Genomic DNA, 123,289 nt, shown 5'->3' with positions numbered 1-123,289 from the left:
GCCCCTTGTGGGAGTAATTTATAGCAGTGTACAATTGTAAATACGTGGATATGTAAAGAGTTCTCGGTACGTCCTTTCCCCGTGGTGATGTTAGAAGAAAAAGAAAAAAAGGAGACAGTTTGTAATGGCTACATGGCCAAGATCCATAGATGGTTCCAGTGTGGAACATCATTTTAGATGTCTAGTACATTGTCTCATACTTCATCATCGTATTGTATGGATGATGGCTGGTGTGGTCCTGTCATGTTTGTTGTTCAAGCCGTATTAAAAGAAATCATTATATGTATGTGCTATGGTGTAATAAAACAAGCCATTTTTCATAAGTAACTTATGGGATTTTTCCAAAAAAGCAAGTAAAAAACCCTTGTTTAAATGTGAACTCATTAAACTTTACAAAATTTACCCTATTTTTGAACTCATGTGATATAGTTACATTTTCGGACCGATTGAACTATCATTGGGACTTTTTGAAAATCAAACCAAAATGCACCCAAGAAATGATCTTTTCTTTCTGAGGTGGTTGCGATCTTCAAGACGCCTGAATGCACTTGCTTCCAATGTGAGCTTGACATGAGGATTAGAGCTTCTTGTCTTTAGATCAAACGATATTATATTCCACAAGTCTGGGGTCATACCTCTTCCCAATAGTTATGACTTGATCTTGGGTGCCCAATATCTCCCTCCTTACTGGAGCTAACTTTCACTTAAATCGTAAGTTTCTAGCGTTTATTGAATGCAACAAAAAAGAAAAAAGAAAAAAGAAGATATGGATTCCAAAACAAACTAGACGTGTTCCTATTTTCTGGTTACTCTTCTTTTCATTATTCCATACACCATTTTCACTCCTCACACTTATCTTAAATACCTAAACTTCTCACCCAACTATAAATCTTGGGCCTCAAAGACATTCACTTTGAAATACCAAAGCTTAGGGGAGAGGTCAAGGTTAGATTAGTTGTGCGCAAAACCCCGTGTGTTAGAAATGCATGCATAGCATATGCATCATCACCTTGTGTCTTCACCCAAACAAGGAAACATAATGCCTCCGGGACCTCTACCCTTGCCTTTGAGCTATCCTAGTCAATATTACTAGAGGAAATTTCATAGAGATTTTTTGAAGATCAAACCAAACCATGTCCATTAAATCATCTTTCTTTGTAAGGTCTTGATCCCAAACTATGATCTTGAGGATAGGGCCACACAAAACACATTTATAGGATGGAACCAAGTTCCATTCTGGATTGAGGCTCTTTCGGGCAATTGGTCTTTGAATGTTTTTCGCTTCCAAGGATGAGCTTGACAAGAGGGTCTGAGCCTCTTGTCTCTAGATTGAACCACCTAGATATTTATAGGTTCTAGGGCTGCCATGCCTCACTCTATCTTATTGTAATGATAGCGAGCACCACTTACATAAATGTCATATCGTGGGACAGAGCCAACATGACTAGTGCATGGAGGCTATAAGAGACTGCCAGGCTCTAGGTGAAGGGCATCGGGGAGCACCGCAGACGGAGAGTGAGAGAGAGAGAAGGAGAGACACACGTGATGTGGGTGGGGAGACTCAAAAGAGTGAGCAGCCCCCTATACACTTATGCTATGTATAAGGTATACAAGTCAGTGGGCGCCCAGACTCTGGGCGGCCGGGCAAGGCACAGGCGCCTATACCCCAACAACCTCCCACTTAAAGGCGTCTGTGCCTTTAAGCAAGGGAACCTAGTCTAAAGACTACAAAAGGTGAGAGAAAACCGCTCTCAACCGATGTCCACTTGCTGGCTGTGATCGTGTGCATCCAGCTGTCCTGCTCCTGTGTAAGTCCATACACCACCAGACGTACCGCACACGTACTGCAAGTATGTACGCAATACCTGTATATCTCCCTCGTGCACTATGCCATCATCAGTCAACAAACGACTGACAACCCCAACTGCAAATGCTTCCACTGCAGCTGCGATATCCGGTCTCAAGATCAACATCTCATACATGAGACCACCGAATGCCGATGCAATGCTAGCGGGCCCTGCTAGCTCTACGGAGTATGCATCAACATATATATCCCTTGCAATAGGCATCTCTGACTGACAAGGCGTGTCAGCCACATGCATCTCCTGACTGTCCACAAAAGACGCATCAACTTGTCGTGCAACCTCAGAGCAAACCAGTTGCTCTAGGTGTCTGCTGGAAGACACTTCCTGCACAACTATATCCCCATGCTCACTGTCGAGCATAGAAAGGAATGACTGCATAATCGCTGACATCTCAGCCTCCTCTACAATCATCCACTGCAAACATGACCACTCAATCTGCTGTGACTCACTAGAGCTCTCATGCTCTAACTCTGTATGCATAGACTCTTGCACAACGTCCTCTTGTCGTGACTCACTAGAGCAAGACCGCTCTACCTGTCTATCCTGCATAGAAGTATCTCGCACAACTGACTCTCTGCTTTGCTCAGTCACTAGCAAAGCATGCATGTCTGACTCTATCACCTCTCTGTGTGACTGCTCAAGTCGTGCCCCAACTGTGTGCACAACGAGCTCACTACTCTGCACTCCATGCAAAGCATCCTGCAACCCACAAGCAAAAGAGACTCGCCTGCTCTCTCGCTGTCTACCTGGCTGCATGATCACAGAGACAACACCGTCTCTCGCATGATCCACATGCAATGGGTAACCTGTACCACTCCTGGCACCTCTCGCAATCACTAGCGAACCCAAATGCATCACAAAATCTCGCTCTCGTAGCGAAATCTGACATCCACAATCTCTAAGCTGACCAATCGAGATCAAATCCCGTCTCAAATCTGGCACATAACGCACATGACGCAGGGTAAATCTCATACCACTGGGCAAGGACAAACATACGTCTCCTGTACCCTCAATGTCATACACAGCACCATCAACCATGTGCACACAACCAAGTCTCCCACTAGAAAACGTGTTAAACCACTCACGATGCGACGTGACATGGAAAGTAGCATCTGAATATAGTAACCAATGTGAAGACAATGTGCAATCCAATATGCAATCCGTAGACATAAGATCGTCTGAAGACAAGCTAGATGTAAATGTGACATCGCCATCACAAGCATACTCAGTAACCACCGTACTGATCTCACTAGCATCTGTCATGCCCAAATCTGCATCACGCATATGTCGCCTCCGTTGTCTCAAACGCCTGAAACATCACGCCTAATGTGCCCTCTATGTCCACAATGCCAACATGTCAAGTCTCTATGCCGTCGAGACTTGCGTGTGGGACCAATCTCTCCCATGGACATAGAAGTGGGACTAGACTCCCCTGTAGACATGGATGTCGCGTACATAGCATGTAAACTCTGCCATAAAGCATGAGTTGTAGTCTCCCTCGAGACCTGCCAATAAACAGACTCAACCAGATGCAAACAAATCGTAGACATGGCTAACTCATCAAGATCCTGCCAATCATCATCACGCATAGAATTGGGCTTCGCCGATAAACCACGCAAGGGCTTATCCTGCCCCAAATCCGCCAATGCAACAAGCATATGCTCCTTCCAAGCAACAAAATCTGCACCATCAAACTGTGTCAGACCATAACGCTGGAAGTCAAATGAAAAATCAGCCATAATGCTCACAAAAGAGCAACCAAAAATGAGTAGCAAATGTCAACCAAATCAGCCATAAATTGGCTCGAATCGCATCAACAAAAGTTTGCAAATATGGCTGTAAAATATGGCTGCAAATCAGCCCCAAAACAGCCCCAAAATTCAGCTCTTAAACAGCTACATAAACAAGTCACAAACGTGTCCCAGATCAGCCTACAATTGAGTCATACATGGACACCTGCAAAGAGGAAACAATGGCTGAAAATTCAGCGCCCAAATAAGCCCTCAAACCTGCCTGTAAACTTGTAAACCTGTAGCTGAAACCTGCTGAAAAACCTCAAGCCATTAGTGCTGAAATCCGGCTACCTAGCTCGTAGCCACACAAGCATACATCACAATACTCACTCCTGTGAGTGTGCCAAGATAACTGTACGCTTGTCAAACCCGTGAGCTAATCACCAAGCCCACACTGTGCATACACACGCACAAATCTCCCACCTGCAGAGAACACCGCACGCAAATGCTGAGTGCAACCCGCAATCTCTACCTAGGTCGCATAAATGATACGCATAAAACTCCTGGAAAAATTTCGCCAGAGTTTTGACGCACAATGGCTATCAATACAAAATAACCATTGTCCTGCAAGCTCAATACAATGAGCAATCAATGCGCATCAAACTACACTCAATATACATGCATAAGCTCTGCAAACCTGTGTCCAACAAATGCTCACAAAGAGTACCACAGGTGATCATACATGTCATCCATAACCAACCTCTGCACTTGCTCACAAGATCTACTGCTCACCACATAAGCATACATAGAGCATTACCCGCTCAAACACCATGTATGCAAGCCACAACACTGCAGAAGAACCACTCAACTGCAACTAGCAACACCTGTGGGAGTACTAGACTCAACCTGTACCTGGAAGTCAAACCCGATCTTGTAACACCTCATATGTGCCTGCTACCTGCAGTGTACACGGGTAAGCTGTCTGCAGCAAAGAAAACAACAGAGCCTAAAACTGTCATGAAAAACAGTCTCTGTGTTTTTAATTTCAGACCCACTTGCACTCCGAATCAGAAAACAATTCCTTCTACAAAGTCGTAGAGCTCAAAGCCAGCTCCGTTTTGAACCAAAAAGTTTTGGAATTGGAGCTCTGTACCTCAAGTTATGAGCAAAACAGTAGACTGCTGTCAAACTGCCAAAAACTGAACGACTTTCTTCTGTGCTTCTTTGAGCTCATAGAAAGGCTCAAACTCACTTCCCACCTCGATGCGTGAGCTGAATGCATCAATCTCACAATGCTTCCATGTCTATGGAAGCTCCAAGCTCCAACTTGTCGCCGATGTAGCCGTTGCAAAGCTTGCCCGAAGAGGGAAAATGATGTACACTGTGGGCTGATCTGTAGAGGAACTCTGATCTGTGAGCACTAGGAAGCTCCTGAGGGCTCTCCTGCAAGCCTCTGTATGGCTGTCCACAAACCTCCTCTATTTCTTTGCTCAGATCTGTGACCTCTCCGCCATAGCTGACGAGTTCATCGCGAAGCCGTCCATCTACGCTCTCACACATGTCGCTCTGATACCAATTGAAGGGGATCGGGGAGCACCACAGACGGAGAGTGAGAGAGAGAGAAGGAGAGACACACGTGATGTGGGTGGGGAGACTCAAAAGAGTGAGCAGCCCCTATACACTTATGCTATGTATAAGGTATACAAGTCAGTGGGCGCCCAGACTCTGGGCGGCCGGGCAAGGCACAGGCGCCTATACCCCAACACTAGGAAAACACACTTGATCCTTATCTATGTAAAGCTACACTCGACTACATGTTAGACAACAAAAACTAACCAAAAGATTTGCAAGCAAACCTTGACGATTCACAGAGCAAACAAAGTCCAAACGTTACCAAACTTATAGACAGAGCCTAAACACACATGCCTAGGGTCTCAAATCCACATTTCAACCACTTTCCAAAAATACGCTTATTATCTACAAGGCTATTTTAACCTGGTCAGTTCAGGTTGAAATGCACTCAATAGCTTAGGAATGCTATCCTAATACCTTTCCTATGCATAAAATGCGATTTGGATGCTTAAAACGTGAGTTATGATCAAATTAAGAAGATAATTAGCTACAACAAAATCGTAGAATCATCACGAGACTTACAATGTTGCATAGAGCTTTCACTTGCAAACACAATGGAACAAACACCTCTTCAAACCAACATTCCACGAGGGAGTTATGAGCAAGAGACGATTGTAAGAAAGTACACAAAATTCAGAGTGTACATGCAATCATCATCCAAAAACTTCATAAGGGTTTGTAACAAAAAATTGGCTTTTAAACCTTAGCCAAGGTTTTAGAAATGTGAAACGGAATCAATCTAGGTAGGTAAAACTGGAGATAATATACGGGTAATTACAAACTAGAAGCTCCTCTTGGCCCCCCTAACTACCGACTTTACATTCTTGTAAGAATAATTGAAATAATAGCTTTGGACATGACAAAATTTTTATGTAAAACGTGAGTGAAGTTACAAATTAAGCTAAAAAATGGGCCGCTTTGTTAGCTTGCTACTAACATCCCCCCCTTCTACTTTGGGTCGTCCATGACACAACATCGTGAGGTAATGCTTTGGCTTGCAAGCTGCGTGCTATTTCTTTAAGGCTTCATAGTATTTAATCCTGAGAGTTTTGTAACCTTTTGTGAGAAACCGAAGGTCGATTGGCGTCTTGAGCTCCATGGCCAAGTATCCAACAAATCTTGCACGTAGATTTTTGATGATTGGACCTAAGATCTTTGTTATGAATGTAAAGCAGCTGGCGTAGAAAGCTTCTTTGAAGGTATTCATATAATAAGATGGTAAGAACATCACCCTTGCATAGATCTCATAGAGCACTGTGTCTGGTGGTTGGTCTCAGAGGTCATAGCAAAAACCCTTCATTAGGAAAATTTTGAGCTCATTTTCGGCTTTTAAGGATGCCACATCATCAAAGCTATAAACAAGAGAGCAACCCAATAAACCCCTCTCTAAATATTGTCAGAACCTCATGATATGACCTATCATTCGAAAGCTCTTGAAAAATGAATTCTAAAGAGACAAGGCCCAAAAAGTTTGGATGAGTTCTATGCAGGTTATGCCTTCTTTTTTTTCAATTAGCTAGTTTTGGTTAACGCTACATTAATCTGAAATCACCTTTTTCTAGGTCTATATGAAGGCAATATCCGATACATGCATGCTATATATCAATAGATAGAACATGAAGAGTAGATTCTAAATATCTAACCTCCGATAAATTTGGATCTAATTTGCAAAAAAATTACCGGTCCCTACTTTTTGAAAGTTGTGCCACATTAGCAATTTCTTAGAAGGCCCAAAAATGAGCTCAAAAGTTCCCTAATGGGTTGCCTTCTTGCAAGACTCCTCTCCTTGATGAAATGTCTACATGTATGTGAGAATCATCTTGGCTATTTTGATGAACATAATGCATGCCAAGTCGAGGATCTCTTGAAGACCTCTATTGCATTTGTCAATGTCTTCAACATGTAGTCTTCAGTGGCCTTGCCTTTTGGTGGACAGAGTCTGAGGTAGTTCAACGAGGTTGGATGTTTCTTTAGAACGATTTGATGGATGTCCCAACTCCTCACTCTAGGCATTGGGCAGATGGTGGGATTTTTTTTAATCTTTGGAGGAGCCTGTGTGTACAATATCATATACTTGGGATGACTCTTCAACCAATATTTTCTCTAGGTCGGATGCGGCTCTGCACTATCTGTTGCTTGATCCTTGAGAAGTCTTTCTTTAACCTTGAAAACTTCATGCTTTACTAGGTGATACAAAAGGGACTGTTGATGCCAGGCATCAATGATCTGCTTGGAGGTAAGGTGAGCAACATTCGTCAAGTGTATGACATGCTCCTCCAAAACATTGCTTCTTTCCAAATATCATATGTTTCTTGTTCATTGTTTACTTTTAGAGCTTTTTGGACCTTTGCCATAAAATTGTCTTTTGGCCTTGTTTCACCTCGAGCTCTAGTGGCGCTACATTTGGGAGGGAAGTGGTGCCCTCAATCTCCTCCATGCAATGCAAGAATTGCAAGGCCTCAAGTTCTTTATGATCGTCTCAAAGGTGTCTTCTTCGGCGGTTGCAGTATGTTTTCTCTTAAGTTGACTTAAGCTGCTTGGAGCTTGGAAATATGCTTCTGATAGTCTTCTTCCTTATGCATAAATGTGAGCAATATTTCTCTTCTTTGCATTTGCTTGAGCTTTAATTTTGTCTCTAGATCTTTACTTCTTTACTCCATAGCTTGGTAAGCTAGGTCGGATCCTTGGAGAGTGAGGACGATACGATTTGTACTTAGCTTGTCTAAAAGCTCCTTTTGGTCCTTTAATCTTGCTTTGGCTTGTGTTACCTAGATGCTGGAAACATCCAACTGCATCTAAAGCCACTGAGTATGTGCATTAGTGTCTAAGACCGTTGTGTTAGTTCTTGGATCATTTTCTCTTTATCCTCACTTGCTGATGTTAGCTTCTGTAAAAGCATGGTCATATCAATGAGCTCGGCCATCTTTTTGGTGTTTTCCTCTTGCAAGCTTGTGATTTTTGCTTGTGATTTCTTGTGAAGAGCACTAAATTCTTCGAAGAAGGCATTTGCTACCTCTAGTCTCTTGGTTAGATGTTGGTTTAAGATTTCCACCTTCTTGATTTTACTTTCTCACACATACACTTCAACATCCATCTTCTCAATGACATGGTGGGCAAACTCGGAATACTCACCAATATCTTTCATTGCATCAAGTTGAGGTGGTGCCTCTCAAATCTCTACCTTCTCTTCTTTTTGGTTATCTTCCTATGGCAATTCTTCAACATCTTACTCTTGGTTTGCCTTCACTTCTTTAGCAATTTGTTCAAGAGCTTCATTCATTTTGTCTACTACTATGTCTTTAGGCACTCAATCCTTTGTCTTCTCTTCCACTTGTGCAGTCTTTGGCACATCTGTCTCCAGGGTGGGAAGCTCTTGAGTAGCTTCTTCTTGCATTTGGTTGTCATGTGTCTCTTCTTGGATACAAGATAGTAGTTTTGTCGTAGTTTGTGGGACTGGCACAACTGTGGAAGTGCCCTCAACTTCAATCTTGCTTGTGGTTTCTTTAGTTTCTGCTTTACCCTCCATTCTCTCTCTTTATTCATGGGCATATATAAACTCTAGATTAGCAAGAGGGTCCTCACTCATATGGTACATAGGATTCTTTATTCGAAGCTTGCGGGGGTTTGGCTGCCAAAACTCTTCAAAATATCCCTATAGGCCTCTTTCCTATTCAAAAGCTTATTTCTCTCTTTCTAATATGGCAGCTCTTTGTGCCGATTATTGAATGTTCATTGGTGGCGGTACTTTAAGCCTCTCAAAGTTTCGTTCCCTTTAACAACTTGTTTTCTTTCTTCTATAGTGTTCGATGGTTTAGGAGCACTTTTTGTGGATGGTTGGTCTTCCATATTGTGTTCTTCTAGGGGCCTTTGTTTCTTTCTTTATCCTCATCTTCAGAAGGTTGCTCTAGTTCCCTCTTTGATCTTCTACGGATGAGAGTGGCAGATTCCTATTCTTCTTCTTCTTCTTCATTTTTCACACCTGCTATCAACTAATCATTTTGATCAAGAGTAGGTGGTATGTTGTCAGCCATCCCCACTGCATGATAGGAAATTCTAGCGAGCACTTTAGGAGCTCTCAAGTAAGTAATTCCATTGGTCTCTTTTGTACTTTTTAGGGTGTTAGGCACATAAGACGCATGGTTTATGGGCATTGACAACTTTTTTTCTTCAAGGCAATAGTGAAGGCGGATGCCACTACATGATTAGAGCATGTATATCTTGGTGATCTCTTTGCCGAAAAGTGGACGTGCTGGTGAAATAGTCAAGTGATGTCGTCTACTGGTTTATAAATCATATTAGTGAAGGTTGCCGCAACCATATTCTTAGCAAAAATACATGTTCTCTTCTTCTTTTTTGATCTCATGGACTCACCTCCTATTGGCATCTTTAGAGCTTTAGCGACTATGTCTTTCCTATGCTGACTTCTTTAGCTTGGCCAATGGAATATGTAATCTTGGCTGTTCCATCCTCTTGGATTGAGTTGAGTAGCTTATATGATCTTTACAGGTCAACTCCATAGGGCTCCATCTAAGAGAAAGGTAGTAAACCCAACTTTCGATGTGATTCTTTGAATTCTCAGGTTTGAGCCACATCATATATTTCCTTTGGAAGCATTTATAGCTCCACTGCCTGGCTATGTGCATTTCTAAATCTGCCATCAAAGATAGCCACATTTTGCTTTTCCAATGGTGCTTCTCCAACATATGTCTTCTTGGCTACCCTGGTGGATTCTTCTTCTAGTTGGCAAGGTGGTAGTTGCTGCAACTTTTTCTTCATGGGGATTTTCTTTGGCGGGCGCTTTTTTGGAATCCGGCAAGTAGACTCCAAAAAGTTTTTTTCTCTCTCTCAACCCTTGACAGTTGAGGATCCGCTCTTTTTTCCTCTTTCTCTTTCTCTCTCTCTCTCTCTCTCTCTCTCTCTCTCTCTCTCTCTCTCTCTCTCTCTCTCTCTCTCTCTCTCTCTCTCTAATTTTCCCTTGGTGAATACACCTTGATCAAACATTCGTTTTTTAAAAACCTCCCTCTTTTTTGCCTCTCTCATGCACACTCATACATAGGCACAATAATACACCCAAATCATCACACACACACACACACACTCTTTCACATATAAAAATTTATGTCAAGCAACAAGTTTACCCACCAACCCGACAATGGTAAACCCGAATCATCCACAAGAAAATTTTTATGGTTTTTAAACCAAAATAATCCAATCGAACTTTACTTTGATAAATCAATGGATGAGAAACGTTGAAAGACTAGTGAACTATACCCATAAAAACTAATATTGAAAGGCTTGAAAGTGAACATCTTAAAATAACAACTAGAAAACGATAGATACGGAGTGAAACAAAACAACACAATATTATCATGTGGGTTCACAGGTTTGTTGTTCTAACACTAACTTACAATAAGAAAATCTAGTTGGTTGTCGCCGTTAGTATCATCGTCGTTGTCATTGTCATTGTCATCGTCCTCATTGTTGGCTCCATTGGCTTGTCCTTGCAAAGCAATCTATACCATCTACACTTCCACCCAAGCTTCCATACGTCTTTCAAAGGCTGCACATTCGTGTGGGGGTGTGATATCCATGTTCTCTCCGAAGCATTATTGCATTGTGAGCAAAAATGGCAACTTTCTCAACATCCTCTTCGATTGGCTGTGCATTTTCATCAAGCTCATACATGGCATTGAATAGGGACTTTGTGGTGTCATCGACTACACAGAAAATTGTGGGAAAATTGTGTTGCGCATAAACTATTCATTGCATACACATTTTTAAGAATATGATTAGCATGTACGTTGTTGATGGGGTCAACACATGGGAGTGGTGGAACACACTAAGAGCCATGCCCACTTTGAGTGGCTTGCCCATGCTGATCGCATTGTCCACGGTTTCCCCTCGGCATGGTGAATGTGTGAACATGAGAAGATTAAAAGAGAAGCTTGTGAAAAAGAACACAGAAAAACTTGCAAATGAATCATACTAGTGAATTTTTGGGTTTTTATAAGAAACCCTAAGTGACTTTACTTTCAAGACCATTTGGCATTATGTCCTCCGTCTACTTTTTGAATAAAATAGAATATTGAATAAAATGTCCCTTCAAGATTAAACATCTTTGGTTAAATTACATTCAAACCAAGGATTATGTAACATCACGAATATACTAAAGAATAACAAATACCAAGTTTGAAAGTGACATTACATAGAAAAACAGTACATATTAAACAAAAAATAAACATGAATTTCAGGTTCCTAGTGGTCGTAGTTCTAGTGCGGCTGTGCTGGGTGGTGCACGTGTAGGTGGGGGCCCCATGGGTAGTGGGGAAAATATTGGCCTATAGAATGATTGATTGTGGTATGGCCAAACTAGTACTACAGGTGGTCGTCTGCTTGGGGGTGGAACAAACGACACCATGGACTCTTGGGGATGTGGTAAAGGCAATGTGGGTAGCTGATGACTGTGTTGAACGTGAAACATCACCGAAATGAAGAGTCAACCCTAGCCCACTTGAAATCCGATGTTGTGGTAAAACACGTGCCATAAAAAAACTACGATCTCGTTCGATGCTGATGCGACGTCATTGTAGATGTGTTACACTTCGTCGCTAAGCCACCACATCCAGCAAGATAGTCCAAAACTACGTTGCCAGCCTTTGTGAATATAACCAGCAACCACTTGTAGAATAACACCTACATTATTGGACAATGTAATGAAAACTATATATTGGGACTTCAAGCATTCCTCAACTTACCAAGCAAAGAACTCCCTCTTCTCCACATCGGGCCAAAACGGTGCTCCAATGTGGTCTAGCATCCATGATGCCTCTCAAAATTGTTGTCAATCATATCACTATCGGCAACGAAACCATCATTGTCAGCTGCTACATCTCAGGCTTGGCAATCGCGCACCTCGAAGCTTGTCAAATCTACATGTGAACATGACTAGCACCAAGATATCAACCTCCAACGTGGTTTACATTTAAAACAAAAACACAACAATACCTATCATGAAACACACATAGGAATGATTAAGAACTTAGTGAATTCATGAAATTGTCTATAATAGCATATGTGCATGAAAACATCCAAAAAAATATGGTCCAACAAGTTCAAAATAGAAATTGGATACTAAAGCATCATAAACTCACTCAAGGTTGCTTTTTGGATTCATAAGCGCCTTTTGTCGATGGTCTATATCAGCAAGGTCTGCAAGATGTTCCCCAGCAGTTCCAATTTTGAGTGTGTCAAAATTGCCTCACATCCAAAATGCAATCAATTGTTGGAAATTCATGTCATTTAAACATCATGCAGTGACTTCTAACTGTGTTTCTTACCTAGTGGAAAGGAAGAAAGTGGTTCTGAAGGCCTTGCTGAAAGTGAGTGGCTGCCCTAGCTTTACCCAATAGAGATGGGTATGGTACGCATTGAGCCCCTGGATCTCAAACCACGAGATGGACTCACCCTAAGTGATTTTGAGTGTTGCTCTAAGTCACCCTGCTTAGAATCTGAATCACCACCTTGCTATTCACTCCTTTCAATCTGATGCTCTTTTGAAAACTCCTTGAACTCTTCAATGAGTACTCTCCTCTCTTCTTTCCACTTGACGATCTAGTAGCTGCTATTTTTGGGCTTGGATGTCCTTGACCATGCTAGAAGAAAGGGCATCGGGAGGCTAATTGATGGTGACATTTCCGCTTTTGCCCTTCCCCCTAACCTTCTTTGGTAATGATACAAGTGAAAACGTGACGACACTATACAAAACCAAATACCACATTGGTTGGATAAGGAGAAGATAACTTATCGTTCTATGCTTTGGCTTTGTTTTTGGGGAACTTTCCATCCACAAAGGCCAAGAAACATGGGTAGTCTCTCCATGTATCCTTACCATGGAGGTTGTCTATCCATTTATCGGGATAGGTCCTACTCTCTCCCTCTCAGACTTCACCCATCCATCAGTGGGATGCTCAGAATATAGACTATGCAAACCTTTCTTGAGGGTGTCCATCCACCATCTACAAATTACAATTATGACTCCATTAGTCAAAACATACAATATGGATCATATATCCCAAGAAAACTATATAGTTGAATACCTGTATAGTAGGCATCGCATAGTACATGCAAAGTGTGGTTGCTCCAGTGTGTGGATCCTATGGTCATCTTCCACCGCACAAAAGCCTTACCGAAGTGCTCTTGTCAAAATGCATGTATTGCCTCTCCTAGAGATAGGCCATAATTGCATGGAGATTCTTCACCATTGAGTTCTCAAATTCCATCTTCTCTGCCAAGCTCAATACACCCCTGCACTTCAAGCATTATCAACATCGCACTAATAAATATGATCCCGTACTCTAATGTTACTACTCCCACCTTTCCAGCTGTCACCACATGCATTCTCAGCCACTGCAAGAATGCCTTTTCTTGAATTGGAATATGTGCCTCTATCATGGAAACATTTCCCTTGGCCAATATGTCAACCAAACGACATTTCCTACAGTGTTTCATTGGATACCATCTTAGACAAAAAAAAAACAATGCAATCAAAAGCAAAGAATACTTACTTCATATGACTGATGTGTACGTGTGCAACCTCCAACACTCTGAAGGGGGTCATTTTGCAACCCTTCTCTCCCCAATCCAAAAATGAAATACACTTTTGAAAGAAGCTTGCACCATTCTCAGGATTGGTGATGATCGCTATCTCCAATCCCTTCTAAATGAAAAAGTTTTTGGTCTCCTTTAGTGCCATGTCATAGCTTGCTTTGTAATCCACTTCTCTTAAAGGTAATGTCCTTAGCCGGAAAATAATGCGTTTTGAGCCAATACATTACATCAAACTCCTGCTATGATACACAGTGTAAAGACAAATTGATTTTTAAGAAAAATAGCATGAAGCCATCCACTACATGTGTATTATAAATACCTTCGACAATAGCTGTGCTAATAAAGACATCGGTAGTCCATCTTGATTGGTTTGTTGCCGTGCCACGAAGTGTTCTCTGAGATTTTGCCCTATCCTCTTTATTGAACTTGTCCAACAAGCATTGTGGTTTTGCAAGTGCCAACTTTTGCATCATGAAGATGTCGTGGGCAGTGGTGTGAGGCACATGGACTAGTGTGCTGTTATTTTTAAGGTAACAATTTAGTAACAATTTAAAATTCAAGTGTAGTAAAACTAATTTAAAAGACCTTACTTGCTAATCATACCGAGCACTAATAGAAACTCCTCCATCTCCTCAAAGTCAAGCTTCACAATCGTGCACTCAACCTTCGAGGTTGAGAATTCATACAACCACTCACATAATGCCAATCTTTCCACGCGAGGAGCCGTTGATTCCCGTCCCACACAATGAACATTTTCTCCTCTATATGTGGCTCTAATTTGATCATCAAACGTGGTAGACATCACCAACTCTCTCCCATCAGTGCCACGCCTATCAAATGGTATAAGATCTTGCCCAAGAAAAGCATCGAACACAATGAAACAAGCCATTGTGGGCTAGTGTATGGCACAATATGTGCATCAATCTGACATGAAGAAATGTGGCTATCAACCAACGATCCAAAGATATCACTCAAAGGGTCATCATTGGTATTTTGTGCCTCCATGATTGTCGACATAACTACACCCTTCAATGGAGTTATGTGTGAAGCTGTCAACATAGACGTAGCAACTGCGGTTGTCATCGCAAGAGAAGAACCGCTTTCTTGAGTTGTGTCTCCTTTGTAAGAATTGGAATTTTTGAAACAATAGGGGTGGAAACTAAGGATTGAGAATGTGCTGGGTGAGAGAGAGAATTATAGAAGGTGGGTGCTTGAAGGGAGAAGAGTGGGTGGAGAGTCAAAAAGAGAGAAATGGAAGGAAGGGTATGAGGAGAGGGAAAGATAAATAGAGAGGAATGGAGGGGAGAGGGAGAGAGTAATGAGAGGGAGAGAGCGAGAGGCTTGAATGCTTGAGAGGCTGAGCGTGAGAGTTAGAGAGTGTGAAAGAAAAGGGGAATGTAAGGGAGGACACTCCTCTTTTATAGGAAGGGGGGACTTTGGATTTCAATACAACTAAAGATCCATTGCCCCCACACTTGGATTTCACGCATTGCACCCCCATGGATTTCCCACATGGACTTCGAGACACCTACGGTCCATGCGGGCTACCCTCGTGGCCCAAAAGTCCACGGGGACAACCCACGTGGACTTGGGCTGCGGGTGGCTCGCAGTCCCCCCGTGGTCCACGTGGCCATGCCCCATTGAAGGCTTTTGATTTGGGGGGTAGGAGGATGGGGTGGAGAGAGAGAGAGAGAGAGAGAGAGAGAGAGAGAGAGAGAGAGAGAGGAGGGGGTGGAGAGAGTGAGAAAGATAGAGGACGTGGGGAGAGAAAGAGATGGAGAGAGAGAGAGAGAGAGAGATTTGATTTTTGTCCTTGGAGGTCAAATATGACCTATGGGACCAAATAAAAAACTACAAAATGGCTCCCTCATATGATTGATGCATAGATTGATGTTAAGTATGGAGCTTGATTTACCCCTTGTAATTTTTTGTATTAAAAATGCACATTTGTAAGGCCCCCGTTATGAGGAGAAACCATCGCGCGTGAAGAAAAATCACTCGTCGAAAACAAAAATTTTCATGGCCTCACCGGAATATTATGGCCAGATGGCGGCTAGAAAGTGGTCGAAAAACGACCGGTCGGTTGACCGATAACCGGTGGCCGGTAGTCAATGGCCGGTGGGCGATCGCCGAATTCAATGGCCGGTGGGCAATTTCAAGACGGACTTTTATTTTCAAGGGCGACCACACATGGGCGCATTAGAGAGTCCAAGTCGGACTTGTCAACACAAGGGCGGCTACACACGGCTGCCTCTCATGAGAGAGGGCAGCCCTTTTGGCCTATAAAAGGAGGCCTCTTCTACACACAAAAGGGGATTGTGAAGTATTGTGGTACATTGTGAAGTTGATGTGAGGTGGTGAGAGTGAAGCAAGGTTGAAGCTCCAAAGGGTATAATCCCTTTGTAATCTACTTCTTGTTTTGAAGTACTAAAGCCATCGAGTGGCTGCTTACTCGTGGACATAGCCCACATTGGGTGAACCACGTATATCGCGTGCTCTCTCTCTCTCTCATGTGTGAAAATTCTCTCTCTCCATTAAGCAAGCTACTCAATTATCTACTTAACTACGTCATATTTCCTAACAATTGGATGGTAAATTCTAGCTTTTGGGAAATCATATTTAGGGATGTACTAGCCAGTTGTATAAGACTAAAATAAGGGTGGCTAAAAAGAAACATAAAATATAAACCTAAGGGATATCTTCAGCCGATTACAACAGGGTCTTTTTCGGAGTTTGAAAATCCTAGATGATAGCCCGTCCATACCGGACCAATGCTTCTGCTTGAAGTTTCCTTTGCCTAGGCTAGTCCACTTCTCTTGGAAGAAGTTGATCAAGCACAAGACCCTTATGGTTGACCACTCCAAACCTTTCTTTGAATTGGAAGGCTTTTTAGCCTTGCTCTTAGGGTCTCGTTGTGCCACAACTGCTGAAGACATAGTATTTGTGACTGAGCTTACTTCATTTCCTTGTTGCGAGGTTTCCCGGACCGTTGGAAACTCCAGCAGAGGTATGTTCTCCTCCATGGCAGGAAGGAGAGCAAGAATAGATGGCAAGGAGCCATTGGCACTTTGAGGAATTGAATGTCCAAGTGGCCGAATGCTCGACAGGAACATCGGCATGGATCCAAGTGGAGCCGTTGCAGTAATGCCTGGCGATAGGTAGTGGGTCCGCGAAGGAAGAGGCAAGTTCAAATTGACTTGATTGTGCATAATGTAGTCGCCAGCTTGCAGAAGTTGACAGAATCCACCGGGTGGCGGCGGTGATGGCACCGCCTCTATGGGAAAAAAATGTGGCTGAATTGAATGGGGTGGTTGCTACCGGTGGACGAAATGTGGAGGCTGATATGTTGTGAACGCATTGCAGAGCCTGGTCGCAAACCAGGAGAGCGTTGTTGGTCCATTGTGTTTCCCTGCAAGCATTAGGACCAACACCATTAGCTAAAACGCGAGGTAAAGATTGATACTTCAACACAGAAAGTATCGTTTGCATTGTCATTAAGTAGGAAAAGTTTCTAAGCTGCTCTGCGCTTTCCCGAGAGAGAGAGAGAGAGAGAGAGAGAGAGAGAGAGAGAGAGAGAGAGAGAGAGAGAGAGAGAGAGAGAGAGAGAGAGAGAGAGAGAGAGAGAGAGAGAGAGAGGATACCTTAGTGTGTAGGGCTAGTTGTGGGTTACTTGATGTTTTAAGCTCATTACCTCTTCCCTTCAAAACACAATGAAGGTCGAACCTTTGTATGACAAGCGGCAGTGCCTTTAAATATTTTTTTGATGTGGCGCAGAGCAGGTGGTTAACGCTTGGCTAGGCACTAATTATGGTGCAGTTGCATGAACTAATCATTTACTGAAAGACGGCTAACAACTGTTCGAGAGTGCAGCAGGTCTCAATTGTTGCAGCTGTACCCTACCCTCGAGCAAAGCAGGTGGAGGTTGCTACCAAACTCGGGTTGGTTGCCGCCCTGTGATGGCACTACAGCAAGAGGCAAACGCCGGCAGGTGTCTCGCATGGTGGGTCCTCCAAAAGGTGCCCGCAATGGCAGTAAACATAGTGCCATCACAGGGCGGCAACCAACCCGAGTTTGGTAGCAACCTCCACCTGCTTTGCTCGAGGGTAGGGTACAACTGCAACAACCGAGACCTGCTGCACTCTCGAACATTTGTTAGCCGTCTTTTAGTAAATGATTAGTTGATGCAACTGCACCATAATTAGTGCCTAGCCAAGGGTTAACCACCTGCTCTGCACCACATCAAAAAAATATTTAAAGGCATTGTCGCTTGTCATACAAAGCTCCGACCTTCACTCTGTTTCGAAGGGAAGAGGTAGCGAGCTTAAAACATCAAGTAACCCACAACTAGGCCTACACACTAAAGTATCCTCTCTCTCTCTCTCTCTCTCTCTCTCTCTCTCTCTCTCTCTCTCTCTCTCTCTCTCTCTCTCTCTCTCTCTCTCTCTCTCTCTCTCTCTCTCTCTCTCTCTCTCTCTCTCTCTCTCGGGAAGGCGCAGAGCAGTTTAGAAACTTTTCCTACTTAATGACAATGCAAACGATATTTTTTGTGTTGACGTATCAATCTTTACCTCACATTTTAGCTAATGGTGCTGGTCCTAATGCTTGCAGGGAAACACAATGGACCAGCAATGCTCTCCTCGTTTGCGACCGGGCTCTCCAATGCGTTCACAACATATCGGCCTCCACGTTCCGTCCACCAGCAACAGCCACCCTATTCAATTCAGCCACAATTTGTTCCCATAGAGGCGGTGCCATCACCGCCACCACCCGGTGGATTCTATCAACTTCTACAAGCTGGCGACTACATTATGCACGATCAAGTCAATTTTCAATTGCCTCTTCCTTTGTGGATCCACTACCTATCGCCAAACCCTACAGAACACAACAAAATGGTAGGCATTATTGCAACGGCTCCACCTAGATCCATGTCGGTGTTCCTGCCGAGCATTCTGACACTTGGACATTCAATTCCTCAAAGTGCTGATGGATCCTTTCCATCTATTCCTGCTCTCCTTCTCGCCATGGAGGAGAACATACCTCTGCTGGAGTTTCCAACGGTCAAGGCAACCTCTCAACAAGGAAATGAAGTAAGCTCAGTCATAAATACTATGTATTCAGCAGTTGTGGCACAATGAGACCCTAAGAGCAAGGCTAAAAAGCCTTCCAACTCGATGAAAGGTTTGGAGTGGTCAACCATAAGGGTCTTGTGCTTGATCGACTTCTTCAAAGAGAAGTGGACTAGCCTAGGCAATGGAAACTTCAAGCAAAAGCATTGGTCCGGTCTTGCGCTACAATGAACTCGAAGTTTTCGTCTACCTACTCGGCACAACAATGCAAAAATAAATGGGACTCTCTTCGCAAGACCTACCAGAGAGAGAAAAGGGCTGAAGAAGGTACTGGTGCATCTCCGTCTACTTGGGAATTTTTGGTAGGATGTCTCAGGTTCTCGGGAGAACACCCAAGGTGCGTGGTTTGGCCGGTGGCTTCAATGGGGAGGACTTTTTGCATGGGGCACCAGAGGCGGATGAAGACGACGACAACAGTGATGTAGACAATGACAATGTCCACATCCCTAACAATGACAAGCATCAAAATGTAGCAACCCCCTCCCAAGAGAGACCACCAACCACACCAATTACCAGTGCGCCAAGTAGTGCTGGTGCTGGAGAAAGTTCTGGTGGTAAGCATGCCGACTCCGTTCGGGGCCAACGATGCAAGAAGAAACGCCGTCTATCCAAAGATTGCTCCTCCTTGGGTGTTGAGCTGAAGGAAGGACTATCCAGTTTTGCAAAAACCATGAAGGAGGTCGAGCTCCGCAGGATTGAGGCCAAAGTGCATCGAATTGAAGCAGATGAAAGGCGTGCAGAGAAAGCTCTAGAGATACAGTTGCAGATAGCAAGAATTTTGGCAAGTGGACGAGATGCTTGACGTAAGATTGCATCTTGTCAAGCAGAGTATTGATGTAACCCAACAATAAAATAAAGCAATTCCTTCGTCATTTCTTTCAACATGGTCTCTCCCTTACTCTCTGAGTCTCTCTTGCACGACATTGTTGTGTCTCTTTGTAGAGTTAATGCAATTTGGAGTTTGACAGATTGTGAATGAGTAGTTATTGATTGTTTCTTTACCTACCAATCACTAAATATTCATGGTGGTCTCGTTGTCAATCACAATAGCAACAATTGGCGTAGTGATGGTTTATACTATGACAAAAAAAGAGTTTTTCAAAAAGAGAGGAGAGAGTTGGAGATAAGGGGGAGATGGAGGTAGAGCACCGTTGGAGAGTTAAATAGAGAGAGTCAGAGATAAAGGGGTCACGAGAGAGAGGGAGTTAGTGAAAAAGTTAGAGAATAATTTAGCATTATAGTTAGAGTTAGAAAGATATATATATATATATATATATATATAGATGGTTAGCATTATAGCTAGAGTTAGAGAGATAGATAGTTAACGTTAGAGTTAGAGCTAGGTAGAATTGATGTTAGCGTAATAGCTACAATGGTTGGTAGTTAGAGTATGACTTTGATGAGTGAGAGTTAGGGATAAAGTTAGAGAATAAGTTAAGAGTTGTAGTCAAAGTGAGAGAGACAGAGATGGTTATAGTTTTAGTTAGAGTTAGAACCTCGTTGCATAGTTAGGCTAATACTTAGAAGTCGACATAGATTGAGCAAGAGAGAGAGTTAGGGTTATAGTTAGAGTTAGAGGGTTAGATCACACTATGCGTAAAAGTTAGAGTTAGAGAGATAGGTAGTTAGAGTGGTTGGGTAGTTAGAGTGATTACCAGAAAGAGTTAGCATTATTGTTAGAGTTAGAGAGAGAGACAGGTAGTTAGGGCAATAATTAGCATACAGCTACAACGATTGGTAGTTAGAGTATGACTTTGATGAGTGAGAATTAGGGATAAAGTTAGAGAATAAGTTAAGAGTTGTAGTCAAAGTGAGAGAGAGAGAGAGATGGTTATAGTTATCGTTTTAGAACCTCGTTGCATAGTTAGTCTAATACTTAGATGTCATTGCATAGTTAGTCTAATACTTAGATGTCGACATAGAGTGAGCAAGAGAAAGAGTGAGCGTTATTGTTAAAGTTAGAGAGACATGTAGTTAGAGTGGTTGGGTAGTTAGAGTGAGTAAGAGACAGAGTGAGCGTTATTGTTAGAGTTAGAGAATTAGACAATATGCGTAAACGTTAGAGTTACAGAGATAGGCAGTTAGAGTGGTTGGGTAGTTAGAGTGCGTAAGAGATAGAGTGAGCGTTATTGTCAGAGTTAGAGAATTAGACAATATGCGTAAACGTTAGAGTTAGAGAGACAGGTAGTTAGAGTGGTTGGGTAGTTAGAGTGATTAAGAGAAAGAGTTAGCGTTATTGTGAGAGTTAGAGAGAGAGACATGTAGTTAGGGCAATAGTTAGAGTGGTTGGCAGTTACAGGATGACATTGAGTGGGAGTTAGCGTTATTGTGAGAGTTAGAGAGAGAGACAGGTAGTTAGGGCAATAGTTAGAGTGGTTGGCAGTTACAATACGTCATTGAGTGGGAGTTACCACGAGATGAAGTTAGAGAAAGGTAGTCACTGGGATAGTGAGTTATTTTTTGGGATATGAACATAGAAACCCTAAACATGGAGACAGGGTGGTAGAGTGCACATACCAACTATGTGGATCACTACAATGGACAAGTGCCTAGCACTCCCGTGAGTCTCATCTGGCATTGTTATTCGCTAATTGATATCTGGCAACCCAGTCCCTATATAGAATGTTGCGCATTCCATGCTCGGCCAAAAAATTATGAAGCACACAACATGCAATCACATAAGTTGGAGCTCGACTAAGGTCCACCGGCATATTGTGCAAAATTCGCCACCTGTTCTTCATGATGCCAAAAACATTTTCAATTACAACGCGTCCTCTGGAAATGTGATGGTTGAATTCATCCCAGGGTCCCTGACTAGGAGCGGTGCCCTCTCCAAATGGAGTGATCATCAAAGAGGAAGAACCATAGCCTTTGTCTGCGAGGAGGTATGGTTGAATGCGCAAACACTCCAACGTAATTACTGGAGCAGAGAGGACTTGTCGGGACCGCATGCGCCTATACAACGCAAAGCTCTTCCAGTGCGCAGCATCGTTAGTGCCTCCGGACACGCTCACGCACACATCCCACAATTTCTTCCTGGCATCGCACACTGCCTGCAATAAGATTGAATGGAAATGGTGTCTACACCAATACTATGCAGGAGTGTCACAACGTTTCGGTCTCCTAGCCAACCTTATGTGAGTGCCATCTATCGCGCCACACACATTCGGTAACATAGTGATGGTCGAAAATTCAACTATAATTTTGATCTAGCTGCTCAGCGGACGGCACACTGATGTATTGAGGACGTAACCGTGTGGCAAGGATGTCCACCATGATGTTACAGTACTTACGTAAAGTTGATTCTCTGACACGGAAGGTATCACTAATGTAAGTGGTGGAATCATTGTGGGCACGCCTAAGGAGGGTAAAACTAAGAGCCAGTTCTGGGTCTATCAGAGGACGAACGAAATTATCTCTATCGATCGACGAAAGAAAAGGCACCATAGCTTGTAAAAGAATTTGAAAGACTGGTTCAAGCGTACGGTACCTTTTCATGAAAATATCATCTGTGTAATCCTCCTCGCGGATCCAGACTTGCCTTTGCACTTGGGACCAAAATGCGTGTTGGCGCGATAATATCCACCACTCTCGAACTCCAGCAAGCGCCTCGAGGTGTTGATAAAAAATGGCTGGCGACGCCATGAATAGAAAGATTACTAGAGCAGTAAATAACATTTTTGATGTTGCACTTGGGGTAGGAGTGGAGCCTTGGCTTTCCAGCTCTGTAATGATCCAATAGAATGCAAGCAATGAATTCATTGTTTGCAAATTCCGATAGTGTAGAATTTTGGGCCGAACAGTGCATGCAACAGTAGATAGTTTGGACTGTTGCCGTGGCTTAAAGAGAGCTTAAAGGTAAAGCCGATGTCGGATAGCTGTTACAAAGTGCAGTAAACGCCGAGCTTAATATTGCTCACAATTACTGTGTGAACTATCCTCTGCAAACATTGAAAGAATTGCAACTGAAGCTTGAATTGCTTGTGAATTATCGTATGTCGCCATGCAGGTGGTTGAAAAATGCAGTCTCCAATAGCCACTCCTTGTGCTCCGAATCCACTATATGTAGTCAAACCTAGCTGCCATTATACAGTTCCTAGCTATGACGCGATATAGCTCTCTCTCTCTCTCTCTCTCTCGGTGTGGGTTAATCGAATAGGTTGCAATAGGCTGCATATATGAAGCAAGCTCGGTTATGTGTAGTGCACCGAGGACCTGCGTACTGCATGTATCCAGCTTCGACCTCCAAGGCGGCCGACATCTACGCCAGGCAGCCACTGCTTATTGGCGCCAACATTGAGCAGCCAATAATTGAAGAAATGCTTTTTTCGTTATTTCATGTGCGCAAAAATACTATGGCGGCCACGTCCAAAAAGGCCGTAGAAGGCCAATGATGGCTCTAGAGGAGCTCATGTGCGGACCCTTTCATGGACAACCCATGGGTGGATTGCTAAATTCTGCTTAGGAATCTTCGTCGAGAAACGTTACCAAATTCACGGGCGCCCGCTGGTCACACATTGTGTGTTGAGAGGCTAGTGATAATTGGGATGCGTACTCGAGGTTTGTGTATGCGCGCGTGTGTGTTTGATCATCGCAGGATCGCCTCGCGCGTATGCTTTGTTTGATTGTTTTGCTCGCTTCGTTTGCGTTTGCGTCAGCTGCATAGCATCAAGCATCAAAGGTGGTAACTATGGAGCCTCTTCATGGACCAGCAACTTATGAACATGAGCCACCCCGGCATTGGGCACTGAAAATCAACTCCAAGGTATGTCCTGTCCTGCATGTATTCTAATTTGCTTTCTACTTACTTTGTCAGCTTGGCTGCACATTTACTAATGTCAGCAAGTGGTTGAAGTGCCTAGCATCTATCCTTTGATGCAAGAGCAAGAGCACAACATAACGTTGGTTTTGCCAAGGTTTACTATTAGCCCTTGCTTTGAAAAGAACTCCTCCAATGCAGCCATATGCCTCCGAAGTACCTTCTGTGAGGCAGCAATCAAAACAAGGTCATCAGCATCAAAGAGTAATGACGCCAGAGTTCCACCCTGTGAGATGAAGGTCCCAAATCTCATCTTTGCCTAATTGTGTTGGAGATAATGGGCATCTCTGTTTCATCTCCGTGGTGATGCTAATTGTCTCTAACAATCCCCTTCAGTTCTCTGTTGCTCCTCTCATAGAGCAGCACAAATACATGTGGCAATGAGTGGGGTATTTGGCGGTTCAGTCAGAGGTTTTACTCCGCTTGCTATTCTTCTACTTCTGATGCCCCTTTATCCATGTGGCTGCCAAGTCATTTCTTGAGGATTGATGTGTTGATGCAGCATTCAAAGAGATAGGCTCCTTTTTTTTTGGGTTCAAAGGATTCACCAATGACATGGTACAAATTTCAGACGATGGATCACCGCCCTTTGACAGAATCATCAGTTACAGATGCGCTGATAGAGCAGACATTGGTGGAAGCAAGTAGTTTCAGGGAATATGATTTTTTCTCTCTTTATATGATTGATAATACCCTGGGGAGGCTTGTATGATTAGAGTCTAAACTTCTTGGTACCTTTCCTTGGTTTTAATTGTGGAGGATGATTGGATTCATCCTCCCAACTCTCTCAGTGTGACTGTGACTGTGCTGAAGGACTGCATCCTATTTGGGGATTTGGCAGAGAGGTCTGATGAGATGGACGTAGGACATGCTTCAGGTACAACATTGGGCACGTCAACGATCTCTGATTTTGGCAATATTTGTATGAGATCGTGCGGTTTGGGGCCTACTTTTGCGGCCAATTTCCAATTCAAGCATGTTTTAGCATTCGTTTTGGAGTTAGAGGGCGTTTGCATGTTGGAACGCTAAGGTTCAGGTTTATGTAGATCTACCATTTTGGTGTTATAGGAAGCTCGATTGGAGTTGTTGTTTTCACAGCTGGTCTACAATAGTGTTAACCGTCCTATTGGGTGTTTGTATGCATATTGTGGTCATAGGTTGACGTGACAGTTAAATACTGTTTTTGGTCATTTTTTAGGTTTTGTGTACATTTTTTATTTTTTTGTAGACATGCTAACAATGATGAAATTCATTAAATTTGTGAGTGAGAAGCTAGTTAAGAACAATTTTTATGCTTGGAAGTTCAAGTAGACCAATTGCATGACAATTAAAGATTACTGAGAGTACATTGAAGGCGAGCATGAAGATGCAGAATCCCACTCCTCAACAGGTGAGAGCTTTCAAGAATTGGAACTAGGAAGCATAGAAGGTTTTCTCGTAGAGACTTGAAACGATTTGGTTTGACTTGATGGTATGGGACCAGTGTACGAGTAGTTCAAGACCCTTGTCCATACTCGAGAGAATATTATGGGCTTTACAGATCTTGTGTCTATGTTGATTGTGGAAGAGAAGAACATTGGTGAAGAATTGTCTTCACAAGGTGGAAATAATTTTCAACAGGTCTTCTACAACAACAGAGGTAAAGGTAGAGGATGAGGTGCAGGTCAAGGAGGTGGCTGCGGTCATGGAAACTGAATCAAGGCACTCACCAAAGGCACAATGCGGGTGGTTGAGGAAATTACCGAGGCAGGGGAGTCAAAGATGCATGGAAATTTTAGCAAATAACAATGGAAGGGAGTGATGGACATGTGGGCAAGACCACGTCGAGCATGAGTATCCATGAAAAGGCAGAAAAACAAGTATGTCACTACTATCAGGGATGCAAATGAGCCAGAGTTTTTTTGCTATGCATCATCTGATGAATTCTACAACTGCAAATGTCTCTAAATGTAGTGATAATGTATGGTATGTGGATTTGGGTGTATTGAATCACATGACGAGTCATGATGAATGGTTCAGGGACCTGCAAATTTTCTCCTATTTCGCATACAGGATACATGCCAAGTGATGACATGGCATGACTGTACGTGAGGGGAGCAAAGCCAAAGCCAAGTAGATGGAGTGGAGACACGGATTATCACCATACGACCGGGATTTTTTGCTACAAATTGCGGGAGTCCGTGGCACAAAAAGATGATGCGGCATGATTGTTTACAGATGCCAGGGTTGTCATCCCCGTTGTCATCATATTGTTGTACTGGAAAGTATGGCGCGGTTTTGTAGGGAAAAATATAGTGTATTGAAATTTATATCGTATGGTTTATATTCGTACAATGTGGTAAAAATACGTTAAGGATTATTTAATATTGTAAGGCGTGTTGTATCGCGGTCATAAGTACGGTCGTAGAGTATGGCGTTTCTGTATGATATAGGCATTCGTACATCGTACGAAAACTTCCATGACAGACGTAAAAATCGCATTTCAATCTGTGAGCGTCTTTACAATCCGTTTGTTCAAACTCTGTAGTGTGCTTTTTAGGCGCCAATTACGACACATGACTTTTCAATGCTTTTGCGCACCTTCTTGTAAATAGCAGATAAGCCAATTGCTTTTTGGAGCCAAGTCCCTACAAGTAACAAGGTGGGGTGCCAATAGCACTGAAATTATGTCTCACAAGAGACGTAGGAAGTTGTCACCGTGATAGCTTGTTAATATAAGAAGAAAAACTGCAAGGGATGCTCGGTGAAGGGGCAATCTGTTTGAGTGGGGAACTCAGTTCAACTGTCTCTCGACTCTAATTGTTCTCTTCAAGCTCCAATTTTGTAGAGGATTTTGTGGCTTATGACGAAACCTGGAAAGCAATGCTTGAAGTAGCCTACCTTGGAGACATAGTGGACAAAAGTGATCTGTTATCTACATCAAATTCAATTGAAGACGAAACAAAGGTATGTCGACTATATAGGGGGTGCAACAACCTTGCCTTGATTAGCATGTAGAGGCGCACTATATGGTTCCAAAGTTGGTGTGTAGATGTGGAGAGGTGGCTCCAACAATTGACTCTGTGGAGAAGTATATGTGCAACTTATGAGAGCGAAATTACATGCAAAGAGGAAGGTATTGCCAACCTTATAGGTGATGAAGTTGTCAAAGGTGCAGGGGAAAAGGGTGAATCGTGTGATAAACTTGTTTGCAACCGCGAGCAAACCTCCTCTCCGTACTGGGCAGCCAATAGATCTTGGATCTTTCTCGATGGATCTCCTCGTCTGTCACGTGACACATCCAACCCTATGTAACCGTGGACAAGCTACAGCATGACGAGGGTTCAATTCAGTCAAGTTAGTCGAGAATAGGAGGTGATTTGGCACTTTTGTGAGTCTGTTCGCAGACCGTGCATGACCAGACACGTAGAGTAGATGGATATCCTCCGGTTGCACACAGCATGATCATCAGCATTCTCATCATAAACCATTAGAATCCATCAAGAGCATTTTTATGGTGCATAGACCTATTTTCCCTATTTTTGACAATTTTCACTTATTATTTTAAGTGACTTTTGTTGGGAACTAGGTAGGGCAATTTTGCTAAGATAATATATAAGCAAACCAGAATTAGCACTTTTTGGCAGAAGAGGCAACAGGAGCATTGCTCAATAGGACAATTCTCAAGCAAGAACAAGGACCCCCCTCAGCCTGGCGTTTTCAGCAAGAGGAACTCAGCGTTTTTCAGCCCTGATCTTTGGCGTTTTCAGCAAGAGGAACTCAATGATTTCAGCCTGCACATTCAGCCTCAGATCAGCGTTTTTCCCCTCAGCTAGGCCAGTGTTTCCATCTCCTGCAGGCTCAACAGAGGCAGCGTTTTTTTGGGCCTGTTGTTCAGCCATTTCAGCCAGCCTGTTTTAAGGCAGCATCTCAGCACCATAAAGACAGCGTTTTGAATGCCAACAAGCCAGCGTTTTTAGGGACAACATCAGCGTTTTTCAAGGGCTGCGAAAGCGGCGGTTATAGTCAGCAATACCAGCGCTTGGAGATAGCCAGATGGGCATTTCCAATTAGCCGAATAAGCCATAGCAGTAGATAGAAGTCGCCGTCGTCACCGTCGTCTTCGAAGCATTCAGTTTTCAGCCATAGTCTCGTCCTCGTCGTCACCACCGTCGGCCTCGACATAGCTCCATTAGATTTGCATTAGCATCTTGTACCAAATTGTGCAATCAATAGTAAACCACTCTCGCCATCGAGAGTGGGGCCCTTGGAGGAGGGTTTTACGTCTCTGGTGTCGTATTCTCTTCTCTCTCTATCTCTCAGTCTCATGCACCTTCACGCACAGTATCCATTCACTTTGTTTGTGTCCATTGCACTTTCTCATTAAAGAACGTAAGGCTCTTCCTTCCCTAAGCAAAAGGAACCTTGAGCACAGTTCAAAGCACTCATCTTGAGCAAAGTTCAACATTCACTTCCGCTACAGCTTACATTGGTATCAGAGCTTTGGCAGTGTTCTGGATCTCTCAAGGAAAGAACCACAAGAACCACATAATTTTTTTTGCTTGTTGCGGTTGCACGTAACCCAAGTTCAAACCCAAGAAAGAAGGGCTTGTCCAGCCTCCCCTTGTGCCTCTTTTTACTCATTGAGAGTGGACCGTGCACTTAGCGGCCTGCCAATCGACGTGAGGTGGGAAAAAGCAACCTTGGTGTGAGTGCAAGGCTGCCAAGGGGTGCGCCCGCGGAAAAGAGCAGAACTCGGGTGAAGAGAAGATCCTTCTCTAACACAGATTGCAAGCGAAAGAAGAACCTCAAGAATCTCAAGACCCTCAAGAACCTCAAGAACTCAAGACCCCCAAGAACCCAAGACCCACAAGAAGAACCCAAGACCCACAAGAACCCAAGTTCCTCGTGAACTTAAGAACCAAAGACTTCAGTGGATGGTCATCACCCCAAGCGGAATGGATACTTCGCATGGAGGTGTTGAGCATGGGAGTGGCGAAGAAGAGTTTTCCCCGCTAGGAGATTTTCCTGACCCTCCCCTGTCCCCATCTACGCCACGAGTTGTACCAATTCCTATGGAGGCGTTGGTCAAGTCGATGATGGAGATGATGACACAACAACAAGAAACGAATCACGTTGCGATGGCACAACTAGAAAGAAAAGCAGAACGAGAGGAAGCCTTGGAGCATGAACGCCAACACAGACAAGAAACCTTGGAGCGTGAACGCCAACTCAGACAAGACACCTTGGAGCGTGAGCGTGATCAAGCGCGCTTGGCAGCTGAAGAACGACAGGCAGAGCGTGCTACACAGAGTGAACAACGCATGCAAGAGTTGATCCAACATGTTCTCGCCTCGAAGTCCGAACCCGGCAAAGATGTTGGTAGTTCATCAAGTGGCGCAAGCCGAGATTCGGACTCCAACTACTGAGTCACAGAAAAGTTGACTTTCAGTAAGTATGATGGTAAGATGGATGCCACGGTTAGTTGCATCAATTTAATGCTTATTTTGCGACAACTAAGAAGACAGGAAATAGCAAAGTTTTGACGGTAGCTATATACCTTGCCGGTGATGTATCAATTGGTACCACGCATGGCAAGAGGCACAGTTAGCCGCGCACCTAGAGGAAGCCGACGAATTCACGCCCCTTTCCTTCAATTGGGCCGATTTTCAAGACAAGCTGAAGGCGGGTTTATGCCACCTCAGTATCTCGTACGATTGAAGGACGATTGGCGCGGTCTCAAGCAAAATGGTATGCCAGTTATGTCTTTCTCTAATCGCCTTTTGCAGCTCGGCACTCAATTACGTAAATCGGATGCGGAGCAGAAGGAGGCATTCCTTTATGGATTGGACGAGTATATCAAGTTTGATGTCGAGGTGCTCGATCCAATCGATCTCAACAAGGCGGTAGCGATTGCTCTCACACAGGAGGAAGCACAACAAGGGAAAGCCCAAGGAAAACAAGACTTCGACAAGTACCTCTCATACCTCTTTAGAATCCTCAGAACGGTAACTCTTCTAACCAATCTTCCAATAGTCTCTCAGAAAAGAATTCTCCAAATGAACCTAAGGGTAAGGCTAACATAATTGCTAAACCTAAACTCACTCCAGATGAAAAGGTAGCACAAGGAATTCTAGGAGGATACATCACGTCGGAAGAGCAAAGCACTTATTCTAAGGAAGGTCGTTTTCATTGTCACATTAAGGGTCACATAAAAAGAACATGTCCTAAGCTTGACTCTAATGAATCTAAAGAGTCCACACAACCCACTTCCTCTGTCAATGCAATGAATGAGAACACGAGTGTACCCCAAGTTTCTCATGACCCTCCCATTGATGAGTTTCTCATTAAATGTTATGGTCATATGACGGGGCAGCGTTTTGTCATATTCTTTGACCCAGGCAGTATAAATGATGTGATTAGTCTCTCTCCTATTGAGAGAGCTCGCTTAGAGGTTAGTCAGAAATCTCCTCTCGAGGTTTTTGGCTTCGCTCCCGGTATGGACTCTCTCATGAAAGAGTGCTTTGATGTGTTGTTTACAGTTCAACAAGCTGCTTTCCTTTTCGTCTCTTCTCTCTCAGGATGTGATATGATTTTGGGCATTTGATGGTTTCGTGAGCATAACCCTCTCATTGATTGGGCGGAAAAGACGTTCACTTTCAATGCCAAAAGTGACTCTCCCATTGTCATTCGTGGAGAGCACGTTGTTCATTCTCCATCTCTCATTTCTAATGTGTAGGCGAAGATTAAACGGATTCAGGAGGAGGAGACTCTCTCGGTCTCGTCTTCTTCAAAGCATGATACACAGGAATTGCATGATGATTTGAATGATAATGATGAGCATGATGATTTGGATGACACTGACAAGCATGATGACAAGCATGATGATTTGCATGATCAAGATGTGATTTCTCACAAGCATGATGATTTGCATGAAGATGATGTGATTGTTCACAAGGATGATGTGTTAGTTGATACTTTCTCTAGTGAAGCATTGCAAATTCGATCAAACAGGAAGAACCGATCTTGGCTCTCGAGTCTAGGTCCAAAGAACCCTCACAGGAAGTATTATGTTCGCATGATTAGTCAGCACGCATTGCTCGAGTGTTTCATTCGTGATCGTTTCCTGTATTTTAGTCAGCGTCTTTATGTGATCCCTTTTCCTAGGCATGACATATTGTACGTTGAGCACGTTTCACTCATGAATGAACACACATGTATGCGGATTGTTCATGAAAAGCTGAAAAGTATGCATTCAAGGAAGTCACATTCCACGTCTCTTCCTTGGCACGACATAGTTGTAGAAAGAGCACAAGAAAGTATGAGCACCAAGCATGGGCATGTCCATTGTGATTTGCCACAGTTGATTGATTTAGATCAGAAACACAAGATTCGATCTCATTGTTTGCGTGTGTGTGGTGAACGGGTTGACACTCTGTCTATTTGTTCATCTACATTGCATGCACAGTCTTTAGAGAAGACTAGAATTTTTCCACTCACTTTACATGGAATGGGTATGTTCATGTTTTTGTGTTGGAAGTGGTTTCAGGAATTTTCAGCCTCGGAGATTCTTGAAGAAGGTAGACGCATGACTATAGACGAAGTGGAAGCATTGAAGATGACTTTGTGTCGCTTTCGGCGCGGCCCAAAGAAGCAAGCGTTGCAGATATTTATGAAGTTCAAGTATCGCACGACCCACACCTCAGAGTGGGCTGGCCAAGAGTCCTTTCGAGGATTCCGGATGTTGTTGGCGATCTCCCTCGATGCCATACAGTTCGGTACCGGTACCTCTTTATAGCTAACTTTGGTGAGATAATGTTTTCTTTGGCATCTGGATCAAAGAAGATGAGTGCCGTCTGATCTCTAACTTTACCCCATGCTCTGGATAACTTGTTGGCATCTGTACTGGGCCTGTCACCCACCATATCTGGCACCAAACCTGCCTTGGGTTTAGGCTTCTTGCCTTTCTGGTCCTCTTTATCATCTGAGTCAGCTGGTCTTTTCCTTTGTGGACAATTTGTAGCAAAGTGACCACGTTGCTCGCATATAAAGCATTTGTTTTCATCCATAAAGCATTTGTTTTCAGCCATTAAGACCTCCTTTTCCTCGAGCGACTTACGTACAAAAGGCTTCCTTTTTTGTTTCTTTGCTTGCGCTCCAGAAGTCCCGGCTGAGTCCTTATCCTTGTTGGCCTTTTCCGACCCCCGGTGATGCCTCAGGAGCCGTTTTCACAAAGGGTTTCTTCGCTGAATTTTCTTCTGCTGCCCTCCTCTTTCGTTGCTCGGAAACTCACTGTCATTTCCTTAACAAGGCAAGACCAGTGTTAGCAACTTCCATGAGCTAGGTGAGGGTAGCCACTTTGTTCTTGGTACAGTAGTCCCGAAGCCCTTTAGGCAGCCCACAATAGTACTTCTCTATCTGCTCTGTCAATGGCACAAATCTGTAGGAGGTCACTGAGAGTAACGCTTTACAAAACCTCCGATTGTACTCCAGCAAGCTCTTGCAAGTAGCCGAAGTAAGCTGGTGCCAATCTGTCTTGACGTCGGCTTCAAATTCATTTGATAGCCAAGCAGATGCAAACATTTGCTTGAAGTAGACCCAAGTGGCGGGTGCCTGTCCTTGCATCAACAATGTCGTCCACCATGTAAGAGCATTGTCTTTCAAGAAAGTGGCAGCTTTCCTGACCTTAGAGGCCTCTGTAAAATTCCCTCCTACATAAGCTGTATCAAACTGCTGGAGGAAAGTAAGAGCCTTTGCCTTATCCTCCAAGCCGCTAAAAGTGCTAAACTTTATAGCTGCACCACCTTCCTTGTAAGCTGTTGGCTTTTCTAGTGTCCCCAAATTGTCATAAGGGATTGTCTGCAACATGGGCACTGTAGTAGGAATCAACGGTGCATCTTGGCCATTGACATTTTGCGTCATAGGTGCCATATCTTGCTGCTGTCCAGAAAAACCAGCCATGCCAAAATTACCCTGTGGCACCCCAAACTGTCCCTAGTTGCTCTGAAAACCTTGCTGCAAGCCGATGCTACCATACATGGGGTTTGGCATCATGCCTTGCATACCCCCAAACACTATTCCTGGCATGTACGGATGACTTCCAAGCGCATAACCAGCCATACTCCAGAACACAGATCCACGCCCGAAATACCCAGGATCTACCGTGGGTGGTGGAAAAATTGGGTGCATTACCTAGTAATCAGTTCCCTGTCCATTCAAGACAACATGCGGGCTCTGAAAGGTGGCGGGCTGAACTTGCATAGCTTGGGGAATAGGCATCCTAACCACTTGTTCAAGGACAAGAGGAACCTGTTGTGGAGCCCCCGACTCCGCAACATGCGAGTGTTCCCTATCCTGCTGAGATGCATGAAGTACTTGGGCTTGAGCCTCAACAAGCTCTGTTCGCGGTGTAAGTTGCCTATTTTGTTGTGGCACTGGTGGTGCTTGCAAGAACTCCATAAACCTTGGGTTCTGCACCAGTTGCGAAAACACATTCACTGCGGCAACTAACTGAGTCCTGAACGCATCATCGTCAAGTTGCCCAGTCATAAAGCCTTGTACTGAAGGAACATTCACATTGGGAAAAGATGCAGACAGGGGTGGCCGTGAGCTCTTGCCAACCTCAAACACCATAGGAATTTCCAGACTGTCTTGCGGAGAGGAACCCTCTTCCATAATGCCTTTCCCTTTGTTGAACATAGTGTAATCCCGTGTTCCTGTACTCTGTCTTTACCCAAAACAAACGAGGCTCACTTCTTGAGGAGAAAGTGTTCTGTCCTCGCAACGGAACCATGAAACCGGCCCGTAGGGCGGTAGACCAGAGTTACCCGGAACGCGGAACGGGAACGGCGACGGGCCTCCCTGCGGAACGGGGGAACGGGAATGGGCCCGGAACGGGAACGGCGCGGAACGGCAGGCTAAAAAAACACCCAAATATTATTTTTTTTAGCGTTATGTGTTTGAATACAAGTAGTATTAGAGTCCTTTGACTCTAATACCCACAAAAAACACGATTCGAAGACCATTTAACCTTATTATGACTTGATTGGGATGTGAGGCACCCAGAGTACATAGCCAGATGAACAACAATGAGCAAACACAATTTCCATAGTACATACACAATGCTCTCAAATAATTGCAAGAGTAGTAGTCAGAGATAACACTTTGGAATTAATTATGGCTAACATAGTAACAAGCCTCAAGGGCCGCCAGCGGCCAAGGTGCTACAAAAAAACCAAAGGGGGGCAAAGTTCAAACCAGACTTCAGTGACCACAATACCAAAAGACTGAAGGTGACAAATGCCATAAAGATGCTAGTAGCTACAAATGGCAAAGAGGGCAAGGCTCAAGCAGCCATACAAAAAGGTAAGGATAAATGGCAAAGACTCAAGACTCAAGAGCCACTAGCCTGAGAGGCCTCCCAATCCGTAGTAGCCGGCTGTAAATCATGCACATCCTCCCATTCCTCATCATCAAGGTCTAGGTCCGGCTCGATCTCAGCCACAGATGAAGTACCTGGTGTTGGTGGATGTGCATCTCCATCCGCCTGAGAAGCCTCTTGCTCCATCTCCCACTGTGTAAAAGGATCTGTCTGTTTGTCTGTACTCTTGCAAAGCATTTTCAAATTTGCGCTGACGAAGACAAGATCATTAGCCTTCTCCACTCCAAGCCGATTCCTCTTCTTGGAAGCAATGTGGCTAAAGGTACTCCACAATTGCTCCAAGCATGAGGTACTAACTGACTGGCTGAGAATACGGATCGCCAATCTCTGAAGCTCAGGGCCATCATAGCCATAGTCCTCCCACCAAAGCACTGAACCTATTTTCCTGCGATCAATCTGAGCATCTGGACTGCCAAATGACCCCCGCATCTCTCTGTACTGTCTCAGCTGATCTCTGACAATGCGTCGCCCATCTCTGTCTAGAACCATCTTGTTTAAGATCTCTGGAAATTGGTTCATGAATTTCCTATCTGTCTCTTGCCCTGCACCTTGGAACTCTGGATCCACCATGTACGCTGCCCCGTGTAAATGAGAGGCATATGAATTCCACCTCGAGCTGCAAAGCGCATGGATCTCCTCATATCGCTCTGCGTTCGGCTCAAGCTGTGCAAGCTGCTCAATCATGCGGTCCATTGCCTCATAAATCTTGCCAATGCAAGGATCCATGCCATCCAGAACTCGAAGCAAATGAACCACCGGTTTTACCTGTGCATCTAGACTCTTGAGCTCCTTCCAGAACTCAAGATCCTCTGCCTTATCCTTGCACAAAATCCCTGCAACTGTCTTTGCATAGGGGGAGGTGGTGAACTCATCACTGATGAAGACCTGTCGGACCGCATTTTGACATTCAGACAGCCTGCGTACAAGAAGAAAGTTGAATGCGAAGCGGGTATCTGAATACTTTAGAATCACTTTGCCGCCCGACCTCTTGAGGTACTCACTCCGAACCAAGTTGTGATTGTTGATGAAAGTAACCATCTTCACTGCATCAGCAATGACTGGAGCAATCCAGTCTAGCTTGCCGATGTCTTTTAGAAGGTTGTTCAAGCAGTGTGCCATGCAAAAGCATACTGTCACATGCGGATAGTGGCCCTCTATGATAGTTGCCGCTGCCCTGTTTGATGCCTCCCCATCTGTGACAAAGGCCACCACGTGTTGCTCACCGATGGTTTCTATGGCCGCTGTCCACTCTGCAGAGAGGACATCGGCGGACTTGCCACTCTCAGTGGCATCATGAGAGTGCACAAAGTACATCTCTCCACTGGAGTATGCGACGAGACCATGGATAGATCTCTTCCTTGTATCGCTCCACCCGTCGGCAATGAGGGAAACGCCATGTTTTGCCCAAAGACGCTGAATGTTGAGGGTTGCTTGCTCCACAATAGCCTTCTCTCGATCGAGCAAGGTGGTTCGGAGAGCCTCTGAAGATGGCGGCACATAGCCGGTGCCATACTCTCCAATCCGTTGCACCATGACTTTCCAATACTCCGACCTATTTCGATCGAACATAGAAGAGGTTAGTATCAAAAAAGTGGAACCGACGATAACGAAAGAAATGAGAGAGAAGATTGATAAATCATAAAACAATGAACATACCTCGCTGCGACAAATGGGATATGGTCGTGATAGAAGAACACGGCCGCATCCACCTCTTCCCTCTTCTTTGGGTCCCAAGAGGTGGCAAGGGTCTTTTGGCGACGAATTGGACCTTGTGAAGATGCACCAACACCTACATCGGGTAGAGAGGAAGAAGGGAAAATGAGGGTCTTTGGATCAATACCTTTGCGTGCCGGCTTGGCTTTATGGTTAAATTGCCGATCCTTTTCCTCGAGCTCCTTCCTCTTCTCGATGGTTACGTTGGCACAAAATTTCACCTCATGTCCCGGCACTCGAAGAAAGTGTGCCCTCACTTTGTCATGCCCCCCTTTCCGTGTGTAAGAGCATAGCTTGCATCCCCATGCACGAGAACCTCCTGCCGACAAGGTGCCCTCCGAGGTCACTTCATCCCACCACGACCATTCCTTCGCCTTTTGAGTGTTGCCCGCATGAACGGAGGAGGTTGAACGAGAAGAAGAGGCCATGGATTATCCGTGAAAGAGAGAGAGCTTGATCTTTGAGGATTTGAGAGAGAGAGATAGCTTGAGAGAGGGCTTGAGAGAGAGAGAGGCTTGATTCCGTTCTTGCTTGAGGCTTGAGCAATGAGAAGTTGAGATAGAGAGCTTGAGACTCGAGAGAGAGGCTTCACCTCTTGGAAGTTGAGACCGAGAGAGAGTTTGACCCTTGAGCCTTGAGGGTTAGCCCAAGAGAGAGAGAGGTTATGGCTTGAGAGCTAGAGGCTAGGCCCCTATGGCTTGAGAGTCGAGACTCGAGAGTTGAGAGCAAGGGAGAGATGGCCCCCTTCAAACTTCCTTGATGCTTTGGTGAAGAATGGGGGAAGGGGGGATTTATATAGGGCTGTAAAATTTAAATGGCCGTTGGCTGCCCAAATCTCCCAAACAGCTATATTTTTAAAAGTTGAAAAACTGCCCATTTCTGCCCGTTGCTGCCGTTCCGGCTGTTCCGCCCCGTTCCAGCTGGTCCGTTCCGGTGATGGCCTGCCTGTCGGAACGGCAGTCCGTTCCGACGCGTTCCCTGAATTTTTGACCGGCCGGAACGCCGTTCCGGCGTTCCAAGGCCCCATATAGGCGTTCCCCGGTAACTACATTGGCTTTCACCCGAAATTCTTTACTTTAGGCACACACAGAGAGCACTTTGGAAAGGTAACCTGTGACGGGAATTAACACTTTAAACCACACACACGGCTCGGAAGTTGGAGCATGGAAGCTAGAATGCTCCGAGCAGACGCCGACAACCTATAGGCCCCAAAATTGTTCGGTATTCCTTTATACTTTAAGAGGGTAAATTACAAGAAGAGTCCTGGGAATTCTTTCCTTGTATCCAGCTAGATACCACCTGTTCTGGCAAAATTTTGGTAGAATAACAACCCCAAAACTTACTCGAAACCAATTCCCCTGCTGGAACTCGCTTCCACTGGCATAAACCCTCTGATTTCTGCACAAAAACAGTAAATTCAGCACACTGTATTTATTGCTTTTTTCCCTGTTTTCAGCCCTAAATAGACTCTAAACTATCCTCTAGCAGTGGGGCACTGTTCCCAATGGTTCTTGCATCCATATGGCTGAAAAACAGCCCAAATTCAGCGCATAACCAGCGTTAAAAACGCACCTGTATGGTGAGGTTATCACCCTCACCGGTGCCTGCTTTTGGAGCATCAGTTAGCTACTCATGTTCCTGCTCAGAGAGGCTCTCGCCTCAGCAAAAACGCATAAGACCTCACAACTGTACACAAGTCAAATGAAGAGCCCTCTTGTGGGGCATCACATTACTGCACGTAGGGGGGAGAGAGAGCAACGTGAAGTGTGCAGGACATGACTTCTTGCACCACATTGTACATGAGAAGGAAAGCTTGCAGTCAATAGCTCTTAACCTGTGACAGCTTGCAAACGAAGCCCTCACAACTAGAAATTGCGCTACCTTCTTCTGCATGAGGAAAGTGCACCAGAGAGTGCCACTTGGCACATTTACAGGCAATTTCACGTTTTGTGCTTGCCGCTTAAAAATCTCCCGACTGGTTACCCGGTTGACTTTGCAACAGAGTTCTAAAATGTTCACTTGTCATTCCGAAGATAATGGCGTGAACAGATTTTATGGTCCGAAATAGCAGTTTCCTAAATTTTAGGGGATGCTTCCGTTGGACTCGCACTCGTCATCTGACCACCTATCCCCACTAGGATCGTATCCAAAAATGCAATGTGGCCCAGCTGTCGGGTACTTTCCCTGGGTGACCCCACCTTGGCACTATGCCTTTATTGAGTTCACCTCCTAGTATCCACCAACTTGCTAAGTGCGACGGGGGGACCTACATGATCTTAAACTGAGCCTAGACGTCCTCCTACTATCCCGTCTGCGGGTGAAACTACCGTTCACATTGGCCATACGATGCCTGACCATTTGCAACTTCAAAAGAGAGTCTCAAAAATTAAACAAAAATCATTGGAAAGAAACCAACAACTAAGCTTAGCAATTTCCACGTCCTCGTGACATAGTTAACAATTGCCACGTCCTCGCGACAACAGCTACCACGGGGGAGTGCACCGAGGGCCGTGTGGAGCTCCTCTAGCTGAAGAGGCAGCTCAAGCCTCTGGCACCTCTCCTCAGTCACAAGACAAGGCATCTGTGCCCAAACCTGCTCTCTGCATGCATCCTGACGCTCTAATTGAGGCTCTGCTGACAACGGGTCACGGTAAAATTCAGTAGCAACTGCATGCATGTCCTCTGGCTGTAAGGTGCAGTGGAAGTGAATGTTGATATTACTAAAGACGAGTGCTCCGAACTGTGCTCAAGGGTTCCTTTTACTTACGGAAGGGAGAGCCTTCCCTCCTTTAGAGAGAGAATGCAATGATCACAAACAAAGTGAATGCTACTATGAATGAAGGTGCTAAGAGAGAGAGAGAGAGAGAGAGAGAGAGAGAGAGAGAGAGAGAGAGAGAGAGAGAGAGAGAGAGAGAAGAATACAACACTAGACAGTTCTCAAACCCTGTAACAAACTTGGACACTCCAAGTTGAGAATCTACCGCGACACCACAAGAATTCACTTCAAAACATTTCACAATTCACAATTGATTTGACACTGGCCCGGCGGAGTTCCGTGCCTAGAGATATTGGCCCGCCGCCCCAAAGACTGGCACCCCTTTCGGCATTTCTTTTTGTCTTAATCTGCAACTCGAAGTACAAGGGAGTGGGAGGCTCTCACTCTCAGACTCTACGTCCAGATGCTCTGAGAAGTGGGAGGCCTGCCCACTTATTTAAAGGTTACAAAGCAGAGCCCCAAAAGCTGTGAATAAAAAGCCTTCTAAAAATAAAGCATCAAGGCTGTCTGTACGGTGCAGCCACGTCATCATTTCAGCAAGGTTCTCCGCGGGACTGTTCATGCCAAAGGGAGGGTGTGTGTGAGTGTGTACTGGGCTGCCACGTCACCTGTTTGTGACATACCCCCCTCCAAGGGCCCCTCTCTTGATGGCGAGAGAGGTCTATGCTATTGATTGAACAAATCTGGTACAATGGTATTGATGCAAGGAACTTGATGCTATGATGTAATGAAAGTCTAAGTCGATGTTGACGGCGACGACGAAGGCGATGACGACTAGGGCTGAAAACTGATGCTATCCGGCTGAAGATGCTGCTGCTGCTAGGCTGAAATCGTTGTCGTTGTAGGGCTGAAAAAACTGTTGCTGTAGGGCTGAGAACGCTGGGCTATCTGGCTGAAAAACGCTATGACTTGCTAGCTGAAAAACGCTACTGCAGATGCTTGCTGAAAACGCTGATATACCTGCTGAAAAATGCTGAGTGGGCTGCTGAAAATGCTGGCGCTGAATGCTGGCTGAATCGCTTGAGGGGGTCTTGCTGAAGAGGATGGGAGTCTTGCTGAGGAAGAACGCTAGAGGGCCTGTTGCAAGCGATATTGCTTGTGCTTCTCTTTGTTCTCTTGCTTCTACTGCATGACTGTCAGGTTTCTTTTATATTTCCTTAGCAATTTTCCCTACTCACTTTTCCAACAAAAGTTATTTATTAATAAAGAAGTGAAAAATATGTATTTTGGGAAAAAGGGTTCTATGCTTTGTAAAATGCTCATGATGGGTACTATGCCATGCTAATGACTACGATGTGTGCAACCACAAGATATGCAACTAATCTAAGTGGCTGGACATGCACGGCCTGCGCACGGGCTCACAAGGGTGCTAGAACACTTGCTAGGCTGACCTAAACCCTAGACCTGAGATAGCTTGTCCACATGCACATAGGGTTAGATGTGCACGTGACATTCCCTCCTTTTCAAAGTGAGGTAGTGGTACCAAGCTGCATGGCTTCCTTGTAGTCGGCCAACAACTCTGCATAATTTTTGAAAAATTCTTCATCGACCCACACGACCTCGTTGGTTCCTCGATCCTTGAAATTCAAAAAGTAATGTCGAACTTGCTTCTTTGAGCCATGGAGAAATCGACGCAGCAACACTTGCTCCGGTTCCATGACTTCAGCTTCATCGATGATCTCGGGCTCCTCTTCTTTGGAAATGTCCTTCGGAGGTGTACCCTGAAACACTTTCATTGAAGAAACATGGAAAACGTTGTGCATTGACCATGAGTTAGGCAATTGCAATTTCATAGAAACCTCATTGATCTTTTTAATGACAAGAAAAGGACCATACATTCTGAAAGACAACTTAGGACACTTCTTTCCGACTTGCTTAAGACTTTGCTTTATGATTCTTAAATAAACCCAATCCCCTTCCTTGATAGAAACATTTGTTAGCCTGTCGTGAGTAAGACTCTGAGCCTTGCTTAGCCGAAGCTTCACACTCTCACAAATCTCATCGAATGATTGACTTTCAATATTGGCATCATGCATTTGACTGACCGAACGAGTTAAAAGTGACTGGAACGGAAAGCTGCCTCATACGGAGTTCTACCAATGGTAGAGGAATAAGAGTCATTCAAAATTGCTTGAACCAATGGGAGATAGAGCTCCGAAGGCCGATACCTCGAGAGGAGTTGTCTGGCTAACCTCTAGGCGGGCTCTCTCTACAAGAGTGTCACCAATCACATCATACATACTGCTTGAATCAAACAATATGACAAAACGTTGACCCTTCACATGACCATAACATTTAAAGAGAGACTCATCAATGTGTGTGTCAAAAACATGTGGAGACTCAGATTGGTTCACTAAAGTGCTTGTGGTAGCTGTCGGTGCTTTGGGTTCTCTAGGTGGAGCTGTCTTAGGACAAGTCTTCGTAATATTCCTTGACGTGACATTGATAACATCGACCTTCCTTAGCATAAATGACTTGTTCTTCTGGCGTTATGTATCCTCCTATAATTCCTTGTGCATCTTTTTCATATGGGGTTAGCTTAGGTTTAGCAGGTGTTTTAGCTTTACCCTTAGATTCATTTTGAGAGTTCTTTTCCGAAGGATTAGAGAAAGATTGGCTAGAAGAGTTACCATTCTTACCGTTCTATGGGTTTTGAGATTGAGAGGTACGGTGAGAAGACTTGTTCTCCTTAGGCTTTCCTTCGTTGTGCTTCATCTCGTGTGCAAGAGCAATCGCTACCGCCTTGTTGAGATCCACAAGGTCGAGTACTTCGACATCAAACTTGATATACTCGTCCAACCCGAAAAGGAATGCCTCTTTGCACTCATCATTTGATTTGCATAATTGGGTGTCGAGCTACAAAACACGGTTAGAGAAAGACATAACTGGCATACCATTTTGCTTGAGATTGCGCCAATCTTCTTTCAACCACGCTACGTACTGAGGTTGCATAAACCGCGCCTTGAGCTTGTCTTGGAATTCCTCCCAATTGAAAGAAAGGGGCACGCCTTCCTCGGCTTCCTCTAGGTGCGCGGCCACTCTGCCTCTTACCACTCTCGATACCAATTAATGGCATCACCGGCAAGATACATGGCTGCCGTAAAAAAACTTTGCTAGTTTTTGTTTTCTTAGTTGTTGCAAAGTAAGCATTAAATTGATGCAACCAAGAATGAATAACATTAGCATCCATCTTACCGTCATACTTACTGAACGTCAATTTCTCAGTGACTGGATTGTTGGAGTCCGATCTCCACTTGTGCTACCTGATGAACTGCCCACATCTTTGACCGGCTCGGATTTCGAGGTGAGTACCAACTCTTGCATGCGTTGGTCTCTCTGCGCCTCACGCTCTAATTCCAAAGCCGCTCGCCTCTCTTCGGCCGCTATGCGTTCAGCTTCGCGTGCTTGCTCACGCTCAAGCTCCATCGTTGCCTTTGTTTCTTCGCGCTTGCGATCCAAGACTGCCTTTCTTTCTTCGGCCGCCAAGTGCGCTTGATCACGCTCGCGATCCAAGGCGGCGCGTAGCGCCTCTTGTTGTAGCATCATGTCCATCATCGACTTGACCAAAGCCTCCATAGGATTTGGAGCAACCAGTGGCGTAGATGGGGAAGGGGGAGGATCGGAAAAAAATCCTCCTGGTGGGGAAAATTCTTCGTCGCCGCCTCCACTCTCATCACCTTCACGCAAAGTATCCATTCCGCTTCGGGTGATGACCATACACTGAGATCTTGGGTACTTACGTTCTCGAGGAACTTGGGTTCTTGAGTTCTGTAGCTTGCAATCGGTGTTTGAGAAGGCGTTTCTCTTACCCGAGCTCGACTCTTCCCTGCGGGCGCACCCCTTTGCGGCCTTGCACTCACACCAAAGTTGCTTTTTCCCACCTCACGTCGGTTGGCCGGCCGCTTAGTGCATGGTCCGCTCTCAATGAGTGAAAAGAGGAACAAGGGGAGGCTGGACAAGGTCTTCTTTCTTGGGTTACCTGTCACTCTTCAAAAACACAATTAGGAATCGACACACCCAAGTGGACTTAGCTTACGTGTGACCGCAACAAGCAAAAAAAATTCTTGTGCTTCTTTTCTTGAGTGATACAGAACACTGCCAAAGCTCTGATACCAATGTAAGGTGCAACGGACGCGAATGTTGATATTGCTCAAGATGAGTGCTCCGAACTGTGCTCAAGGGTTCCTTTCACTTATGGAAGGGAGAGCTTTCCGTCCTTTAGAGAGAGAATGCAATGATCACAAACAAAGTGACTGCTACTGTGAATGAAGGTGCTGAGAGAGAGAGAGAGAGAGAGACGAATACAATACCAGACGGTTCTCAAACCCTCCTCCAAGGGCCCCTCTCTCGATGGCTAGAGAGGTCTATGCTATTGATTGAACAAATCTAGTACAATGATATTGATGCAAGGAACTTGATGCTATGATGCAATGAGAGTCTAAGTCAATGTTGACGACGACGACGAAGGTGATGACGGTGGTGACGACTAGGGCTAAAAACTGATGCTATCTGGCTGAAGATGCTGCTGCTGTTAGGCTGAAATCGTTGTCGCTGTAGGGCTGAAAAAGCTGTTGTAGGGCTGAAAACACTGGGCTGCTTGGCTGAAAAACGCTATGACTTGCTGGCTGAAAAACGCTACTGCAGATGCTTGCTGAAAACGCTGATGTACCTGCTGAAAAATGCTGAGTGGGCTGCTGAAAACACTGGCGCTGAATGCTGAAAACGCTGTATTGCTTGAGGGAGTCTTGCTGAGGAAAAATGCTAAGAGGGCCTGCTGCAAGTGATTGCCTGTGCTCTCTTTGTTCTCCTACTTCTACTGAGTGACTGTCAGGTTTATTTTATATTTCTTTAGCAAGTTGCCCTACTCACTTTTCCAATAAAAATCACTTATTAATAAATAAGTGAAAAATGCATATTTTTGGGGAAAAAGGGTTCCATGCTTTGTAAAATGCTCATGATGGGTACTGAATGCCATGCTAATGATTATGAGGTGTGCAACCAGAGGATATGCAACTAATCTAAGTGTCTGGACATGCACGGCTTGCGCACAAGCTCACAAGCTCACAAGGGTGCCAGAACACTTCCTAGGCTGACCTGAACCCTAGACCTGAGATAGCTTGCACATAGGGTTAGATGTGCAAGTGACATTGACCTATCAGGCCTCCTCAACTGGCTGGCACTGGCGTGCGCATGACGGGGACCCATTGTCTCAAAGAACGCCCCGTCACTCTGTCACCCACATGGGTCCACTGAGATGCCTGTTGATGGAAAACAAACTCATGACGCCTCTCCTCTGTGCTAGCAAGCTCCTGGCGAGCCTGTTGCAATTGCTCCTCCAACCAGGGACTGTCTGGGTGCTGCTCATGCATCCTCTGCAAGGAAGCAACGACCCGTCGAAGACGCTCTTCTCTCGCTACAGCAAAGCGGGCCGTAGACTCCTGAAGAAAGAACCGACTAAGCTGAGCAAGTCCAGAGGCCACCCTGTCAGCAGGAGAATCCTGCGTGTCCAAGCCCTCTGTCCAAAGAGCCACCACTCGTTCTCTGGGCTCAGAGTCCAGCAAGATCGTCTCAAGGATGCGTAGCATCGTGCTCCCTCTCCTCTATCTGTCTGTCACTGTGAGGATCACTGGTGCATGGTCCGAAAAAGATGTCCCAACCAGAATGCCGATTGTCCCACCCAAGTCATAGAAGTGGTCACTACTGAAGAAGGGATCTATTCACTCCTCCCACTCTGCGGTCTGAACGAGAGAAGGCTAGGCTGACTAGGGGCCTCACAAAGCCAGAGTGCTGCCAAACATATGAAACCCTCAAAGTCATACATAGCCTCTCCCAAGCTGCCAACTCAACTCCATGCACAATAGCATGGCTACCTCCAATCCTGTCAGAGGGGTCCTCTAGCATGTTGATGCACCATTGCTCTGCCTGCGGCAGAGACTACACAACGTGAGACCAAAACTCTGCACGTGCACTCGCCACATTGGGCGCATAGATGTTCAGGAAGCCTAAGAGGCAACCATGAACCTGCATAGTAATCCATTGAGCCCTGCCAAGCACAATAATACCTCTTTCCACGATGGCCTACTGCCAAGAGTCCGCAATAGTCATACATACCCCTCCCTGGATACCACCGGGTCCAAATGCAGCTGACTTAAATGTCTCATATTGCCCACGCAAAAGCTGACCACATCGTCTAATGCGGCTCTCACACAGATGATGCTCCTGTAGCATAAGAAGATCAATCTCTCCTCCCACAAGACATCGCTGAAGCTTCTGACGTAATCGGCCCCTTTGGCATTGAAATTGGGGCCTACCTAATCCTTGCCACGTTCCATGAGATGATCCTCATGGAGAGCGAGAGAGAACTGATGCTACAACAGCAACTAACCGTGCTATCTTCGAGGCTGGCTTGGATGGGGAATAATGCGCATCCGAGCGTCCCCGAGATAGGCGTGATTGCAAAGAGTGTCTAGCCCAGGTCCAAAAAGAATGAGTCGTCCATAGGGCAACCTCCTCTGTCCAGGAGTCCTCATGTATGTGTACATAGCATGGCGGGCTCTGCGTGTCAGCAAAGAAGTCAACCACAATGTGTCTACATCTTGTGGAGTCTGGAGGTGTCACTGAGAACTTGGCCAACGGCCACAGAGTCTGAACCAAGTCTGTAGCCCCTAGGTCTTCCATGTGGTGAGAGAACTCGAGGGCCTGTGCCTGCAGCCACTTTAACATGGAGTCCAAAGTCCACTCAGGTTGGTCCTTGCCACATAGGGGAAAAGAGAAGCCAACCGTCGAGTCCAGGGTCTCTATCCCCTTAGCTGCCAAGGAACAATACATGAACTCTGAAGCAAGCTGCCTCAAAGTCTGGTGAAGGGTCACCGAGAAAACGTGTGAAGTCGTAATCAAAGAAATCCCACCGACGACGAATGTCAAAGCTCGTCAGTCCACGAGGAACTGCTGCAAAGGGAGACGTCTGCACTAGAAGGGGGGTTCGCAAGAAAGGTGGTTCCTCTCGCGCCAACCGACTCGTGGCAAAAGCGCTGCCAAGAGATCTCCTAGCAGCCGAGGATGGTCCTGCCCCCTGGGTCGGTTGCAGGGTAGGCGTGGGAGATGTGGAAGTAGGGGGGCTAGCGGGAGAGGGAGGAGTGGGGGGGGGGCGGGGAGTGGCACAGGGATAAGGGCGAGGTGGGGAGGAGACGGGGGGAAACACGGTGTGTGTGTGCTTTCGAAGGTGAGGTTGAGGTGGAGGGTGGAGCTGGGACCTCTTCTTGCTGAAGAGGGTCGAAATGGTTCCTTGTGGGAACCCACTGCTGCTGGCCTGAAGCCTGGGGGCCACTCTGAGTGCCAGGCTAACGTGGTGGCCCCTGTCGACGCCCACCACGAACCTGCTGCCAGCCCTCCTCCGCCTGAGCCCTAGGCTCCGAGGGTGGCTCTATCTGCATACCCTGTGACTCTGTCTGCTGCTGTTGGCCAGCCCTAGGAGGCTGGGGCTGAGCCTGTGGTGAAGGTCGGATTCTCCTCCATGAACAGGCCTTCGCAAGATGGCCCATATGACGACAAATAAAACATTGATTCGGAAGCCCCGAATACTCCACGCTCTGACGGAACCAACCGCCACTCATCCTAGGTAGTAAGATGACCTTCGGGAGAGTGTGGGTGTCCCGAACCAGAACACAAACTGTGGGAATGCCGGCCGCCTTGGCGACTACAGAAGCTGCTGTGCGAGGAGTCTCCGGGACAGTCCCAATCTATGAGCCTATCCTAGAAAGGAGCGGAAGGTACTCCCTTCTTAGGCCAGGGAAGTAGACTGAGATGGGCAGGTCTACCTCCTTGACAAGAACGTCGATAGCTGGGACGAAACCATGGCGCCATTGTCGAAAGTGTGCCCGAATTGCTCGGATGGCCAGAATGCTCATCGAAATGACCTTGGACGCCATCTCGGGAGTCTCAAACTCTAACTGGTAGTAGCTACGCCCAAGAAACTGAACATTGAGAATCTTGCCCACCTCTACTAGAAGGCGGGCCTGGAGGAGGTCACGCACCTCTCCTCTACTAGGTCGGGTGCCGATGATCTTGCAGATGACGGAGGTCGCTTGGAGGCGCTCCACCTCTGTGGGTAGGCTCGCTTGCTCTGTCGGCAAGAGAGCAAGTCGGATCGTGGGCTCTGTAGGGTCAGGCGAGGGGGCTTCTAAAGAGTCCCTCTGGGGCGGAGCATGAACCTCCATCTATGTCTACTGTTGTGAGGAAAGGGGATGCGTGAAGACAAGCCTCTGCGAAACCCGGCGAGTAGAGTCTCAGAAAAACACCACTGACAAGGCTAAACAGAGCGAGGCCTTGGGGGGGGGGGGGCTAAGGTGCGCAAAGGGGGGGGAGAGGGGAGCGAGGGAGGGCTGAGGTTGGCGGGCTGAGAAGTTGGGGGGAAGACGGGCTGGAGAGATGGCGGGCTGAGGCAGCGGGAGGGGTGGGGGAGAGGCTGGCGCATGAGGGCAGAGGGCGCAGCACCAGCGCGCAAAGCAGGGCAGAGGGCAGCGCGTGGCGAAGCGGGGGGGGGGGAGCAGCGTACAGCAGCAGAGCGAGCCAAGATTCAAAATCTCATATCTACCATTTGTTACAAATGCCATTCCTTGTTTCACATACTCACGTCTGAAACACGGAACAGGGGTAAATTGGGATGGGAACGGGGAACGGAGACCTAAAACTGGCCATTCCCTGTAATTATGCCGCGGACAGAGAAGCTGACGTGGCATGACCACCTGCAGATAGAGGTGCTGACGTGGCAGTACGGATACTGACATGGTGTAGGATAATACGGACACTGACATGGCAGACTGTACGGAATCGTGAATTCTGCATTGGCAGATAACGTGGTAGACTGTACGGATTTTCACAAATTGTGCTGATGGTTTTTGGCAGCTTTTGGGAACCGGTTGCTTTTGGGACTTCTTACTTTTGAGTTTACTGCTTTTGGGGCTCTTCTTTTGGGGCATCCCTTGTAAGAATAAATAGAACCCATTGGGGCCTCATTCTTCAGGGCATCTGGACGCAAAGTCTGAGAGCAGAAGACCCCTTCGGGAGTTGTACTTTGTTCAAGCATTAATATAATAAAGAAATACCGAAACGGGCACCAATGTTTGGGGCCAATCTCTCTGGGCACGGAACTACGCCGGGCCGTATCGACCAAATTGAACTATGATTTTCAAGTTGTGAAGTATTTTAAGTGATTCTCTCGTGTGTCGTGCCAGATTTCTGACTTGAGGTGCCCAAGTCTGTGACATGTTTTGGCATTCCTCAATGATGATTTAGAGGAGGAGGTGTATGTGGAGCAACCTCCAAGGTTCCAGGATCCAGATTTCGCAGACATAGTTTGTAGGTTGCTAAAGGCTCTCTATAGCCTAAAGCAATCCCCTTGAGCGTGGTACCAGAAGATAGACTCTTTCTTCCTACGACACTCCTTTCGACGATCTTATGCAGACCCAGATTTATACATTTACCGTGAGGAAGGATTGGTGACACTTGCCATTCTTTATGTGGACGATCATGTGATCACAGTAGCCATGTTCAACACATCCGCAGTACTATGGAGACCTTGGCTAAGGAGTTTAAGATGACAGATCTTGGCTTGCTTCATCACTTTCTTGGATTGGAGATATGGCAGACAAAGGGGGGCATCTTTCTCTCCTAGGAGCGCTATATCCAAGAATTGTTGAAAGCATTTGGTATGACCAAGTGCAAACCTATCTCAACCCCTATGGATCCCAATCAGAAGTTGTCATAATATGATGCCCCAAATGTAGCAGTTACTACAGTGTATCGGAAACTAGTTGATTCTCTTATTTGGGTACTCAACACCAGGTTTGATGTCAGTTTCCCGGTGGGACTTCTAAGTTCTTCCGTGTAGAAACCTGCCAAGTCACATTTGGAGCAAGCTGTTCGGACTTTGCGGTATTTAAGGGCGACCAAGTCATTAGGCATACATTATACGGCTGGAGGTATAGACTCCCACATCATTCTACAAGGATGGAGTGATTCGGATTGGGATGGAGATCCACATGGACGACTATTGACTACAGGTTACACCTTTTCTTTTGGCTCAATGGCAATTTCATGGAGCAGCAAGAAACAGCCCATAGTTGCCTTATCGGATACATTATACGGGTGGAGGTATAGACTCCCACATCATTCTACAAGGATGGAGTGATTCGGATTGGGGTGGAGATCCAGATGGACGACTGTCGACTACAGGTTACACCTTTTCTTTTGGCTCAGTGGCAATTTCATGGAGCAGCAAGAAATAGCCCATAGTTGCCTTATCTTCCACAAAGGCAGAGTACCCAGCTGTTTGCAGTGCTACATGTGAGTCAGTGTGGATACGGAGGTTACTTTCATAGATGGGATTTCCCCAGCAGACGACCATTATGTACTCTGACAACCAGAGTTGTATAGCCATTGCGAGGAACCCAGTGTTCCATGCCCGGACCAAGCATATAGAGATACAGTACCATTTTGTTCGTGAGAAGACCAAGGATGGCTCTATCTGACTAGAGGACATCCCGACTTTGGACCAAACCTCTTCCACAAGCGACATTATCCTCTAATGCCAGCTCCCTCGGACTTGTTTCCCGTCCACGAGCTGAGAGAGGGTGTTCAGAGTTCAGATTCATGTGCGATGGTAGCTCCACTATCTCCCAGGAGCACATCAGGGAGTGAGGGTTGTATTGTGGTTGTGCTCGGCCGTATATGAGGTAGACGTACCTGTTCTCGACGGTACACTCCACGGTGTTTTTTTTTCCAAAAAAAGATCCTTTGATTAGTTAACAAACCTGTCCAATAGACTACAAACTGCCCCTGTAAAACAGGGCTACATGAGCAAATGGGGAGACTCTCCCAATGTAAAACAGAATATGTACAAAGATCGCTGAATCGGGAGATAGGTGGGGGGAGCAGCCACACTGGTGGTCGGTACTGTCATCGGGACGCGCCTTGCCTTGAACCATGGCGAAGAAAGGTCCGGGCCGCCACAATCTCAGAAAAGCCTCCCGACGCGCCAGCACGCAATCAGAGCTACCCTGGAGACGCTCGAACTGGCCCCTATGCACTCCACGATGTTGCTCACCCGGTAGGTTGGCATGAGACGGGACCCCAGTTCTTAGGGTTTCCCGGGGTCAGAGTCTCCAATGCTCTGCAATTCTACTACTAAATATGTGTGTCAGGTCACTTCCAGTAAGTTTACATACTTATTAGCCATTTATCAAGATCATGGGGTTTTGCAAAAGGTAGAGCAAATATGGGATTTGCCTATATATGCAACCCCTCCACTTGTACTTATGGCATGTGTTGTGATCATTGCAAAGCTTCAACGTTTGGGCACACTCTCTCTCTCTCTCTCTCTAGCGTTTTCACTGCTAGCGTTTTATGTGTGCGGCTTCACCTCTCTCGTGTTTTTTTCTCCACCATCGATCTCTCTCTCTAGCGATCTCTCACTCCCCTACTAGCACTCCCTCTCCCTTGTTGTGTGCATACTCTCTTGGTGTGGCATTGCCTGAGGTGAGTTCCCATGCCCGTTCGATGGGCGGTACGCGCTAGGAGCTTGTCGACGATGTAAGGTGCAGCGGAAGTGAATGTTGAACTTTGCTCAAGATGAGTGCTCCGAACTGTGCTCAAGGTTCCTTTTGCTTAGGGAAGGAAGAGCCTTCCGTTCTTTAATGAGCGAGTGCAATGCACACAAACAAAGTGAATGGACACTGTGCGTGAAGGTGCATGAGAGAGAGAGAGAGAGAGAGAGAGAGAGAGAGAGAGAGAGAGAGAGAGAGAGAGAGAGAGAGAGACTAGAGACGTTGTAAAACCCTCCTCCAAGGGCCCCACTCTCGATGGCGAGAGTGGTCTACTATTGATTGCACAATTTGGTACAAGATGCTAATGCAAATCTAATGGGGCTATGTTGAGGCCGACGGTGTTGACGACGAGGACGAGACTATGGCTGAAAACTGAATGCTTCGAAAACGACGGTGACGACGGCGACTTCTATCTACTGCTATGGCTTATTCGGCTGATTGGAAATGTGAATCTGGCTATCTCCAAGCGCTGGTATTGCTGACTATAACCGCCGCTTTCGCAGCCCTTGAAAAACGCTGATGTTGTCCCTAATGATGAGCGCACAGCGGTGTGTGCAAGTGAAAGAGCACGCGAGAGTGTGCGGGGTGTGCACCTTGGAGAGGGGCGAGTGCTTGCAGTGTAGGAGGCGCTAGCAGAACGAAGAGCAGAGAGAGAGAGCGCTCGTTAGTTTCAAGGGGATAAGTGAGTGAGTTAATAAAAACTCACTATCCCTTTATTATTTGTATAAGGACCAATTTAATAAGTTAGTGGCCAAGTTCAATGTGAACTTGGCCAAAGGTTAGTAACCTTTAAAATATACATTAAAAGGGGGCCATTTGGGCCTTTAACCCAACAACCTCCCACTTAAAGGCATAAATGGCGCCTTTAAGCTACGTGACTCTCACCATGTCTATGCATAGATGATGTTGTGCTTTGGGTAAGCACTTAGTGAGAGCATTGGCTGGATTTTGTGATGTATGGACCTTAACCAATGTAATTAGGCCATCCTCAAGCACTTCTCGTATGAAGTGATACCGCACATCAATATGCTTTGTGCGTGCATAAAACATGGCGTTCTTTGCCAGACATATGGCACTCTGGCTATCACAACCAAGCATAGGTGCCTTGGCAGGCAAACCAAATTCACTGCATAGGCGTGCTAACCAAATAGCTTCTTTGGAAGCCTAAGTGGCTGAAATATATTCAGCTTCTGTCGTAGACAATGCAACAATCTTTTGCAATCTAGAACACCATGAAACAACACCTCCCGCAAGAGTAAATACATAGCCACTTGTGGATTTCCGTGTATCCACATCACCAGCCATGTCAGAGTCACAAAATCCCTTCAACTCCATTGGTCCTTTACCATAGCAGAGGCATTTGTTTTTAGTCCCTTTCAAGTACCTCATAATGGACTTCACCGCATCTCAATGCAACCTGCCTGGATTAGCCATAAATCGGCTCACAACTCCCATTGCATGGGCTATGTCAGGCCTAGTAGCAACCATAGCATACATAAGTGAACCACAAGCTGAAGCATAAGGCACACTTTGCATGTCATTGGCTTCTTCCTTTGACTTGGGACAATCATCCTTGGATATCTTGACATATGGCTGTAATGGCACACCAAGAGGCTTTGCTTCAAGCATGTTAAATCTGTCCAGCACCTTTTCAATGTACTTTTCTTGTGACAAATACAATAGGCGCTTGTCTCTTTGCCGTGTAACACGCACTCCAAGTATATGTTCAGCTGCCCCAAGGTCTTTCATTGAAAACGCAGATTTCAGCTGCCCTTTAAGAGCATCAACAGTGCTTCTTTTCTTTGCATCTATCAACATATCGTCTACATAGAGCACAAGAATGATAGGGCTGCCATCCTCATCACGTTTGGTATACAAACAATGGTCTGCATGGCTTCTTTTGTAACCATGTTTAAGCATGAAGCGATCAAACTTCTTGTACCACTGTCTACATGATTGTTTCAGCCCATACAAGCTTCTATTGAGCATACATACCAAATGTTCCTTGCGAGGAATAACAAAACCCTCGGGTTGCTTCATGCAAAGCTCTTTTTTCACATCACCATGCAAGAAAGCAGTATGTACATCCATTTGGTCCATTTCCAAATCAAGAGCAGCCACAATGGCAAACAATACACGCAAAGTGGTCATCTTCACAACAGGAGAGAACACTTCCTGAAAGTCTATGCCCTTGGTTTGAACATATCCCTTTGCAACAAGCCTTGCCTTATACTTGGGTTTTGCATCAACAGTCTTGATTTTATACACCCATTTGTTAGGAATAGCCTTCCTTCCTTTGGGCAATTCAACCAAATCCCAAGTATGATTAGCATGCAAAGCTTTAATCTCTTCCTGCATAGCAAGCTCCCACTTGTCGCTGTGCTCACATGTCTTTGCCTCTTTATACGTAAGAGGCTCTCCCTCATCTGTCAACATAATGTAATGCAAAGAGGGGTCATATCGACTCACAGGCCGTCTTTGACGAGTAGACCGCCTCACCCAATGATCCACATTATCCGGCAATGGGTTTACATCAGGTGGCACGACAAAATCATCAACAATGGGTTGCTGTACATCATTTTCAACACCATTTTCAGCATTGTTTCTTGGCTGCAAATGCCCTTCAGGAGCCTCAATTTGCTGTCCAACATCATCTGGCTCAAACACCACTGGATCATCTACATTTTCAGCCATTTGTGGTGCATCCTGAGGGTCAAAAATAGGCCTAACAGGTGGCTGGTCATGCTGAAATTTCACCCTTTTATGGTCATGCTTTGAGGCACAATTGTTTTGAAGCAGCCTTGCCTCATTAAAAACAACATCCCGGCTGCGTACAACCCTTTTGAGCTGAGGTAACCAAATCCTGTAACCCATTTCGCCTTCTTCACCATATCCCATGAAGAGGCCTTTAATGGACTTCGCATCTAGTTTACTTCTCAATTCAGGTCTAACATGCACAAAAGCTTAGCAACCAAAAATGCGTAAGTGATCATATGAAGCAGGCTTGCCAGGCCAAACCTCTTCAGGGATGTCACCTTTCAAAGACATGTGAGGGGATCGATTGCATATATGCACTGCAGTTTTCAAAGCTTCTCCCCAAAATCCATGAGAGAGATTAGCTGTGGACAACATGCATCTCACCCTCTCACAAAGTGTCCTATTGAATCTTTCAGCCACACCAATAGAAGAGGGGCTGTATGGCATAGTAAGCTCCCTCTTAATGCCCAAATTTTCACAGAACTTGTTAAATTCAGCACTTGTGTACTCCCCCCCATTGTCTGTACGCAAGCATTTTAGCTTTCTACCTGTTTGGGTGGTGGTCACAAATGCATGAAATCTCTTAAACGCAGCAAAGGCTTCATCCTTAGACTTAAGCAAATAAACCCAAATTTTGCTAGAATGATCATCAACAAAGGAGACAAAATAACATGCACCACCCATAGACTTAGTAAGCATGCTACATACATCAGAATGTACAAGATCAAGCACACAAGATTTACGAGAGACACCAGAGTAATAAGAACGCTTTACTTGCTTGCCATATTGACATTCATTACAAAAGTCAAGCTTTGTGCCTTTAGCATCAAGCTTGTTCAAAGTACAAAGCTTAGAAAGACCCTTTTGGCTCATATGGCCAAGCCTCTTGTGCCACAACTCCATGTGAGTTAATTTTAGCCAATGCAATAAACTTGCCCAACACAGCGTTTCCATGCATGCGATAAAGTGTCCCTTTCTTTGTGCCCTTTACAATCAGCCTTGAGCCTTTGGTCATTTTCCATGATCCTCTCTCAAACAAGATGTTGTAACCATGCATATCCATCTGACCAACAGAAAGCAGACTCTTCTTGATTCCTGGCACATATCTAACATCATGCAAGACAAGCTCATTTGTGCCATCTATGGAGAGATGCACAGTGCCAATACCCTCAATGGAACATGTATGATTGTTTCCAAAGTATACATGGCCACGCTTGCCTACATCAAAAGTAGAGAAACACTCCTTGATAGGAGTCACATGAAATGAAACACCGGAATCAACAATCCAAGTCTGGGACAATGCATCATTGACAGTCAACAAAGCATCAATAAGATCACTCTTGGTGATCTGCATGTCCTGTGAATGAACATTTAGAGAGGCATCAAAGTCATAAGCATCAGCCTCTGACAAAGTGGCACACAAGATGTCCTCTATATCTGACAGCTCCTCAATCACGACACTAGAAGCCACATTGGCCTTCTCTTTGTCCTTTGAGCTATCCTGTGCATCTGCCTTGACTTCCTTCTTCTCTTTCTTTTTGTCTCCGCCATTCTTTTTTCTTTCTAACTCAGCTTTATAGTACCTGCAATCGGGTTTCTTGTGATCTTTCTTGCCTCATTGATAGCAAGTCACATCACCCTTGCCTTTGCTTGCATTTCCCCTTTCTTTACTCTTACTCTTACTCCTTTGTGCATAAGCATTCTTCTTTTCTGTCCTGCCTCTAACCATGTTGGCAGAGCTGCCTCCCTCTCCACTTGCTTTCCTCCTGATTTCTTCATTCAAGATAGAACTCCTAACACCATCAAAGGTTATTGGACAACGAAACCACCAAAGTTTCCCATGACTCAGGTAAGGTCATAAGCAAGAAGATAGCTTTCAGCTTATCATCAAAAGGGGGCAAGCCTGAATCCTGTAACTGCGACAAAGTACCTACGAACAACGATAAGTGCTCTGCCGCGCTCTTGGACTCATCTAGTTGCATGCCAACAAGTTTTCACATCAAGTGCACCTGGTTGACAGGCGTTGTATTTTCATACATTCCCTTTAACTTCTCCCACACATCAAAAGTAGTTGTGAGACCTTTCACATCAATGATGGTCTCATCGGTCATGGCCATTTTAATGTATGTAACGGCCTTCCTGTTATGCTAACTCATACTTCATCCGACATATTCTGTGGCTTTACCTGTTCAAGTGCCCGTTCGCAATCCTTAAGAAATAGGATTCCCTGAATCCTGTCTTTCTAAAGATCAAAACCTGTTCTATCGAACCTCCTAATCTCAAAGAGGTTCTTCACATCCGAAGAAGATGAGGCCATAGTTGCACGAAATAAGAGGGATAATACGCTGAATTTTTGGGCAAAATGTGCAAAAATCGGAGAATAGCCTCATAGAGATGTGTACTACAGCTCCAAATGGGCACAGGAGCAATTTGGGGCAAAATAGGTCGATTTGGGCACAAAAATCAATTTCTGAAATTTATACGCAGGAAATTTCAGCGAGCGAATTTGTGTTCGAAAACAACAAATTAGTTGTTTTTAGCCTCACAGGACATACATAAGGCTAATACGTAGCCTTTAGAAGCATGTAAGAGCAAAAGCCCCAATTTGTAACATCAAAATTGCATGAAATTGAGCCACAAATGATCATACATTGCCAAAATTTGTCAAATGTGTGTGGATTGCATCAATTTGCACTTTCCCCAATGTAATCGCACCATAAAAACACTTGCAAAAACCTACGTAAATCTAAAATTTGCTTAAAACACCTGTTTTAGGGCTTGTTTTTCGGCAATTTTAGTGTTTTTGGGTAGCGGGGACTTAGCAAAAGTATTCCCACACCTTAATACATCATTTGCAAAACCTGTATTTTGCTGTCATAACCTGTAATTTGCTGTTTTCGACCTAATTTCAGGCTGTTTTGGGTCAATTTGGGTTGCCGGGAGCTCTCTAGTGTCCGGGAACGAGTCCTTTGGCGACGAAATTGAAAAATCTCGCGTGAAAGTTGACCTTCTTGGCTGAAATTCAGCGTTTGCAGGTTTGGGGGCAAACCCTAATCGGGCTCTGATACCAGTTGATGAGCGCGCGGCGGTGTGTGCAAGTGAAAGAGCACGCGAGAGTATGCGGGGTGTGCACCTTGGAGAGGGGCGAGTGCTTGCAGTGTAGGAGGCGCTAGCAGAACGAAGAGCAGAGAGAGAGAGAGCGCTCGTTAGTTTCAAGGGGATAAGTGAGTGAGTTAATAAAAACTCACTATCCCTTTATTATTTGTATAAGGACCAATTTAATAGGTTAGTGGCCAAGTTCAATGTGAACTTGGCCAAAGGTTTAGGTGTAGCCCACCAAATAGACCTCCCCATAGGGTTAGTGCGGCGCAGCAGAAAGAGATTATGGGCTAGGTTGAGGAGTTATTAGAGAAGGGGTTGATCCAGCTTAGTTCTTCACCCTTTTGCTCCCAGTACTCCTAGTATAGAAAAAGGATGGCTCATGGCGCGCGTGTATTGATTATCGTGCGTTGAATAAGAATACCATCAAGAATAGGTTTCCTATTCCTAGGATTGATGATATTCTCGATCGATTAGAGGATGCTGCAATTTTCAGCAGGATAGACCTTAAGAGTAGGTACCATCAGATTCGTATAAGGCCAGAGGATGTGCGCAAGACTGTGTTCAGAACGACATTTGGTCTTTATGAATTCCTAGTGATGCCGTTTGATCTAACAAATGCTCCTTCCACGTTCAACAGGATGATGGACCGGATTTTCCGCTCGCATCAACAGTTTGTTGGGACATTCTTCGATGACATGATAGTCTATTCGAAGAATGAAAAGGAGCAGAGGCATCACTTGACCATTGTGTTCGAAGAGCTGCACAGTCATAGGCTACTTGTCAATCCTAAGAAAAGTGAATTCTTCCTGGAAGAGATCCACTTTCTTGGCCACATTGTCTCAAAGGATGGTGTCAGGATGGATCCCGCAAAGGTCGAAGCTATTTAGACGTGGCTAGACTTGAAGATTGTACTATAGAAGGTTTATCAGGAATTTTGCAGAGATAGCATCACCTCTTCACGCTTTGCAAAAGAAAGAGGTCACTTTCAGATAGACCCAAAAAGAGATTTCAGCTTTTAGTCTCTTAAAGGAAAAGTTGACTTCAGATCCAGTAATTGTTTTGCCAGATCTCAGGAAGTCATTTGTGGTCCAGTGTGACGCGTGTGGAAGTAGCATCGGGCAGTGCTAATGCAAGATGGACGGGTAGTAGCTTATGAAAGACGAATTTTGCAAGGGCTAGAGAAGACTATGCAAGTCTATGAGAAAGAGCTCTTGGCCGTCATTCATGCGCTTTCTAGTTGGAAGCACCACCTCTTAGGTGCTGATTTTGTTGTCCAAACAGACCATTAGACCTTGCGATACTTCTTGACACAGTCAAAGCTATCCAAAAAGCATATGCGATGGGCAAACATTCTTTCTATGTTCCACTTTCAGATTATGCATGTAGTAGTGTAAAAAGGAACCGGGGGAACACAACCCAAACGTTCCGAAACAGCGTTCTGGACGAGTTCCGTTCTCGAAACGGAGTCGGGAACGGATCGTCGTTCTGGAATAATGGTTTAACCGGAAAGGTGTTTCGGAATGGGGGGGGACGAGGTGAAACATGAGACGGAATGGAGAAACGCGGGGTGGAACGGGCAAAAGTAGGCATTTGGGGGCAAAAAAGTGGGCTTTTGGGGGCAGATTTGGGGCTATTTGAGGAACACATTTGGTGTAGTATGAGGGCAGGTTAGGGGACAGATATGGGGGCAGTTTTGGGGTTGTTTAGGAGTTTACTTGGGACTAAGCTGAATGGAGGTAATTCAAGCCTTACTTTAGTAGACCGTTCCGGTCCCGTTCCCGTTCCGGCCCCCCCTCCTCCTCCCCATTCCCGTTCCCTCCCATTCTCGTTCCGGGTAACTATGGCCATGTGGAAGGCAAGAAGGATGTTATGGCTGATGCGTTATCAAGGAAGCCACAAATTTCAGCTGTGTCAATTCCTTATCATCATGAGCTGGATGACATGACGGAACAGTATGCTACTGATGAAGATTTTGCAAGGATCTTTGAACAGTTGCAAGAGGGGCAACATCATGAGCACTACCTCCTCAGAGATGATTTTATGATTATGCATGGCAGACTTTGTGTCACTAGGCCATTGCGACATAAGGTCATGGTAGAAAGTCATGTCCCACCGTATGCAGGGCATCGTGGTATTGATGCGACAGTTAAAGCGGTAGAGACATTCTTCTATTGGCCTACCTTGAGGAGAGATGTGGACGCCTTTGTGCTAGCATGCGTGATTTGCCAGAAGGTCAAGTTTGACAGGCAAAAGGCACCAAGGCTGTTACAACCACTGCCGATTCCGGATAAGCCATGGAAAAGCATTGCTATGGACTTTATCTTTGATCTTCCAAGAACGTCAACAGGGAATGATGATATATTGACCATTATCTGCAGGTTCAACAAGTAAGCCCATTTTGTCCCTGTCAGGAAGAAGATAAAATCTAATCAGATGGCACGCTTATTCATGTACCATGGTATGCCACAATCGGTTATCAGTGATCATGATTCTCGCATGACAAGTTTGTTTTAGAGAGGATTGTTTGAGAAAATGGGCACTAAGCTCAATTTCTTGTCTTCATTTCATCCACAAACCGATGGACAGTCAGAAGAGGCTACTTCTATTGTCTTGGATATGCTAAAATGCTATGTGTCAGATAATAAGGGCAAGTGGGAACAATATTTGCCTATGCTTGAGTATTCGAACAACAATACGGTGCATTTGTCGACTAGCAAGGCACCTTTTGAGATTGTTGAAGGCGGCAAAAAGGTTCCTCCCATTTTGCAGACAAAGGACAAGATCTTTGAGACAGATTGATATGTTAAAAACATGGATGAAATGTACAAGAAAATTAAAGTTGCCTTGGAGAAGACTAGGACAAAGCAGAAAAAGGCTGTTGATCGTCACTGTCGTGAATTGTTGTAATCACCTGGTGATTGGGTTCTGTTAAGGTTTCTAGAAGGCAAGGTTAAAGAAGATGAAGGGCAAGGAACGGCTATGTCCTAAGCTCAACATGCGTTACTATGGGCCTTTTCAAGTGCTTGACAAGATCAGCGATGTAGCTTATAGGCTGAAGTTGCCTGATGTGTGGAAGATTCATAATGTGTTTTACGTGAGTCTTCTAAGACCCTTCGTGGGTGATGTGCCAGAAGATATGCCAGACGAGGATCAACCAGAAGTTGAGGAACTTGATGAGATCCTGGTACCTGAGCAAGTTTTGGCACATAAGGACAGAAAAGTTAAAGGACAGGTTGCAAGACGCTACTTGGTGAAGTTCAAAAACTATCCACTTATGGATGCAAAGTGAATGGAAGAGCATGAGCTGTCAGAGTCACCAAATGTATTGCAGCTTTACCTTGAAGCCTTTGGGTTACAACCTACTTATGCCCCAACCCAACGTGTGCAAAGGAGAGGTAATGATAGAGCTAGCACATCAAATGTATATATGAATTCAGTGTAATAGATGAAAATGACAAAAGTACGAAGGTCTCATTAATTCATTTGTATCTATGTGTTACTGTAAGGTGCAGCGGAATGTTGAACTCTACTCAAGATGAGTGCTCCGAACTGTGCTCAAGGTTCCTTTTTCTTAGGGAAGGGAGAGCCTTCCGTGCTTTTATGAGAGAGTGCAAGTGATCACAAACAAAGTGGTGAACACTGAGAATGAAGGTGCTGAGACTGAGAGATAGAGAGAGAAGAGAATACGACACCAGAAAGTTGTCAAACCCTCCTTTGAAGGCCCCACTCTCTATGGCGAGAGCGGTCTACTTATGATTGCACAAATCCCTACAATGCTTGGACTTGCCGACGAGGCGGGCTGGAATCTGAAAATGCTAATGGCTGAAATCCGCAAATCTTTATCTGCTGAATTTTGACTCTATGTCGGTGACGATGTCGATGGTGAGGATGCGACGACGATGCGCTGAAAACGCAGATGCTGAAATCTGCGTTTTTTGGGCTGAATCTGTAAACCTTGCGGAATCCGACCATGCGGCGAGGAATTGTTGCGGGAAGGTGAGATCTGCGAGGTTCGGGGGTTCTACTGTGGAGTCTGACAGTTGAAAACTGAAAACGTTGATGCTTGTGGGGATTCCGTCGCGAAGATCTGCAAAAACGCCAAAGTGCCTTGTAGATGCAAAAATGCTAGGGCTGAAAATGGTCTTGCTGTGGAGAATCTGCTAACGCTCGGGAGTCTGCTATCGCCAGGAATCTGCAAGAGCAAAAACGCTGGCTGATCTGGTCCAAAAACGCAAGCATTCTGCTGGGATGCAAAAACGTTAGGCCTCTTGGGGGTTCTGTTGAGAAGTTGCTTGTTGAGCGAGTGCTCCTGCTGCCTCTTCTGCCAGAAAGTGCTAGCTCTGGTTGCCTTATATACAAACTTAGCAAAATTGCCCTACCTAGTTTCCAACAAAAGTCACTTAATAAATAAGTGAAAAATGTAAAAAATAGGGAAAATAGGTTTAATGCATTGGAAAATTCCCTTGATGGATTCTGATGGGAATGCTTATGATCAGGCTGTGTGCAACCGGAGGATATGCATCTAATCTAAGTGACTGGTCATGCACGGTCTACGAACAGACTCACAAAAGTGCCAGATCACTTCCTATTCTAGATTGAATTGACTAACTGAACCCTGGTCATGCTGTAGCTTGTCCACGGACACATAGGGTTGGATGTGTCATGTGACAGTTACGACCTTTCTTGCGGATATATGCGATGATAAGAGAGTGCTAACCACACAAGATCATCAGTGGCGTGTATTTATGGTATGCAATCGAGGACGTTTGCGATTTCAAGAGGGGGGTATGTCATGAGGACGTGGCAATTGTTAAACGAGGACATGACAACTGCTAACCTTAGTTGTTTGTTTCTTTCCAATGATTTTTGTTTAATTTTTGAGACCCTCTTTTTAAAGTTGCAAATGGTCGGACATTGTATGGCGGTAGTTTCACCCGTAGATGGGATAGTAAGAGGATGTCCAGGCTCCGAGGGAAAGTACTCGACAGCTGGGCCACATTGCATTTTTGGATGTGGTCCCATTGGGGATAGATGGTCAACTGACGAGTATGAGTCCAACGAAACATCCCCTAAAATTTAGGAAACTGCTATTTTGGACCATAAAATCTGTTCGCGCCATTATCTCCGGAATGACAAGTGGAACATTTTAGAACTCTGCTGCAAAGTCAACTGGGCAACCAGTCGGGAGATTTTTAAGCGGCAAGCAAGAAACGGAAAATTGCCTGTAAATGTGTCAAGTGGCACTCTCTGGTGCACTTTCCTCATGCAGAAGAAGGTAGCGCTCGATTTCTAGGTGGGAGGGCTTCATTTGCAAGCTGTCACAGGTTAAAGAGCTATTGACTGCAAGCTTTCCTTTTCGTGTACAATGTGGTGCAAGAGGTCATGTCCTACACACTTCCCAGTGCCATCAGCGGAGACTGTTTGAGATTTTTGGTTGGAGCTGATCCATACTCTTAGGGGATAGTTCAAGAGACTTCAAGGTAGCTTCAACTGCATGTGGGAGCGTAGAGAGGCTTTTCTTTGACTTTGGCGTCATGGGCCTTTCTTCACCATGGTCCAGGGTGTGCTCAGACGGTACTATCGTCCAGTTGTGACTTTTCCCTCCTCCCATCTCTTGATTTAGCCCTTATGTATGTTGTTTTTTAATTGGAATTGGGAGAGTCTCCCCTTATGATTGTTGTAGCCCTCTCTAATAGAGATAGTTGTAGCTCTATGGGTAGTTTCATTAACTAATAAAAGGATCTTTTTCTCGGAAAAAAAAAACAAGGAGTGGCATTTCATGCATGTTACCGTTCCGTGTTGCTCGTTCCAATTTCCAGTTCCGGGTAACTATGGTCCGCGGGTGGTCATGCCACATCACCATTTTGTGACACAACATCCATTTGAAAAACCGGCCACTCGAAAAAGGAGGCAAGGGCAAAAAACTATCCGAATGGTTGCCATGCTTGCAGTCGGTGCAAATGTCTCATCACAGTCCACACTAGGTTTCTGAGAGAAGCCCTTGGCAACTAGTCTTGCCTTGTGCTTGTTTAAAGAACCATTAGATTTGTACTTGGTCCTGTAGATCCATTTGTCACCAATCACTTTCTGCTTGGCAGGCGACGGAACCAACTCCCAATTGTTGTTTTTCTTGATGGAATTGAGGTCTTTCTACATGGCCAACTTCCACTTCGGTTGTGAAAGTGCCTCCTCAACTATATGAGGGTCTCTGTCTTGATCACTGTAGACATCAAAGCATAGTTCACCTGTAATAAAGTCCCATCTACCTCAACAACATGAAGTCACTGAGATTGTCGTGTAGTACGCCAATCGGGTGGAAAATATGAAGTAGTTGAATGTCACAAAGTCTCCAATAGCCACTTCTGCAACTTGTCTATCTTGCTCCCCGAGGAAGGAGCTATTGGTATATCCGACTCTAACTCTGCACTATGATGAGAACCACTGTCATCTGCATCATCGAGAATGGGTGCATTCTCCTCCGAAGCTTGATGAAGAGGGGTAGGAGAAGTGGGCTCATCAAGAGGCAAATCAAATGGGTCTCCAAGTATCGGCAAATCAGGGGTTGTCGTGGAAGACTTGGGAGCGGAAGCCCCCTTTGAAGGGAAAAAGTTGTCGAAGACAACATCACGGCTGAGTACAACATCCTTTTTCTCTGTATCATAAAGTCAATATCCCTCGGAAAGAGAGTTGTAGCCCACAAAAATCACTCGCTTGGTCTTGGGGTCAAACTTTCCCCTTTGCTCCTTTGGTACATGGACATAGGCATTGCTCCCAAAAATCTGAAAGTGAGAGACGTTAGGCTTCTTATCAAAATAGGCTTCAAATGGGGTCTTCTTACGAACTGAAGAGGTTGGAGATCGGTTTATGGTATGAACTGCCGTCGCAACTGCCTTTGTCCATAAAGACTTTGGCAAGTCTCGATGCTCAAGCATGGTCCGTGCCATATCTACCATTGTCCTATTCTTCCGCTCCACAACTCCATTCTTTGAAGGTGATCTGGTATTCACAAGCTCTCACTTGATGCCATGGTCCGCACAAACTTAATTACAGCATTGGAGGTAAACTCCACCCCTTTGTCCGATTGAATAGTCTTCAACACTTGATTGCTTTCCTTCTCCACAAGAGAACGCCAATTCTTGAAGAGGCCAAATGCCTTACTTGTGCTGTAGAAAGTTTACCCAAGTAAAACGGCTGAAATCATCCACCAGCAACATGCAATAGAGAGCCTTGCTGAGGGAAGGGGTCTGCATAGGTCTACAAAGGTCGGTGTGAACCAACTCCAAAACGGCAATGGCTCGGCGTGTAGCAACCCTCTGAATGAAGCCATGATGGCATGCTTTTTCCAGCTCTTGTGCAGTGCTTTGTTGCTCATCTTGTGGAATCCTCTCGTCGTTGCGTGGTAATGTCAGCTGCCTCTTCTCCCTCATCTTCAGCATCGATTGCTCTCTCCCTTCTATTTATCCATTGCCTTTTGCTATCAGGCTGTACCACTTGGCGGGCAATGCTCGACATTAGAGCTCTTGCCATTGCAGATTTTCCTTGTCCTTTACACTGCTGGTGGCTTTTGGTGGTTCAAGTTTTCGATATATAGTAGTAGAGTATGCTTTTGGTGTGCCTATCTTTCAGGGGTTGCCGCCATCCTCTCTCCACTTAGCTTGCTAGGGCACTTTAACTCTCTTTAGGAGAGGTTTTTAACCCTGGCTTTTAGTTTTCTACAGTTTGCCATGTGGCTAGTTGTATCTCGATTTTCCAAATTCCAATTCACGCCGTCGGGCCTACTTTGTAACCAGTGATGTACTTGCCCTCAGAATTGGTACCATTTGGGTGTTCTGAGGGATTTTTCAAGCAATAGAAATCAGCCTCTCTCTTAGAGAGAAAAAGAAAGAAAGAAAGAAAGAAAGCTTTATTAACGTCTGCTAGAGGCCGAACTCGGCCTATGAGACAAATCAGTGTACAACTGTCAGTGTCCTCTGGATATCAAAAGAAGACAGAATGATAATAACAATATGAAAAGAGGTAGACTAAGTACCGAGCTGCCGGTGTGATGTAGTGGATGATGGATGGAGCCCTACTGCTAAGGCTCAATATGCAACCTATATGCGTAGGGTATACAAGAATGTAAAGCATATCTATCTAGCTCCATCCAATACCATAGTGGGGGTGTAATATCTGATACATAGGTGATGGCGAGGTAAAAATCCCTTGGAGCATAATCTTTGGGTGTGTGTGGAGGTAGGCTATCCGCTTTTGGATATGACGATGATGCCTGGCCTGAATCACTATAATCTCCCCCTGATGTGATCTAGGGGTCCTGTAACCTGGTGCTCGCGGTCTCCATCTGGCCCGGAGATCCTCAGCCTGCTGAAGTGTAAACCCCCCCCTGTGTTGGAGATGCCACTGGTGTAAATTTTGGAAAAAGTCAGTGAGCTGTGACCGTCGCCCGCCACTCGTGGTGGTAGAAGGGACCCGTAGTAGAGTATCTCTATGATGCTGTATCTCGACCAAGAACTGGCCAAGTCGACGTTGATCTACTGACTCCATAATCTGACGGAGTGAAGGGAGCCCACGGAAGATGGTAGTGTATTTCTCTCTAATGTCACCATATGCTCTGCACCTGCAAATGTAACGCTCCTCGCTCTCCACCTCTTCCTGGCATAACCTACATATCCTCTCGGCCCTGGGGACCTGTGCTGCTCTACCTGTCTCGATCTCAAGCTGATGTAATGACACTCTGAGCTGACCAATCGCCACTCTGGCACGGTGTGGCATGTATACATCCATATATCTAGGTCTCTGAATAAACCAATCCTCGGAGATGCTAATAAAGCTATCGCTATAGTATAGCATCTTCGTGGGCAAGGGCTCGGGAGGGGTGATCCATGTCCGCCTCATATAGTGCTGCAATAGGTCCTGTCGCATAACTGTGTTCCTCTCACTATGTGAGAGCTGCAAATGTGGAGCATGGGGATCATACTGGAGAGGTGGTAAATGATCTATATCCCAGTCGCACAGTGTTAGTATCTGTATCATCTCCACATACCATGATCCTGTGTCACCAGTCTCAGCTAACTGTCTGGATGCCTCAAAAGCTTTGCATGATAATCTGTCCTGGTCCATATCTCGCATGCGATGGATAAAGCAGCAAACCTGAAAGAGACGAGCATGGGTGGTGCAGCAAACTCTTCTCTAACAATGTCATGTGGTAGAGAAGGCTTGCTACGGATCACCCGTGAGAGCATCAAAATCTGAGGTCTCTCAATCTGTGTCCAAGAGTAATCTGAGAGTCCGGGTGCCCATACTGCCGCTGCATACATCAATGTTGGTGTAACCAGAGTATCGAATAGCCACCCCTTTGTGTGGGGCTCTTGAAAGTGTGCCTGATGGCACTGTCGCTCCAGCATGGCCAAATCCTCCCCGTATGATGAAATCAGCTCCCTTGTCGATGTAGAGCCCAAATAGAGTAGGTGAGAGTGGGCACCCAATGGTGCTAGCAATGGTATCCGATAGGCCTCCTGGGCATCGTACTCGCCCCAGTACCTGCTCATATAATGCATAGATCCCCCAAGTCATCTCAGCTGGTATCCCCAACGACTGAAGTCTCTGGAGGAGTCGCTCACGCGACACTGTGTCGAAGGCTTTGCGGAAATCCACAAAGCAGCAATAGAGTTTCCTCTTCCGTTCTTTTGCTAGGTCAATCAGACAACGCAACGTGAAAATGTGATCGATGGTGGAGAAGGCTCGTCTAAAGCCGGCCTGGCCAGGAGCGCGTAGCCCCTCTCTCTCTGCATAAGTACTCAACTCCGCTTCCATCACTGCACCATAGAGTTTGGCCAACGTGTGGCCAATCATAATCGTCCTGTAGTTGTTTGGGTCCGTCATGTCCCCAGCCTTGTGGATAGGTGCTATAGTATGCATGGTCCACTCAGCTCGGAAGCCCTCTGCGAGTGCCCTGTTAAACAGGCAAGCAATAAAAGGAGCAAGTGTATCGACTGCATATATAATGTGCTCACTCTGTATACCTGTATGATCTGACGATCTCTCATGCTGTAGGCGTCGAATAGCTCTCTCTATCATGTGTGCAGTGAAGAAAGTCGATGTGGTGGGGCGAGGCTCTAGTGGCTACGGTATCGGTGGTTGATGGGGGACATGGTAGAGGCCCTTTGTATAAGTATGCCATATCTGTGGGTCCTCTATGGGAGTAGGGGGGCGAGGCTCCCTAATCTTGTGCCAAGCTGTGGCTGCATCTCTGCTCATGAATAAATGATATAGATCCCAATACTGAGCCTCCTTGTATGCCCGCCGCTTGCGGCGTGTAAGATGCCGCTCGTGTGGCCTTCCTCTGGGTGATCGCTTCTAATGCTTGCTATGTGCGGAGGCACCTTGCACTCATCATCATACCATCGGTTCTGGGGCATAGTCCCAGATCTCACTGTGTGGCCTGTATGTGTGGGATGTGGGAAGCTGCTAGTGGCTGCCGTGTGTAGCAATGAAGAGAGCTGTGTAGTGAGTGTACTCAAGGGTGCTGTGGGATCCCTCTGAAGTAAGCCATCATAGACATGATGCGCATAAATGTCCGCCAGGTCTGTGTGAAGTAGACAGGGTATGGGGTGTGCCTCTAGATGGAGGAGATGTGCTGGGTGGCCCCGCTAGAGATAAAGAGAGGTAGGTATGGTTTGCTCCGATCGGGCAACGTGGGACGGTAAAAGAGGTCACTACCTGTGTTGTCTCTCTGGACCCTAGGACATAATCTACTGTACTGCCGCCTCCTCCCAAAGGGAAGCAAGTCAGTGCACCGGAGCCGTGCCACTGTGACTTCCTGTTATAAATAACGAGATGGTGTCGGGTGCCGAGCTCTAGTAAGTGGTGCCCATATCTGGTGCTATATGGTCCTGTGTCGGCAGAGAGTCGAATGGCTCGTGTCTCCTCTGCCTCCATAGCAAGCATCATCTCTAGGTCCTCCATGTCATATATCTCACACTGCTGCTCTGTGTCCGGGCATTAAAGTCCCCGAGCACCTCACCCTGTGTGCAGTAGTGTAAGATGTCCTCCGAGAGAACTGAGTATGGGGAGTCACCCACTGCTGCCGCTACTAAGGTGGTCTCCTCCTCTTTCGAAATAATAGAAGTATCCTCTCCACGTGTGGCATATCTCGATCCTCTGGGAGGGAAGTAGCATAGCGCAATGTAGAGCATCCGAGCTTGAGATAACTGTAAACTAATCCACATGTACCTCGCCTTGGGGTCATGGGCCACCACTTGGACTCGTCCTTGCATCCCACTCTTAAGTAGCATAGCTATGCCTCCTGATCCTCGTGCCGTACTCTGCCGCATGGTCTTCCTGTAAGCTGACTCCCACTGGTACCCCTCCACTCTAGGTAACCCTCTCTCCGGGCTCTGATGTGTCTCTGTAAGTAGCAATATGTCATGTCTCTCCATCACCTCCTCTAGCCGTCTTGGGTGTGTCCATATGGCCCCGTTACAGTTCCAAATTGCGATGTGTAGCTCTGTAGGCACATCCTTTATCATCATCTCATAGGCCATGAACCGCTATATGCGAGGGGTTTTCCATCCACAAAGATCCGTCCATCTCGGTACAATACCTTCTTCCCCTCTTTCCTCAATTCTTTTATCTTAGGCATGCATGTTTGTGTATGTTTCACTTGAAGTATGGTGAGGTCATCATCTAGATAGATAGGGTCTCCCTCCAATGCCTTGAGTGCCACTCTTTTTTTCATGAAGGCCATTTTTGCTTCTAGGTTAGTGAATTGTAACATGAGCGCTCTCTTGGTAGGGTCTCTCCCTGCCCACCATGCACTCACGAAAGGGACGGGGGTATCTACATATCCAAGCTTTGTGCATAACTCTTTCCCATGGTTTTCGGCGGTTGTCTCCTTGAGCCCGGTTACTCTCACATTGAGTTTCCGAGCTTGCCGCATCTTCTCTTCTTCTATGGTGGCATTCACCAATAGTGTTCCTTCAAGCTTGCGCTCTTCTTTAGTCTCTTCTTTGACCTCCACCTTCATCTTCTTCTTGATTACCTCCACCCATCCTTCTCTCTTGGCCTCTATCTTCTCTTCCATTGTTTCGGTGAGCGCTTGTCTTTTCTTAAAGCTTCCTTCTCCGATTGCAGAATCTGTCCATCTTCTTTCTCCTCCATACTTTCTACTTTGGCTTTGAGGAGGTTGATCTCCTCTTGCATCCCCACCTTCTCGATCCTCCATCCTTCCATCTCCACTTGCATGGCAAGCTTCTCCTTCTTCCACTCTTCCGTGTCGACCTCCAACTTTGCAATGCGGGCTAGAAGGTCCCGATTGATCGTGTTGATGTTGCTATCAACCGTCTTCTTGTAATCCTTCATCGCCTTGTCCATGGATTTTTCGAGCTTCTCCAGTTTTGCTTCCATTTCGTCCTGTATCTGTAGCTAAAATTGCCTCAGCCCACTTGTGAGCTGCCCAACCTGCCCTGCTCCCTGCCAGTTCAATGTCCCTCTTTCTCATGTTGTTCACCTCCCTGGTCTGCACCAGCACTGACTGCCCTTTGCGTGCCAGAGAGAGGGGGGGGGGTTGGGTTCGGTCGGAGACCCTGCTCCTGTGCGCCTGTGTGACACAGAGCTACGCGCGACACAGCTATAGAGAGAGTAGAGGGTGTGAAGCTGGACGCCACAGAGCACAGGGCTGGGCGCGTCACCAGCGCGTGACATAGAGAGAGATGTAGCGCGTAGGCAGACCAGCACGCAGGCAGCGCGCGACACACACACAGAGAGAGAGAGAGAGAGAGAGAGAGAGAGAGAGAGAGAGAGAGAGAGAGAGAGAGAGAGAGAGAGAGAGAGAGAGAGAGAGAGAGAGAGAGAGAGAGAAATGAAATGAAATGTTCTATTAACGTCTTCAAAAGGCCAAAGTGACCTATGAGACCAGAAAGTTACAATGCGGTGTATCTGATACAAAGTCAGATTAACAAAATAAATTAAACTAGGATAACAAAATATAAATACTGCGGAATCCTAAACTAAGCTGATAGGTGTGAAAGGTGAAAGGCGTGAAATGTGTGAACTAAGCAGTACAATATGTAGACAATATGGGAGGGAAGTAGAGATCCATCTTTATCTGCACTCTGGACGACGAAAAAGTATGGCTTGAATCCTTTGCTGTAGCCTCCTTCGAAACTGTGTAGCTCCTCTTTCCCATCAGGGTCGTCTAGATCTCCCTAGTTCCAATGCTCGGTTTATGAGAATGCCAGTAGTGCGGACAGACCTCTCCACTGTTGGATGCTCCTCTGTCTGTTCTTCTGGGTGTACAATATCTAGTGTAAAGAAATCTGTGATTTGTCTCTGGGGTTGTCTCTCTTCAGCTCTCCTCAGTAAAGTTTCTCTATGCCTGTGTAACTCAAGTAGATATAGCCCAAGACATCTCTGATCCTCATAACTCATGACCCTAGATAGAGGCCCAAAACCTTCTCTGATTAGACAATGAAAACAGCCTCGTATCTCATAGTACACTGTGCAATGACACATGTTATGTACCTATGTCTCTGGCTCTAGATGGCATAAGCGGCGTATCCTCCTATTTGCTGGTGTCCCTCTGAATCTGCCAGTCTCAATCTCAAGTTGATGTGAGGATGTGCATATTTGGCCAATGGCACAACGCAAACCATGAGAAAGATGCGTGTCCATATAGCTAGGTCGAATCACAAATCCATCCCCCGTGAGGTGGAGAAGATGCTCTCTATAGAAAGCCATCTTTGTGCCCAACTCCTGTATCGGCTCTATCCATGTCCTCCTCGTGTCCAGTTGGATCAGATCCTGACGAATGAGTCTATTAATCTCTACCCGTGTCAGAGACCTCAAGGGTGCGTGTAGAGAGTATTGAAAAGGAGGCAACCTGTCCATGGTGAAACCATGTGTCTGAAACCATTAGCTATCTGTGCATACCAGCATGATGTATCCCCATTAAGAGCTAATTGTGTGGAGGACTCTAGAGCCACCCTGGCATATCTGTCTCTGGTAGTATCCCACAGACTGTGTACAAAGGAGACTGATCTGGTAAGCGCCTCGATCTCCATAGGGGGGGCAGCTAATTCTGCTCGAATGATATCATGCAGTACGGAAGCCTTGTCTCTAATCAGCCAAGAGATCATAGATACCAAGGGCTTCTCCATACGTCTCCAACCATCCTGGCCTACAGAAGGTCCCCAAACCTGCACCCCATATAACATAGTAGAGGCAACCAAAGTATCAAAGAGCCATAACTTTGTCCTAGGTTCCTGGAACTGAACCTGCGACGAACACATCCTCTCCATTCCTCCCAGAGCCGCTCCAGCTCTAGTTAGTCTAGTCTCTACTGCTCTTCTCAAAGAAAATCTCGGCCCAGTAAAGACTACCCGCAGGTAAGTGTATGCATCTGTATACTCCACAATCTCCTGACCATATTTGTAAGTAGGTACTGATCTCCTCACCCATTGTGGCGTGGTGTTAAACACCATAACCTTGGTTTTACCTAGGTTTACACACAATCCACTATCCTTTGCAAAACTGCATAGTGCATCCAAATGTCGTTGCATACCTTCTGGTGAGTCAGATATCAACACAATATCATCAGCATATAGCAACAATGGGATCCACGTCCCTGCTAGCTGGGCACCCCTGTCACCCTCTCTGTCAATGTAATCAGACACCTCATCAACATACATACCAAATAGAGTAGGAGACAATGGGCAGCCTTGTTTCACTCCAATAGTAGAGTGAACTAAATCAGATACCCCTTTCGGAGTGCGTACATGTCCCATCACTGATCTGTACAAAGCCATAATCCCCCAAATCACCTCTATGGACACCCCCATCTCTTGTAGTCTGCGCATCAATCGAGCTCTTGGTACCATGTCAAATGCTTTGCGAAAATCCACAAAGCTACAATAGATCCGTCTCCCATGTGCTCTGCCCTCCTCAATGATGGCCCTGAGTGTCAGAATATGATCAAGAGTGGAGAAACCCCTCCTGAAGCCGGCCCGACCCTTTGCTCGTACACGCTCGCCCTCTGCCCAATTTCTCAAGTGTTGCTCCAAAATAGATGCATACAACTGTGCCAATGTGTGTCCAACCATAATAGTGCGGTAGTTCCCAAGCTTTGTAGGGTCATCAGCCTTGAAGATGGGCACAATATTAGACAACCTCCAGGTCTCAGGTAATCCCTCACACATGGCACGATTGAACAACACTGCGAGAACCTCCATCAGCATATCCCTGGCATGTATAAAGTGCTTCGCTACTAGACCGTCATGATCATATGCCTTCCCGGTCCTCATCATGTCGATGGCCCTTTGTACCATCTCAGATGTAAAGAAAGTGCTCGTTAGCTGGGTAAGGCTTGGTAGGGGTCTGGAAGGGGTTCCTGTCCAGGAATCGTATATAATGATGTCGCATATTGGCTCCATACATCAGGTGAAGTAATCATTGGGGAAGAGGAGTGCTCATGGAAGAGTCGCCATGCCTCTCCTGAGTCCCTACTTAGGAACATATGATATAAGTCTCGCTCCATCTGAGCTAGGTAAGCTCGCTTCTTCCGTCGCACAAGGCATCGGAAAGCAATCCGAGACTGTCTGTAAGTGATGACTCCTAAAAGAAGATCCCTTTGAAGCTGGGCTCTCATCTCTCTGCACTCCACATCATACCAACTATTCTGGGGCATGCTCCTAGAATGTTGTCTCTTGCCCGGCTGAGTGTGTGGGTATGCCACTGATGCAGCCCCATGCAGTGTCTCAGTCAATAGAGTGGTGCACTCCTCCACTGTTAGGCCTGTACCATCTGTGCCAGTTGTGCCTTCCAATAGACGGTCCCAGATCTTCTCTGAATAAACGAAATCAGTCTCTGGTGTAAATGTATAGCGGGTGTGTGACCTGCCTCCTGATGTCTGGGTTGTACTACAATGTCAAGAGAGCATGATCTACTGCTATGCCCACTAGCCTGGCTCTTGCTGTGAAATCCTGAATGCAGGGGACAAAGCTCGGTTGTGTCATAACATAATCCACTGAGAGAGAGGCATAACCTGTTCACTGCTGACGAAACAGAGTAGCGCGAACCCTAATTTTCCAGGCGTGACTTAGTCGCGAACCCTGAGTTCTCTCTCTACCTGCAGCCGCCACCAAGCCTCTTGGCCTGTTTGGTTTCCTCGCGACCTGCACTCACTGTTCACTGCTGACGAAAAAGAGTAGCACGAACCCTAATTTGCTCGCGAGAGAGAGAGAGAGAGAGAGAGAGAGAGAGAGAGAGAGAGAGAGAGAGAGAGAGAGAGAGAGAGAGAGAGAGAGAGAGAGAGAGAGAGAGAGAGAGAGAGAGAGAAAAGAAGAGAATTTTAACGTTATAGGAAACTATCCCGAGAGAGAGAGAGAGAGAGAGAGAGAGAGAGAGAGAGAGTGAAATGATATATTAACGTCTACAAAAGGCCAAAATGACCTATGAGACCAACAAGTTACAAACTGGTGAATCTAATACAAAGTCTGTGTGCTGAAAGAAGAAAGACTAACATTCTAAACAAAATGTTGTAGTGAAAGCGAAAGCGAAAGCGGGGGAAAGACTAGAGACTCTCTGGTCAATACAAAAGTACAAAATGATGTGGGATGCAAGAAACTTAAGCTACTAAGAAGGGGATAATTCTCCAGCTCAGAGTAAATCCAGCATCGGTTGGTGTTGGATCTCTGTGATGTCCATGGTCAAAAAACGGTCCATCGCACAATCAATCAATGTGCTTGTAGTAGGGGTGGGATCCGAACTCTACTGCAGAACGTGTCTGTCTAGCTGTCTAGTGGGAATGGAGAGTGAGAGAGAGAGAGAGAGAGAGAGAGAGAGAGAGAGAGAGAGAGAGAGCTTGCTTTTAACCATCTTTCCAGGAGCCTTTCAATGCAGAGCCACCTGCATGTGAACTAGTAGATTCTTATATTACCTCAGTGGATATGTTTTACAAACGGAACCATGGTCCTATTCCAGTTCTTGAGAACTATTCATTGTATTTTCTTTCCCTTTGCACCTCTCTGAGATCAAGTGTTTAAACTTAAGTTGTGAAGTGAAGTGATATTTTCTTTTGCTTGTTTTTTGCAGGTTCCGTCTTAAGGTTGGCGGCTTGGCTCCTAATCATTGTAGCCTCTCTATGGATGAAATAAAGTGAGGAGCTGTTTGTTTTTTTTGTATTTTTCTTTTCGGTTTAGCTTTAATGGATAGTGAATGAGGTTGTTGACAGGCAACTACCAAAACATACTGTTGTTGCTACATTACAGGTTATTTACACTGCTTTAACTGTTGTTCTACAAAAGCTTAACCTTTTTGTGATTGATGCTCATGGTTCATGCACTACTCAAACTACGTGCTGTAATCGGACAGTGTGCAGGCAACAGAAGAACTGCTATGAGTTTGAGTCGAAAAGTAAAAGGAGTTGGGTGGGATATTTCAGCTCTTGGAAATGGTATTTGTTATCAATCTGGAGTTGTTATGTTCTAATATTGATGTAACATGAAGAGACAGTAAAATTGTCTCAGCTGTGAGTGTCTGATCTAATTGCAGGTGTATGGTCTGGAGCTCGGCTTTCAGATGTATTAAATATGGTAGGCATACCAAATTACACAAAAGTTTCTTCATGTGGAGGCAAACATGTGGAGTTTGTTAGCGTTGACAAATGCAAGGTGGGTATTGATTTTGTTTTGAAATATGTTACTTCAAGTATTTATTAGGTTCAAAATCCTATGGTTTAAGTTAAGGCTATCTGTATGGAAAGATCATAAATGGCCAGTTGTCAAAGAATCTCATAAACTTAATGGACATTCTACAGGAGGAGAATGGTGGGCCTTACAAGGGCTCAATACCTCTACTACAGGCTACAAGTCCCGACGCTGATGTTATCCTGGCGTATGAAATGAATGGCGAGGTGTGTCTAAAGTCACTCTTTCCTTCTTCCTCCACATCTGGATTGAAGTACTACATGCTAGGTGGTGGGTAATATTTTGAACTGTTTTGCAGGAACTCAATCGAGATCATGGGTATCCATTGCGTGTAGTTGTGCCTGGAGTCATAGGAGCTCGTTCTGTGAAATGGTTAAAGAGCATTGACATCATTGCTGAGGAGTGCCAGGTTAATTGTAATTTGATTTATCTAGTCTTGATACAAATTTTTCTTCCTTAATGTTGTGTTTATTCTTCGTCTTTGGCATGTAAGGCTCATGTCGTCGTGCAAAGTTATGTCCTAGACGTGCACAATGCAGCCATTTTGCAGACAGACCCTTGCCTCCAATTATGTTGATGCACTGTCTAATGCTGAGCCTATGACAGATGCCATTTTACACGCTCGTAGGGAGGTCTGGTCTCATCTTTGACCTGTGGTTATTGAGGATATGCGTTGGATTTTGATGGTCCCTTTCTCCATGCAGGAGACGCATCATGTAGTACTTGGTATTGATGGTGCTGCTGCCCAGGAGAGGATGGGTTGATACCTCCGTTTTTCTCGCAGCATTGGGTTATGATTTTCCATGTACTTTTGCAAGGCTTACAGCATATTTTTGATAAAAGAGTGATGCCTACTATGTCTTCCAGGCTGCTCTCATTTATATTAAAGGGAGGTTTTCCTTTTACTTGTGTCAGTGGAGGCCCATTACTCTCATGTCCTCAGCGTTTAAGATATTGGCTCAAATGATCAGTGCACATTTGTGTGCTTCTACTATTATTATGCCCCACGAGGAGGGTGGACTGAGCTTTTTCAATCTAGAGAATTTAGAGAGGTAGAGTAGTGTGTTACTTTCAAAGCTCATAGTTCGAGGATTGTTTCTGGGGGACTGAGCCTTGGAAGCAATTTCTGTATCATGCATTATCTCCCGCAGTTTCAGATGTGGCTCTTTGGACTGTGAGGGCTTGTCAAGAATGTTGTTGCTGTGAGTGTAAAAGACGATGATTAGAGTAGATTTTAACTAACCGTAGATTTTTCTTTTTCTGAGAAAAAGATCCTTCTATTAGTTAATGAAACTGCCCATAGGGCTACAACCACCTCTATTAGAGAGGGCTACAGCAATCATAAGGTGAGACTCTCCCAATGAAAAAACAGCATATGTACAATGAGGCTAGATCAGGAGATGGGAGGAGGGAAAAGCCACACAGGTGGACGGTAGTGCCATCTGAGCCCACACTGGACCATGGTGAAGAAAGGTCCAGGGCGCTGGAGTCTCTCGATCTGTCCCCTGAGAGTATGGATCAGCTCTAGCCAAAGATCTCGAACTGTCTCTGTTGGTGGTACAGGGCGAGTCTCGAAGATGCGGAAGCAGCGGGCCCGCCAGATGAACTAGAGCGTCAGGCCGCAGATGAGCTCCCAACACTCCTCTCTATCATTGCACCACTCCTGTGGAGTAAGCTTTGTAGCAGGCTGGAGTGTAGGTTGACCCTTTTGGATCACTATCATCCTGCTGGTGGAGGATAGCTCAAACTGTAGTGCCGGGCCTGTGAGAGTGGACCAAGCAGTTGCCCACCAAGTGTACTGCCGTGCTATGGAGAGAGCTGGCATCAGCCGAAGGACCCAAAGCCACACTTGTTGTGCCATATGGCAGTCCCAAAGACAGTGACATTGACTCTCCAAAGGATGGTCACAAGCTACACATGCTGCCGAGAGGCCATTGTGTACCAGCCAGCTCCCCACTGCTGTAGCTCTATGTGCAACCAGCCACTGGAACAACGTGACTCGCCGCGGCTGTCTGGCGTCCCACAACCTCGCCCAAAAAACTGACAAGAACTCAGATGTGAGACCCTCCTCCTGCCAATGAGGTGCTGTAGCAGGACGAGCCTCTCTCTGTGCTGCTAGTATGTGACGTCCCAGTCGATCAATGTACTGAAAGAAGGGGACGCCTGGATGGTCGGCTGAGGAGAAAGGGTCCCTCCAAAACCACTCTCCAGGATCCCACTGCACTCGTGGCAGTGGAGAGCTCTCCCAAGCTCAGCCTCCAGTGGCCTGTCTCAAGAGTTGCTGGTTAGGATCTATGACACAAGTCCTCCCTCAGATGCCCACAACTTGGATCCTTTGAAAACAACACTCTGCAACCTGTGGGGCCTCTACTGAGACTTTGTGTATTCGACCCTCACCCTGTAGCTCGATAAACATGGAGGGTACAGTCTCTGAGCAAGCCCGAATTGCGATGAGGACCTCCACTCGCATGAAGGCCCCCATTCATCTGGGTGCTGCTGACTCGAGAGGTGTGAACCACTCAGCTGGTATTGCCTTTGTGATGGCCTGACACATGCTCTGCACCCCTCTCATGCCCGGTAGCTGGATGTTCTGAAGCTCCTTCGACAAGCCTGAAAACTATAGCTAGTAACCTAAGGGCTGTGGGCCCCACCGGGGAGAGAGGAGGGACGAGAGGCGAGGGTGGAGGTGGGGGAGGAGGAGAGGCGGGAGAGGCGGAGCGGCAACGTCTGAGGGAGGAGGTGGAGGATCTGAAGTGGACGGGGCCTCCTCAGGCGGGTCCAGCTGAAGGGGGTCAAAACGGTTCCCAGTCGGAACCCAGTGCTGCTGAGCTGCACAAGGTTGGCCACCAGGGGGAGCAGTGGGGCAAGCTCGCCCCTTGGCGGCGGCCAGGCACCTGCTGCCAACCATCAGTTGTCTGATCGCTGGTCTCAGTCGAGGTACCAGCCTCTGCGTCCCGTGTATTTGGCTGCTGGGCATGCTCAGCCTTGGGAGGTTGCGCATGCGCTGTGGGTCGAGGTCTCCTGCGAGGACAGGCCTTTGCCCAATGGCCCATCTGTCTACAAATGAAACACTGATTTGGGAGACCCGAATACTCCACTCTATCTGATCCATCCCCCACTCACCCGAGGCACCAGTACCACCTTGGGGAGGGAATGTGTGTCTCGAACAAGAACTCGCACAGTAGGTAAATCTGCAGCCTTGGCCACAACTGAAGCTGCAGTGCGCGGAGACTCCAGAATTGTTCCGAACATGGAACTAATCCTAGGAAGAAGACGGAGGTACTCTCGCCTCAGGCCTGGGAAACAGACCAAGATCGGCAAGTCTGCCTCCTCCTCAAGCACATCTGTAGAAGGGTCAAAACCATGATTCCATCGTCTGAAGTAGGCTCAAGCTGCTCGGATGCCTACTGGGCTCATGGAATTCACTTTGACCGTCATCTTTGGAGACTCAAACTCTATCTGGTAGTACCCTCTCCCAAGGATCTGGACATCGGAGATCCTGCCCACATCGGAGAGAAGGCGGGCCTGATGTAGATCCCGAACCTTGCCCCGACTGGGTCGAGTGCCTATGATCTTGCAGATAACCGAAGTGGCTTGCAAACGTTCCACTTCGGCCATCAGGCTCGCTTGCTCTTCTGGCGAGAGAACAAGTCGAAGGTCAGCTCCGCGGTGTCGGGCGAGGGGGCTTCTGTAGAGTCCCTCTGAGGTGGAGCAGAAGCCGCCATTCTGTGTCTGCTGCTGAATCGAGAAGGGCGAAGGTGACGCGAAACTCCCAGACGGCTGAGAAGACGACTGCCTGTGAGCTGAGAAGTGGGATTGGGGGGGGGGGGGGGGGGATGCTAGCGGGAACGTGAGGCTGGGGCGGGCAGGCTGAGGCGCGGCAGGCGCGCTGTGAGCTAGCTGCATGCTGGGCTGGCAGCGGGCAGTGGGCTGGGCAGGGCAGGACAGCGCGAGGGAGGATGGGGGAGGGGGAGACAGTTGGTGAGAGAGGGGGGTGCAGGTGCGTGCACAGGGGAGATGGGCGAGGGCAGCAGCGAGCCCGTTTTTCCGATGATCCGTGTGACGATGTGATTAACTAATTGTAGATTATTAGAGAAGAATTTGGAAACCAAAGCATGTAGATTAATCGAAAATCAAGAATCCAAATATCCAAACGGATCTTATCAACGTAGTCAGCATTCACCTTGAGTAGAACACCCCGAGCATTCGTTAAGCTCTGAAAGCTTGCATAGATACAATCAAGTTCTAAAAACCCATTAGATGTTGATTCCTCCTGTTTCTCTCTCTGCTCAGTGCAATTGGAGTAGATGAAGAGCTTGTTTTGAAGTCGCCGATGGAGAGATCTTTTCCCCCGGCTCTACAAACTCCTCCCTTCCTCTTCTTCTTCTTCCTCCCTTCTCCCCCAAGCACACACGAGAAGAAGAATCCTCCACAAAGAAAACTTGTTCTCTTTCTTCTCTTTGTTCCTGTTGCCCAAAATTACCAAAAATCAAAAGAGGTGGGCTTTTAGTCGACTATTTATTCGCATGGAACATTCACAACTCGGCCGACCATACACTTCAATTTCTCAACCCGTGAACACTCATGACATTGTGAGTGCGCTTTACATTGGTGGGACAAACCCCTTAAGGGGGTAAGGGCCGGCCCATGGCTGCCCAATATGAATTCAACGGCCAACAACACCACCAATGACTGCATCACATTCGTCGTGCTTTCACTTGTCTGCCATAGCCACGCCATGAGGGAGCTCCACAAGAGGGAGCCTCTCCCATTGTGATATCCATACTCTCTCTCTTCCTCAGTGTATACCCTTGCCACGTGGCAAGCATGGAGCCCTCCCCCCATTTGGAAAAATCCCATAAATCCCTTGTCTTTTGGTCCTTTTTGGATTCGACCGGGGTCCAAGACCTGGTACCTTAACACCAGTGTTGCCATCACCAATTAAACTCCAATGTACCCATACGGGCACCACATTTGACATACATATCAACCATAGCATCATCCCCAGCATACATAATGAACAGTTTACGCCTTGACTTTGAGCAAAACCCTGTTCTGAACTTGGCCAAAACCTGTCCAAGCACAATATTTGGCATACATATCAATCCAAATGCTGTCAACTCCTAGAGGCCAATGGATTAATACGAAAAAAGTGTTAAAATATTGAATCCTTTTTACCATTTTCTCCTCGTACAACATTCACCCCCTCTAAAGCTGCACATCCTCCAACATGTGCCAACCTCAAAACTCATCCAAGTTCGCAATACCATCTGTTGCAGCATCTTCATCACCCAATTCCAAGCTTTTGTCTTCAACTTGCATGGTTGAATCTTGATTTTGGAACAATTCAACCCTTTTTCAAGCAAATAAGTTTCTTCATTTCTATATCATCCAGCTCGCATAACAAGTAAGTAGCATTGTCATAAGCATGTTTGACCAGATAATGACCAAACCGCGGCTTTACCATCTTTCGGAAAGCTAAATTTATCAAGACTTCTGTCAAAATTTAAATCCCAATCTTCTCTTTAATTGCACTCGGTCTTAACCTATGTCGCTTATCAAAGGCTTTTTTACTCGTCAATCATGCATCCTTTATTTTGCCTTCTCAGCTTCAATATCTTCATCCCTTTTCTTCAATTGACGTATCCTCAAAGCAAGTAGATTCTCCCTGTTCAAAACTGTATCCCAAGGTAGAATACTTATGCTTCTTTAGGAGGCATAATTGGCTTTTGTCCATACTTCACTTTTTTTGGCATATAACCTGTCGCAGTACTAAGAGTAGTACGATTTTCCCACAATGCATAAGGCGCCAACCTTGCCATTCCCCATTGCATCCATTACATGCCTTTGTCAATGCTTTAACAATAGGAGGATGCCCCCGTTCACTTTTTCCATTGCCTTCAATGTTATAAGCTGTAGTGAGAGCTAGCTTAATATCCATTCAAGCAAACAAATACTTGGCTTCATTTGCATCCAATGCATCCGCATCCAATTCACCTCTGTTAGTAGTAATTTTTCCAATGCATCCATACCTGCATATAACATCCTCAAGCAAAAATTTACATATTGCACTTGTAGCCTTGGTTCTCAAAGCTCTCCCTTCAACTTGATTGGTCAAGTCTTCTCTTGCAAATGCAATATACCGCATCTACCAAAGACCCGCAGGCATAGTGATCAAATCCACAACCCATTTAAAATGCATAGCAAAGGGGTATGCAAACCATCATGGTGTCTAATGTTTTTGGCATGTAGCACCCACAAACTGAACCACATCTTTATACATGCCCTTCCAACAATAACCGTCCTTGATTTTTTGCAAAAGTAGGCGAAAGTCCTCTATGTCCAACCCACAAGCTTTCATGAAACTCCTTGATTACCTGTAATTGAGTTGTCTTATTACAAACTACTCTTTGAGGAGTCCCTCTTCTCTACTTTGGTTGCCATAGCACACAAGTCACATACCACAATTCATTTCACCATATTTATGCCAAAATTCAAATGGACTCCTCTACGTCACTTTCTACTCTTATGACTGAGCTCACCTCTTTACTACACTCCGTTGCTATCGACAACTTCCCATACACTTATCAACACAGAGCTTTCTTACGGATGTAAGAGATGAGCTTTTGTGGACATATATTATGTATGTATAGGTAGAGATATAGCATGGTGCCACCTTCGGGAGTGGAGCACGTTGACACCTACTGGTGATACCTAAGATTGGCACTCTCTATGAGCGTGCGCGTGTGCGGAAGCATGTGTGTGTGTGTGTGTGTGTGTGAGAGAGAGAGAGAGAGAGAGAGAGAGAGAGAGAGAGAGAGAGAGAGAGAGAGAGAGAGAACGCTGATATGGTGAAGAGGGGGCGATCAACCCCCCATGACTCCCATGAGCAGAAGACCCAATACACAATAAACAGATAATATGTGGGTACCCCCTTGACCCCATAAATAGGTGCCCAAGGGGAGGTAGGGCAACGCTAGATAAAATCCCCCACAACCCAACAAGAAAAGAAATATATATGTTGGCGCCCGGACAAGGTGGGCTGCCGGCCCCAAACTCGCGCGGCCGGACCAGGTACAACCTAGACTATGGGTGGGCAGCTCGGAGACATACTAGCCGTACAAGTATGCCCTAGACCTATGTGAAGCAGCAGAGTGGTGTAAGTCTAATACCCCCTCTCAGCACTTGATGTTGAAAAAACCTCGTGAAGCCGAAGATGTGAGGCAACTGATGAAGATGTTTGCTGCAATGTCCACTGAAGGACAATACTCTGACGAACTCCGCAAGAATAGCAGTAGTCTGAGGTGTCCCGACCACCTAGAGATCTCCATGGTAAAATGCCGTCACGAGCAGTGTAGCAAACTACTATACTCCGCCGATACAGGGTGAAGGTACTGTGTGAAGGTCCCGAATTGAGTGTGAAAACAACTCCTTGTCGTAAAAGAAGTACAATAGACCTACAAGTGTCTTGCCCAATAGGATTTGTGGTGTCTATAGTCAAGCGGTCTGGAGAAAACGGTGAGGCCCAGGAAGCGTCATGAGCATGACCGAAACCCTGTCAATGCATGAACCTATAACCAAGTGTGGCTAGGTGGCTAAGCTGTGTAAAACTCCAGGAACGCCAGATGTAGCAATCTGCGCAGTAAACGTCCTCTGAAACAAGGAAAGCCAGACTAAGCAGTCTGCACTGTAGAAGCTACCGTAAGCTGGAGCAGTCACCGAGAGACTGCACGGAGCACCACCGGATGGTGTCCTGTCAGTGGGTAGGGTAATCCAAGATAAGGGGAAAGCCAGACTCAACAGTCTGCGCTATGAAGGGCCTCTGAGAAGAGGTGTGGTCAGACCAAGCTATTTGCACTGTGATTATCCTGTGTGAAGTAGGGAAGCCAGAGAGTCTATGCTGAGAAGTGAAGTGGCGAGACCAAGATGTCTGCGCCGTCTTGCGTGTATCTCCTGCCTCCAATCCTCCGGTGTTAACCAAAACAGAATCCACGCCAACAACGCCATCAAACCGCATCTCGGTGTGGCTCTCAATGTGAATGAGCTGGGAGTGGCCTACTGTCCAGGTCGGAGGATAAGTCTACTGTAAGGTTACCGAGGGTGAGTGTAAGAAACTCTGAAGGTAGCAATCCAAATGATCAGGAGTGTAGAAGAGCAACTGCACTACCATCCAAGCCAAGCTCCGGGTGGACTCCGAATGTAGTCGCGGGATGCCTGATCTCTCGCATCTTGTGGGTATACTCTCTAAGAGAGTCCAAAGCACTGAAGTCCCACTCGAGTCTGTAGATCCAAGCAATGAACCTGTCCAAGAAGAGATCCAAGATCCTCTCCCTAAGTCCATGTAGATGCTCCTGTGTAAGCAAGTGTTTAGACATGTCGAGGTCAAGTGGTAAGTGTCTGTCCACCCAAGATGGTGGTGTCTTCTCTGGGAATGTCGGAATCCCATATGCCATGAGCATGGCCATATCTCATGTGAACTCCTCTGATGAGTGCATAGGTGTGTCCATAGCAAACCACAAGTCACCATCCCCTCTGGAGTGCGCAACCACCAAATGATGGCTGGAATGAATGGATCTCCCAAGGATTGTACACCCGTAGATGATCAAGCCGATGTCGAAGATACCTTGTACTGCAGCAATCAGTGAGAGACCGCATGGACCACCATCGGACGGTGTCGTGGCAGGAGGTAACTTCATCCTCTGTAAAAAACACAGGCCAAGAGGCTGCTGTCCACCCAAAAACGCAGCTGTGAGGTGATGAAAACGCTGCTGTCCAGCGATTTTCAGCGTGCTCCCTGCATGGTCCAGAGCAGTGCAGTGGGTCAGGAGATGGTGGTGAATCAAAGTCACTGCCCCTGATGGGCTGTAAACAGAGAAAACACTAGGTGTAGATGGCTGAAATCTGTAGCAGATGAAGAGGAATCTCACCGGCAATGCACCGGATGCAGCCAGTTTCGAAAGGCATCCAGATGGTGTGAAGCGCTCCCCCTCTTGTACAAAAAACGCTGATGCCCCAGCCTGAAAACGCAACTGCAGCTGATGCTTTCCAAAAACGCAGAGCTGATGGCTGCTGGCTGAAAACGCAGATGGCTCCCAGGCTTGCCCAAAACGCAGGTATCTTGTTCTGCTACTGGTGCAAAAAACGCTGCTGTCCTGCACTTGCTGAAAACGCACAGATGGAGAGGAGGGGTTCTCGCGATGAGGTCGTCTGTAGAGGCCAGGGCTGGCAGTCAGAAGCAAAAACAAAAGTAGATCTGCCCTGATAACGCAGGTGGAGGGGGGTCCTCCGCGACAGAAAACTCCATATTCCATCACGTGCCTGGCTTTTGCAAAATACTGGCGGATCTGTAGAAGACGCTGGCTGATTTGATCCCTTGGGAGGAGAACCTCATGCTGATGGTGAAGCGTTGGTCCCATGGAGAGCCTAAAGCTGTTGATACCATGTGAGCGCGCGCGCGCGCGCGCTCGCGAGAGAGAGAGAGAGAGAGAGAGAGAGAGAGAGAGAGAGAGAGAGAGAGAGAGAGAGAGAGAGAACGCTGATATGGTGAAGAGGGGGCGATCAGCCCCCCATGGCTACCATGAGTAGAAGACCCAATACACAATAACCAGATAATATGTGGGTACCCCCTGGCCCCATAAATAGGTGCCCAAGGGGAGGTAGGGCAATGCCAGATAAAATCCCCCATGACCCAACAAGAAAAGAAATATATGTGAGGGCGCTTGGACAAGGTGGGTGGCCGGCCCCAAACTCGGGCGGCCGGACCAGATACAACCTAGACTATGGGTGGCCAGCCCGGAGACATACTAGCCGTACAAGTATGCCCTAAACCTATGTGAAGCAGTAGAGTGGTGTAAGTCTTTAACACACTCATGCTGAGAGATTATACCATGTACTTGACTATTTACCTATAGCATAGCCGACTGAGCGGCACCTCACAGCTACATAGTCTTTCACATTGGACACGGTACTTAGTGCATGAAAATTATAACAACAAACAACATACCTCAAAACCCCCCCCACCCACCCCCCCCCCCCCGGCCCCATAAATAGGTGCCCAAGGGGAGGTAGGGCAATGCCAGATAAAATCCCCCATGACCCAACAAGAAAAGAAATATATGTGAGGGCGCTTGGACAAGGTGGGTGGCCGGCCCCAAACTCGGGCGGCCGGACCAGGTACAACCTAGACTATGGGTGGCCAGCTCGGAGACATACTAGCGGTACAAGTATGCCCTAAACCTATGTGAAGCAGTAGAGTGGTGTAAGTCTTAACACTCTCATGCTGAGAGATTATACCATGTACTTGACTATTTACCTATAGCATAGCCGACTGAGCGGCACCTCACAGCTACATAGTCTTTCACATTGGACACGGTACTTAGTGCATGAAAATTATAACAACAAACAACATACCTCAAACCCCCCCCCCCCCCCCCCCCCCCCCCCCCCCCCCCCCCAACACTCCACCCCTTTTGAAGGGAAAAAATGGAATCTCTCTCTCTCTCTCTCTCTCTCTCTCTCTCTCTCTCTCTCTCTCTCTCTCTCTCTCTCTCTCTCTCTCTACGGAGGATGGTTTTGTGACGAGGCCCAGATACATGGACACTCACCTGTCTCATGGGATACGATGTGCTATTGGCCAGATACGCACATCTTCACACCAACTGCGGATCGAGACTGGGAGATACAACGGAGTACCGTCAGAGGCCAGGACATGCTCCCTGTGTGACATCGAGCCTGAGAGAGAGTTGCACTACACATGCCACTGCCCCGTCTACTACGAGATACGAGGTCGCTTCCATTGCTTGTTCAGAGAGGGCTTTGAACCATTATCTAGAGTCATGCGGTACGAGGACCAGAGATGCCTGGGTTTGTTTTTGCTCGAGTTGCGCAGACACAGAGAGAGCTTGATGAGAGGAAAGACTAGCCAGTCTCAGAGACAGATCACAGACTTCTTTAGAGCTACCACTGGACACCCGGAGGAGTTACTACCATAGCAGAGCTCGTCGCTTTACACTAGAGGCATACTGATCGACCAAGCGACTGAGCTGGGGAGATCCAGACGCCCACGACTGCGGAAAACTACACAACATCGACAGAGGCTGCATCAGAGGATCCGGGTCACTTTGGCTCGACATGCACGACGCCCGGTCAGACTACTGACCATGGAGGAGATTGATGAGATCCGCCAGCGACCGATGCTGGATCTCCTGTGATCTAGCTATCCCAGCTAGCTGTTTTAGCTGCTTAGTCCACACCCAGCAATCTAGGATTCCATAGTATTTTATTGTCATTTTGTCATTTTGTCATCTTGTTACTGACTTTGTATCAGATCCACCACATTGTAACTTTCTAGTCTCATAGGTCACTTTGGCCTTTTGAAGACGTTAATATAACATTTTATTTCATCTCTCTCTCTCTCTTGTATTGGCCACCCATTGTATTAGTGGCCACACATACCCCACACAGTTCTAGCTAGTAGCACTTCTAGATTCATTTTTAATATTTCTTTTTTTGTACCCAGAGAGTCACCAGTTTTTGTAACGGATTGGTCTTACATTTCATTTTGGCCTTTTGAAGATGTTAATGTATCATCTCTCTCTCTCTCTCTCTCTCTCTCTCTCTCTCTCTCTCTCTCTCTCTCACACACACACACACACACACACACACACACACACACACACACACACACACACACACACACACACACACACACACACACACACACACACACATATCAGATAGAAGTAATACTCACTGTTGTGTACTCATATTATGAATCCCTGATGTTTTGTTTGATCTACGCTGGTGTATCATTATTATCTTTCAGTTCGGCAACTCTTGACTGAAATATTCTTCTTATGGCAAAGCAGGGTTTTTTCATGCAGAAAGATTATAAGATGTTCCCCCCTTCTGTAACTTGGGATAACATAAATTGGGGATCTCGGAGACCACTTATGGATTTTCCAATACAGGTAAAATAATATTTTTGTGCATCTCTCTATGTTTATGTCTGTCTGTTTCACACATCACAATCTTGCTGCTATCAGTGCGCAATTTGTAGGCCTGAAGATGGTGCTTATTTGGAAGAGGGAAGCAAGGTAGGATTCTGGGGTTTTCATATTGCTATATATCATGCTTGTTAAAGGTGAAGTGTTACCAGCTAGCTATCTGACCTTGGAGGTTTTTTGTTGTAGGTGACAGTTCAGGGTTATGCCTTGTCTGGTGGGGGGCGAGGTATAGAGAGGATCGATGTGTCTGTGGATGGGGGCAAAACATGGATTGAAGCAAAGCTTGGGCAGGGGTTGAAAAGTGGGCATGGCTACATCCCAGATGATGATGATCATCGTGATAAGTGGGCGTGGGTTCTTTGGGAGTTGTCTGTTCAAATCAGTTCGCCAACTGACATACTAGCAAAAGCTGTAAGTTACAGTTGATCCATGCTCAAATCATTGGGTTTTATTTAGAATTTTTTCCATTCTACTACTATTGATATATAATCGAAATGGGAGGTATGAAGAAGTGAAGTGAATCCCTTCATCATTCAGTTGCCATCAGGATGGTGAAAAGACCAACATAAAACTCTGCATTTTTACTCGGGTCGCTTCCTTCTTGTAAGCCCTTGCAATTGGTCATCAGTCGCTATTGCTATTGCAAGGAAGTTACTTCCTTAGACAAGGGGCCTTCAAGGTCAGTGTAATGTAAAGAAACTTGTCTGTTAAGCCATCTTAAAATCAGTCTAGGGAATTGAGGCTCCTTGAGTAGGGTGTAGACCCTCTGATTGAGAGTTGCAGCTCTTCTTGCTGCTTTGCAAAGTAGTTATGAGAGTTACGGTTCTGCAATAGTCATCTGGGAGTTACGACTCTCTACTTAGTTTGACTTGGGAGTCAGTGTGGTTGCTAAAGGTGTGCTTCCCGGTTTTATTGTCAAGGAAATTGTTGAGAACAAAACTTCAATTCAAGGGGGGAATTGTTACTTCTCCACACTTGAATGTGGGTGCTAGGTTATGCTTGGCTAGTGTGGGGAAAAAAACATCTATTGGTGGCACCAAAAAGTGGTGTCTTGAGCAGTCTTGCTTTGATAACACTTTATAAACTCCACGTTCACGTTTTACATGTAAAATAAACTAGCCTGTTATATATCGATGGATAGCTATTTAAAAGCAGAATCTAAAACTGTAAGGTCCGAAATTTTTAGGAGTCTCCACGTTTTGTAAAGGTTACCACCAAAATGTGCCAAACGTTGTACCATCAATACACACTTTCACCCTATGAAACAGGCCCTAATGTTAGGGTGTTTATGAAGTCCTAAAAATAAGACCTTGGGCTCATGTATGGGCCATCTTGTGTAAAAACTTGCACTATAGAACCTCGTCAGTGCATGATTGCGCACAAGCTGTTTAGGCATGGCACTCGTTGCAAAATCCTCACCCTTGAGCCAGCTGGGCTTTATGGTTGCAAGGTGAGTCATATGTATACCCGTTATGTTGTTTTTATGCGTGGTTTTGACTTGAGTCATGTCGTGTGTAGGGTGGATCTTAGGGGAGCATTCACATCTTGTACCACACCCAAATCGTGGGTGGTGTACTCATCTAATTAATTTGAAGTTTTTTTTTCTGAGAAAAAGATCCTTCTATTAGTTACTGAAACTTCCCATGGGGCTACAATCACCTCTGCTAGAGAGGACTACAACAATCATAAGGGGGAGACTCTCTCAATGAAAAACAACATATGTACAATGAGGCTAAAATCAAGAGATGGGAGGAGGAAAAAGCCACACAGGTGGGCGGTAGTGCCATCTCAGCACACCCTAGACCATGGTGAATAAAGGCCCAGGGTGCCAGAGTAGAAGGAAAGCCTCTCTACGCTCCCGTATGCGGTCGGAGCTGACCTGGAGTCTCTCGAACTGTCCTGTGAGAGTATGGATCAGCTCTAGCCAAAGATCTCGAACAATCTCTGCTGGTGGTACAGGGCGAGCCTCAAAGATGTGGAAGCAACCCGTCAGATGAACCAAAGTGTCAGGCCACAGATGAGCTCCCACACTCCTGTGGAGTAAGCTCTGTAGCAAGCTGGAGTGTGTAGGTCGACCCCTCTGCATCACTATCATCCTGCTGGTGGAGGATAGCTTAAACTGAAGTGCCGGGCCCGTGAGAGTGGACCAAGCAGCTGCCCCCAAGTGTACTGCCGTGCCGTGGAAAGAGCTGGCATCAGCCGAAGGACACGAAGCCAAACCTGCCATGCCAAAGGACAATCCCAAAGACAATGGCGCTGACTCTCCACAGGATGGTCATAAGCTGCACATGTTGCCAAGAGACCACTATGTACTAGCCAGCTCCCAACTACTGTAGCTCGATGTGCAACCAGCCACTCATACAAAGCGACTCGCTGCGGCTGTCTGGAGTCCCACAACCTCTCCCAAAAAGCTGACAAGAGCTTAGCTATGAGACCCTCCTCCTGCCAATGAGGTGCTGCAGCAGGACGAGCCTCTCTCCGTGCTGCCAGTATGTGTCGTCTTAGTCGAACAATGTACTGAAAGAAAGGGACACCTGAATGGTCGACTGAGGAGAAAAAGGGTACCTCCAAAACCACTCTCCAGGATCCCACTGCACTCGTGCCAATGGACAGCTCTCCCAAGTCCACAGCCTCCAATGGCCAGTCTCAAGAGTTGCAGGGTCAGGATCTATGACACAAGTCCTTCCACAGATGCCCACAACTCGGATCCTCTGAAAATAGCACTTTGCCACCTGTGGGGCCTCTATTGCAACTCGGTGTAAGCGATCCTCACCCTGTAGCTCGAAAAATAGGGAGGGTGTAGTCTCTAAACAAGCCCAAACTGCGATGAGAACCTCCAGTCGCGTGAAGGCCCCCATCCATCTGGGCGCTGCTGACTCGAGAGGTGTGAGCCACTCAGCTGGTACTGCCTCTGTGATGTCCTAACACATGCTCTTCACCCCTCTCATGCCCTGTAGCTGGATGCTCTAAAGCTCCTCTCATAAGCCTAAAACCTGTAGCCAATCACCTAAACTGCGTGCTGGACCCTCTACCATGGGACCCCAAGAAACATGAGGTCTACTACCAACCAAGTGGCCTCTCTGAGTGCTAACCATGGGGTTCCAAACCAGGGGTTGTCTTAGGTGCTCCTCCGTGCAAGTAGGTTGATGCTGCTCCAGTCCTCTCCGCAGCTGCTCCAAGAACGGAGCAGGCTCACAGCGAAACGGTCCTCCAGTCTCTTGCTCAGGCCAACTCTGCGCATCTCTGTGAAAATCCATCTGGTTGAAGGTCGCCAGGGACCTCTAGCTTGAGGTACTCTAGCACTAAGCCGCTGAAGCAAAAACTCCTTCCAGGGCTCCTCCCTTGGAAGTAATCCTCTGACAACAAACTTCCCAAGAAGGGCTCTGTTCTGCTGTGCTCGGTCTATGATTTCCAACCCTCCCTAGAACAAGGAAGAATGATGATCTACCAGGCCACTTTGGCCCGAGCTATCTGAGTGTCACGCCCTGACCAAAGGAAGTTCTTGATCAGCCTCTCTACCTGGCTGATGCAGGAACTCGAAAAGATCCAACAAGAAGTGATGTACCACATGGTAGCCAACAACACCTGGTTGGCCACTACAACTCTACTTGCCAGAGAAAGTCGTGCGGAACTCCAATGTAGCAGTTTCCTCTTGATGAACAGGAGGAGGGGAGCAATCTACTGCTCAGGAGACAAGTCCAAGCCAACCTAACAGCCCAAGTACTGAACTGCAGTACCTGGGGAAATCCATCTAAAACCCTCACTTGCCAATCAGGTGTAGGAGCACTACCAACCGAGAAAGCCAATGTCTTTCTCCAGTTGATCAGTGCACCTGATGCACAACAAAAGGTCTCAAGAGCCTGCTCACACGTGTGAAGGTTGGCCTCCTAGCCCTCCAAGTACAAGACTGAGTCGTCTGCAAACTCAGCATCCAGTAGCTCATCTCCCCGAATAGGGAGCGCTAAGCCACGTAGACCAACCTGTTGTGAAACCAAAAACCTGCTCATCGCCTCATCATAGAATAGAAAGAGGAAGGAGGCAAGAGGGCAACCCTGTTTGACCAAACGTGTGAGCATGAAACGATCTCCTCTACCACCTGACAAAAGTACCTGACTCTGTGCCCGTCTATAGAGAGCTGACACACCTCTGATCCATACATCTGAGAAGCCATCCTGCCTAGAGTGCCCTCCAAAAAGTCCGAGTCAACTCTATCGTAGGCCTTCTCAAAATTGAGTAGAAGTATCACCAGATCCTCACCACGGAGGCGCTCGAGGGAAGATGCCTCCCAGAAAGTAAAGACGTTGTCAAGGATACTACGCTCCTTGTCAAAACCTGTCTGTGTCCCATGTATGATGCTCTCTAGAAGTGGCTGAATCCTCAAACTCAGAGCCTTGGCGAGAAATTTGTAGGCTGAGTTGAGGATGGTGATGGGCCACCACTGTCAAATCTCATCCAAGGAGCCACCCCCTTGGGAATGAGGTAAATCAAGTCAGGCATCTCTCGTGTGTAGGATGTACTGAAAAGCGCTGCAGAGATCTGAGCCAAGCAAGTCCCAATACTTTAAGAAAAAGCTGGGTGTCAAACCATCCTCACTTGGACAGCTACCACGGGGAACTGCTCTGAGGGTTGCGTGGAGCTCCTCTAACTGAAGAGCTACTCACCTGGACAGCTACCACGGGGAAGTGCTCTGAGGGCCGCATGGAGCTCCTCTAACTGAAGAGCCAGCTCAAGCCTCTAGCGCATCTCCTTAGCCACAAGACAAGGCATCTGTGCCCACTCCTGCTCTTTGCATGCCTCTTGACGCTCTGACTGAGGCTCTGCTGACACCAGATCACGGTAAAAGTCGGTGGCAACTACACGCATGTCCTTTGGCTCTGAAGCAACTGACCCATCACGCCTCCTCAACTGGCTGACCCTGGCATGCGCATGTCTGGGCCCCACTGTCTCAAAGAAAGCCCCGGTCACTCTGTCACCCACCTGGGTCCACTGAGATGCCTGTCGACGAAAAGAAAACTCCTGGCTCCTTTCCTCTGTGTTGGCAAGCTCTTGGCGAGCCTGCTGTAATCGCTCCTCCAACCAAGGACTGTCTGGATGCTGCTCGTGCATCCTCTGTAAGGAAGCAACGCCCCGTCAGAGACGCTGCTCCTCCTCTCTCACTGCAGCCAGGCGATCCGTAGACTCTTGGAGAAAAAGCCGACTAAGCTGAGCAAGTCCAAAGGCCACTCTGTCAGCAAGAGAGTCCTGCAAGTCTAAGCCCTCTGCCCAAAGAGCCACCACTCGCTCTCTGAGCGCATAGTCCAGCAAGACCCTCTCAGGGATACGAAGCATCGTGCTCCCCCTTCTCTGTCTATCTGTCACTGTGAGGATCACTGGTGCATGGTCCGAAAAAGAAGTCCGAGCTAGAATGCAAACTGACACACCTAAGTCACAGAAGTGGTCACTAGTGTAGAAGCGATCTATCCGAGATAGATTCACTCCTCCCACTCCGCGGTCTGAACGAGAGAAGGCCATGCTGTCTGGAGGCCTCACAAAGCTAGAGTGCTGCCACACATCTGAAACCCGCAGTCATACATAACCTCTCCCAAGCTGCCAACTCAACTCCATGCACAGAAGTATGGCTACCTCCAATCCTGTCAGAGGGGTCCTTCAACATGTTGAAGTCACCCCCAATGCACCATTGCTCTGCTTGCGGCAGAGACTCTACAATATGGGACCAAAACTCTGCACGTGCACTTGCCACATTGGGCGCGTAGATGTTCAGGAAGCCCATGAGGCAACCCTGAACCTGCATGGTAATCCATTGAGCCCTGCCTGGCACAATAATCCCTCTGCCCACAATTGCCTGTTGCAAAGAATCCGCAATAGTCATACATACCCCACCCTAGATGCCTCCAGGTCCAAATGCAGCTGACCAAAACGTCTCATAGCGACCACGCAAAATCTGACCACACCGCCTAATGCGACTCTCACAAAGATGATGCTCCTGTAGCATAAGAATGCCAATCTCACCACCCACAAGGCATCTCTGAAGCTCTTGATGCAACCGACCCCGTTGACACTGAAACTGGGGCCCTCCTAATCCTTGCACATTTCATGAGATGATCCTCATGGAGTCAGTGGGAGAAAACAGATGCTGCCACAACAGCCAACCTCGCTATCTTTGAGGTCGGTTTGGATGGGGAGTAATCCGTATCCGAACGACCTCTAGACAAGCGCAAAAGAAGTGACTGTCCCGCCCAGGCCCAAGCCGAGCGTGCAGCCTGAAGGGCTACCTCCTCTGTCCAAGAATCCTCATGTACAAATACATAACAAGGAGGGCTCTGAGTGTCAGCAAACAAATGCACCACAATGTGCTTGCAACCCAGTGCATCCGGAGGTGTCACGCTGAACTTGGCTAGAGCCCAAAGTGTCCGCACCATATCTCTCACCCCTAAGTCCCCTGTGTGGTGTGAGAACTCAGTAGCCTGATTCTGGAGCCAGTCAAGAATTGTAGTCAAGAATTGTGTGCTGGGTCCACTCTGTGAGATCCCTACCGCACAACGAGAAGGAGAAACTAACCGCTGTGTCCAAAGCCTCAATGCCTCTAGCTGCAAGAAAGAGGACATGGACTCGAAAGCAAGCCTCCTCGAGGTCAGGAGAAGAGTCACTCAGAAACTGAGTGAAACTGTAGTCGAAGAAGTCCCAGCGTCTGTGAATATCAAAGGTAGTCAAACCTCTAGGGACTGCTGCAAAAGGAGAAGTCTGCACCAAGAAAGACGGCCTCAAGTGGGGCTGTCCCTCTCAAGCCACATGGCTCGTAGCGAAAGCACTACCAAGAGATCGCCTCGCGGCAGACGCGTGTCCGGTCCCTATCGTCTAAGGAGGAGAGGTGGAGAGGTTGGGAGATGAGGCTGTGCGTCCTGTGTGTGGTTGCTGGGCTTGCTCAATCTTGGGAGGCTGCGCATGCGCTGTGGGTCGAGGTCTCCTGCGAGGACAGGCCTTTGCCAAAATGGCCCATCTTTTTGCAAATGAAACATTGATTCGGGAGGCCTGAATACTTAACGCTCCGACAGAACCAATCCCTACTCACGCGAGGTAGTAGGATGACCTTCGGGAGAGTGTCGGTGTCCCGAACCAGAACACATACTAAGGGGATGCCGGCCGCCTTGGCAGCTACTGAGGCTGCAAAGGCGGCTAGGCTCGCTTGCTCTGTCAGTGTGAGAGCAAGTCGAATGGTGGGCTCAGCGGGGTACCTCATCAGAGTCCCTCTGTGGCGAGGCTTGAGGTACCATCTGTTTGCTACTAACAGAAGAGCGAGGGTACCTCATCAGAGTCCCTCTGTGGCGAAGCTCGAGCCTCCATCTGTGTCTGCTACTAACAGAAGAGTGGTAGGGATGAAGGCGAGTCCCAGCCTTGCTGAAGATAGCCCAGTGAACCACGATTGCGCAGCAGGGCGAGTCCTTCGATCAAAACCAGGGGCGGGGGGGGGGAGGGTTCTCGACTGAGGACTATGAGGCAGGGAGCAGGGGGGGGGGGGGGAGGAACAAATTGTGCGGGGGATTGGGGGCAACGAGCGAATGGGGAGGAGGCGGCAATGGCGAAAACAGGAGGCGGGGGGAAGTGGCGGAGCAAACGTGCTGGCTGGTTATTGCAGCGCGCAATGCGCAGCAGGGGTAGCGCACAACAGGGCAGCACGCAGCAGGGGAAGGGGCGATAGGTGCAGGCGAAAGGGGGGGCGCGTTAGCAGCAGCGAGCTCCCGCAGTGAAGAGCTGTCAATTATCAGGCTTTATTTATGTATTCTCAATTGTATTAGGCTTTGCATACTCTCTAGGGACAGGCCTGTTCTTGGGCATCTCCAGGGAAGTTCAGTGACACAAATGAGCTCTCAATTTGAAGTTTTTTTTTTTTTTTTTGTTCATTTAAGGCAAAACTCAATGGGGAAGCTTGCTATTTAAAAAAAATTAGTAAGCGTGACATTGTCTCTGTGTTTCTCGCGCAATGCATGTGTGTGTGTGTGTGTGTGTGCGTGCACGCGTTATGTCCCCATCACAAGAGATGGGACCTAGTTTATGACACCATCGGGATGAGTGTTGAGTATCCCGGTGGATGTAGTATGAACGTGGCCAGTCACTTATAAAATGAGGCCAAAGCCTCATCTGTAGAGGATGACCTTCACTGGCAGAGTGGCAATGGTTATCCTACAAGGCTAGACCTACGTGTAGTCACCTCGAGGCCAGGTAGTATGGGGCGCTTGGTCTGACAATTGTGCCCCTATGTCCTCTGATGTTGGCCGAGCTAGGGGGTGCTGCCGGATGGTGGTTATGGTCAAGTGGTTAGTCCGATGAGTGTTCCATAGGCAGTCCGAGTAGTTGGGAGATCCCCTCCTATTATTTGTTTCATATTATCATAGCCGATTGGGCTACACGGTGGACTATGTGCACGCGTATTGTTCTGGTTCAATATTTCTTCATTTTGGGCTCGACTAACTCTATAGGTGGCCGGTTTGGTGGTGTACTACCGGGAATCAATCATGTGATCTTCAGGACGTGAAGGAGGCAACTCACCTAGTAAGCCCTCAGAGAGACAGTTAGTCTGAGCTTGCAGAAAATCTTGTCGTTCTTTTTCGAGGTCTGACATATTCGACCTTTGATCATCATTCAGTTCTTTCAAGAAAATCGGGTAAACAAAAAAAAACAACTGGCCTGTGGCCCCATTTCCTTGGGTGTAATTCCAAATCGAGCGGCCAATTCGGTTGAAGATGGCCTTGGCTTCTCCATCAAAGAAGATAAGGGTTTCCTGGTCTCTCACTTTGCCCCATGCTGTGCAAAGTTCGGTATTTTGTTCATCTGATCAAGGTCGGCGGTCCCCACAAAATCTGGTACTAGTCCTGCTTTCGTCTTTCCTTTTCTTCCCCGCTCGGCTGCTGCTCTGTAACTGTCTGGCTTATCTTCTGGTGGTCTTCTGGTTCTTCTTTTCAAGAATTCTGTCCAACTTTGTGCGAGTACGGGTTCCGTTTTTTTTTGTGTGCATTTGTTTGTCCTTTTAGCTTTCCTCCCTACCTAAGAGGAGAATCAATGACCGCTTGCCATCTTGAGTAAATCTCATCAATTGGGTAATTCTTCAAGTGCTTCGCAAATCTCGCAAATCTTGAATCTTTGGAGTACTTCATCAATCTTTTCACACATGTATCAACCTGCAGTTGGCGTTTGTACTCCATTTTGGCAAACTTTTCTTTTGAGCGCGCGGCGGTGTGTGCAAGTGAAAGAGCACGCGAGGAAGTGCAGTGTGTGTGCAGAGAGGGGTGGCGAAAGCCAGCAAGAGAGGAAGCGCTAGCAGAAGAAGAGGGAGAGAGAGAGGGCTAGACCATCCTCCAATACCTGTTGTATGAAGTGGTATCCTACATCAATGTGCTTTGTCCGTGCATGAAACATGGCATTCTTGGCCAAATAGACAGCACTTTGGCTATCACATCCCAAGACAGGAGTACTAGCAGGCATACCAAGCTCTTTGACAAGTCTGCCGAACCATATGGCCTCTTTAGAAGCCTCAGTGGCTGAAATATATTCAGCCTCAGTAGTACTCAATGCCACAATTTTCTGCAGTTGTGAACACCAAGAGACAGCACCACCAGCAATAGCAAACACATAGCTACTAGTGGACTTCCTGGTATCCAAGTCACCTGCCATATCTGCATCACAATAGCCCTGCAACTTCAGGTCACTTTTGCCATAGCATATACACCTAGATTGTGTACCTGACAAGTATCTCAGAATGCATTTCACAGCTTCCCAATGTGCTTTGCCGGGATTGGACATGTATCTACTAACAACTCCCACCGCATGGGCAATGCAAGGACGAGTGGCAACCATAGCATACATAAGAGAACCACAAGCTGATGCATAAGGGATTCCCTTCGTAGCATTCACTGCCAGGTCATCCTTTGGGCAATCGGCTTTGCTAAGTTTTGTGTGTGGAGGTAAAGGTACTCCAAGTGACTTAGCTTCAGCCATGTTAAACCTGTCAAGTACTTTAGCAATGTACTTTTCTTGAGATAAGAAGAGCAATTTCAGCTTTCTATCTCTCTTGATTCTCATGCCCAAGATGTGCTCAGCATCACCTAAATCCTTCATTGCAAAATCTGAATTCAGCTGACGTTTGAGAGCATCAATGGTAGACTTATGCTTCCCAGTAATCAACATATCATCTACATATAGCACAAGGATTATAGGACTTCCATCATTATCCTTCTTTGTATACAAACAATGGTTTGAATGGCTGCGTTTAAAGCCTTGAGACAGCATAAATGTATCAAACTTTTTGTACCACTGACTTGATGACTGCCTCAAACCATACAGTGCCCTTCTTAGTTTGCATACAAGTTCCTTTCTATCAGGAACTACAAAACCCTCAGGTTGCTTCATGTAGATATCTTCATCAATGTCACCATGAAGAAAAGCTGTTTTTACATCCATTTGATTCAATTCTAAGTCAAGCACTGCAGCGAGAGCAAAAAGGACACGCAATGTCGTAAGCTTTACAACAGGAGAAAAGATCTCTTGAAAGTCAATCCCCTCTTTCTGTGCATACCCTTTGGCAACTAACCTTGCTTTATACTTGGGCTTTCCATCAACACATTTGACCTTGTAAACCCATTTGTTAGGAAGAGCCTTTCTTCCTTTAGGCAATGGCACAAGATCCCAAGTATTGTTTGCATGCAAAGATTTGATTTCCTCTTGCATCGCAAGCTCCCACTTACTGCTTAACTCACATGATTTTGCCTCTTCATATGTAAGAGGCTCACCCTCATCTGTCAACATAACATGATGCAAAGAGGGGTCAAAGCGTTGTATCAACTTTCTGACACGAGTAGACCTGCGTACCCAATGATCTACATTCTCAGGCACAGGTTCTACATCAGGAGGCAACTCATTTTCAGCATGCTCATGCTGCTGAAAATCATTTTCAGCCATGACAGGTGGCTGTCCATCCTCATTTGGAGCATCTAAATCATGTCCTACCTCTTCTGGCTCAAGGTTAATCGGTTGATTATCAATTTCAGCTTGCGGTAATGCATCCTGAGGCTCTTTTTCAACATCAATAGGTGGCAAGAGAGACTGAAATTTGACCGATTTCTTGTCAATTTCATAAGATGTAGCAATTTAGCCTCATTGAACACTACATCTCGGCTCTGCGTACAACCCTCTTAAACTGAGGCAACCATATCCTGTAGCCCATTTCACCCTCTTCCCCATAACTTAGGAAGAGTCCTTGGATGGACTTGGCATCTAGCTTTGTCCTCAAGTCATTACGAACATGGACAAAAGCCTCGTAGCTAAACACTCTCAAATGATCATAAGAGGCAGGTTTGCCAGACCAAACCTCCTCTGGAATGTCATTTTTCAGCGTACTGTTAGGAGAGCGATTGCATACATGAACTGCAGTTTTCAAAGCCTCTCCCCAAAACCCATGAGGGAGATTAGCCATGGACAACATGCAACGCACTCTCTCACATAAAGTACGGTTATACCTCTCAGCCACACCATTAGAAGATGGATTATAAGGGGCTGTCAACTCCCTTTTAATCCCATATTCTTCGCAATAACGCTGAAATTCAGTAGACGTGTACTCTCCCCCATTGTCAAATCTCAGACATTTAAGCTTACTACCCTTTGCATGCTCACAAAAGCATGAAACCTCTTAAATGCATTAAATGTCTCACTCTTATTCTTTAACAAATATGCCCAGCCTTTCCTAGTGCAATCATCAATGAATGTAACAAAGTATAATGCACCACCAAAAGACTTAACAGGCATTGAACATACATCGGAGTGAATTAAATCAAGAGCATTAGCTTTGCGTGAGACACCATAATAATAAGAAGACTTCTTTTGTTTACCATACACACAGTCATTACAAAAATCTAACTTGGTGTCCTTTACATCAACCCTCTTCAAAGAGGAGAGCACATCAAGTCCCTTCTGGCTCATATGGCCAAGTCTTTTGTGCCACAACTCCAAATGAGAAGCAACTTCGGCCACTGCAAGAAACTTGCCAGGCAAAGCTTTGCCATGTAAATAGTACAATGTACCACTCTTGCATCCCTTGACAATGAGCATTGATCCCTTAAGCAACTTCCATGAACCCCCAGCAAAAATGGTTGTATAACCCTGTGCATCCATCTGGCCAAAAGACAATAGACTCTTCTTGATGCCTGGTACATACCTTATATCTTTAAGCATAAACTCTTGGCCATTGCTTAATGCCAAGCGCACAGTGCCCATTCCTTCAATGTCACAAGCATGGTTATCCCCAAGGTAAACCTTGCCATACTTGCCTGCATGATAAGAAGCAAAACACTCCACAGATGGAGTCACATGAAATGAGGCACTCGAGTCTACTATCCAAGACTGTGTAAGCCATCATTTGCACTTAGCAATGCATCAATGACATCTCTACGTGAGATAAGCATGTCTTTTGCATTTGCTACAACAAAATCTGAGGGGCATGAAGCTGCAACCAAGATCTCCTCACTGTCGGATAACTCTGTGATAACCACACTAGAGGATACATTGACAGTCTCCGAATCCTTGGAGGAGGTACCTGCTGATTTTTCCCCTTTCTTATTCTCTGTCTTCTTCTTCTCCTGTGATTCCTTCTTTCTTTTCTGCTCTTTCTTGAAATACCTGTAATCTGGCTTCTTATGGCCTTTTCTGCCACACTGGTAACAAGTCACATCCTTATCCCTAGACTTGCTTTTGCTTCTGTTTTGAGTCTTGGTACCTGTATTTTGCTTCTGACTTCTGCCTCTCGCATTGTAAGCAGAACTGCCACCTTCCCCACCACTAAACTTGCGTCTAATTTCCTCATTTAAGATGGAGCCTCGCACTCCATCATATGTGAGGTTGGGGCTATTACTCAAAGAAACCACAAGCATTTCCCAAGAGTCTGGCAAAGACATCAATAAAAATATGGCTTTCAACTTGTCATCAAAAGGTTGAAGCCCAGTATCCTGTAGCTGACTCATAACACTGGTGAAGGCACTTAAGTGCTCAGAAGCCGACTTGGCTTCGTCAAGCATTATGTTCACCAGTTTGCGCATCAAATGCACCTGATTCACAGGGGTGGCATTCTCATAAGTGGCCTTCAACTTATGCCAAAATGCATGTGCACTGTCCAAGCCCTTTATGTCCACTAGAATGTCATCGGTCACAGCCATTTTGATATAGGCCTTTGCCCTCTTGTTGAGCTTGGCCCAATCCTCATCCGGCATATCCTCAGGCTTTACAGCCAAAAGGGCGTCCTCACAATCCTTGAGGAACAAAATCCCCTGCATCCTGTCTTGCCATAGGTTGAAACGTGTAGCGTCAAATCGCTTGATTTCCATCAAGCTCTTGGCATCAGACGATGACGAAGTAGAGGCCATTTGCACGGATAAAAATGCAACAGAAGTGTCTACACAAAATCTGAAAATTTTCAGTGATCACAATGTACCGCACGTTGCATACAATGTGCTGAAAATTTCAGCAATTAACAAGTATCCCCAATGCGTACTTGCATAAACCCACAAAAGGCATACATAAACCTCAATTTGTGTACATAAAAACAATCCAATTTTGAATTTTCTGCAAATTTACTGTTTTGGCGCATCAATTTGCATCAAATGGACCTGTTTTGAGTGGGAAAAGCAAGGGGCATTCACGGGAATCGATTTAGAACACTTGCGTTTTGCTGTTTTGACATGTAATTTTCTGGTTTTTACATGTTTTGACCTAATTTCAGCCTGTTTTAGGCTGTTTTGGAAACCCTAATCACCCTAGGTGACACCGGAAGCAAGGGGCTTCGCGATGAAAGCGGAAATTTGACATGAGAGAAGCCTTTCGCCTAATGTCCCGCCACCTGCGCTTCTGAAACCCTAATCTGGCTCTGATACCAGTTGTTGAGCGCGTGGCGGTGTGTGCAAGTGAAAGAGCACGTGAGGAAGTGCAGTGTGTGTGCAGAGAGGGGTGGCGAAAGCCAGCAGGAGAGAAAGCGCTAGCAGAAGAAGAGGGAGAGAGAGAGGGCTCACGTTTTTGGGGGAAACTCAATAAGTGAGTTTTGGGTTTTCCCACTTTTATTATAAGTGACCTTTAAAAAATGTGTCCAGGTTGAATATTGTCCAGGTTCATATTGAACCTGGACAAAGTATAAAAATGTACAAAAAGGGGTTATTTAGGCCTTTAACCCAACATTTTCTACCAAGAATTTGTCCAAATCTTCATTCTTTTCTTCAGTTCCCGCGCCGTATTTCAACTTTTCTCTGCCTACCCACCAAGAAGTATCATCTCTGTGAGATTCTCCGCAAAGACCCATGCGTAATCTGTGGTTCTTTATGGCTTATGCCCTGTAAGACAGAGTGATGAAGACAGGAGCGCGCCCAATGCGCGATGTACGAAGGGTGGAGTGGCTAGTAAGTCCGGGGTCGACCCACGAACATTCTTTCACAAAAAAACTGCGTGTCCTGCAAAAAGGATCGGATCCTCCGTAGAAGAAGAATCTTTCTGAACTTTGATACCACTGTAATACCAAGCGAGAATGAATAGCAACACATGAACAGAAACTTCAAAATCACACACACACACAGAGAGAGAGAGAGAGAGAGAGAGAGAGAGAGAGAGAGAGAGAGAGAGAGGTGGCATGGCCTGGCAGAGTTCCGTGCCTAGAGGTATTGGCCCCAAAGTTTGGCGCCCCTTTCGGTATTTCTTTATCATTAATCATTGCAAAGCACAACTCCCCAGGGACCTGTGCTCTTAGACTCTACGTCGAGATGCTTTGCAGAGTGAGGCCCCAGGGGCTCTTTTAAATTTACAAGGGATGCCAAAAGTAGAGCCCCAAAAGCAATCAATTGAAAAGCTTCAAACTCAAAAGCTTTAGGCCCAAAAGCCAGCCAACGCAAATCGCGGAATTCTGTACGGCTGCCACGTCAGCATGGTCAATGCGTTTTGCGGAAACGCGTACGACAAGCCACATCATCACTTCAACGCAATTTGCGGCGTCCGTACAACCTGCCCGCAAGCCAGCCTTTTAAGTTCTAGTGTCCCTAGGGCCTTGTTGGCAGGTGCCTTATAAGTTGGGACAACTTATGGACATGCCACGTCATCAGTTTGTGACAGTAGGGAGATCGCGAAGTTTTTGGGGACAAAGTGCAAAGCCGATGAGACCTCTTGCCAATGCCCCAACGCCCCTTGTCTCGCATCATAGAGAATGAGAACTGGGCCGGATGGGGGTGCAAATCGCACTCAAGGGGATGAGATTGAGCATGTAAGGGTGGGTGCGGTTCCCTCGTTTGGAGAAGGAGATGGTTTTGTGGTCGGGTGTAAAGTATGAAGCGTGAACCTTTGGATTCTCCCAAGTTGTGATACATTGGCACTTAAAAAAGCCTCGTTCATGTGGTAGTCTATCGAGGCCTCATGAAGCAAGTGTAATGCATCCCATCTTCCAAAGCACTTCATGATGTCTTGCATCCACCCCGAACTTAATATTTTGCTTTTGTGCGTCCTTTGGACTTTTTAACTTGCTTCCCATGCAATTCTCGAAATGTGAAGGGTTTTTCTGCATCTTAACCATGTACTCCACGACTCTCTCCATACCAATAACCACAAAGGGAAGTGATCCAAACTCAAGAAGTAAGAGCATGTATGGTGCTTGTGTCTTGACTTGGAGAAAGTTTGTAAGGAAACGCTTTTGGACGTTCTCAAACCCTTTCCAAGTAGACTTAGAGATGATATCACCCCATACTTCAACTCCATAAAGATTTCTTGAGAACCCAACATTTAATCTATCTTGCATTGCACATTTTCTCAAATACATAGTAGGCTTCTTCCCGGCTTCCAAGAGTCATGTATCACAATCATTCCATTTATTATTGGATGGAACCTCAAGGCCAAGGTACTTAAGCTCTCCACCACTTCAAGGGGCTCTTTACTGTACACAATGCATCGCTTCTCCTTGTTGATATTTTTTACAAGCATAACCTTTGTTTTGGAGCCATTCAGAATGTCACAAACTATTAACGTGTCAAGCCATTGAGGAACGGAGCTTGCCTGTAGATCCTGGTCAAGGAGCCTAAACCCTAAGTGAAGAAGTAGGAGCAGAAGGAGGAGAAACAATGAAAGAAGTCTTAACAACTTGCAAAGTCTTGTCGAGTGGCCTACTTCTAAAGAGGATTTCCCACCAACTAATGGGACCTCGCCCGATAGGGCCCAAGGGACCTAAAGCATAAAATAAAGGCGAAATTGTTGATGACATGGCAACTGTATGGACGGCCGCGTTTTATACTGATGATGTGTCAAGATGTACGGACTTTCGCGAATTGCGCTGGCAGGTGCTGACGTGGAAGAGTTGTACGGAATTCCGCAAATTATGTTGGGTTGCTTTTTGGAGGCCTGATGCTTTTAGAACTTGTTGCTTTTCATCTGAACTTCTTTTAGAGGCCAAGGGCCTTTAAATATGAACCATGGGCTCTCCACTCTGGCAGTGTACTTGCGGGAGATGCAGAGCAGAGCCATGGGAGTTGTACCTAGTTGAAGCAATATAAAGAAATTCCAAAAGGAGCGCCAGCGTTTGGGGCCAGTGCTCTCTTGGGGTGGAACTCCGCCACTCCCCGTCTCATGTGTCGTACGCTTTTTATCTCCTTCAACTTAGTTGTTATTTGAAGTGCTTAAAGCTGTTCAGTCTGTTCTTTTGCGTTGGCACGTGGTGCCCGTCCCCGTGACAGTGGTATCAAAGCTTCAGGTGTGTGCTTTTCTGAAATCATACCGGTCCAAAGAGCAGACAGAGCAAGATGGCTCTTCCAAATTGTCAGAAATTTGTTTTTCAAAGAATCTTCGTGTCCCGACCCCGGACTTATTAGTGACTCCTACCCTTACTTCATCGCGCATCGGGCACGCTCCCGTCTTCATCGCTGTATCTTACAGGGCATAAGTCATAAAGATCACTTGCAAGAGAAGGATCGCATTTTGTTTTTTTCGAGCCACTGTTCTCTTTTCAGAGGCAGTGTCGTGTAGTGGTCGATGTCTATAGCTACCAAGCTGCACACTTCAAGGACTTGGCAAGCTTTCAATATAAAAATTTGGCCGAAGTTATATGCCTTTAGACATCTTTCTTCGGAGTGTAGCTTTTGGGCAGAGTGGGGTATATTGAAATGCTTGCCACGGAAACCCTAATAGATTACAACTTGAAATTTTTGGACATCTCGCAATAGGTGTCTCTTCTCGAGCTGATAACCTTGGAAGTCCAGTGTGATTGGTATATCTTGGGGCTAGGCCTGTTCCGATTGTTCAAGAGCTTATGGACCATGCTACGGTCGGCTACAACCTTATGGAAGAAATCTAACCCTAATTTTGGGGCAGGTTTCAGAACGGAAGGCTTGTCGACTTTTGAGCTCGATTGATGTCGAGAATGCTTTTTGAGTTTGATTTAGCAATTTTCTGAGTTGAGAACTTGTTTGGTGATCCTGTTTAGAATTTGTTTGAAATGGATGGTATCTGTTTTAAACTTGTCTTGGTACCGATTTGAATTGTTTGACGCTGGTTTTGATACTGGTTTCAACGCTTGGTGATTTTACTCTTAGGTGCAGTAGTGAGAAATGTTGTTTTGGTATTGTTTGAACCTCGGAACGACGCAAATGGGATGTTAGGGGAGCGTTCCATTTTATGTTGGACAACCTTTGAATGACACAAACAGGATGTTTGGGGAGCGTTTGGTTGTATCAGGCCTCTAAGCTCATGGCCCGGACCTTTTTAAGCTATTTGCGAGGGGAGTGACGAGGTAGTCGTTGAGTAGCTTCATACCGCAGACCGTTCTCGGGCAAGTGCTCAATGGCCCTGTTTGTTGTGTCTTGTAACATGTATATGTGAGCAGTATCTTCCTTCACTGTCTTCTTCACTCGTACAAAGTGAGCCTGCTTGTTGAATCTATCCACTATAGTCTAGATATCATCATGTCCACCCTGAGTCCTGTGAATATATTGCTATACACTGGCAGGGTTGATTTGGAATCGGTAAAGGTTGTAGGAGTTTTGTCGCTTTGTGCTTGTCATACGTCACTTTTGGACATACTATACACGTACGCATAAACTCACCCATGTTCTTCTTCAGCTGAGGCCAAAATAAGTAACGCCCAAAAACGCTTGAGTGTCGTCTCTATCCCCCTATGCCCAACAAAAGGAGGATTGTGACACCCCGTCAACACCTTTTATCTCAAACCATAGGTCCACATGTTACACACAACATAGTTTTTCATATCAAATAACCATCCTTGAGAGATTATGAAAAACTTGTCTCCCAACTATGTACCTTGTGGAAGATCTAACCAAAATGCAGGTTTGGACCATCCTGTTCTACCGTCTCAAATAACCATCTTTGAGAGATTATGAAAAACTTGTCTCCCAACTATGTACCTTGTGGAAGATCTAACCAAAATGCGGGTTTGGACCATTCTGTTCTACCGAATCTTTTGTAGATATTTGTGGCTTGCATCACAAAGCATCTGCAACCACGTTCTTCTTTCTCCTCAAGCACAGTATCTGAAAGTCAAACAGAGACGGGATGTTCACCCATCTCATCTGCTTCTTTGAAAACTTTGTCTAGGATAAGAAATACTTCAAACTTACATGACATGTACACTATGAAGTCTACGTTGAGCATGGAATGCTTCCACTAACTCAATGCATGCATCACTGCTAAGAGTTCTTTCTTATAAATCTGTGCAACCCTCGTAGTATTCGAAAGCATCCAGCTCTCATAAGCTACTACATAGCCATCTTGCATCAAGACTACACCCAAACTACTTCCACAAGCATCATAGTAGACCTCAAAGAATTTCTACAAGTTTGTCAAAATCAACACTGGCCAGTAATCGGCTTCTGCTTGAGCTCCTCAAATGCTGCAACTTGCGAAGGTCCCCAAGTGAATGGTACCCCTTTCTAAGTCTGGGTATGCAACAACAAAGCTATCTCCGCAAACTGTCTAATAAACCACCTAGAGTAGGAGCACAAGCCCAAGAAGCTCCTCACATCATGCAAGGCCAATTGTGAACAACCTCAACTTTCGTTGGATCAATGTGAATACCTTGGACGAAACAATGCGTCCTAAGAAGTGTATCTCTGACAAAAAGGACTTACTCTTCCTTTCGTTGATCACCAATCTATGTTCTTGCAGCTTTCTGAACACTAGTATCAAATGCTCTTTTTCAGGCTTGGAGAAACCAATGATATCATCAAAGAATGTGCCCACATAATGCCTGTGCTCTTGAAAGACTCTGTCCATCACCTTGTTAAACGTTGCTCGAGTCTTTGTGAGGCCAAATGGCATCAGCAAAAAGTCGTACAATCCAAAGGACTTCTTGACCATAGTCTTATATACATCTCTAGGAGCAATCCTGATCTAATAGCCACTTTTAAGATTGATTCGATTGAAACAAGAAGAACCTTGTGTTCTATCAAGTATGACATCGCCCCTTGGTATTGGAAACCTAGAGATGAAAAACGTCTCTTAAACCCCACCCAATTGCAAGATGCTTTTTCATGCAACAAAAGAGCAGACCACAAAGTCTGTGCATTCCCCTTCAAATGCGAAGCAGCCTATCTCACTTTGAAAGCTTCGATGAAGTTGCCTCCCAAGAAAGCTATATCAAATTGTTGAATAAAGAACAACACCTTATTCATATCCTTGAAGCTCAAAAACATATCAAACTTGACTTGTTGACCACCATCCTTGAATTTCTTAGCCGTTCTAGGCTCCAAGTCATCTTATTGTCGACCAAAGGATGTGGCTCCTTTTTTTGTCCAAAGTCAAACCCAAATTATAGAAATTTATCATCTTCTTCATCCCCATCCTCATTTTCATATTCATGGCGCCTTCCATGTCTACCTTGTCTTTGCTATGTCATCTCTTCCAAGGCGGCTCATCTTCTTGCTTTTTGGTAGTAGTTGGGTCGTCGTCGTCAAAGTGAACGGCACGTTCAGTGTTTCCTCCTAGAATCATGTGCTTTACCTCTAGATCCTTTCTCTGCCATATCGGAAAAAGTAGGCTTCCTACCCAAGTATCTTGGAAAAACTTGGACGCATGGAAATTCTGCCAGTAACTCAAAAGTCTGATGGTCTTTCTTGACGAGAGAGAGAGAGAGAGAGAGAGAGAGAGAGAGAGAGAGAGAGAGAGAGAGAGAGAGAGAGAGAGAGAGAGAGAGAGAGAGAGAGAGAGAGATGATGATGATGATGTTGTATTTACGTCCTCGGGGGGCCAATATGACCCATGGGACCACAAAAAAAAATCTACAAGAGGCTCCCCTCATGTGTGTAGAGGGGGTAGTGGGCTAGTAGCTTTCTTGTGTGTTAGTGTTGTGTGATGATCCAATACTTTGGCAAAGTAGATGCCTATAGCTACTGGGGAGGGGTGTGTCCGAGAGAGAAGCTCCTCAAAGGTGACATCCCCTTGCAATAGCAGTGGGAAATCAGCACAGATGTGTGCGTATGCTGGGCACTCGATGGTGACATGGGCCTCGCTTTCCACTTTGTTTAAATTGCATTGTGTGCATGTCCTTCTATTTTCCTTAATATTCAGTCACCCTCCCGTTTCAATCTTGAGCATGTGTGATCGCGTCCGCATCAAAGTAATGGCCCGTCTTGCCCGGTGGGACATAGGTGTCTTGATATGTATGTGGGTGTCCCCAGTCTTGTAGGTCTCCCAATATCGTGTATTGATGTGTTTGCCGTAGTATTCAAATTTGGACGTGTGTACTGCTGTACTCCATCTAGTGTGTAGGGCTTCAAGTATGCTTCTGTCAAAATTCAGCCCATGCTCATGTTCAGTGCCTTCCTCTATATGCATGTTCAGCCCATGCTCATGTTCAGTGCCTTCCTCTATGTGCATGTCCACATGGTCTCCCACATTCCATCTAGAGAACCTTTTGCATGTCTTCTACGAGACTGGATGTGAGAAATTTACTCTTGTAATTCTTTTGCGGTTTACATCCGGCTTGCCATGCCATGTGGGGTAGATGGCTCTCCGGCATCATCTTAACTTTCATGAGGTATCTGTGTACCCTCTGTAAGGCTTGCATTTCCAAGGGTCTCTTGCCTGTCTCCAAAAGCATCACTGAGTATGGGGTGGTAGTTTTGATCCCCATGTGTCTACATAGGAATTTTTTCTGTATCTTTTCAATGTCATTCCAAGTGCTAGCGGGGATACTCCCCCCCCCATACCTCTACACCGTAATTTGGACCACACATACATCAAATGCCAGAGACTTGATTTTCCATCGCTTTGTGACACTTTGCTTGCATAAGTTCTCAAATTCATAGTATTTCTCGTCCTGCATCAATTCTGTTTTGCGCGCAACTTCCCCATGCATGGTTTGAAGGTACATAGATGCCCAAGTACTTGAACATCTCAGCCCGTCATACGTGATGATGGGCTGATTCTCATTTCTACATGTGTGGCTTGGCATAACCTTTGTTTTGGCTACATTGACTGACAAGCCCGTTGCGTTGCAAAATGCATGTACTGCATCCAAAAGTTTCTGTAGAAAGAGGGCCTTGTAGGCAAAGAGAACCACATCATCGGCATATATGAGGAGAAGAAGCGTGAAAGTACCAATGCTAGGGTGATCTCCCCCCTCTCCCATAGCCTTGTTAATGAAATCATCAAGCTCATCTATGCATAGTCCAAAAAGTGTAGGTGACAAAGGGCATCCTTGTTTAACTCCCATAGTGCTCCTGAACTCTTGTGAGAAACCTTATTTTGTCTTGAGTTTACATCTGACCTCTTGGTAGAGGCGTCCCACTGCTGCCCTGAGATGCATAGGAACTCCCGGAGTTTCCATACGTGACCATAGCCCTTGACGGGGTACTGTGTCAAACGCTTTCTTGAAGTCCACAAAACAACAATACAGGGTTTTGCCTTTTAGCCTGGCTTCATCCATCAAGACCCGGAGTGTGATAAGGTGGTCTATCGTGCTGTGACGGGCTCTAAATCCTGCTTGTCCAATGGCACGTTTCCCGTTATTTTCAGCCCATGTGCTAAGATCTTTCTCAATAATGCTTCCAAAAAGTTTTGCCATACATGAGCTCACCATGATGGTGCGATAATTACTGAGCAAATTGCGGTCACCTCCTTTAAAGAGCGCTTTCACCCAGTTTTCTTGCCAATCTTGGGGTAAGTATTGGTTGATTGCTTGATTCATCATATGTTGTATCCATTTCTTAGCCTCAATATTTTACCATTTCAGCATTTCAGAGGTAAGATGTAATGTGTCAGCTGCTTTCCCATTCGCCAGGCTTTTGAGGCCTTTAATGACTGCGTGGAAGGTGATGGGCTTTGGATGTTCGGCCTGATCCCCTATGTATATCGCCTCTTGAGTCCCCGACGGGGCATACAAAGTTTGTACATAAGCATACATTTCATTTAGGCTGAAATCTCCCATCACATTCCCTTTCTTCCCTTGCATGTTACGCCAAGCCTTCTTTGGCTCTTTCCTGAACCTGCTCAAGTCTAGTTGTTCTTTTGAGAGTTCATACATGCGTCTCTTTTTCCTCTTGAGTGTATTGTATTCTCTAGCAGCCCATTCCCATTCATTTGAGTGTTGTGCTAAGCCTCTCATCTTACGTTTGGCCTCCTTGCATTCTGCATCAAACCAAGGATTATGAGGTAAACCCTTCCTAGTCTGTTTACCACTTTGATACTTGCCCATAATAATTTTTTCCGCTTCCTCCATTGCATGTCGGAAGATCTTCCACGTCTCTTCAATGTCACAAGGCATGTTCCGGTCAAACAGTAAGCTATCTAAGAGACTAGCATAGTCCTCTTTCTTCGTGAGTTGCATTTTGTATGACCAATTCGGTGTATTCATTGTGTTGACAATATGCATACTGGGCATGTGTAGGCATATATGGATTGGTGTATGGTCTGAGGTTGGTAGCCTGCTACCCACTTCAAAACTATGGACCAAGTCCAATGCATCGTATCTCACCAAGGCATAATCATTTGTACTCCTCCCATGATTTGCCGTGTAGCAAGTGTATGATCTAGAGTGTACGAACTTATCCGCACCATTCATGGCTACAAGCTGCATTGAGTTCATCCTACTTATCATGGCTGACCCCTCTGCATTCATGATGTTATCACTTGAACATCTATCCCACATAGAACCAAGTATAAGTTCCCCATTCTTATCCGCAGGGTGCAGTGAATGGTCTGTCAATTGTACCTGTGTGTTTCCAATCCGGTCATTCAAATCCCCAAGGACAACTGCTCCCTCTTGTGCATACATTGCAATGTCTGTACATAGGTCAGCAAAGGGGTCATTTTTGGATAGCTGGTTTGTGTCATAAAAAGGTGACTCTCGATGCGGGATATAGCATCCTGCAACAAAGATCAATCCTTTTGATGAGCAAACCTTAACCCATATATAGCGCTTGTGGTCATCGATCTTGCATACCTCAACCATCTTTTGAAGCTCTTCCTTATACATTACAGCTACACCTCCTTGTCCTCGCATTTTGGTACCATTCCACCATACGGAGTGCTTGATATATCCACTAATGTCCGGCAGCCTGCATGTGTTTTGTTCCCATGTTTCCAATAGGAAGAGTATGTCAGCTTGTGGTAGAATATCCACCAGCCCTTCTCCCTTATGCCATGGGAAACCTCTACAATTCCAACTTGTAACCTGTATGGTCGTGATCCCATGGGTTGCGTGCCCCTATGCATTTTTAGGCGGTGATGCTGGTTTTTTCTCCTTGAGACGTTCCTCATATGCTTTCCTTCTTGCTGCCTGTTGTGTCGGTGTTCTATCTTCACTTACATAGTACTGAGTGCCTTTCAAGTAGAAGCGTGCAATTTCCAAAATTATGGTCCTTTTGCGAGCATCCAACATTGTGCATACAACTGCCCTATGAGCATCAGTCTTCTTCTGACCCACTCTATGTGCCCCATATACCCCTGCATCTTGCATATCAAGATTTTCTGCTAACAGGGTGGTAACATCTACGTTCAATGACATGATTGTTTCCCCCTCAGGTTCTGGCATGCCTCGTATCACAATGTTTTGGGATCTTTTCTCCCTTTCCTTGTATTCGGTAGAATCCTCATGCGTATACATACTCTCATACGTATACATCTCTCTTGTCTTGTGTCCCATGGCCCTTTCTTGTTTCACTATCTGTGCCCAAGATGGAGGAGACCCCACGGGTGCATCGGTTACATTATTGGTGACCTGTGTTATGTGACTGCCTTGTTCCAACACTTGAGTTTGCAGTGTTTTCAGGGTGTCTTCTTGTTGCTGAAGCTTCAGAGCTTGCAGTGCAATGCTATGATCCAACTCTTGGTTGCGTAGTGTCAGGTTTTTGATGTCTTCATTTTGGCGTGAAATAACCTCATTCTGTTGTCGTACCTGTTCTTGGATAGACAGTAGCAGTCCACAGATGTCCTGTGTAGTACATGTGATCGTCATGTCCCTTGAATCCTTGGGGGGCGTGTCCTTCGGCATTGATTTGATAGGTGATGAGCTCATTGTTCGACCGCTTCTGGATACCCTTTGATTAATGTGTGCTGATTGCATAGGTGGGGAATCATGCAATACCACATTGTCGGCACTGTTGTTGTTGGGTTGTCACGGCAGTGAAGGGGGTACCTTGGCAGCCATGGTGTATAGGCGGGCAGGTGCGCAATTTAATGTGCCAGCTGATTGAGATGCGCAGGCAGGCGCAGGTGCAGGTGCGCAGGTTAGTGTGCCAGCAGGCAGGCGCAGGTGCAGTTAGCGCAGGTTACTGCACACAGAGAGAGAGAGAGAGAGAGAGAGAGAGAGAGAGAGAGAGAGAGAGAGAGAGAGCGGGGGGGGGGGGGGGGGGGGAGAGGGGGGAAACAAATAATAAGAGGGGATCTCCCGGCTACTTGGACCGCCTATGGAACAACCACCATCCCCTAGTTGTGACCAGTGTCCGAGGACGTAGGTGCACACATGTAAGACCAAGCCTCCCATACCACCCGGCCTCATTCCCGTGAGGTGACCTCGCGTACGCCTAGCCTCATGGGCTGATTCCTTACCACTGGCTGACACTCTGCCAATCGAGATTCTTGTCTACAAATGAGGCTTTGGTCGTGGGAGAACACCAGCATGCAGTTGCAATTCTCGTCCTCGTTCCACCCGTAGACAGATGGGAAAATTTGAGATAGCCAATTCAATGGTTTTGGATTTGTTGAAGTCTTATATTTCGGATCAGAAGACTTAGTGGGAAAAGTATTTTCCCTTGGTGGAGTTTGCCTACAACACACGGGGAAGGCGCCATTTGAAGTATTTGAGGGTGCTAAGAAGGTTTCTCAATTTCTAAGCCCAAAGACCAAATTTATTTGAAGCAGATCTTAAAAAAAGTCTAGAAGGCATGGAAGGCCATCTAGTAGTTCAGAGGACGAGAGCTTGTCCTCTTTTCACAGTGACCAAATCAACAAGAAACCAAGGAGTTCAAGGAAGGGAGTCAAGCCGTCAAGTTTGAGATGTTTTCACTACCAGGATGCCCATCGAGCCCTTGAGTTTGTACAACAGTTTGACGCTGCCTTCTGTGGAGGACAGTTCATAGAACACCCAAGGGTGCGAAGGGCGGCATCTTACTTGAAAGGAACTGCACAGACATGGTGGTCTACTCTGTTGTTCGGCAGAGAAGCAACTGCGATGTGATTAAAATTTCAAGACAATTTTCACGTCAACTTGGATATCAAATTAATGTGCAAGAGATGTCATCACGGCTTGGCATCACTTGAAAATGATTGAGAAAGATACATTTGATGACTACTGCCAGAGGTTTTGGGATACTTATTTGCTACTGTCTTCGCTTTGGAAGATTACTTCGAAAGACCAGATCGAGCGGTTTTGTTGTGGTTTGCTAAAAGAGATTTGAAACTATTGTCTAAACCAGAAGTCTGACTCTATTCAAAGACTTCTGCAACATGCTAAGGAACGATTTGGAACGCATGCAAGCTCATTGACTTATCCTACGGACAGAATAGTATCCACCTCAACTGGGCAAGAGTCTGCCAGCGAAAAGAATGAATCAGAGGAACCGATTGACAACTTGTCGCAGGATTCTGGAGAATCAGATGGTAGCACATCCGAATGTTCCGACAAACTGAGGGAACCACATGCAAGTTCATCAGAGGATTCTGGAGAAAGGGGATCAGATGATAGTGCGTGTGAGGGTTCCAATGATTGACACTGACGTGTCAATGGACAGGGGAAGCTAGCGAAGCTACCCACATGTCCCATGACACAAGGAAAGAAAGGAAACAGGGAATCAGCTGGTAGATCACAAAATTCCCCATACCCACGATAAGATTTCTGAAGCGGATCAGTATGATCTAGATCTGGATACTACTTTTGCCAAGGTGCACGAGGCTCTTGAGAAGTCTCAAGCACGGCATAAGAAGGTAGCCGACAAGATTCAACGCGACTTGTAGCTGAAGGAAGAAGATCGGGTACTCTTATGGTTTGAGAAGGCACGCCTAAGAAAACGACAAGGAAAGGATCAACTTTTTCCAAAGCTAAAAATGTGGTACTTTGGCCCTTTCCAGATTCAAGAAAAGATAAGTGATGTGTCCTTCAGACTGAAGTTGTCAGATACTTGGAAGATTTACAATGCTTTTCATGTGAATCTCTTGAAACCTTTCAAGGGTATAAGGTGCTAGTCGATAGGGAGCTGGACGAGCAAGCTGAAGTGGAAGAGAGAGAGGAGATACTTGTTTCGGAACAGATACTTGCTCACAAGGGAAGGAAAGTGAATGGCAGTTCTTAGTCAAGAACTATCCGGCATTGCATGCAAAGTGGATGGAGGAGAAGGACCTAGCAGATACTCGTCAGATTTGGAACTTTACCTTGAGGTTTTTGGTCTAGCTCCGACTATTCCGAGAGATCCCGTGGATCAGCAGGGTTGAATCTGGTGCAGACGGGACTGCACAAGAGGGGAGTCACTCCACTCCTTTGTCACATGTTACACAGATGGAATAAAGTCGCTGATTTTTCTTTGGATTTCAGGGATACTGGTGGACTGACAGTATTCTGCCAGATGACTTTATGAAAGAAGTACTTCGAAATGGGAATTCCTGAAAGCGAATCTGATTTTTGTGCTCACTTATGTGATTGTGTTTGAGTGCACAAATGAAAGACAAAATGACCGTAGCATTTCGGTCTTGAGAATCTATAGACATGATCGCAATAAGAACTAGCTAATCCGACATCAATGAGGTCCAGGATGGATCTAGATGCAATTGCTACATACGTTGGTAGGAATCATGGTCTTAGATCTGGAATCAATTTTTATGCGATTTATGATGTGATTGTGCAGTGACTGAGTCGTCTTTGTGCAAGTGCTAGATTTGTGTTTGTCTAGTGCGTCGGTACTTAGAGTCAATGTCTACGGAAGTGGTTTATGGCCTCTGTCTATTTTGCAGGCGTAATCGAGGGCGATTACAACTCTTTCAAGAGGGGGGTATATCACAAACTGATGACGTGGCATGTCTATAAGTTGTCCCGACTTATAGGGCTCGTGCCGACCGGGCCCTAGGGCACTAGAACTTAAAAGGTTGGATGGCGCATACGCTGTATGGACGCTGCAAATTGCGCTGAAGTGATGATGTGGCTGGCCGTACGGATTTCTACAAAATGCGCTGACCATGTTGACGTGGCAGCCGTATGGAATTCCGTGATTTATGTTGGCTGGTTTTTGGGCCTAAAGATTTTGAGTTTGAAGCTTTTGAATTGATTGCTTTTTGGGCTCTGCTTTTGGCATCCCTTGTAAGTTTGTAAGAGCCCCTTGGGCCTCACTCTGCAGAGCATCTAGACGCAGAGTTTGAGAGCAGAGGTCTGTCGGGAGTACCTTGTAATGATTAATGATAAAGAAATATTGAAAGGGGCGCTAGACTTTGGGGCCAATACCTCTGGGCACGGAACTCCGCCGGGCCGTGTCGACTCTCTCTCTCAAAGTCGAGTTTTGAAGTTTTTGTTCGTGTGTTGCTATGCATTCTCGCTTGGAGTGTCCAAGTGTCCAAGCCTGTTACACCTACTCACATTTCTCTCTCAACCAAAATGTGGACTGACGATTGCGACACTCATTTCCACAATTCTTGAGCATCGAGAGTTACTTATCAGCTCCGCACACCTCAATGGTTTGTTTCTTTTGGTCCTATAGGTCATACATGATGTTTGAAAACGATAGTGAAATCTCTCTCTCTCTCTCTCTCTCTCTCTCTCTCTCTCTCTCTCTCTCTCTCTCTCTCTCTCTCTCTCTCAAACCCTAGCCGCAGTAGACTCTCGTCATTGTCCCCTTCTCATTGGCCTCCCTAGGGTGAGGGGCAGCCCTGAGGGCATAGTTACCGAGAACGGGAACGGGGAACGGGAATGGGAGGGTCCGGAACAGGACGGGAACAGGCAGGAGGAGGGGGGGCCAGCGGAACGGGAACGGGGCTAGAACGGTCCACCTAGAGTAAGGATTGAATTACCTCCATTAAGCTTAGTCCCAAATAAACTCCTAAACAACCCCAAAACTACCCCCTAACCTACCCTCAAACTGCACCAAATATGTTCCCCGAACAACCCCAAATCTGCCCCCAAAAGCCGACTTTTTTCCCCCAAATGCCTACTTTTGCCCGTTCCGCCCCGCGTTTCGCCATTCCACCTCATGTTCCGCCCATTCCGGAACACCGTTCCGGTTACACCCCGTTCCGGAACGGCGTTCCGTTCCCATCTCCGTTTCGGGAACGGGACTCGTTCGGAACGTCGTTTCGGAACGTTTGGGCCGTGTTCCCCCCGTTCCTTGTTCCAATGCCTGAGGGAGAGCCCTCAACTCCAGCAGCTCCGCCCCCGCCTCCCTTCTCCCAAGCCGCACCCTCCCTCTGTGCTCTTGCTGCAGTGATGACCTTGAGCCCAACCTGACTCTTTGCTCCCACTGCTGTGGCGACCTCGAGCTGAGTCCTACTGCAGTGCTCCTACTACGACCTCGAGTTGGCTCTGCTCTCCTTTCCCACAACGAGCCTAGTAGGGATGGCGTTGTTCAATGTCGATACCCCAACCATCGACCTCGACCGCCGTGCCTTGTCAAACTTGACACCAAGGCGATAATAGGAAAATAAGAGGCTCTTCCCACGAGAAAGCCAAAGGTTTCAAGCATAGTTACCAGGAACGGGATTTCGGAACGGGGAACTGGGAACGGCAACGGGCATGAAACACCATTCCCTGTTATGGATACTCACATTTCAAACACGGAACGGGGATTCGGAACAGGAAGTTGGAATGGGAACGGGGAACGGGGAACGGAGACCTGAAATTGACCATTCCCTGTTTCTATGGTTTCAAGAACAGCCCACCCATCAAGGAAGCAAGTGGTGTCGGCTCTCTCGACCTACAAAGCACAAGGCATTCCTTGGGATTCTCCAAGTTGCGATGCAACGTGGCCACTCTCTCTCCCCGATTAAGCGGACACGACTTTTCGTGCCCACCCCAGGGATGGATCCAATGGATCGTCTTCACGCTCAAGGATGAGAATGCGGAACTCAAGGCACGTCTTGTAGCCCTTGAGACGCGTCTCTCCTGCTTGGAATCTCAAAAGCAAGCCCATAACGACCACCTCCTCGCCAAGGCAAAGGAAGTTGAGCACACCCTTACCACAAGCGTGGCCAACCTTGCCACTCAAGTTCATGAAGCAACCGTTGCCGTCTCCTCCGAGGTAGAAGAGTGCATGCCAGAACGTCGCCAACGGGAAGGACTAGCACTCTCCGTGCGCATCGGTGGCCTACCCTCTACTTGGTGGGGAGAGAACGACGATTACACCTTGACACTTTTCAAGTTCAACCAAGCCATTCACCCAACCGAGTTCGACCCCGACACAATTGAGAAGGTTCACCATGACAACCGCACCAACCAAGGCATCTTGGTCTTCAAGACTGAAGAGGCAGGTATAGCGCTTCTATAACAAGCACGACTTCTCAAGGGCACCAAAGTATGGATAATTGAAGCCTTGATCCCCGCCCAGTTCAAAGTCAAGAAGCAAGATCTCCAAAAGGTACAAGAAGCATGGGAAACTGGTAAATGGGCCATCTATCGAGGTGGTAAGGCCATCATTGAGGAATTTCGGGCTCCAAAAACTCCCAAACCACCTTCCCCTTTTCCCTCCCCTAAGTGACATATGTCACAATTTTGTTGTATCCACATTAGTCATGATTCCCCATGTACTCTTCTAGTAAGAGGTCCAACTATGTATGTCTTTTTGGTCACATAGGTCATATTTGACCTCCGAGGACGATAATGAAATCTATCCATCCATCCATCTCTCCCCCCCCCCCCCCCACCTCATGGGTTTGGACCTCTCTCTCTCCTACTATTTTTAGGGTTTCGCCACCACTTTTTACTGTTTTATTAGGGTTGTCACTGTTTTTTAGGGTTTCAAAACTGTTTTTTTACTGTTCTTAGGGTTCCTTCACTATTCTTTTGCTGTTTTCTAGGGTTTGGTCATTGTTTTTTGCTGTTATTTTAGGGCTTCATACTGATTTTCTTTGTTTTTTAGAGTTTCACAAGCGTTTCTTGCTATTTTTAGGGTTCTCTTGTGTTTTATTATTGTTTTAGAGTCTCTCTCTCTCTCTCTCTCTCTCTCTCTCTCTCTCTCTCTCTCTCTCTCTGTGGAAGCATCGGAGAAGTGCCAATGGCTTCCCCCATTGTAAGAATACGCATCCCTCGCCGGCCGCCCACAAAGTCTCCTTCATGCGTACAAGGAAGAGGATGTCGGCAATAGACAAGGAAATGAGAGAATGGAGAAATGAAGTGGAAGAGTGGAGGATGGAGCGGAGCACCATTCTTCAAAAATTGACCAAAGAAAGAGAGGGCATGCATAGGAGGATCTCTTCGCTCGAGGAGAAAGTGTTCATCCACGATTCCATCATCCGAAATCTATAAGGTCTGTCAAGGTGAGCTTCTTGAAGCCAAAAGTGGGCGTCTTGAAGAAGGGGAATTTATCTCCTAGGGGTCATCAATCACAGAAACTCTTGGATAGCCTTCAGGCGCCTTGTGCAACGGAAGAAGCGAGCATTCCTAGCTCAGATGGAGCGAGACTTATACTTGTTGTTCTTGAGTAGAGACTCAGGAGAGGCATGGCGTTTCTTTCATGAGCACTCCCCTCCCCCAATGATTACTTCTCCTGACGTGTGGGTCAGCATGCAACATCCTTATATACAGTCCTTGGATAGACACCCCTTCCAGATCCTCTTGAGCCATACCCATAGTATCTTCTTTACCACTAGATGGTAAAGACGGCCATTGATAGGATGAGGACCAGGAGGGCATATGATCATGATGGTCTAGTAGCAGAGCACTTTATACATGCTAGAGATATGCTGGCAGAGGTTCTTGCAGCTCTATTCAATCGTCTCATGTGTGAGGGTCTACCTGAGACTTGGAGACTATCTACTAATGTGCCTATCTTCAAGGTAGATGATCCTACGCAGCCTGGAAACTACCGTACCATACAGTCCTTGGGCAAACACCCCTTCGAGATCCTCTTGAGCCATAGTAGCTTCTTTACCGCTTAGATGGTAAAGATGGCCATTGACAGGATGAGCAGAGCACTTTATAAATGCTAGAGATATGCTGGCAGAGGTTCTTGCAGCTCTATTCAATCGTGTCATGTGTGAGGATCTACCTGAGACTTGGAGACTGTCTACTATTGTGCCTATCTTCAAGGCAGGTGATCCTATGCAGCCTGGAAACTACCGTACTATTATGATTGGACACACATTGGCACTGTTGTATGCATCTATCCTTGAGCAGGAGTTGAGCGGATGGGCAGAGAGTTGAGGGCGTACGAGCAACAGGACAGGCAGGTTTTAAGAGAGGCTTCTCCACTCTTGACCATATTTTGACCTTCTTTGGGTCAAGATGGGTGGAGAAGTATGGAGAGGCCCTTGGTATCTATGATCTCTCGGTAGATTAGAGCCAAGGCCTCCGTGCCACACGAGAACAGAGCAGAGTTAGCAGCCCCCTCTATGGTATGATCTCTCGGTTGACTAGAGCCAAGGCCTCCTTTGCCACACGAGATCATTAGAGCAAAATTAGCAGCCCCCTCTATGGAGATATAGGCACATACCAGATCAGTCTCCTCTATGCACAGCTTATGGGATATTGCCAGAGACAGATATGCCAGATTGGCCCTTGAGTCCTCCAGACAATTTTCTTTACAAGGGGACACATCATGCTGGTATGCACAGATGTACGCATGGTTCTAGATACACGGCTTCAGCATGGACAGCTTGCCTCCCTTCCAGTACTCCCTTCATGAGCCATCGTTGTCTCTTACATGGATGGAGATTACTAGACCCATTCGCAAGGACCTGACCCAACTGGACACGGGGAGGACATGGATAGAGCCGACACAAGAGTTGGGCACGAAAATGGCTTTCTATAGAGAGCATCTTCTCCAACTCATAGAGGATGGGTTTGTGATTCGACCCAGCTATATGGATACACATTTATCTCATGGGTTACAATGTGCCATTGGTCAGATACGTACATCTTCACACCAGCTTGAGATTGGGATTGGTCGATTCAGAGGGATACCAGCAACTAACAGGATATGCCACCTATGCCATACAGAACGTGAGACGGGGATGCATTATATATGTTAGTGCAGTGTATTACGAGATACGGGGTCGCTTCCAATGTCTATTCAAAGAAGGCTTTGGACCCTTCTCTAGAGTCATGAGCTATCAGGACCAGAGATATCTTGGATTGTATCTACTTGAGTTACACAGACACAGAGATAGTTTACTGAGGAGATGTAAAGAGAGAAAATCCCAGAGACAGATGACTAATTTCTTCACACGTGACACTGGACAGATAGAGGAGCAACCACCACCGCAAAGCTCAGCTCATACTCACATCGCGGTACTCTCATTGACTGAGCATTGGAGCTAGGGAGATTGAGATGCCCATGACTTAGGAGAGGAGCTTCATAGCATCGACGGAGACTACAACAGAGGATTCGAGCCATACTATCTCGACATCCGGAGTACAGACGAGGATGGATTCATCACTCATTGTATCTTTCTCTTGTATTTGGGCACCCATTGTATCAATCATCACACATACCCCACACAGTTCCAGCTAGTAGCACTTCTAGATTCAATTTAGTATCTCTCCTTTTGTACTCAGAAATGTTATCAGATTCACCAGTTTGTAACAGATTGGCCTCATAGGTCATTTTGGCCTTTTGAAGACGTCAATATATCATTTCATTGCTCTCTCTGTTTTTTAAAACAACCTACGGTGTACGCTGGTTGTGTTATTGGAGCTTACATAAAAAACGAAGGGGGGAGACAGCTTTTTGCTACCGCTTTCTTTCTAGAAGTCTACAAAGGCAGATTTATATGCTGTTGGGTGTGCTTGTTAGGAGAGGCCTGCCCTATTTGGGGCAGCCACTAGGCACTATGAAAGCACCATTAGGATCACTTGTGGGCACATTAGAGGAGCACGACTCCGAGTACGATTGTGTGAGCAGTGGACTTTGAGCCGGGAATAAAGACTCCGCTATCATACCGATTCCTTTTTGTCAAAAAACAGATACCCAACCGAGGCTGCTAACAGGGGCAGTTTAGGGCGACCAACTCTCTTGTACAGGAGCATCCCACTCCTCCCATCTTCTCGGTGTCTCGTCACTCTCCTGTCAGTTCAGTTGTTTCTAGTTATTTTGAAGTGTCAAAGTTGATACGAGAGTGCAGAGTCTTGGTGGTTCACAGTTCGGAAGTGTTTACCGCATTTACCATCCACATCCTCCGCATTTATGGACTCTGCAGCCTTCCTCTTATTTATGTCGGGAGTCGTGATTTATCATTCATGTTTATACCCTAGAATCCATAGTTTGATCTTGGTTTTCCTGGAGTTTCTTTTATGCCTCAAGTCATTACAGAGGCTTTTTTTGTCAGTTCGGTAAAATGAGTCATAACTCATGTTTCAAGTGTTAAAGAAGTTTGATGATGATGCAGGTTGACAGTGCTGCTAATGTACAACCTGAAAGTGTAGAGAGCATTTGGAATTTGAGGGGTGTGCTTAACAACTCTTGGCACAAGGTCCATGTGAACATAATCCCAAAACAGCTGCATTCAAATCTGTAATAGGCTATAACACCTATACACCTTAGGCATAATGTCTGTCCGTAAGTGCTCTAAATAGTCCTTTCTGTAGGCATGAGAGTTCTACATAACATGGCACAATGACTCTTGTTGCATAATGTTTCTTTGTTTATGCTTTTGTGGGTCAAGATTTGATGTATGCCACGTCATTGCACAAGATAATGTTTTGGATGCAAATATCAAAGAAAGCCCTTACAGTCTCTCTATTTGATCTGGGGAACAATATGAAAGTGACTCCTGCACTAAACTTCCTACAAGGCAATCTACCTCTCCAAAACCATGTTCAAGTTAGCCTATACCCACATCCCTATATAAAGCATCAGAGAGATTGTAACTTTGGATCGGAAGAGACTCTACTAGGGTCGAAACGTGTTGGGTAATCTATTCCCTTGCCACGTCCCCCCTCTCTCTCTCTCTCTTGTAAAGTCTCGCACGTTCAGCTAGTTTATTTTATTTACATGCCATGTTCAAATGTTGAAGCTCCATTCATTTCACCTTGCAACATGTGTGAATGGCATGGAAGGAATCTTTTATCAAATGGTGCTGAAGGAAAAGTAGCACGAGGTTTAAACTTACATGCTTATTGACATTTTAGCACACAATGCCCGTGTATAGGTCATGTTCTGATTTTCAATCCTCATTTATCATACAACATATATGAATGCCTTGTAAGGAATCATGAAGCAAACTATGCCTAAGCAAAAGCATCACGATGTCATTGTTTTTGTTTAAGCACCCAATGCATGTTTTATCCTAGTTTGGAATGTGAGTTTCAATTTTCAATGCATTGAAGGTGTCATGACACAAGTTACACCTAAGAAAAAGCGAAAGTATATGCTTATGGATGTTTAACCATCGCACATCACAAATGTAATTAGATATATTAAGTCTCTTCTATGGTAGGAAAGGTTCCTTTTTAATCTTTGTGGTATTTTTTCAACCATAGAATCTTTGCAATATTCTTCTTTGAAAAGTTAGTGACTGTTCTATGAAGGTCTATTAACCCACTATGCCTTGCGCCAAGACTAGGAAGCCTGGATTTTAATTCCATGAAACCCTATTTATAACCTTTAGCTTCCAATTTGTCTTCTTTTTTCATAGCCACCACTCTTTCTATATGCAATTTTGCCAAATGATGGTTATGCTCTCAAAGAAATTTATGAAATTGATTTGCTTTTGGCATTTGATAGTCTCAAAGTAGGGAGGAATTGCAAAACTCCATTTCTAACAATTGTCTACTGTTTTAATGTAGTGAAGATAAGTGAAACCATACTTAATGCCCATCCTTGCCTTTAGGCACATGCACCCATCTTCTTGTTTTTAGGGCATGGATGTGTGTAGCTATTTTTTGAGCTGGTCATATGTTGGGCGAACATATGGTACTCAGCATGCTATTAATTTGAACAACCTTCTAAAATTAATGAGCTTTAATTGCAATTGTGATCGTGAGTGATATTCATTGGCAATCAAGAATAAGAACGAGAGTAAAAATGTGGTTACATGTACATGATTGTTGCTCAAGGGTGGTATTTTGGTTGAAACTTCTCCAAGAAAGTGTAAGATATAACAAAATTTGTATAAAGTATGTGATGCCTTAACAAGATCTCTTTACTAACTCTTTCTAATTAATCACCAAGGGCAAGCAAAGAGAATGCAAAAGTCATTGGAGTTGAAGGGTATGATCCAGCATGGCATGAAGATATGAACCAACAAGCTAGTGTAGAAAATGCAAAAATGCAGCACTTATGTGTGAGGCTGGTGAAGGCATGGGGCGTGCCTTTGAACAATGTGACAAAAATCTTTGATCTTTATATTAAGCTCATCATTGGCACCAAAAGCCTCTCCTAAGATTTTGTGTTTCAAAGTGGATGTTTTCTAGACTTAAAATTTACACATGTGGGAGAAGTTTTGGGGTCCCAATATAAGTGTGAAGATTGGAAATGGCATATCAAATAATGGAGATTAGAGTAGCCAGAAGTAGGAACACATCTAGTCTATTTTTGCATGAGGATCTTCTATTTGTTGTTATTTAACCAACCAATGAGAAAATGTTGCTTAAATGCAAGAGAAACTAAATTCTAGTAAGGATGAAGTTCTTGGCCAGATTCAGATCGGCTTTATAACGGTGGAGACCACAAACTTATGGCATTGTTAGCAACATGCTAGCAAAGCAACCCAATTTTTAGCTTAATTTGCTAACTTCACTCATTTTTTAAATAAAAAGCTCGTCATGCTTAAAGCTATAATTTCAATTATTTTTACAAGAATGTAAAGTCGATAGTTGAGGCCAAGAGCTTCCAGCTTGTAATTACCCGTATATTATTTCCAGTCCCTACCTACCCATATTTGAGTCCGTTTCACATTTCTAAAACCTTAAGGTATAAAAGTAATTTTTTGTAAAAAAAACCCTTACAAAATCTTTGGATAATAAGCGCACGTATAGTCTCAGAGTTTTGGATAATAAGTGCACTTACATTCTTAGAGTTCTATGTACAGTCCTGCAATCTTCTCTTGCTTGTAACTCCCTCGTTTAATGGCCGTTTAGAGTGCCGTCTATTCCATTCTGTTCGCAGGTGAAAGCTCTATGCGACTAGTCTCTCGTGATGATTCTATGATTTTGTTGTAGTTAATTCTCTTCTTAGTCTGATCGTAACTCATGTTTTAAGCATCCAAATTACATTTTATGCATAGGGGAGGTATTAGGGTAGCATTCTTAAGCTATTGAGTGTATTTTATGCATAAGAGAGCTATTCGGGTAGCATTTTTAAGCTATTGAGTGCATTTCAATCCAAAACAGACTATGTCAAAACAACCTTGTAGATAATAAGCATTTTTTTAAATTGGTTGAAATGTGGATTTGAGACCTTAAGTATTTGTGTTTAGGCTCTATCTACCCAACCTATAAGTTTGGTAATGTATGGACTTCGTTTGTTTGGTGAATCATTGAGGTTTACTTGCAAATGTTTCATTTAATTTTTATTGTTTGACATGCAGTTGAGTATAGCTCTAATAAGAGAAGGATTGAGTGTGTTTTTCAAGAGCTTGACAGCCTCTTGTCGCCTCCATACACTAGTCATGTCGATTTCGTCCCACAGTATGACATTTATGTACGTGGTTCATGCTATCATTACAATAAAATAAAGTGAAGCTTAGTAACCCAAAACTTAAATTTGGCATCTTTTTCGGGGATGAGGTGACCTAAACTAGAAATAGTGCACACAGGTTCTAAAATGTCAATTCCTAGCTTTGGCGTGACAGA

General features: G+C 45.9%; 1 protein-coding gene and 1 pseudogene across 2 annotated transcripts; both read left to right on the top strand.

Moving 5' to 3' along the window:
- Window positions 1-18,645: 18,645 nt before the first annotated feature.
- Window positions 18,646-19,765, top strand: LOC147460212 (uncharacterized; annotated as a pseudogene).
- A 3,610-nt stretch (window positions 19,766-23,375) lies between these two features.
- On the top strand, window positions 23,376-120,515 carry SOX (sulfite oxidase). Of its 2 annotated transcripts, XM_086511301.1 has the most exons (13): window positions 23,376-23,523; window positions 23,622-23,728; window positions 73,031-73,146; window positions 73,239-73,301; window positions 73,378-73,414; window positions 73,518-73,599; window positions 73,698-73,816; window positions 73,963-74,058; window positions 74,151-74,261; window positions 85,720-85,821; window positions 85,897-85,947; window positions 86,044-86,268; window positions 119,884-120,515. In XM_086511301.1, exons 2-13 carry the CDS (start codon window positions 23,654-23,656, stop codon window positions 120,010-120,012), a joined length of 1,206 nt encoding a protein of 401 aa, XP_086367427.1. In that variant the 5' UTR covers window positions 23,376-23,523; window positions 23,622-23,653; the 3' UTR covers window positions 120,013-120,515. The 2 variants fall into 2 exon arrangements, with proteins under 2 accessions (XP_086367427.1, XP_086367428.1); XM_086511302.1 differs by lacking the exon at window positions 119,884-120,515 and adding an exon at window positions 118,739-118,969 and having other exon boundaries at window positions 23,464-23,728.
- Window positions 120,516-123,289: the final 2,774 nt, after the last annotated feature.

Source organism: Adiantum capillus-veneris, chromosome 4 (assembly GCF_014529385.1).
Source record: "Adiantum capillus-veneris isolate H3 chromosome 4, ASM1452938v2, whole genome shotgun sequence".
Classification (NCBI taxonomy): domain Eukaryota; kingdom Viridiplantae; phylum Streptophyta; class Polypodiopsida; order Polypodiales; family Pteridaceae; genus Adiantum; species Adiantum capillus-veneris.
Note: the sequence above shows the minus strand (reverse complement) of the source record. Positions and strands in the feature narration are given on the sequence as shown.

Excerpts from the sequence above, each read along its gene's own strand:
- SOX (XM_086511301.1), top strand. The coding sequence starts at position 23,654 with ATGGAGCCTCTTCATGGACCAGCAACTTATGAACATGAGCCACCCCGG. Across the intron at positions 73,600-73,697 it reads TATTTCAGCTCTTGGAAATG|GTGTATGGTCTGGAGCTCGG; the intron begins GTATTTGTTATC and ends ATCTAATTGCAG. Across the intron at positions 74,262-85,719 it reads TCATTGCTGAGGAGTGCCAG|GGTTTTTTCATGCAGAAAGA; the intron begins GTTAATTGTAAT and ends ATGGCAAAGCAG.